Source organism: Pararge aegeria, chromosome 20, assembly GCF_905163445.1.
Source record: "Pararge aegeria chromosome 20, ilParAegt1.1, whole genome shotgun sequence".
NCBI classification, from domain to species: Eukaryota; Metazoa; Arthropoda; class Insecta; order Lepidoptera; family Nymphalidae; genus Pararge; species Pararge aegeria.
In genome coordinates this window covers 8,654,903-8,799,081 of record NC_053199.1, presented here as the reverse complement: position 1 = coordinate 8,799,081, position 144,179 = coordinate 8,654,903, and the positions used below count along the sequence as shown (strand labels likewise).

General features: G+C 34.0%; 1 protein-coding gene across 1 annotated transcript; it reads left to right on the top strand.

Moving 5' to 3' along the window:
• Window positions 1-40,897: 40,897 nt before the first annotated feature.
• On the top strand, window positions 40,898-142,420 carry LOC120632877 (small conductance calcium-activated potassium channel protein-like). The gene is made up of 3 exons (XM_039902916.1): window positions 40,898-40,932; window positions 140,661-141,405; window positions 142,301-142,420. The coding sequence occupies exons 2-3, from the start codon at window positions 140,671-140,673 to the stop codon at window positions 142,418-142,420; spliced, it is 855 nt and encodes a 284-aa protein (XP_039758850.1). The 5' UTR covers window positions 40,898-40,932; window positions 140,661-140,670.
• Window positions 142,421-144,179: the final 1,759 nt, after the last annotated feature.

The following is a 144,179-nucleotide window of genomic DNA, read 5'->3' as shown; positions in this document are numbered from 1 at the left end:
CTCTCGCCTTCTTAATTCTGTTTACAATGACCCCGAAATTGACTTATTTTATGGTAATATGAATAGTGTACGTCGCAACTTAGTAGATAAACTGTTGCATGCTAGGTAAACTTAACACTTTGTTTTAGTTTGCTGCGTTTTTGCTGGGTTCTATCAGGTACCCTTGTTTATATAAGACTTATCTGTGGAAACCTGTTATTAGTTTTAAGTCAATCAATCTGTTAACTAGTTAGTATCTACCACTGTTGGTTTTCCAATTAAAGAAAAAATAAAATAAAAATAAAAATAAATATAAGTGCACCAGTAACTACGTCTTTGATTTGATTATCTCATATATCGTGAGTTTCTAAATTGCAGTGCCTAGGTATCTCCAGAAAGCAATGCTACAGGCAAAGCTAAAAGCTATTGAAAGTCAAAATACCATATTTCATGAATATACTGGGAAAATTAAATACTTATCTGCATATTGTTATTTTGAAAAACTTTGGAAATACGTTCTTCTTTATTTTAAACCGAAATCCCTATGGATTACCCATGAAACTTTCTGAAAAACTGCGAAACGCGTGTTTGTCATTTTCCTTTTATAGATGTTGATGATGATTGAGTTTTTCACAGTACCAACCCAAAATTAGGAAACTGGCGCAATATACCCTCCGTGCCTTGGAGAGCATGTAACATTGCATGTGTATTTTAAGTACCATTAACATGATTGTGATAATAATAATCGGTAAATTCTGAGAAACCGCGATGTAGAAGTGTAGGAACAAATCTTCCATGAGATAGGAGACCTGTGTTCGGCATCGAGCATATGCTGTTGTATTATATTTCGGTCTTTGTCTTTGTGTAAAATTCCAAAAAAAAGTTGTTTAGTTTAGTGTATTTTAGTTAGTTTTTTTTGTTTAGTTCGTTTTCTAACTAATTAAAAATCTTAGTTAGACAGATCTTTTAATGAAATCCTACGGTTCGCGGTTGAAAGCAATTACATCTCAGTCTTTCAGCCGTCAAAGCCCAAGTCGGTACCGCGGAATTAGCAGACTTAGCAAGACTCCATCACGTCATTGCGCGTCGCTTATTAATGCGAACAAACCTAGTGCAGTAATTGCTCGAATGATATTTATATTAGACACCAGACGTTAAGATTGCTTTCTGTTGTTACACTTACACGTAGTTTGATAGAGTAGTAGAGTGATATTTATCTCACATCGATGCAGAAAGAAAGTGTTTTTTATTATAATTCCAATACAAGTTAGTTCTTGACTATTTATTATTATCTGGTGGTAAATAAAATGAATTCAAACATAGTAACAGGCTAACTTGTAAAGGATACAGCAGTAACAGCAGTACTTTGAGTTCTCCCATGATACGTAACAATACCTTAATTTCCTATAGTTGCAAAAACCAAAATATTCAGTACGAAATATAAATAACTAGTTTTTACCCGGGTTTTTTGCCTGCGTTTATTTTTGAAAAATCCCGTGGGAATCGTTTGTTTGCCTAAGTTAAAAAGTAGCTCTACGTCCTATCAACTAACCCAAAGATACGTACGTAAAGACAAACAAATATACTTTCACATTTATAACATTAGTATGGATTTATATGACCTTACACCATACAAACGGATTCTCAAAATCTTCCAAAATGTACTCTAAAAGCATGTTTAGTTCCGCCAGCAGTGCATACTCAGGAAATATTGAATTTACATCGATTTTATTAGTAGTGGAAGCTTTTTGAGACTGTGTTCTTGTGCAGAAATAATATCGCCATGCTTAATTTTGCCGCCAAAAGTGTTGCTTTGTGTATCAGACTGAAGTGTTGCAATTACAGACACCTAAGGCTTAACACCTACGCGTCAGGTCGATGCACTTGTAGGTCGTGTTTGTAGCATGCCCTGCGAAATGTTGCCCGGTTTATAGACGATGGTTTGGTCAATCAATTATCACTATAAAAATAAATAGAAACTGCTTAGAAATTGTATATTCAATAAATATAAACATTCTCGTAATTTGTTATATTAGTACGGATAAGGATATCAGCACGGTAAGGCTTCTTTTATAAATTTGCATACATTTTCGCCTAGCTTATTGTTCTTGGACTGTAATGGAATTGTCCGGGTCAGAGGTGAAGGAACTCTCGCGTGATCGGTTTGTTTTAGCGTCGGCTGCACCGCCGTCCGCCACTGATGTGTGTAAAGATATGTGGTGAAGGAAATATTTGCAGAAATAGCATCAAGTTTGTCGCTAATAATAGTACTTACTACAGCCTTAATAGTGTTTGAAATGTTTCCACATTGTACACTTTTAATCTGCATAGTTCACAGTTTTTTAAGAAGTACTCTTTCGGAGGCTCAAAACGTATAAATTTAATTTCAATTGTTGTTTGAGGAAATAGGTACATAGATTTGTGAACATCCCCAAGTTACAAACCGGTAATTAATTGTAATATTGTATACAATTTCCTTTTAAGGAATTGCGTATTTTGTGTAGTAAAATTATTTTTGCTTCTAAATCCTACGAATCCTCCTTAGATCCTCCTAGATCCTCTTAGATCTTTATAATATTTTATAATATTAATATAATTCTTAAAAATCTATCTTAATTTAACTAAGAGGTTACTATTAATCTTATGGTTGATCAAAAATAAAACCCACTTAAAATAAAATTCAAAACAAGCCGGACTCGATTGTTATAGGGAAGAATTCAGACAGCGTTTGTTTACTTAGGTTGCATATAGATCATTTCCCTTAGAATTCCATTGTTTTAAAATATGGAAGTACTTTGTATGGTTAGATTTGGTTCGGTTAGATTAATAAATTGCATTATTTTTAATATTAAACTACGGGTCCCATTTAATTTAGCATTGTATTCTATTTTTTTATTTATTTCCTATATTTAAACAACAATTCTATTTTAAAATAATAGGCACAATAAAAAAGGCCGCCTTTATTGGCGATATTTGCCAATCTTAGGAAACATAGACGCAAAAACACGAAAACGATACGTTATATAGAGCACTGTAAAGCGTATAACCTTTGTCATTTTGGACTCCTGATCCGTTGTATATTTTTAATTATTATCGATCTATGAATAATTTTACATTTAATAAGTTATTCCTTTTAAGTCGAACAGTGTCTGCTGGTACCCTCACTCTTTACAGACGGATGGCATTTTAACTATAACTTAACCACAAATCACAATTGTACTGAAGTTTCTATGCAGTTATATTGCATTTGACATAACTGCAATGAAGTACCTGCCGACTGCTTAATCTGATACGGCGTCGAGTGGTAGATCCATACAGTACGCTTGATATAAGATTTGCAAGATTTGAGGATGGTTACGCTAATTTAGCTAAATGGACCCAATGTTTCCCAGTCACAAATTCTGTTATTCTGTTTTTTATTTTAACAAGACCACTTGTTTGAGAAGTGTTGAAGAATTTGTGCGTCAAATCCATTTTATGTGTCATTCCATACATGAATTTCATGTTACACTGAAATAATGCAGTTTACTTGCAGTTTAAATGCTGTTTGCCTGTATATGTATCCTTACTTTTTTAAAGGCTTATTCCATATATATATTTCATAGAAAATCTTATGAAACAAAAGAGACAAAGAGCGTGAAGATGTTATAAAAATAATAACAAAACAGACTAATCAATACATACTACTTTCACAGACATAATAATAAATTCTAAACGAGGAGGAGCCAGGTCCCATCTGGCCAAGGAATATTTTCAGTAAACGAATAAATAATGGTTAAGTAACTAGGGTAATAAAATTAATATATTTAGTCTAAGTAAAAGGTAATGTTATTTATTTCTAAGTCTAATATTTCCATTTATTCCTTACTAAATAACCTGATAAGGTCATGCAAGTAAGAGATAAGGTTAGGTACTGCCTTAAACACGAGATTCCGAATAATATTTTATCCAAGGTAGAGTGCCTTTCGATATCACGTAGCTTTTTGTTCTCAAATAATGGTTCAAATTTATTGTATTTTTATCTAAACTTATTCCCGTGGAGAGTCCCTGTTGGGTTAACAAAACTTATGTATTGTAACTTATCTTTGCCAGTTTCGAAAAGCTTTTGGCCACTAGTATTGAACGATTTAAGTAATACAATTTAATAGTTTATTTTATTTTGGTTTGCTATCTTCAATGTGAGAACTACATTTTTACCAAATAAAAACGCATAATTTTAAAAATATTTACCGCAGAAATGGTTAACAGCAACTCTAAGCAATCCAACGTGGATAGCTTGGATCAGGCAGCGTGTGGAGTTGTAGATCGGGTATTGTTTGTAATTTATTTCATCCTACAATGTGGTATGGGGTGAGTTTAGGATGTTACCATTGTATTTTTAGAAAAAACATTCTTTCCAATTTCGTCTGAAATTTATTTCAGAGAAATGCAAATAGCAAGTTCTAATATTATTCATGACGCAGTCGTATTGAGTCAATAACGCGAAATAGGTACAAACGTTCGGAAACAACGATTCCATTCAACTGCTTAAATCAATCTAATTTATTTTGGATTTTCGTACAAGCAGCAGCTAAAGTTTATATTACTTTCACATAAATTGTATTCCAACTTTATTTGGATTTAAGTATCGAATAAGAGTTGTAAATTCGAAACAAACTTTGAGTGGAATTTCGCGAGTTTTGTAAAGGTTATATACAGACGACTTCACTGAGCTGCTGTAGCGAATATCTTCCACTTTTTATTATGACCTACGTATTCCAGAGAATTATTTACTAAAAACTCTTCATTGCGTAGTACGTACATTTTAGCTGCTTGTTTATTGTTTGTTATTAGTTTGTATTTTACACCCTCTTACATTGATTTAATATGTAAATATCGTAACTTACATAAAAGTAAGGATACTTCCACAAAAGTGGAGATGAACTTTGCCCAGAGAAGTGATGTTAAGTGAAGTTTCAATGATATGAATAGTGATGGCGTGACCATTTTATTATCACTTTACAGTAATTTTATTTGGTCAAATCCTACAACCTGGATATTTTTGCTTAAATAGCTGACCGATGGACGCTTACAGTTAAACGTAGGTCTTGTGTAAGGATTCCCAAACTTCAACGCTTTGTGGCGCCAGTTTCCAGTGGCATTCTGCGACTTCTTTAAAAACCTGAACCTTTTTCAAGCAAAGTAACAACTAGCATTACGTTAGTGAAGATCTTTCATAGACTGTATAATTTTGTAAATTACCGTATCCTTTTCAGGAATAAACGTTTGGAGTTGCAGCGTTGCATGATGAAATTTTTAAAGGCCTATTGTACCAGGACAGAAAATGAATTTTCCGGGTCAGGGGTGAATGAACTCTTGCGTGATCAACGCGTTGCAACGCCGACTGCACCGCTACTGATGTTTAGAACGATTTGCTTTTAGGAAGTATTTGTGGCATTAGTTGGTTTTAAGTCAGGTATTTTTGTTACACGATAGCACTTTAAATAATTATTTAGTTGGACTTAAAAAAAGTTGTATAAATAATAGCCCAGAGTTGTAGGATGCTTAGCAATAAATCGATGTTCCAGGTTCGGACTATTATCATAATATTTTCGATAGGTATTCGTGCCGTACGGCGGATCGGAATACAGTTGTCACTACCCCTCCCCTTTCCGCGGCTGTCATACAAGACTGGGCATCAGCGTCCTCTGTGCTACTACTACTCAACTCAATATAATTTAAACCTTTCGTGGAGTCACCCTTATTAACATAATATATAACAGTTTAATCTTCAACATTAAGCTGTTATATATTCAATTGATTATTTATTAATTAGGGGCACTAGACAAAACCTGGTCCCAACACATATTATTTGTATCATTGCTTAAATTGAAAATGAATGAATGCATACATTTTAGTGTTGTTGTAAAATGACCGATGTGAGGTTTGAGGACTTGCGAGTATTTCGCTACATAGCGTTAAAAGCATTGGATTTCATCTGAAGTTTCAGAAGACTTGAGATATGTATTTGTAATTTGTATAATTCATATTTTTATACGAAGTCAGATAAAAGTGAATTTAAAATAATGGAATCCTGAAAACCCTAACCTCAGAGTCGATCCGTTTGAATATAATTATGAGAGTAAATCTTAGACTCATAAATGTGAGTTGATTATAACAGAACTAGTTTCAATATTAAAGATAAAGTTGCGCCAAATGAATTTAATTGAGTTATATGTTAATCATTATTATGATCGTTATATTAATTAATTGATCATATTATAAATGAGATTACAAATTCATGTAAAATGCAATATCATACTGCGTACATCGGAAACACATTTTCATTCCGGAAATTGCTACATGGATCTCTGCTATTTTTGCTCGTATCTGGCCTGGAACTAATTTTGCGGTGAATGTGACTTTGCTGAATTATTAACAGTCTTTATCGATTCAATGCCTATTTTGAAATTGGACGTTGATTTATTTGCATTATATCTACTAGTAGGTATACAAAATGAATCGAGAAGAATATGTACCAACTATACGATGTTATGATAATGCATCATAACATCGTATAGTTGGTACATATTCTTCTGCAACTTTGTTGTAGGTACCTATTGTAATTTACTGGCTGTTTGGTATCCATTATTACTTCAAAATATTTAAGATTGACACGGTAAACATATAATATATAGATGCTAACATCTTGTCATAATTCAAGTAGAAAGTAGCATGGTTAATAATAAATTAGTTTTTGGGATTATTTTACAGACCGAATACAGTAAGTTTCGCAGGTTTTTCATTTCCAATGTAAATTCATGTTTTCTGTTTATAAATCAATTGCTATGCAGGAACGATTTCAGATAAAAAGTCTCAGTCATAAATCATTAACGACGAAGTAGAAATGAGTTGTAATAAGTATGATCTAGTCCCTAAACTACCACATTCACACAAACATCATGTATTAAATATCATATACATATATAAGGTATTATAATTTTTTTTAAACCCGGAATACCTTATTGTAGGCACTCATATTGTAGGCACTATCACTATATATTTTTTTTTAGCCGACCCAGCTATCCCAGGACCTTATGATTTGTAACTGTACAAAATTGTTCATCCAGAGACAACCGATGAAAAATTCTTAAAATAACCGCAAGCATATAATAATTAATTATTTGCAGACACAGGAAATTTCAAAAATTTCCGCATATAAAATCACTGTGTTTTTCAATCTGCGGCCATAAAAAACGCGCATGGAGCGGTGATTTTTTTAAATAAACGTCCAGGAAATTACGCGCTGATTTCTCAACGAGCAAATTATGTTTACACAGATTCCGAGCTTTCCAGATATGCAAATGTCAGAGAGGTTTGTGTCATTGTTTGGAACGTTGGAATTAATGAGTGATCGCTATTTACTCGGTACCGCGGCACGGCTGTGACATAAATATACACAGACAATTTGGAGACATGTTCTGTTTGATGTCGATAATCAATAAAAGGGGTTTTGTTTAATCGCGGTCGGGCAATGTTGCTAATTTAGTGAAAGAAGTATTTACTTTTTATTTAGTTGTGAATTTGTTGAATTAATGATTAATCGTTAGTGATTGAACATATTTATTACTTCCTAAATGAGAAAAATACAAGGTTACTGTAATGTTAATGTTTATTGAAAAAGTGGTGATAGCCAAGTCGGTAGGACTTTGGCTTACTTCGGGGATACCTAGTCCGATCCCTGACAAACGCCTATAACTTTTCAGTGTTTTAAACAAAAACTCTAACTATAAAAATATACGAGTATATTTAAAAAACTCCCTTCCAGCTTCCATTTTTCCCAAGTGCCTACAATATGAGTACCTCCAAATCAAAGGCAGCATTCTAGGCAAGCGCGCTCCACCTGATGATGATGATGATGATGAAATAAATGAATTTTGAATTTCAATTTATAAACATAAAAAAATACATATTACTGGGCGTTATGGAGTCGTTACCTGCTGTCTACTCCGGAGTTCTGTTCTTTATATCCAATCAGATTCATCTATCTACACAAAATTCGAGCAAAACTTGTAATACGACATTTCCAGTTCAAAAATAGTTATTAAAATTTGTCAAATTTGGCAGCGATTTGGTGAAAAATCATCAAAAGTTTTCATCTCCTATCCCGGGGTAATAGTGCCGAATATCACTGTTAAATGAATATCAATATCACCTATGTTTAATGAAATGAATCAAGCAATTTAATTTGAATTCACGATTCATGTATTAGAAATATTCAGTTAAGACTTGTTCGAAAACAAGCTTCTTTTTCTTAATGACTTTTCGTAGTTACAATCGGGGAAAATGCACTTCGTAAGTTTCGAGTAGCCATGAAAAAGCTAGCAAGTACCTATTTACTACAAAAAAAAAATAACTACCACATAGTTGTGGTACGTATTTTTTTTTAAATCTTTTTTATGGGCTTTTACAGAACAGCTGCATGTAAGCCCTATTGTAACCTAATAAACATTAACCTCTATATTTTATCAGCAAATAATCTTAACAAGTGGTACGGCTCGATGGAGTCTGGTCTTCCTAATAGGTTATGAAACACGCCAACTCGCAACTCATTTAGATTTAAAGATGCAATTAACTGGTTTCTAACTACGTCATAACGAGCATATTCCATCAGCAAATGATGCACATCATGTGTTACACCACATGTGTCACAGTTGGGAGAAGGTGTCTTTCCCATTAGGAATCCAAATTTGTTGGACGGAATGTGTCCCGATCTTAGCCTATGTGCGAAAACAACATATTTTTAGTTACAAAAATTGAATATACTTATATCATATTATGTTCAGGGAATAAGTTTGACTATCATTGTCAGGTCCTAAAGAGCGGGTCTTACAATCTGGCTATGATGGCGTTCTCTACCGATGCGCCTATAATGTTGCGGAATTATTTAATGCCCACAGGCCGCAGACTATAAAGTTGTTAAAGCTAATAAAAAAATTCTTTGTAATTTTTACATAACTTTGGCCCATCGCCAAACGATTTGCGAATATTTTGTTCGCTCAATATATTTTTTACGCTTCCTAAATAAACGTAAAAGTTAGAAAACATAATATTTACCCTTACTATTTCGAGATTTATTGAATAATAATTTAATATTTATCCATGCATAGTGGTTCAAATTATACGAGTATTAAGCAAACAACCCTTGTCGGAGTGTTGGTGTATTTTAGCTGCATGGATAGTATTTTTATTACTTTATTCTGGAGAAAAGTTATTTGTATTGTGACGTTGATTAAATCATAGATTGTTACCACCGATTGTCCCTTTAAATAGTAGACGTACAAAACGTGGTCCCTGCACTTGCTCCGTCCATCGGGTACCCTTCCAAAGTTATTTTCTAGGTAGAGGCTCTCCTGACTTACCTAACGAAATACATTTGCTCAACACATAAACCTTCTAAAGAGTCAAATTTAGAACTTTCAGTCACGTACATCAAACAGGATGGCATTTACATTCACAAATATTTGTCAGAGGCCTGAATCGAATGTGTCACGTATCGAAATAAACGCGGGCATTGACCGGAAAACTAAAATCGAAATAACTCTTTCACATAATTCTAGTTGCAAATAATTTATTTTCTTAATACTTTTCACGTAGTAACGCGAGCCAGACATTAAATCCGCTAAGAAAATATTCAAATAGTATAAATGAACTCTTTGGCTTAACCGCTCTTGTAACTGCTAACTTACCTACAGCGTGTTATTATTTATGTTGTTTATCTTTACTTTCTAGCTGAAATGGCAATCAGCGGGGTATATAACTCGGAGAGTCGATGGACGTTTGGCCCCGCACAGGTAACAACAGCGTTGGTCGACCCCCAACGAGGTGGACAGACGACGTCAAACGAGTCACTGGGAGCCGCTGGGAACAAGCGGCCCAGGACGGTGGATTGTGGAACTCCCTACAAAAGATCTATGTACAGCAGTGGACGTCAATCGGTTAAAGTGATGATGATTATAAAGTTCTAGCCATAAGTAAATTTGAAGTAAACTGGATCGGAAATTAGTTGAGTCAAAACCAATAATTATCGTTGGTCTGTGTCACGTCATCTATACTTATAATAAAAATGTGACTGGAAGATCTCTGTACATTTAATATATTTTGAAAATTTTTACCGGGTGTTACTTTGTAATCAATACTGAGTCCAAAACAGATTTTTGTTTAATTTTTGTTTGTCTGTCAAAATGCCCGGAAAGGGCATCACGCGAAAACTACTGAACAGATTTAAACGGATTTTATCAACTAAAATAATGACAACTTACTATCTCAGCATACCACGTAAAATTATAGTAGGTACATACCACGATGTTTATGATGTTAGCATCACATCTATTCTAGATTGACACCTACGCGGACGAAGTCGCGAGTATCCACTAGTCTTTAAATTAAGCTATTGGTCTATACCAGCTCAGCAAAAACGCAGCTATTCAGAGTGGGGACCTGCGCGCGGCAATTATTAAAAACTGAATTTGAAATTACAATTCGCCAAAGAAATTCGGATATTGGCATCAGCATCAAAGAAATTTGGATGTTGTTCTATAACTGGATCGCGCTTTCAGTAATAGAAAATATGTTAATTGCGGGTGATCTCGTATTATGCGTACTTCCGGAAAGTGGTTAGCAGCAAAAAGTTTCGAAGTTAAAAAAGTTGGCGGCAATCAAAAGAGGCTCATATCCAACGATGGTTGCTTATCAGCCGAGCCGTTTCAAAAGACTCGTGCTGTAACTAAATAAATAATCTCAGAATTTGAATGGAAGACAAAGAGTAAGTGTATATTAAATTATATTTTGTACCACGTGTTCAATAGCTTGGGTATTACTAAATCTTTTTCTGTATAAAACTGTGGTACTACAAATAGCGAAAGCAAAAGGGTTTTCTTTTTTATAATTTAATGGTTGAACCAGAAGGAAAATTTCACGTCATTTAATTCTAAAAATGAATGCTCTGGTTCCCGCTTCAATCATAATAATTAATTATCCAGCTCTTAGTTCAAATATATTACATATACTACATCAGCTAAGTATGTAAACAGCATGCTCTTTTATACTTCTGCGTATTAGCGTATTCAAACTATTTATTTGAATGATTGTGGTATTATTTTTAATTAACTATTTATTTTTAATTCTGATTTTACTGCGAATGGGGGGATACAAAACTATACGGTTATATTTTATCAAACTATAGGGAATGAGATCGTGCTATTTTAGGTCCAGTTTTTGCATAACTTGAAATTTGAATCCGAAATAATAAGGATACTTTTTAACAATATATGATTAAGTTTGATGTTTGTTAGAGTTTGAAAGTTAGGCTTCGGCTTTCAGGGTGACCGATTTGGATCCTCGGCACGCACCTCTATATTTTTGGAGTAATTATTAATTTTATCAATTAAATATCACTTATAGTGACGGTGATCCTACATCATTCTCATTCTAAGAGAAAATCTGTGATCTGCTGGTGATGGGTTGATGATGATGAGAGAACATTTTATTTCATGGCTTAGTTATACCAGATCTCTACCTAGTGGAAAAGTTTAAGCTAAGCTATAAAAATAAAGTTTTTTATTTGGTCGTGCATACATTCGCCACCCCAAAACACAAAAAGGCAGGGTTCAAAGGTGCTTTCGATTCGCTGCGGTCAAGATCTGGAATGATCTTCCTCCTCCGTTCCGTACATGTGATAATACTCTTTGCGAAATAGTATGAAAACACAAACTAAAGAAATTCTACCTTAGCCTACAGATTGAAGCAGATTTATCTATGCCAAATGAGTTTTGTTTTTAAATAAATAGAAAAATAGTAAGTCGTTCAATCAGTTACCAATTTATTTGTTGTTTTTTTTATTTTTTCACCTTTTTTTTTTTTTTTTTTACTTAATACACCTTATCAATTTAATAAAATATCTGGCCAATATGAATTAATAGTTATCAATAGTTTGATTATTTACCCACTTTATAAGAATTACGCAAGCTACGCTTACTTTGGGACTACAACTGGAAAATGTTTGTGTGATGAACATGATTGTTTTTCAGTGTCTGGGTATTTATCTGTATATTATAAGTATTTATATGTATTATATTCATAAAGATATTCAACAGCTATCTTAGTACCCATAACACAAGCTACGCTTACTTTGGGGCTAGATGGTGATGTGTGTATTGTCGTAGTATATTTATTTATTTATTTATTATTTGGGGCTTATTTATTTATTACTTTCCTTTCTTCATAACCACACATATTATGAACTGGTTCCCATAAATTAGACTAAAAAACTGAACTCGCTTTAGCTATAAAGATTTGTAGATCTCCCTTGCCAATTTGGGAATTTATAATTTTTTAATTATCTCTGGACTGGTCTAGGTCAGAGGTCAAAAGGTCATACAAGAGGCTAGTTACTCTAATGGTGGTTTAATTTAACTGTCTACTAACTAAATTAGACTGCAACGCCACTTTACTACAAGTGTTCTTTACTACAGGCAGTAATAAAATATTAATTCTCAGTTCTTCTTATCTGTACCTACGTATGTCTGAAACTGTTTTTTTTTTTTACCTTTTCAAGAAATAAACAGCTACAATATTTTGAATAAAATCGCGGAGAAAAGAGATTGCATCCTGAAGAAAATATATACGAGTATATATAGGTTAACTTTTGTGTCAAATAAAAGTATGTAAAAGCTAAACTGGAAGAAATACAATGCTGTTATAGCAGCCTTAGCATCTATAATGATTTAAGCAAAATATATTTTAACGATTGGCTCCCTATGAAATGAAGACATTGTAATTACAAATTTATAGCCCTAAAATACTTTTACCACATTTAGAGATGAAGAAAACTTACAGTCCTAAATAAATTAAGGTCTGACTGCTCATAGGACTGGATTTTTTTACGTCACAGATGTATTGTGTGCTTTTTTGCAGTGCTCTACAGATAAAAATCCATAGCCTTGATGAGAAAACAAATAATAATTAACAAGTTATATTATGTGTATATGTATTTAGGTCAAGATTGTCTCAATATGTTTCGTAATACACTAGTAGGATATATATTTCGCAGAAAGGGATTTTCGGTTAAACCTGTGAGCTCAACACGCGCAACGGAGCTCAGATTTACTACGTACGTGATAAGACGACTTGGGTATACCTGTCTATTTTATTAGATTACATTGTTACAAAGATTATATACCTTTAAAGGTCGATACTTACTTTTAACCGTATTATGGACAAAGGGATGATAAGATAATATGTAAGGGTATCCTTTTAGGACAAAAAGATAGTAGGTCTTTTAGGAAAAATAATAGATAGCACTAAATTTTAAAACACAAAAAACAAAATATAAAATTTAAGTAAACAAAAAAATTCAAACAATATTATTATATTATTTTATTTATTAATAAAAAAATTACGTTACATTCATGAAAAGTAAACTCAACTACTGACAATAATTATTGATCAGTAAAGATAAATTTCATGAGCTGCTAGAAGTAAAATTGATTGAGGAAGCAATGAAAAGGGGTTACGGCAGTAACACCATACGCTGACCTACTAAAATTATTGGATCAATATTTTAGTTACCAGCAAACCGTAGTCAGTCCTATGCCTTTCAGACTTGGCATAGCCCCGACAACGCAACCAGGAACGAGATAGAATTCGCAACGACGAAATCCGTAGAAGAACCAAGGTCACTGACATAGCTCAAAGGATAAACAAGTTGAAGTGGCTGTGGGCAGGTCATGTCTGTCGTAGGCCGATGGCCGTTGGGGCAGACGTGTTCTGGAGTGGAGACCGCGAATCTGTAAGCGCAGTGTGGGACGACCACCAGCTCCCTGGACAGATGACCTTAAAAAGGTAGCTGCAAGCGGCTGGGTGAGAAAGACGGAGGACCGTGTATGGTGGCGCGCTCATGGAAACCTAAACCCTTATCAAGATAGAATTAATATAAATATATAATGTGTGAATTGACCGATCCAATCACTATAATATAAAGGGTCGCATCACATTGTGGGCACCTTTTAAATCGGGAAAATGATACATATCTAGATCCGGCTTAACAGGAAATAGCAGTCTCGCGTTGCGGTTTCCTGCCTTGCGTCTCACGTCGAGTTCGTGCAAGATGCTCATTGGATAATGCGCAGTCACTACTTGTAACTTCTTAGTAAGAATAGTACCAAATATAACCCCTCGACTATAAGAATTCTATTGGTTGGTATAACTTTCTAAACATATGTAGATTCCTGTGAAACCAAATCTTTAATTTTATAATCACCCTTTACGACCTTATTTCCCATAGCACAAATTTGAAAAAAACGCTATCATCTTAAACTAAAAAATTTAGTTTTGATCATATGAAATATTTGCCTTAATTTTTCCAAAATTATTATTAGTCGCTACGCTAACTATAAACTAAACGAGTGGCGCCCGAGAAGCCTTACTTGAGGTTGTATCTAAAACTCTTATTTAAAAATAATCCATGCAAACGACACTGTTCTTAAAAACAATGTATATCCAAAAAGTACGACACGACATCGTACTAACATACAAACTTGACCTAGAAACAGAGCGAAAGAAAGGCTTCCAATTAAAAAATCACGGTCGTTAAGCTTGCACCGTAGGTGAAAATGTACCATGTACTTTAAATAACGTAAATTTGTTTTAAATATTTTGCTAGTGGCACTATAACTGGGTACCTGCGTGTGTTTTATTTTTCGTCAGTAAAGAGTCCTAAAATGTATTTTTGCTAAAACTGCATTTAAAACATCACATCTATTCATAACTATATATATATGCACTAGAGCATAATTGGTTTATTTGTTAATTATAAATAAAGTAGTTTGTTTGTTTATTTGTTATTAAAATATCATTACCAGTAGTAATCTACATAAAACTACAAGAAAAGTAGTTTGTCATTCATCGGGTCTTTGATTCATTTCAGCGTTGCTATACAGTGGATTATCAACGAATACTAAAACTAGGTTACAGTAGGTACCCTGGATACTGAAATTGTATACATTGTAACTTGCCTTTGACTTCATAATCTGTAGTATGTCTTGTGACGTTATACACTGAAAATAGAACAATTTTGCATCATCGGAACTGTGTTTGCAAATCGGAAATAATTTCTCTCATAATATTTGATCGGTTAGGTTAGGGATTCGGGCCAAATATCCCGAAGGTATTCTCGAAGTTCGCTAGAAGTGCATTAATAAACCGACAACTATTTCACAACATAATTAGCTACGTAAAAAGGAGTTTGAAGGAGGCTCTTTTGTGTGGACCAAACTTTATCTGACTGTCTCAAAGACCTAATTTTGTAACTACATACATTCAGTAACTAAATCATATTTGAAACTATACATAACACGCTGAGGGCTGTCTCACAGATGCAGTAGTAAACAGGTCTGTGTTTTTGATTGTCGGATCGGGTAAAACATTTTGAGTTGTTGCCTTTGACTTCATAATCTGTAGTATGTCGTGACGTTATACACTGAGAATAGAACAATTTTGCATCATCGGAACTGTGTTTGCAAAGCGGAAATAATTCCTCTCATATTTGATCGCTTAGGTTAGGGATTTGGGCCAAAAATTATTATGTTATCTCGAAGTTCGCAAGAAGTGTATTAATAAACCGACAACTATTTCACAACAAAAATAGCATACCTACGTAAATAGGGGTTTGAAGGAGGCACTTTTGTGTAGACGAAACTTTATCTGATTGTCTCAGAGATACAGTAGTAACAGACACACAGACCTGCTGTGTATTTGTTCGTTGGATCTGGTTAAAAATTTTAAGGTGTTGGGATTACGTTAGAAATTAGCACTCTTCATCCGTGTGCTGCGGAGATCACTTTTAAACGTTGAGTCTTGTTTATTATTGCTTAAATGGCTAATACAATTTGAAGCCCGCAAACCAGCATTGAAACAGCGTAGATAGTTGGGGCTTTCAATCCCTTTTGCTACGAGAGAAGAGGCCTGTGATATAAATAGTTAATAAAGAGCTGAGGAAAATGTTGAAAATAACGTTCGTATAATTACTACCTACATGATATTTATTACTTAACTTATACTGCACTTATGTTTGAGGTAAACGGGATATTGTAAGGAAAAGCTTTGAAGATGTATGGCTTCACGTTTTTCATTCATAGCACCTAACACGGTCTCGCTTGAAAGCTCTCTTACTTCCGAACTGTATAGGTACTTGACCTTTCCCTTTTTCTGCGTCAAATTTAAGAAAACCTTTTTTCGAATGTATTCTGATTACAATTTTGACTACAAATTTTTCCCTGAACACAAGATTTTATGCATGTATGTTTGTATGTTTATATGTGTGTACATTGTATGTTATAGGTTTCTTGTCTAAATAACTAACAGTAGTACAAGATTGAAAATAGACTAAAGGTAATGAATTATTATCTATCGCCTAAGATTAAATACCTACCACAGACAAATGTTTTTACAAGAATTGCTAAGAAAATGAAAAACGGTCAAAAAATTCTATGACAATTAGTAGCACTTTATTCCTGCGTACATTAAATTGTCAAGTTTTATAAAACAATTGACTAACAAGTAATATCTTACTTACACGTTGTTGACTTGTCAAGTTTTATGATATAGGGTCCAAGTCAGATGTTTGCGTTTACTGTGTCAAATTAACAAAGTCGGTATTTGAATTGAATGCCCGTCCATTAATAAAATTATATTCAATATTTTATTGTTTATTGTTATTAGGTACACAAAACAGGTAATAACTAAAAGTAGATCTAAATATAAGTAATAACAAGTTTTGTTCTAAGCTACAACCCAAAGTATGTGTACACAACTTGGAATTAAATTAAACAGAAAGTAAAGATAAAATTAAAGTTGAAACAAAAAAGAAACACTTAAATAATAATATATATATTATTTCCCTAAAGATTATGTGGAATAGTGCTTAATAATTTGATTTTTACATTTTTATTTATTATACAGCTAATATCGAAATAGCATTCTTTAGTGTAAATTATATTTGCCGAAACGTTAATTATAGATGATTAATCCGAACATTACATGCTAATGGAGCATCTTTTTTTTTTATTTGCATTTATCTTCATATTGGACGAGGAATTTACTACTTTAATCCAGTGAGGTGCTGCTTTCTACAACTTCCTCAAATTATCTTTCTAATTTCTTAATCCTTGAAGCGATTTAACTTTTAAACTCTCTTACTAATAACATAAAAGTGCTGAGGATTGTTTCTAGTTCAAAAATGAGTTCAAGTATACGATCAGAAAACATTTATTTCTCATATATATTTAAGAATTGTATTTTACACATTAATATAATATTAATACATTAGATACATTTAGATTTATAATGTGATTAATGTTTCATATTTATATGTCTTTATTTGATGTATTTTTAACGGCTACCATGAATTTTGTAATGATTTGTTTTAGATCGCCGATATTCTATCCATTTTTAAAATTTCATTTTTTTTGTAAGATTAACTTGTAGACATTCTGCATCAGCTAAAGACATATAATTGATCATACCAAAACATAATTCTCATGAGATAAAGTTACAGAAAAAACTGCTTAAAGCAACAAAATGAATGGGCACTACGAAACAGTATAAACTATTCTCACGTACAGTGACGTGCAATCGTTTCCCGATGTAATTTGCATTTCCCTAGATTTCAAGTTTTGCGTGTATGCAAATGCAGCTACATTTGTGACGAACGACCAGCAGTCAGAAACAGTGAATGTTTACTATTTACACGGTGTCACGCTAAGATTGTAATGTAAATGTACACTGACAATTTAGAGACAATGTTCACGGCATACGTAAACGATAAACAATGGTGAGTTATTGTTCAGTAGCAAACAAGGATTCAACATTGCTTGTGTTGAATGCTAAAGTATGTGTGTCTATTCTAAGACCAGGCTAAACCACCGCGTCAAACCTGCTTCCTAAGCAGCGTTAAAAATTGCGTCCTACGTTCGACTAATCACATGAGGCTTCCGTTCGAGTGCAGAGTTGATTAATAAGTTGAAGGAAGAAATTGTAGAAAGAAACGTCTTTGGGCAGAAAAATGGCTAAGGCAAGGGCCCTTAACTGGAGTGTCTGCTATGATCTGTTTATATTACATATTGGATATAAGCAGGCTTTTGCTACATTAAGCTTAGTTTGCTATAGGTACTCCGCGAGAAGCAGGAGAATCTGTATGTATAATTTGTTCAATCGTAATCTTCAATTGATTGATTTATTGATTTGTTTATTTAATCATCTATTTAAATATATAAATCAATCAATCCTCAGGAGATTAAGACATTACAATGAACAATTACTAAGTGGAATATCGCCAAAAGTTTTGCCTTCTATATCTATTTGACGTCATATGCTCATATGACGTCAATACCATGCCAGCATGGCACTGGTGGTTTATTACATACTACGCGTCATTAAAAGTTGTGATTGTTCAAACGCGGCATGCAAATTAGAACGCTGCTAAGGACGCAAGTATGACGCCCCAATGTTGCCTTCACCTTATTGTTACCAATGCTTGGCTCAGTCAATAGGTCGATAGCAACTAGGGCTAAATTCAGCACAGTTATAGCTTGCATCCAGAAGATTTAGGATAGATTTTATTAAAAAGAAGGAAACGTGAATTTAAGATCATCTGTACTATTCATATAAATGTAAAAGCGTGTGGCGATGTTGGATATGTGTGGTTTAACTACTGCACCGATTATGAAATGTAGTAAGGAGATAGCTTACATCTCGTAGACGACTGTATAATACTTATTGTGGAAGGCGTATAATACTTAAGTTGAAGAGGCGAAACTACCAGCCGGGTTCGAAAAATCTTTTTGTATAGCGCAATTCTTGTGAGAGGCTATAGGCTGTTCGAGTTAAATATGAAATAAGGAAGTTTGTATGAAAGCCCTAATTTTTTAAGTTATATATTTATATATATAACTTAAAAAATGGTTAGAAGGAATAGTTTATTATTGGTATCTATGTAAGTGCTGAATGACAATTGAAAGAGTAAAATGCATAGTTCAGAATTTATAAATATTTTATTTCCAAATGGTTTAAATGGAGGGTGAAAGTTTATTTGTTATCGCACGAAATTATTGTATTTTTGATCAAAAAAACTGGGTTAGCTTACTTGTGAGCAGATGCAGTTCGCAATTCTATAAAAAGCTTAGATTTTCACTAATTATAATAATAATAAGAAGAAAAAGAAACACTTTATTGCACGTATAACATACATATAGGAAAAGAAACATTAATGAAACAGTAAACAATGTAGACATGCAAAGGCGGCCTTATTGCTGCAAGCAATTTCTTACAGGCAAGCTTTGTAGAAAAGACTTAGAGCAAGAGAACGGGATAGTGCCAAGAGTGTTGTTATATATACATAAGTACCAAAATAAATAATATATCAAAATTTCTTTAACTATAACTGAAAAAAGAACGTAGAATCTCGTCAAGGTATACATTAATATTTTCTTTCTGTACCATCTGTAGCCATTGTTTCCGAATAAAGTAATTTATTTTTTCAATTAAAAGAAGGATCATTAGGATTGTTTGATCCGGATTTTTATTTGCACTTTCCGTTAACGAGGTGAATAAATCGTAGAGTTCTGTTCTTATTTAATACACTTTAATTCCGAGGAAGATGTTAAAATGTTTAATAAAATGTTCTTAATTATCATCCCTATTGCTACACCGATTGAATTAGAACCACTCACAGTTTCTAATACTGGACGTTAATGGATGGAGCAATACAGCTGCGATAGAATTGAGTGAGAGTGTGGGTTCAAATCACAATTATATAATTATTCATTTGACCAATAAAGAAATAGCCCCAAACAATGAAGGAGTTTGTCAGACCCTATTCCATGCTTGTGTTACAAAAAATAAGTTAGTAACGAATTCAAATAAAAGACAGTGTAAGTATGCGCAAGTAGGAAATTTACATAGTAACTTTTATTCAAACATTTCTCATTCCCAACTGTAGAGTTTAGTTTCATTCGACAGACAAAACATCAAATAATAAGGACAAGGGTTGTTCTACAAACTCTTCACAGCAACTTTTCACTTTGGAGCTATGCGCACTCTATTTATATTGAAATCAAACAAGCTTTGCAAAGCGTATAATTTTCAAAGGAGCCTGTTAACATTCTAAATTTCTTCTTGTTATTTTAATTTTCTCTCGTGGAAGGCTTTAGCCGCAGTAATCGATCTACTATGCTATCGACAAACACGTGCCGCTAAGCCTAGCGTTTCGGTGCAAAGCCATGTAGAAACTGTAGGGATATGGGTTTAACATAACTGGCATACCTATAACAGGTAAGCCCACTACCATCGTAGACTGCATCACTTAGCATTAGGTTTGATTGTTAAGGGCTAAATTGCAGTATCTAATGAGTAATCTAATAAGTAAATAATCGGTGGTGGCACATCTTTGTCGGTGGGTTGGTAGCTAGGCCAAGGCCTGAGAGCGTTCCACGAGAGAAATTTTAGAAATTCTTAACTCCTAAATTGCCCCTGTCGCGATTGATTTAACCCGAGATCTTCCACTATGGCCACAGAACTCACCACAGTGTCAGATAGATTTGAGAATTATAAGATAACTTCAAAATTATTAGATTACAAACAAACAGACAAACAATTATTTCCTCTATACAATATTAGTATAGATATATCACCTAGTTGACGCATGTGGAACTAAGAAGCAGCTGTGGTTCTATAATTTTAATAAGTAATCCTAAATCAAACTCATGTGAGTTTTAGTATACGAAGAATCATAAATTTTAGTCCTATGTAGAGTCAAATATTAAAATGAAATTGTGTTACAGTAATTTTGGGTTTAGGATTTTTACAAATACACTTATTTTTATTATTTAATTAATAAATAGTTTCAAAGATACAATTAAAATTATATTTGATTTACAATGGGTTCATGATTTTGAGTTGGTGGGTATATCGATATAAATACGGTTGTATTTTCGATACACAGATGCCTCCCAGTGTCTGAGTCGTTTATCAATAGTCAATACTTTTTTTTTTTTTTTAAGATTGTTATCTTGAAGAAATTAAATGAACTAACCATAATTTAATTTTGCTTTGGTAAATGTCGTGGTTGTGCTTGATTTGCCGAAATACAAACAAAACTTTGACGCAGTACGAGCCAGTATTGGAAATTAATTAATAACTATGTAGTTAAACCGCGAACATTTAAGTTTCAAAGCATAATATTGAATTTTCGTGTTGCGTTTATAGTATACACGTATCTATTAATAATCACTTAACATTTTACACACGACAATTTGGTGAGGATTTGATATTTTCAACACTAAAAATTCAGTTTTCATTTGCTTGTTTCTGCAGTAGGTACTCAAAAAATAATCATTGAAATTTTTACTCTATTTTTTATTTTCTAATAAAATGTTTATTTAGTTTTAATTCCCCAATTACCATGAGAAGGGGTATTTCTATTAACTGAGTCACAGCGAAGCGTGCCCGGGTTTATAAAGTGAAGGATGTTCAGTTTTGTTAGGAAGTTGTGCATTTTGTATACTGTCATATTACGCAGGAACTTTCACAAAATTACGCCTCACCGTTTCTTAATTTCGACCATTTTCGCTTTATAATTGTTCCCATTATAAACTCTTTGTAACAAGGAAAAATCAACTAAATTTAAACAAATAAAAAGCTTTTTTGAGAACTATGGTTTACACACCGTTTAAAGAAGATTATATGTGCATGCCTTTATACTATACGTATATAAACACAAAACAATAATTAATATCGAAGGCAAATCAATTAATGTAAGGAAGGCCAACGATAAGTAATACTAGAATCAAATTTATTAAAAGATCAATGCCGTTATTTTATAAGGCTACGTTTACATCTACAAACACAATCGCGGAAGTCTCTCTTTTAGCCAATAAATATTTTGCTATAGTTTGACAGTTTTGTATATTCAGGGCTATATTTATTAAGAAAGTTAGAAAATGCGAAAATATCAACTCTAAATGGAAATACAGAAAAATATTTAATAGCGTGATTGCAATACTAATTTAAAAATACCTCCTAATATATAAATAGCTAGCGGATCTTACCATCAAAACTTATGCGGTTGCTTTATTAGACTTGAAAGTTGTCATGACAATTTAGTTCGAACGTTTGAATCAATTCTAAACCAATCACAAGTTTGAAGCTTTGCACCATGAAGCTGTCGACTTGATAATAGTGTTGGGGCTTATTCTAAGCTGCAGAGAACTACGATATGTTGTTATAGCGAGTGAGTATCTTTGTGTTTTATATATTTTTTACACCCACATATTTTAGTTCGCCCTAAGGTAAAAATGGTTTTCATACAACCTTTTTAATTTGATTATACTCGTAGCTTCTGGTGACCATTCACGTAACTTTAAAATAAATCAACCACGTGTACGAGATATATGAAACTAATGCAGTGAGATCTTTCGGGCGACAATATAAACGTATTTAGATTAGCATTATGTTACACTAGAAACTAATAACAGGAAAAGGTGGCAAGTGCACTTCCTAATGCCTGCAAGCTTAAGTCGGACTATTCTGGCTAAAGCTTTTTTGCAGGTGTAAATGCGGCGTTATGGTTAACTTCGAGATCAGGCCAGGCACTGGATATTGTGGAGTTATACAGATAAGATTAAGTTTAATTACCTTGCTCAAAAATAGCACATTTACTATCTATCCTAATATTATATATGATTGTATGTTTCTTAGTTACCTATGTTTAAATCTAAAACTGCTCTTATTCTGATAAAACATAGCACACATATTCACATAAATTATTAGAACGAAAGACACCTTGATCCCGGCATGGTAACCTCTGTTCCTGCTTCCTTTTAACAATTACCGTGGCTTCATTGCTAAGCCGATTGTGGTAAAGCTTGGAATAGCGATAGCTTCCTGGAAAGGACAAATATTATTCTTAAACCGGGAATAAAAACCGTTAGCGCGGGATCTTTAAAAGATAAGAAACAATGCGGTCGACATCGCGGCAATAGCCAGTTGAAATTATTGTACTTTACAATTGTTACTTTCGAAATGGCCTGTAAGGACCCAGTATCCAAAACTAATGGCCTGATTTTAAAGAAAACGCGTGCGTGCGCGCGTGCTTAACTCGTATTTTTTTATGGTTCCAACTGAACTTATGTTTTTCAAAATTGGGTATATTGGAAAACATATTTTTTTATAATTCTAATTATTGTACAGGATCAGAATTTTTGTCTTGAATCTTTTTTAGGATCGGCTTTTAGAATCAAGTTGAAATTAATAACAAATGACAAAGTCCATAATCTTTTACAGCTGTGAAAATTTCAAGTAGCTAGTTAAACGTAATAAAAAGATACAGCAGCTATTCAAGTCGTACTTTCATACTAAAACTCCCACTCGGCGACTGCCATCAAAACCTATAGGGTAATTCCCTGTGATATAATTATAATCTTGGGAATAAAGATTGCTTTTTAAGCATAATTGAAGAGGAAATTCCAAAATTTTATAATTTCAATTACCATGGTGGATTGTTATGAGAAATAAGACCCGTAAGGTTTCATTTGGATATCATCAAAGGGTCACCATCTTTACTAATATTTTGAAGTTATTTTATTTATTTGTTATGATAAACTCTGAAATTTTTAAAACGTTTTAATATTTTTTTCCACTATTAGAATACTTTTATCCAGAAGTAACTTAGGCTATACTTGTAAGTATTTGTAATGCGGTTTGCTTTACCAACATTAGTTCCAGGTACAAGCTCGTAACAGAAGCCTAGCAGGCCGGGGCGGATAAACTATCACTCTGCCAAATAAAACGTTACTGTTTACGTTACAAATAAACAAAATCACATTTTGGATGTCCTACAAAGTATCTTTGCCCAGCCTCGGATGATAAACAGTGGCGTGCATAGAGGGTATGCACAGGGTAGAATCTCCTTAAAGAGTTATAAAAGCTTAAGTATTTATATTGCACGCCACTGACGATAATGATCAACAATATTACTTTAGAATTACAAATAATATTCTTAGGAATTCTTTATCTCAGTGAATTTGCAGTTCATAAAGCTTTCTGCTACAATGATTAGCGTAGTTTCATCTCTCGTTAGCTATCTCCATTCCTGTTTCCATGATAATTGGCACGACGACGTTGCCCTCTGAATATTTGAGTTTGCTTTAATTGACAGATGTTTCGACCCGTTTCGTTTACTCGTTGTATTTGCTTCACTTAATCATGGTTTATCTGGGTCAGATGGGATAATTGCTACGTTACTGATGATTTGTTGTATAATGACCGGTATTTACTAGTTTGAAAACACCAGTCATTATCTGACTGCTTGGGTCTGTTTTTCTTTATAAATAACCTCCATAAAATTCATTACACAGGGTTATTTTAAGTCCGATAATACTAATTTTTGTTGAATTCATTTAATAATAATGTAAACTCTGAACCGAAATAATAATGTAAACATTACAATACAAACAATTTTACTTTGAAACATTTTTCAATAAAAGTAAATTCACCTGCTAAAATTTAAGAACGTTTTAAATAACGTTTTGGTGACTTGACAGTTTCGTTAATGGTGCACATGACGGACAATTTATGAAATCATTATCGAACACTTCTGTAACCAGGAGCATATTAAAAGCCTTATTAAATAAGAATATTTGTTTGTTACAAACACACTTTTTATGAAAATTAATAACTTAGCCTAGGCGTGCGAACGCGGTCGTATCGCTAAAAGGATATTTTCAAGACAACCTAATGGTACGGGGTTGTGCGGCAATTTGGTGGTTTCCAACTATTTATATCTATAAAAAAGTAGTTCTAATTCTACAAACATATTATATATAAAATATATAAGTATTTTTAAGAGTTTCTTATTTTACTATGGAAACCTATTTTATAAATTCAAGGCATTTGGATCACAATTTATAATTAATAAAATTTTGGATTCTTGGCTAGCGTTTGTTACAATTTAAATTATAGACTTCATTCAGTTTAAATTCTGCATCAATCACCACATTTTATAAAAGTTTCATTTCTTCTACCGATTTGGTGCAGAATGCCTAAAGAACTGCAGATACCCGTAAAAATTTTATGTGAAAAACTTTAACGCTATTGCAGTATCGGTTTTGTCGGCTTCTCGTGAATTTGTAAAGGCGATAACGTATTCTGTAGAATTTGGACTTCAAGAATTTGAATGCAATAAAATGTCGGAAATGTTACAGTAGGTAAATAAATTTCGCGAAAGGTATGTCTACGAGTATATATAAAGAAGCATTATGTTTTTTCTGTTAATAAATTCTGTACTGTAGTCAAGAATTCCTGAAAATTCATCACAAAAGGGGTAAACGTACAATTATATTTTTGTTATTCCACAGTTATTGATTTCGATAATTTTAAAATTTTCATAGGCTGTTACAATATTTAGGATAATTTAAATTCATAATATTATATTTATATCTTAGTAAACCTCATATTATCAAGGCCGAAATTTTTTTTTTATTTATTTATTTAATGGACAATCAACAGGTTACAATAAGTCTTATAAAACTAAACAAAAAATGAAAAACATATAAAATGTAATATTTTAGACCCTAAAAATCTTCTACACTCATAGGAAGTTACATGTATCACATATTAATGATTAAATGGATGGCCTGGCGCGGGAATGCTTATATTCTCATCGCAAATAGGGTATTATGAACCGAGCTCCTATTTTACAGAACCATTGTTTCACTGTCATTGTGCTTTGGTTGATATGGACGGAGATTTATGGCTCAGTTATTAATTAAGTTGGTAGCAGATTTCCACACGACCTGCAATAGGTGCAGCAGGTGCATGCAACGCCTTCTTTATAAAACCGCATATAACATCGTTGTGTATATTTTCTGGACTTCAGTTATTTATAGTCCCTCTTTATTTGTATACCACATCAAATTCAGGATAAAAATAAGAATTATACATGAAGAAAGATTTTGAATGATTGTGTAGATAGAGTAGGTGACCTTTTTTTTATAGTGATCTCTGACAGGCGAATGTTGTATTAAGAAATGAAAAACAGATTGCAGTTCTTAAAAAAACAACAGTGCTGTTTTTTTTAAATTTCATAGTAATGCACCATCCGTTACTATGAAATTTAAAAAAAAAACAAATGAAAAACTACATGCTTAAACATAAATAAGTTAACCCGAACAATATAATAATACGATAAATATAGCTAATATATTATACTTTTACACAACACACTCAAATAAAAGAAAAGATATACCTACTTGTTTTACAAACCTTCTTGATTGTGAAATACTCATATAATGAGACTTTTCAAATGTGGCTTGTTTCTTTGACTGCCATATGTTCATTAAAAGCACATTACAAAATTACATTTTTCCACTCCACTGTTGTAGAATTTGTTTGGGTGGAGAGATTTAAATATCGAATTACGGTAGGAAGGAAGGCTGTTCATTTATTTCAAATTACAAATGAAAATGTACTGGGCTGTTACTGGGTCGTGGTTGGCATGTAGCGGACAGCGATCAGTACCGAGGAATTGAGAATTATCTTCCGTTTTGCTGTTGGCATTGTAAGTATATTCATTGAAATCCGCTTACTGCCGTGCGATGACGGCAGATAAAAAAACAGTTGTCACCACCCCACATATCACATCCTCTCCGCGCAGGTGACAAAAGGAATTTAACGGAGACCGGGCAACAGCGCTCTGTGCTACTACTACCATTTACTGCGATCACCAACTCGTCTGCTGCATAGTGATAATGTGCAAACCCTCCTATTGGAAGAGGCCTTTAGTACAGCAGTGGACTGTTATAGGCGATTGATAAATCCACTAACATATCTAATCACGCCCTTATTTTAAGTAAAAGATTGTTATTTATTCTGTTCAGATTTGACATTCAACTTGTACGTCATATTATCCGCCCAAATATTAAACGCTAGCACACAATAAATCATTCGACTTCTAAAGTAGGTAGGCTCGATAAGCGGCAATCGGAGGTGGATATGAATAATTTATTTAACAGTACCCTTAACATGAGCTTAGACACCTTGGAAGCGATGTTGTTTTTCGAATATCGAAACATTATCACTATCTGAAAAAGATGTACTTGTTTTTATTTTGCTCATATCTTGCCTCCAATTTTATTTTCAAAAGTTTGCGCTTTTGATAATGTACATAATATTATTTGTTGCACTACTTGTCAACTCGTATAAACCCTCCCTTCAAAACTCGTATAAACTCTGCCCTTAAAAACTCGTCTAAAAAAAGTATAAACTCTTACATGGCTACATCATCAGACAAGCTCCATGGCACCAGGTAACAACATGGGTGCGATCAATCAAATGGGAAATAATAAGTGTTTTTAAACACCTCCTACATTGGATTACAAAATATAAAACCAAATTTATTCACAAAATAAACTAAATTAAGTTTAATTAAAGCTTGACATTAGTAAGTAGCATTAAATCTATTTTACTCTATCATTATAGCTTTATGGATACTCGTCTAAAATAGACGTTTGCGAGGTTTGCAATGTCGTACTAAAGGAAGATCCTGTGAGTATTCGAACTTGGAAAATAATCTGATAACATGTTGGAAATAAAAGCTCACATTGTAGTTTAACGATTTGCTTTTTGATATTATTCGACGAAACACTGACAGGGCAACCTGTCAGTGTTTCGTCTCAAACATAGAAGAAAATGATTGCATACAATTTGTTAGTGTTCCTATTTTATCCTACTATGGGTACCTACGCGTATGTTTGCAGTATTCTTAGGGACTCCCGAACTACACATACAAAGTTCTCATAACTCTAATACTTAATCCCTATCCCTACTAATATTACAAATGTGAATTTAAGTTTGTTTGTTACGCTTTCATGCAGTAACTACTAAACCAATTATCACGAAACTTTGTACACATATTCCTAAAGGTATTAGAAGTAATATAGGATACTTTTTATCCCGAAATTAAGCTAAGTTCTCTTGGGAGAAGGGACGATAATGTTTGACGATTTTAAACCAGAATTAGCTATCCTAAATACATAAAGTGCTGCCACATTTATGAGGCACATGTCTTTCGAAAAACAAAAGCGGACGAAGTCGCGGGCAACAGCTAGTTTCTTAATATGCACGCTGATAGACAACGGATTGTTGAGTTCCGGTAGCCTAGTACAAGACCTTCATATCATTTATATCGAAATATAATTAATCCATTTAAGCAGGGATAGCCCAGTGAGTAAGGCTTCGGCTTTCCTTTCGTGGAGACCGTATTCGAGCCCCAGCATGCACCACTGACTTTTCGGAGTTATGTGCATTTTTTAATTTAAGCAATTGAAATATAAATTGCTTTAAACGGTGAAGGAAAACATCGTGAGGAAACCTACATACCTTCTCTCCATAACGTTCTTAGGCGTGTGAAGTCTACCAATCCGCACCTAGTCAGCATGGTACGAGTAGATTACGTTCTTAACACTTCTCATTCTAAAAGGAGACATGTGCCCTGTAGTGGGCCGATAATAAGTTGATGATGAGGATAAATAATCACTATTTATTAATAAACAAAAGTGCCTGATGTGATAAGCTCGGTAGGGACTTTTTTCCAGTTAGATTTAGGTTCACGCTTGACCACAATTTAAGCTGATAAGATGTCAAGATTCGGACATACGGTGATGTGCTAACCTAAGGAATGCTACAATCTGGTTAAAAGGTACTTTACCTTAAAAACCTATAAGCAAATAGTTTCACGTAAGTTGGTGGGATATTATCGGCTTAGGAATAAAAACCAAGGACTGTGTGAGATGAAATAGTTCTTAAGTATCCTCCCTGAAGTATCCTATATATACTATATTTATAGATTTACTAAATTCGGAGGTCAGTAGCAATAAAATATGTGTGTAAAATATTTGTGTGTGTATAGTATTATGAATACTTTTTCGATATTTTAAAAATAATGGTTCGATTGTTTCATTTGGAACATTGTCAAATTAGCCATCTTAGAACGATAATCTATAAGTTAGAGTTTCTTGAGTACGTAATTTTTGACCGCATATTCTTTTAGTCAATTCATCTGGACTACCACCGTACCTCATGGGTTATATTATAGCGATGGATACATTGCTAAAACTCAAACAATGAGCAAAGATAAATTTAACTGCCAGACATTTGTAAAACGAGTTAAATATTCAAATCGAACCGCACTTGGCTTCACTCGACCCGAGTAGAGAATTTAAACTATTGTTTTAGCCGATTCAGATTCCTGTATGATATTCTCACATTCCTTCCCCCTGCCGTGTGCAACGACCGCAGCCTTTTTGGCTAAGTGCAGGTAATAACACGCTCTGTACATGCTTGATATCTAAACGAGTGTTCTCACGAAAACGTTTTCGAGGAGAACAGTGTAATTATATCACCTCATTTAGCCTTTTAAAGTTCTATTGTTAAGGCACACGCCTTGTGTCTAAAAGATGATTTGGGTTCTAGAGCATAGACTCACTACGCTGCTTTAGAGCGGGTTGGTTTTTACGATGATATAATAACAATTGTATTATTCATAATAACTGAGACCTATGGCACCACCACCAATTTTCTAAGTCCGGCTGATATTGTGATTTTTTTTTATATTACTCATTCTCTGGACTCGGGAATTAAAGCAGGATAAATATGATCTCGTGGACCATAGTTGAACATGCTATTTAAATCAACGACGCAGTAACCTACCTCTAATGTAGGATTAGTTTATTGATCCAAACGTTATAAACGGTGACTTCTTATGCAGCCTGAAATGATTAATAATATCTACTCCTCATGGGTCAAAAATTTATAGGTAAAAAATTAAAAGTTTTAGGTAATATTTCAGGAAAACAGGTTTACTTCATTGAGAAAATTGAATTTACAAGATGAAATCTTCAGTGATAGTTAAGAAGAGCTACAATTATCACACCATGTGATTTTTATGAATTATATGTCTATAGTTTAATGTTTTATTGTTATTAAAAAAAATATCCCTTTTCAAGAGAAACCGAAAAATCTGAATCTGAAAAAAGTTTCTGTTTATACCTTTCCCATTTTGTGGAACCATCTAATTTTTAAGTGTCAACGTTACACAAACCCCCCACGAATGATTTTAAAAGTGACGACCTAATAAAATCCTCCGACAACTTTTTTTAGCATACTTAGTTACTATGATATTTAATATGTAATGTTTTGACGAAATTGGTTCTATCAAAGACAAACAATGGTCTGCTTGAAAAAGGCGTAGCTCTTTACACCGTGCTACGAAATTCCGTAGACATTTAAGGCTCGCGTACTTTTCGCATACAAAGCTTTATAACTTTGGCTTTAGAGCTTTTTAACGTGTTTTATTTGTTAAATTATGATTTATAAGCTTTGGTGTCAGCTTATTACAGGATTAAGTACATTCACAGTTTTTTCAAAAGTATTTTAGTGGTATCTCGTGCTTTAAAATATAATTTATGAGCAGCAGTAATTACTTAGGATTATGTGACCAGGTTGTTTACTTGATGCTTTGTACTAAAAAATTCTATTGTGTAATTTTTGTAGAAAAGCTACCTGATTGCTTCCTGTAAAGTGTATCTAAGAACCCACTATAAGATGATATTTCAAAAACTTGCATCTTTAATTTTTTTTTATAGTTTCAAAAAACTATTGTTTGTTACAAAAAACAAACAAAGAAACAACACACACACAAGCCGGTCAATACCCACAACGTTCTTGGCGCAGAGGTGAGCCGTGAGTCACATAAGGCGGAAGACCCAGTTTCGATCCACATCAGGGGCTATTTGAATTTTCTCTGGTCTGTTCTAGTGGGAGGCTTCGGCCGCGGCTAATTACCTACCTTAGACTTTCTACCAAGTGATTTAGCGTTCACTGCTGTAACGCTGTCGCGTGAGAAACCGATTACAGGTATCCTTTAGCCCAATGCCAATCTAAGGACTGTATTGTCACTTACCATTAGGCAAGATTTCAGCCGAGGGATAACTTATAGTCAAATAACAAAAAAACCTCTTCATATGAATATAATACTGTCATCAAAATCATCATCATCGTCAGCTTGCTATTCCACTGCACTCTAAAAGAAATGAAAGTTTAAGACTCAAATCCACTGCTCAAATAGGCAGTAGGTGGGATTTTAACGATTATTACCACTGAATTATTATTACCCACATTTAGTGATATACTCGTTTTAGTGATATACAGTTTTAGTAATATACAAAACCTTGGGATTAACGTAAACTTCAAGCTGGTGCCGAGTTTCCGTAGCACAAAAACCCTAACAATTTATGGAAGAAGAAAGAAAATTAATCATGGTAACCACTAAGCCAATGAGACAGCATTCATTCCGTGGAGAGTTTGAAAAAAGAAGTGATAACTTTGGACCACATTGACATATTCCAGACCTCGTATTTACGGGTAATTTCCCACAGGAACCTAGCTTGTAGCCACCTAACGTAATTATTTAAGATAATGGCACCCCATCCGCGCTCTCCACACGCTTCATGTGTAGGGATGCAGTGTTCTAGATTCTTCCACAATTTAATAGAGCTCGTTGTTAATAATAAAAGTACTTTTATTAGAAAATAATAAAAGATACGTATAAATAATACTAGCTGTTGTTTAAGATTTAAAGCCCTAAGCAATAAAATTTGGCTAAAAAAAAACAGCTTTTGACAGCCGATTGGTGCAGTGGGCAGCGACCCTGCTTTCTGAGTACAAGGCCGTGGGTTCGATTCCCACAACTGGAAAATGCTTTGGTGATGAACATGAATGTTTTTCAGTGTCTGGGTGTTTATCTGTATATTATATGTATTATATTCATAGAAATATTCATCAGCTATCTTAGTACCCATAACAGCTACGCTTACTTTGGGGCTAGATGACGATGTGTGTATTGTCGTAGTATATTTATTTATATCTCTAGTCGCTTTTTGTGATTTATGTTGATATTAAACAGCCGTGATATGATGAGGCTGGCTGTAATCCAGCCACGCGTTTAATTTTTTTAGACTAATAATTGACGAACAAAGATGGCCCGCCTAAAGTAGGTAAGTGGAAAAATAATGCCCATAAACATACCAACTCTTCACTATGCAGGAAACACGCCCTGAAAGTGCCGCTTTGTGTCCATCAACCTGAGGCATAGGTGTTAAGCTTCTTATGTCCATAATTACACTGGAAGCCACGCCCTTTAAACCAGATTACAGCAATACTGCCCCTGACGAGCGCTGTCAAAAAAAGGTCTACTACTACTAGAAAACTGATAAGTATACGTAACTATAACTTGATAAGTATTAGTGTGTAATTGTTCGTAAGTATGTATATAATAATAATACACCCCACTAATCGGTTTCCCTTGGTTTTCCTAATCCTAAGGTTGCCTGGAAGAGATCGCTACTAAGCGATAAGGCCGCCCTTTGTATTCTACTTTTTAAGTTTAGTTTTGTTGTGTCCATTGTTTTTTTTTTTTCCTATTTGTGGTGTACAAATAAAGTGTATAAATAAATAAATAAATAAAAATAAAAACTTAATATTTTAAGTATCCAATCATTTCATATACATATGCTCATTTTACATTTAAAGGATGATGCCCGTTTTTATCCGATCTTATTTATTTAGGCCTTGCACCAGCAAAATCAAAAACATTCATTCAAATTTGATTTTTGATACAAGTCTCGAATTTTCAGTTCATGGTTGCATTAAAAAAAAATTACGCAGTTCTGGTTGTACTTCTGTATGAGGTACTTTTCTTATTATTCCAATAAGATCATTGATCAGTGTTGCGAGATCGGATTGTACCTTATTTTTCAGGAAGAATTTTAGATAAGCCCCTAAAATTACGTTAGTTTAATGGTACTGTACTTTTGAATTGTTAAAGCTTGTCAGTACCACAAATGCAATTTGGTTTCGGCGGTTTCCGATTAGGGTAGGCCTCTATATTGTACCTACTGATCATAGTTATACCTATTTGTTATGATTTTTATTTCAATAATAATTCTTGTAAATAAGGCACTTTTCAATATTTCGTAACTATAACCCAAGTAGGATTTCCACGCTATTATAGAACTGAATAATTAAAATACAATAATAATCAAAAAAAAGAAAATACATGACATATTAATTAGTTACAAAGTAGAATTTTTACCTCCAAGCAGCCCTACATGTAGTTTTATATTAAGCTTGTAATTTGGAGAGTCGTCTCTATCTATTAATGCCTACAGAATGCCGTTACTGCTTACCCACGTTCTTTTTATCAAGGATGCTATTTGTTTCCTTATGACGGCAAAAAAGTACGAGCCTTCGCAAACATTTCAGATGCACTAAAATAACGCGGTAAGCCCAACAGCTGAAACCATCATTGTACTAAACTCGTAGGGCATTTAGCGATGATTGTGTTCTGGTCCACAGGGATCCCGTGTAAAAGTTTAGACAAAAGGCTTTGATCAAACTGACTTTGGCTTCCTAGCTACAACAGGCAAACCTGTGGACCAACATATTAAAGCGCCAAAGCCCTACACTCCGATTCTACATCTACATCAATTAATTAATATTTTTTTGTAGTATTTTGTTATAAAATAACAAATAACTTTGAGTTAAATAAATAATTGTTTCCTTAATACTTTGAGTTAAAACACAAACTGAAATTGAACTACGGATGAAACAAACATTGATAGCGCTTGTGCGGTAAATGATGTAAAACCATTTTCTCCTAATTTTTACCGTGCGCTGAAATAACCGACTTAATTGCGATGTTCGTGGGTAAAAAATAATTGCTTTTGAAGTTGGTTTTTAAATTTTTCACGAATATTTTTAGTCATAGGACAGCTTGTGATATGTAGATGGGATTTACAAATATACCCCAAAAAATATAATATTATTGTATTTATTAAAAAAGATAGTTAAAAATGCGTCCAATCAAATAAATAGCGGCTCTTCTTCTTCTTCGTGGAAGATTATTAAAATTTGTTTAAAATGGTTATTTACGACACAAACACTGTTTTCCATGACGATATTTTAAGCTGTGACATCTATGGATATAATGGTAAGCTTAAATATAACCCACAATTTATACTTTTAATTAAGGAAGTAAAGTAAAAACTTAAACCAGAAAAAATCCGTGACGTATTAAAAATTATGTTTTCATAAATTTTTCAAAACGCATAAAAGGTAGATAAAAATCATATTAGGTATATTCAAATCAAATAACAGAGCAACGATGTGCAGGTATTTGTACTAAAAAGAAAAACTACAAAGATAAAATAAAAATGTAAAAAACCAGTTAGAAAGTGAAAAAAATGCGAAAGGCACTAATTGGATTGCCATCATGGATTTTTCGTAAAACGGTATGAAATCTTTTATTTTCCTATTTTATTTCGTTGCTTACGGACCTCTATTTACCTGACCTTGCAGTTTTTAAATTCCTTTAATTGCTATTGAAGAGTGCTTTCCTCTGCATAACGTTTTCTATAAATCTATTTACTGTTCAAATGATCTGAAAACCATTTTTATTTTATTAGTTTTCAAATTAATCCCCCTTTCCCCTCGACATAGTTGTATTGTCACACATAGATCCAAGTAGTACCCTGGTTTAATACCATACAAATGAAGGTTACGCTAATCCGCAACGATTACGCGCATGCACATAAACTAACTGGATAATGTCACTGGCAAAACAAATACAACACGGTATCTATCAACCTATCTATCTATCAACTATCTCCTGTAGACTCAGTCATTGTTAATGCATTATTAGGATAGTGGATATAGATATTAATAACAGACAGTATGAAACCAGGAAACTTCAATCGATCACTTTACTCGATATTTTACGGTATCTAGTAATTAGATATTTTCACGTCTTGAGAAATTTATTTTTATCTACGCGTAAATATAACTTAAACGTATTACTACGTTGCAGACTTTCCGTACCCTCATTTATTATGCACGTTTTGTCCCTAGCCTAAGAAATAAGGGTTTTATAAAACTCTGATAAAAACGTTCGGTCAAAAAGGTAAGCATAAAGAGCTTTACAGCCATTAGGTAACATGCTACTCGTTGTGCTAGCAAATTGAAGCGTATTTTATAGCTTGAAATACATGGGCTGTCGCGCTCATGCTATAAATTTTATGATCTAGTCAGCTTTCAAATTTGAAATTGACGTGGGTTCCAGAGTTTTGTGTTGAAGTGATCAAACCTGGTTAATATAACTCTGAGAACCGATGGACGTTGGGGTCTAAGATGCAAGCTTGGTGACCCTGATCCAAAAAAACATAACGTGATTACCTCTACCATTTTTACACGGAAAGACAACATAATATGTACACAATCTTTTGACTGTGGAGTGTAAAATTCTCTTTAAAAGATAAATGGGTCTTTTAATATATAGGCAGATAGTGATTATATTATTGCCATTATCGCAATCAGCAGCATTTAGTATCTCGCTCGGCTTTATCGCTTTGGTTTTAGTCGGGCTAGCCCTTCTAAACTGCTTAATTTGGTTTACCACTTCAGTGAACAAGCATTGCTCTTAAAAAACTTTTAGCGAAACTTGTTAACATATGCTTGGGATGCATAGAAATCGATTAGGGACTAAAATAAAATTAAAATGAGCAACGAGCTAGTGAAGTAATTTATGATTTAACAAAATGTTAAGTGTACTGAACCTGTTAATATTTGTTTCTGTGGGGCGCACGCCGCCATTTTCGTTGTAGAACTACATGATATAGAACAAGATTTTTGAAGCTTTTGTACATTTCAACCGTATTTAATTTGTTAGCTTAAAAATCTTGACCAACAATGTCGTACTGCATAATGTTTATTAGTCTGATACCTAGGCTATTTGACGTAGCATTATTGCTTGAAAGGGTGAGTTTAAACAGTTTTATGTGTGCAATAACAAATTACCTCCTGCTTTAGCACTAAAGTTGGTTGTAAAAGTATAAATTACTTGTACCGTCGCGTGGAAGCTATAAATTTTATGCGCCGCTCTCGAGAAATATTTGTATGAACTAATGCATGAATATGATATTTTAATGGTCAATAATTAAGTTGCAGTCAACGAACTTGGAATCTGAGTTCGGTCGTTGAAGTAATGGATTACCGACTTTAATATGATAAAAGTTACAAATTGATATATATAACACGTACATCAAAAATGTTTTTACCTACAATCTGGGGAAATATTAATTTAAAATGCGTATTAAAATTAAATCAATCCGGTAGAGAGAGATTTGCACCCGCATTTCTCCCGCATCTCTCCCGCATTTCTCCGGCAAGTCTTTTGCCAACCAAGCCATCTTTCTTGTATCACCGATATCCTTACTAGAAGTCCTATAGCGACTGTTGCGATAATTAGTCGAAAACATTGCAGTATCGATCAACTTGCCAAAGTGCCACATTACAATGAGACAATATAAACAATAGTTTTTCACAGTTGTGGCAATCGAAGCAACAGCCTCGGACAAAGAAAGCAGGGACACTGCTCACTGCGCCACTCAGCCTCATTGTATTGTTCAAACAGAACGAAAATCCTCGCGTTTGATTGTGATCCTACCGCAATTGACATGTAGAGCAAAGATGCGCGAGGAAACAAAATCAAAATATACACTCATCTTAACTCAGCACAACTTTGAGGGGGCAAGTACCCGAGTAAGTCAAAATCAGCTTGCGGACCTCGAAAACTCCTGAGTGGGCTGAAGAAAGCGTATAACTGAATAGTCAACATGCGCGAACAACTGTCTAAACAATTTTCTACGTAAGATACTCTTTAAAGAGAGTAAAATTGCTCGAGCATTTTTCTTGTCTGTCTGAACTGACTCTCAGAAGAACAGTCTATAAAACATATTTCAGGTGGAGGCAGATTTGCAGTTTGTTTAAATTCCTACATTTTCATGTAAATCAATGACCTAATTTGATTTATTATTGTAATGTTTACATTAACCCCAATCTAGTGATGAAATTTAATGAATGCAGAAATTATATGCAGCAATATATTAGTACAGAGAAATGATTATTGACTCGTGAATTTATGTTTTGTTTTAAGTTTTAAGCTATGTTGTATTTTTTTTGCATTTGTTTTCAACTTCACTATATATTCATGATAAAGTTTTTCTTTCGTTACAACAATAATATTCTAAATTCAAAAAAATCAAAATTTCATATATTTCAAGTAGGCCCAGTTTATAAGCACTTTTGAAACGTCAGGGTGGGTGTTTGTTTTTTTTATGAATTTTTAATAGTGTTTTTTTAACTAAGCATTGTTAAGAATTAAGAAAAAATGAAAATATACAAATGATAGAGATGAAAAATAAATAAATTAATTAATACATGTTTAAACTTTTGTTACTATCTCTAAAACTAGTTGTCAGTGGCTTTAGAATATACGAGAAACTCCGAAATATTAATAGCGCGTTTACATACTAATATACGTTTCGTAGAGAAGTTTATGTATATTAGCTGCATCGTTAAACTTTAGCTGGTGTGTCAAATGCATACCTTGGAGAAACATTCACGACGTTCCCTGGCGCAGTAGTAAGCGCTGTGCTCTTATTCGTGGCATGTCCCGGATAAAGTTCCCAGCGGGGCAATTTGATTTTTTATAATTTCTGAATATTTGCTGCTCTGGTCTTGTGGCTCTAAGCGATTAAGTGTTCAGGTGCGATGTTTCGTAGAAACTGATTAGGGGTATGACTATCATAATCTTCAACAGGTTAACCCGCTACCACCTTAGACTGAATCATTCCTTAACACCAGGTGAGATAGCAGTCAAGGGCTAACTTATAGTAAAATAAAAAAAGAAATGGTATTTGCAGTTTTTACTGTCGGCTTTAGTATCATAGTATGACGTATCACATTTACGTAAACACGGTGATTTTTTTGTTACTGAGATATAGTTTAGTAAGAAGCACTCTATATCGAGTGAGAACAGCGCGGTGTAGCAGCGCGGTGTTGTAAATTGTAAATTGTACGTGAACACGTGCGTAGTTTTTTTTAATCATAATTAAAACTGAATAGTAGTTAGATGTAGGATTTACTTTGGTGTGACAAAGATCAAAGGTGAGATAAAATTTCATAGGTACATAAATATTCCTTAGAAGAAGTTTTATATATACTCGAGGGTTTCCACTTTATCACGTACATCTTTTGCTGAAAATGCTCTGATCCTCAATGTTATAATTCGAGGACTCAGTTGATATCTTAAGTATTTACCTAACTTTATCGTCTACCAACGGATGCTCCGCGAATACATCCGTGTAGAATTTCCGATAATTTTAACTTTCCCATACAATCTTTCATATCCTATTGTATATCTTGAAAGCTTGTTCACTGAAAGTAATTTGGTTACAACTATCCTATTGTTATGTTACTGCAGATTTCTTGATTCATGTTTTTTTTGAAGGAAAGGACGGAACGTACTTGTTCTACATGAGATGTTACAGTAGTTATTATAATAAACTGCAAATTTTAATTTAACATTAACCTGTTAAAAAAATTAGTAGGTAAATTAAAAGGGTCTCGGGGATAAATGTGAAGTTACGGCAGTCAATTTCGAACATTTTTATTTGCTTCAGTTACTTGAAATTGTCTTGATTATTTCAACCAATTGACGTCCATTTCTGGACATAGGTCTTTTGTAGGGAGTTCTAAACTCGTATGATGTCATCTGCCCACCTCGTTGGGGGCCGACCTACGCTGCGTTTAGCGGTGCGGGGTCGCCATTCCAGCACTTTAAGACCCCAACGTCAATCGGTTCTTCGGGCTATGTGAAATGTCTATGAACTTATAATTATATTCAAATCTCACATAAGTGATGTCCTAGAATCGATATTCAAAAAGATCTCTCGTAGAGCCCCAGACTTATTATTTTTCTGCGTATGAAACAAAAAAATAGAAACGACGTATTGACAATAAGATTCAAATTGAGAGTACGACAAGTACTCCCAATTTGAATCTCACAATGTAACCTTTAGTATCATAGGTATTTTCAAACAGCTGCTCTAATAAGGAAAAATATAAATATAAATATACTGCGACAAAACACACATCGCCATCTAGCCCCAAAGTAAGCGTAGCTTGTATTTTGGGTACTAAGATGACTAATGAGTATTTCTATGAATAATATACATAAATACTTATTATATACAGATAAATACCCAGACACTGAAAAACATTCATGTTCATCACATAAATATTTTCCAGTTGTGGGAATAGAACCAACGCCTTGGACTCAGAAAACAAGGTCGCTGCCCACTGCGCCAGTCGGCTGTCAGGATATTATGCTATAGAACTTATGTCAAAAATAGGACTTTGTTTATTCAAGTTTAGATATATTAAAAGATGCCGTTACCTATTTGTTGATCGAATTATAATATGTTTGTTCGCTCGGATATCGATGTGTGGAGTTTAAAATATGGTTTCTTAACACTAACTACGATTTAAGACTCCCAAAAGACCTATAAAGCTAGTTGACTTGTTGCAGAGAGTATAAACCGACCAATATTCGTTTTACATTCATAAGCGTATAGACTTTAACTTCGTTTAATTAACTTGCTCTTGAATGTGAATGTATATGTAAGTTGACATTGTCCGTCTTTAACGTGCCCTAGACTTCGAACGACAGCTCGATTCTTATAAATGAAATTGATTGTGCTTTTCTACGTAAATTTAAGTAAAACGTTATCAAACTCGAGTATATCTACATTCGTACGGTTAATTACCACCATAAGATATGCTATCGATAATTAAATAATAAATCTACCGTGTAAATGTGGTGTTTAATGCTGGTTTGCGGGCTTTAACGATTAGGTACTATTATATTTTGCTAGCAATAATAATTTGGACTGATGGCTTAATTTACTTTCGAAGATACTATACTGGCCAACGATATTTTTCTAACTCTGGGAGTTTGTACTAATATAATTTTCTTGGGTGTTACTTATATACTAAAAGAGTCTAGCGACGAATATCTTAAGTGAAAACAAATGGATTTAGATCAGCCTAATATGAACGTAAATTTTAAAATTTGATGTTTAAAATCAGCCAGTGTGCATGTTTATTTTGATACTCACTTCCAATTTACTTTTGATAGTCAGCAAAGCAAGCATGGGTTGGAAGACTTAACTCACGAATTATAGTTGTCTCTTTTACTCCTACCAATATAAGCGTTTGTAATGTTTTCAGCTTTTTCCCGCAAGGAGCAACCATTTCAGAAGTGCAGGAAAAGCTTTCAGTGTTCAGACTTCAGTCCGCGCTCGGGCGGCACGGCGGGCGGATGTGTGTACTCGATTAGTGAGTTTTCGCGGAATATTTAAAAACATCGTTCGCATATACGTAAATTTATTTCTCTTGCAAAAATGGACGCCGTTGCCACGGGTGTTTAATTCGATTGCAAATAAAAGTTAACACCGTACTTAATGATTATATGCATTACCAGCCTAATTCGATGTGATATAGCTTATGCGCGATTATAAGTGTTTGTGTAACCTGATGGACATATTATAAACTTTTGTACTTTAGTTCAAAGAACCCACATTGCATTTCTACCAATAGCTCTCTATGAAACTTTTACGTACCCTTTACATTAAATCTATTGGTCCAATCAAGTGACTTAAAACTTTTAAAACTGATATCAAACAAATACTTCATATCAATATACTTATCCCTTTTAAAGCTAGTGTATACAAGACGTGGTTGGTGTGTGGACCAAGATTGAATGAATTGTACATATTATTAGTTAATTATAAAGTGTTTCATAATCCTGTAGCTAATATAAGTGTATAGTGTAAATAATAAACATATCCTTGAGACTTGAAAGTAACGACGACAACGAAAAGTATTGATATCGATTAATAATATCAGGTAAGATTCCTTTGGTAATAAATTATTTATTTTGATAGACCTAGCGGCCTATATTTCGTACTATTATTGCATATCTAATCGTGACTTTCTTGTTTATTGATTTGAACTTTTGGAAAGTTCAAGGGCTACTTTAAAATGTTTGGTTAACAATGTTTCATGAAATCTGTTGCCGCATTGCCTGTAGATCATCAAAGTACTAAGGTTCGATTATAAAAAGATAATGAGTGGTTTTTAGAAACCCACAGCCTAAAAAAGTTTATTAAGATTACTGTGAAAAACATCGTACTACTAGAATTCTCATAGTACCAATTATTAGAACGTAAATAATAACAATATAACATGCTTATCAATTGCACTTTCTGGATGGCTAATTAGAATTAACTGTGGGTGATGTAGTCAACATCCCATCACCACCACTGCATCGTACATCGTCGCATCCTCTTTCATTGGTGCAAAAAATTATATACTCGATTTAAAAATTCATGAGTGCCCGTGATAAGTCTGTTTGAATAAAGAATTTTTTGATTTTTTATGCTTCATTTAACTTCCTTAAATTATGTTAGCCAAAGTCAAAGTGAAATAGTTATTTATTCAAATGGGCACTTAGAAGGCACTTTTAATGCTTACTTTACATAAAAAAATATCTACGTAGTAGTGAGATGATGGCGATAACTTAAAAACTAAAGCTACGAGGGTTCCAAACGCGCCCATTTCTAATAAGAAGCCCACAACAAACTTAGTTGGGCCAAGAGTGGCCAGATAAATAAAAATTTAGGCGAACGTTCAAACGCTTTAAATTCAGAAAGCTTTGGCTTCAATACCGTTCAGTTATCGTTAAGAATAGTTGTTTACCGAACGGAACATAGCAATTTCCCATAATCGGATCCGATCAGCGCCGGTCGTAGTTTCCTAGGCTGTTTTCAGGATGGAGTGAGTTTTTATATTGGCATCTAGTTGCTCTTCACCAGCGAAAATGTTAACACTTACTTTATGAAACAATTACATCTATAACGTAATAAATCTATAAGGCTCTGTCTAAGAGTTCCATTCTTGTGTGGTCAATTGCCAATATTTCAATATAGATGGAACAGATCGACCATTGAAATTAATAAATTAAGATCTTGACTTGAGTATAGAGTTTGCAATTCCTATATTTTTTATTAAATGGGAGCACAGGTGATCCTCTGAGAACGTTAGGTATAGGTTTTTACCCTAAAGGAAAATTATTGTCTGTGGCAACTATACGTACGTAGGTTACAATAAATATTTTGGAAATTATAAGATTTGTCAGCATGCTCGAACTTTCAAACAAATATGGCGTGGATATAAGACATTAATAACTTTGATATTTTCATCTTCTCTTAAACCGAAAAGAAAACTACAAAAAAATGTCTTCCTAAAAATATTTTGGCAATCTACCTGACGCAGTGGTGAACGTGGTCTTAAAAGTGGAGGTCCCGAGTTCGAATTTCGGCAGGAGCAATTGGTCACCCACCAGAGAAAATTATAAACAAATTTCAGAGTTTTCTCGGGTTTGGTCTTGCGGAAGGCAATAGCTCTGGCTAGCTACCACCATACCGACAAAGACGAACCGCCAATAGATTTAACGTTTCGGTAAGATGCTGCCTAGAAACCTAATAGGCTTAATATAACTATCTTAGCGGGCAAACCTCCAACAGGTGAGCCTGCTATCATCTAAGGCAGCATCATCACTTACCACCAGGTCAGATTGCAGACAAGGGCTAACTTTTAGGGAAATAAAAAAAGAGTAATGACAGTAATTGGTTGTCTTCGTGTAGTAAGTATTTTGAAAATCGAGATTTTAAAGTATTTATCCGAAAATTTATGTGTTCAAGATTATTTAAAAAAAGTAAAGATCATAATTAGAGATCTGGTTTTGGGAGATGGCGAACTGAATTCCTCTACGGTCATCAGCAAATCACTTGTATTATTTACGAAAATTAATGTAATTTTTAAACATTAGCAGGTATTACATCATAACATAGCGTTCAAGTCTGTTACGTCAGAACTATTTCAATTATTCAGTTTATTGAGGAACTCAAATACGAATGATTAAAAAAGTTCATTGCGCAATCGAAGAATCAGTGCGAGTGGAAGTAAGCTATAAATAAATTGTAACTCACATGTTTGCACGCACATATGCCGTGCCCTTTACTAAGAAAATAAAATGCACTTGAAAAGTACCTATTGCTGAAAATCATAAACTGTTTTTTATTTATACAAGTGAAGGATTAGATTTTATGTACCTCTTTATAAATACCTACTTCTCCAGAACTCAATCCGTGTAGTGACTATAGGGACTATTACACGCCTTTTATGCATATAATATTACTTAAGATAACGAAAGTTATGTTTAACCTGTAAATACAAGTATCAGCTAGTGTTACCCGACTATTACCTACGCCATATTACAATTACAGGATTCATTGATTTAGATTCGCTTAGATAGTAATTATATCCTTTATATAATTCTAATCTAAATAGATTAATAAATATTTGTATTATTGATTCGTTTGTTGTCAACAGTGTATCTGAACCGTATAAAAGACGAAGCGTTGCATTGTTAAACATTGATTTATTACAAGTATTTGTAAGGGAAAGTGCTCGATTATAGATCAAATGTAATAAGTTTTTTAAAGGATATCAAACATATTTCACGGCTAAGTAACACGCATATTATATCAGCAGCCCTTACACTGAAAAGTGTATCCTCCTACTTCTTGGCTATGCCCTAAAATATAAGAAAGAGGTAACTAAGTACTAAATTTACTTAGACCCATCACATTGTCCTACGTCTATTCATAGGTGGAGTAGTTTTAATTCTTAACCCCTCATGCAAAAACGACGGGTTGTTTGGCATATCTGGGTGTGTATTTGAGTGTTCTTAGTTATTTTAGATGAAAATAGGTCCAAGATGGCCACCGCTACGGAATAGCGAATTACATATTTTTTCAAAAATCCCTCGTAATTGTTAAGAAGAGAAGGCTATTGACTATTAGAAAACACTAATGATAAATTTCAAATACAATATGGCTGCCACTATAGCCAATAATTTTTTATATCTTTTCACAATTCCGTCAATATAGGTATCAAATGAAAAGACTTGGCTTTTATTTAATTTAATTATACCTATTTAAGGAAGAAAGTCGATCCTTGATTAGGGTTTTTTATTCATGAAAGATGTGTAAACATGTAAAATATCCCTCGGTTTATGAACATTTTATATTATGTTTCTCTTAGAAAAAGGGTGCTTGTTTATACGTTGTAAGGTTCGCTGACTTTCTTACACTTCGTTTACTTTACAAAGGGGTGAAACGTAATAAAATGCTACACGAATAAAATTACTCAAAAATATTTTACGCGTTTACGTAAAAAGATTGTCGGAATTTAAGTAATCACCAAAACCAGAATTGCTCAAGTTTAAGAAGATAAGTTGATATTGGAATATATATTGCAGACTCTTTTGGGTCTAGTCTGTTTGTTCGTTAGGCCTCTACCACCATATTGGAATACAGGAATCATTGAAATCAATCTATCATCAATCCGCATTGTTGAAGCGAGATCTTTTCTCCTATGAGAGAGGAGGCCTAGTAGTAGAATATTGATAGGTTGTAGAAGATGAATTTAAATTTAGGCGTCAACATTGATAAAACGGAATATTAGATCCTTACATATGAAATTGGCGAGGTGAGGTTATGGTGAGGGAGGAACGTAAAGTCGTTTTTTTTTAAATACAATATATTTAATGAATCATAGAATTATTGTATTAGAGATTAGAGAGTTATCTATGCATCTCATAGGTAGTTCATTGAACCCATTACTAAAAAAAACCATTCGAACGGGAATCAATAAAATCTTCGAAGGCGCTTTGGACTGCTCCATCTCTCTGCTCCCTTAATAGGGTAATCTGTTTGAACAAGGTCGGGAAGTACGGTGGATTTCTTAGACTTGTAGTGCAATAAAAAAAATCTTTATTTAGATTATATGCTACCAGAGCTCACTAGGGAAGTCTTTTTATAATTTTGTTGCAATAAAGCTATTTTATATTAACTATCTGTCACAGATCTACAAATAAATATTATATGGTTATCACGCGCAATTAATGCTCAACATTTCATTAATGAAGATAGATTTTACACCCATTAGCCTCATTGAGTGTAACGAAGACAAATTCGACGTGAAATGTCGGAACCACGAAACTGATAGAAAGTGGTTGTCCCTTGCCGTAGTAGGCATGTAAGTAACGTGATGAATAGCCTTTTGCCATAACTATTAGCTTTTGCCGCCGACCATTTGGCACTGTTTTTGGTTAATTTCAAAGTTTTTAGTAGTAGAAAAGTGTTTTGTGGCAGAGCTCATCCGAGGAAACACTACCGCCGTGCTTAGAAGTATGCATTACCGTGAGTAGCCTATGTAAACTATTACAATGCATTCATTTCCTGTGTAGAAAACAAAATGTTTTCATATGACATTTTATCTTGGTATAAAAGTCACTCAGCTAATCAGTCTAATGTCTACTAATCATCCACTGGAACCAAATAATAAACAAAAATTTATAAAAAAAATTAAATTAATAGTTTGGTGTATACGAAGTATTCTATATCAGATATCAGTGCGTGACTGTGCGGCGGTGGTATCCAAATAAATCAATTGCGCTCGCTTTATGCAGTGGGAAAAAAATATTTGAACAGGTATTTAATTTAATCAGCTGCTTACAAATTTCTAAATAAACTTGGTAGGTGCGGCTGCTTCCAGTGCCGAGCAGGCCAAGAGGCGTAAATATGAAAACCTGGATAGCAGCTTCATTTTTGTGCCTTTTGGAGTAGAGACTTTGGGACCGTTGGGTCCGGAGGCAAGAGCCCTTTTCAAAGAATTATCGAAAAGGGTTATCGAGTCTACCGGTGATCCTAGAGCGGGCAGTTACCTTGGCCAACGAATTAGTTTGGCCATCCAAAGGGGCAATGCTGCCAGCATCTTAGGAACTGTGCCTCGCTGCGGTGGTTTCGAGGACGTTTTAGATTTTATTTAGTTTTTAAATAGTTTATTTTAGGTTATAGTTATGTATTCATAAAAATTATATTTTTGAGTTAAAAATAATTGTTTTATATTTATAAAACAATTATTTTGATGCCTTTGGAGTTGGAATTTCTAAATGAAATTTATGATTTAATTTTCTATCACTCGTGTAATTAACATCAATTAATTGAATATTGTCTATAATGTAAATCGCATAGATTGAGGGATTGTCGATGTTCGACGGTAAAAAAATCACTGAGTATACAGCATTGGTGTGTATATTAATCCAAGCGAATAATGACACCTTATTCTGATACAGGAACCTTCTTATTGCTCTCGTGTACTGATGTTTATTTTTGAAGTTATACTTCTTTCGGCGCGTTAGGGAAATATTATGAAAGAAAATTTTTACGATGCGCGCGCACACCGTCACAAAAAACCGACAACCTGAAGTTGGCTATAAGGTTTGACAGTGTACACTTTCAATTTTCAAAGTCTGCGGGCGCATTCCGTTGATTCAAATAATACAATTGTACATAAATCTTGAATTTTTGAGTTGGTTGTCCGATAATGAGTCTTTTAGTATTCCAAATTTATTTATGTTTATTATGTCTATTTCTTTAATTATATAGAAATATATTTTTTGTGATATTTAAATAAACTTTATTAAACTAACTAGGTACATGACTATCTGCTAATGCGTTATAACAAAACTTTCAATTTATTAAATACCTTTTTCTACAAACGTAGAATAAGACGAAAGTTGAAATTTTTGAAAAGATTTTTAATTTTAATCTTGTTACGCCAATAGACTGTAACTTCTAAAACGTGTACATAAGTATACACACTTTTTTTTTATTCTGGTTAACTCACTTTTGTTAATAACTAACAAGTAGGTAAGTAGTATGAAGAGAAAATAAATCTAGCGTTAGTACTTTAAAAACTTAACACTATTCGTGTTGTTTTTAAAATGTTTGAAATTTATAAAAATATGTTATGTGCTAACAAAAGTAGGTTGTGGTAGAAGTAGTCGTTGTTGTTCTTGTTTTTGTCCATTTTATAAAACGTGCTATTAAAATGTTATCTATCGATTATAGATGAAATTACGTTTATCCACATCGATTCACAGTTAAGCTAGGTGGTTTTTGTCAGAGTTATACGCATCGTCAGTCAAAGGCTGCCATAGTTTGCTGTCGCATGCTTTTAACTCTGCAACATTGAGTTTATTATCTGCACTCGCAGCTGAATAGTTGTGCAACTCAGTAGTTGAAAAGTTTATTCATGCGTAAAGCGTGCATATTATTTCTCATTGACATTTTTAGCGTTATTTTAATTTATAAAGTTCTACACACATTCAAAAAAACAAGATGCGAAAGCTTCATTCATGTGGAAATACAAACAAAAACAGCGTTACAAATAATTAGTTTTCCGATGTTTCAATTTAACCGAAAAAACCTTTTTTCCACCGTCCCCAAAATGATCTTTAAATCTAATGTTGATTTTTATAATATCATGTAAATCATTTGCATTTCGTTAAAAATTAAAAATAGCTGTACCGATTTAAATTTTTCGTTATTTTTTCTCGCTGGGATTGGGAAATATTGTAAAAATCCATGAAAGTAAAATAATTCCGGACCCTTTCAGATAAGTTCACATAAGTTTAATTGTAACTTATGTGAAACCTATTTCTTTTGATTGTTAGTGTAACTGAAGAACTAAGGTTTTGTAATGAATTAATATTTACAGTGAATAAGAATGAATTCACTCTAAATATTAAAATATTTTCTTATCGCATGTTAATTTACTTGTGTGCTGTGCAACATATATTTTCAATATGTTCTGCATAATGAATCATGTGTTTCGACATTGATTGATTCATAATGGTGGCCGGGATAAAGCTATTATGAAAATGGCGTCATGTCGTTACCTACATATATGTGTTTTTATAATTACTTTCTGATAAGTATGTACTGAAAATAATCTTCATTTTTTTATGACTATAAAACTTTATGTGTTTTGGAGCAACGATTTAAGCAGCTTAATGGTTTAAGCAAAACATTTTTAAATTCTTTGAATAACTCTGTTTTTGAATTATTAAAACACACTTTTTTTACACCTAACTTTATAACTATATTTAAATTAACTTTTTAAAATTCTAAAATCCATTTTTTTTAGCAAAGCACGCTAAATATGAACTGCAAAATGCACTATTCAATCAAATTTGTAATGCTCAGCTCTGTGGTCTGCTGTGGAAGCAATGTGCCATACAACAACAGTTGGTTTCAGATTCGTATCTCTATTATCTATAATTAGAAACTACTATAAAGAGTCATAGTGCATTTTAATGCTTCCACAGAAGATTTGCCAATCAGATTACATGGGTGTTTATTTTGCGCCAATAGGAGACAAGGCATAGGTATAATTTATCTTAGCAGTGAGACATTAATAGACGTTTATTTTACGGTGCGTCGGCACACGGATCCTATCCAATTCGTCTATCCATATAAAAGTTCGATTGAGTGGATAAATATAGTCAGATCAGAAAAAGATAGCTGTCAGTTGGGTTCTAATTGACAGCTCAACGGAAATGTCTTAACGAAACGATAGAACGCGATTGATTCCTGGAGTAAAAAGAAATTTCATTGTTTGAAAGGTGAGCTGTTTTTTTATGTGAATATTGCAACTTGCTATTTTTGGGTATGCACTATTTTAGTTTCTAATGTAATTTGAGACGATATCACAAATTAAGGGGAACTTTAATAATTGTATAAACCAAACCTGTTAACTAAACGAATTTACAAGCCAAATAAAAGTTATTTCTCTCGAAATGCTTCCTATGGAAAAGGTTTTTATGCCTATAAATTTTCCTCTTTTCAAGTTTTCAGCTTCAGGTTTTTGTTTACACAGAATTGGCACTCTATAGACGTATATAAAATAACTGCCTTGCGTTTCTCCTAGTAAAATTTGAAAAGAAGTCATCATATTTGAAACTATGACATAACATTTCATTTATGTCAAATGTCATACATGTCAAAGTCAAATATTTCTTTATTCAAGTAGGCACAAAGATGGCAATTTTAATATTATATAACTAAATTTGTCAATTCAAAGCTAAAGCTACGAGGGTTTTAAACGCGCCCTGGCCATTTAAAACTTAGGCGGTTGTTTTTTGTTTTGTTATCACCATCTCACAATGTCAATTCAAAAGAAGCTACCTGATTAGAGCAATAATTTACACCCAAGCATTTTTATCGTTGACGTAGTCCTACACTTTTAAGCTTACGTTTAATACAAGCTTTGAACTTTTTAAGAGACATCTCCAAGATATCAACTGGTAGTTTATTGTACAAGTGTTTGTATATTAAAGTTTTATACTTATTTGGGAACAAGTAAAAATATCACAAAACTAGCCATGTACGTGGGAATACTTTGTACAATAAATAGAATACTCAGACTGAGTAAAGATAGATATAATCATTGCAATAGGACAATGCTGGAGCTTCAACCGCGTTGCAGCACCCCTTCATTATGTCTAACAACCAATTACCGAGACGAGTCTCCAATCAGAATGAGAAGGACTTAGGCGTCGTTCACAACGCTAGCCAAGTGTGGATTGGTAGACTTTACACCCCTTTGAGAAGATTGTAAAGAACTTTCAGGAATGCAGGTTTCCTCGCGATGTTTTCCTTCACCAATAAAGGGATATTGCTTAAAACGCACATAACTCAGAAACGTTATATGTGCGCAGCAACAAACCAACGGATTAATTATGTTTTTTTGCATAATGGTATTATGTTATGACCGTACAGTAAGTAGTAATTTATCCTAGAATAGTTCATTTTTTTTCTATAGGATACATGTCAAATTACAGTCAAAGTCAAATATTTCTTTATTCAAATAGGCACCAAGATGGCAATTTTAATATTATATAACTAAATTTATCATCTTAAAACTAAAACTACGAGCGCGCCCTGGCCATTAAAAGCTTAGCCGGTTGTTTTTTGTTTTGTTATCACCATCTCACATTGTCAATTAAGAAGAAGCTACCTGGTTAGAGCAATAGTTTACACCCAAGAATTTTTATCGTTGACGTTGTCCTACGCTTTTAAGCTTATACGTTTAATCCAAGCTTTGAACTTTTTAATAGACATGTCCAAGATATTAACTGGTAGTTTATTGTAAATTGTATACAATTTCCTTTTAATGAATAACTTCTTTTATGTAGTCTGGTATATTGCACTGCCAGTTTATTTTTGCTTCTAATGTATCAAATTATTGCAGTCACATTATCTCTTATCTTTAGAACTGTGAACATGTACAGAAGTGTTAACTCATAAAAACACATTAAAATGGCTGAACTAACTCTCAGAATTCTTATTTCGTTGGGCATTTTCATGAAAACAGTGTTCGTTCGTAGAAATGCGTTGGACAAAACAACACGAGACAAGCAAGAACGAGAAACAAAGTTATTTTTATATTTTTGAATTAGTTAAAATACTTTTTCTAAATTCCTTATCAGTTCTTTCCTATATAGACATTACTGTGTGTGTATGAGACATCATAGGAGCTTTATAATATTTTGTGTGAATATGGGTTACAGATTATGTAAAACGCATTTGTTGTGTTTCATCTTTACAAATAGAGTAAACGTTCACATATTTTATATGAATACGAATATAACATTTACCGTTTGTAGAAATTTTGTGCTGTATTCATATGTGATAGAAAGCTTGTAAGGTTGTAAAATATTTTATGTTGAAAGGTTTTCTGGCTTCTCTCTATTTCGTTTTCCATGCAAAAGAGAGAAATGTACGTAGAAATCCCATTGTTACCAATAGTTAACTATGTTAAGCTGGATTCTCGCTAGACTGTTCTGGGTTATTAGTTATGTGTCTGAACTAGGAGTAACTCTGTTTGTTTAAGTTTCGGTTTTGTAACTAGATCCGGTTAGCACACCCTTTTTAATAGTGTAAAATAAAAAAAAACATTGTCAAACTGAAAACCAATAAAAACAATGCTAAGTACCAGGATTTAAGTAACGATATTTAAGAAGGATTTATAGAGGAATAACATGACATTAGGTTGCTAGACGTTAAGAAAAGAAGGTTACATTAATTCAACTATTACGGTTTTTTTATCCGGTAAATTTCTCTTACCAACTATCTGGATGTCTGGCATTCTTGTCTTTCCGTTATAACTCTTCATTTCTAAATTGGAAAATATTTTATTTAGTAAACCTACTGTGTCCCCAAAAATTACAATTTGAAGTTGTGTAAGGAACGGATAAATAAATGCCTAAAAAGCTGGGAACGCTTCACTGTCTTCTCTGGTGTTACAGATGTTCATGAGCGGCGGTAATTACTTAACATCAGGTGACCCGCTTGCTCGTTGGCTTGCTAATACGAGTATTACTTAAAAAAAAAAACTTTATCCAAATTTAGATTTACGTTCCCTACTTAACTGTGTTTTAAACCCCGACACAAAAACGAAAGGGGTTTTATAAGTTTGCCGTATATGTGTGTGTGTGCGTGAGTGTACATGTTTCTGTATGCGGCATTGTATTTCCCGAATTTCGATTTACCTCGGAGTGTTGGTATCAAATGAAGGCTTGATAAGTAAAATATTGTGCACTATATTGAAAATCGGTGCTAAGTAAACTACCTATAAAATAAAAGGGTTTTTAATTCATATATTTTAACAAAATAATTTTTTAACATGTGACTAATTATTGATTTAAGGGTCACGAGTATTTATTTTCTATTTATGTAAACATCTTATCTATAGAATATAGGGAAACACTTAGTTAAATATTTTACGTGAAAAAAGGCAACCTAAAAGTGATCTCTTCCAGGCTACCTAAATTAAAGCATGTAATATTTTAATATTTTAAATACTGTATAATAAAACTTATCTACCGTAGTTATATAAAACCACTTATTTAATTGCCTTACACTTATTTTATAATTTCTACGTCGACATCCACTGTTTAATTATTACGTAAAACCCCGCCCGGTTTTCCGGAGTGCTTCAATTAATTCTCCGAAATTCACATTCTAAATACTGAAAATTGTATGTGTATGATACTTACCTTAATTAATGTCCCAGTGCTAAGCAAAGCCCTCCGCTTACATATGAGAAGGAGAAGTAGATATTATACTCACCATGCTTCGTCAATGCAGTAACGTAAATGAGTAGTTAATTCATGAGGCTCTATCATTATGAACCATACATTTGTGCTTTATGAATAGAAGCGTAAAAGGTTTTGCTTAGTGACGACACTCCCCTCGTCCTTGGCATATACTTACGAGTACGGTAAATGCAGGCTGTATTGAAAGACCGTCTGGCGATAGTATGAACTTTAATAAATTGAGGTAAGATTTCATATAAATTTGTTATTTTTTTCCATATTATATCGCATAAAATTTGCAGTTTGTCCAACGATACACGATATATCATCCGACGATCTCTTGCTACCCCTCACGTACCGTGTATTAGAACCTATTGGTTTGGCGCGGAGCGATGGCAAGAGACCTGATGGTATGACGCTCATACCTTGGAGGCTTGGAAGGTCACTTCTGTGGGATGCAAGTTGTGTTGATACCCTAGCTGCATCACACATCCAGGCCACCTTGTCAATGGCTGCTACCAGTGCCGAGCAGGCCAAGAGGCGTAAATATGAAAACCTGGATAGCAGCTTCATTTTTGTGCCTTTTGGAGTAGAGACTTTGGGACCGTGGGGTCCGGAGGCAAGAGCCCTTTTCAAAGAATTATCGAAAAGGGTTATCGAGTCTTCCGGTGATCCTAGAGCGGGCAGTTACCTTGGCCAACGAATTAGTTTGGCCATCCAAAGGGGCAATGCTGCCAGCATCTTAGGAACTGTGCCTCGCTGCGGTGGTTTCGAGGACGTTTTAGATTTTATTTAGTTTTAAACAGTTTATTTTAGGTTATATTTATAAAACAATTAGTTTGTCCAAATTATATTGTTCTGTCATGGTAAATCAATAAATTAAAATTCTAACGCAAGTATTTAATAACTTTACATAACTGTTTAATCATCAAGTAAATTGTGGAAATCTGCCATTTTGACGACCTCCGTGGCGCAGCGGGGGTTTCGTGTTCGATCCCCAGTAGGGGCAAATTTGCGGAGAATTTATTATTTCGGATGCACTGTTCCATTCCAAACGATCTTTAGTACTTAGATGTTGCATCCTGGACGGTCTACAAAGAAGATTTTGTAATCAGAGAACGTTCAAAGAAAAATATTAACGATACTGCTATAAACTAAGATAAGCGCACTGCTAGGTTTTGATATACTAATTAATATACACTTTTAAAACAAATAGTTCAAACGCATGTTTAAAATTTAGTTGGAAAAAGCTATAATAATAAGATAATCCAAGATCATTATCCTAGATTAGTATTGTTTTTAATATTGTTACTTTTTCCACTTCTTACTAGTACATGTGTATTAAAAGAAACAAATGATGGAAGTAAAAAACTGTCTGGATACTTTATACATTATGAAATGGTATTTACAATCTTTGTTACAATAAACATACCCTATTTAGATAATAAGCGACTAGCAGGGCTCTTGACAAGTAAAGTATTCTAATTGTGCTACCCTAGCCGTTCATTCAGCTTCAGGTACTTGACCTCATATGCTTGCTTCATTCAGGAGCTCTTTCACAAACCTGTGGTTTCGCAGTGAACAAAAACATTACATGGAATCTGGTCGGTTGGATTTCGTGTTTAGCATGCTTGTTTATAGTAGACTTACTTGTTGAGTAGGTAAATTAGTAATCTATAACACTTTTTTTAATTACGAGAACGCTTATAAGCCATAATAATTTTTTTTTAAAGTATATTAGCTATATGAATTATGACTTATTATAAATATTACTACAGCTATTGAACCATTAAGTACCTAACTTTATGGTTCAATAGCTGGTATTTGAAATTATGACAACGAAGTTTGCCTCCTAACTTACTAACGTACTAATTATTATTAATATATTATCTAAATTTATCAAAAAAGTCTAAGTTAGACTTCGATTAACACAAGTAGTAATTGCACGTAAATACAACGTAGAATATTCATCATCATCATCATATCAACCGATAGACGTCCACTGCAGGTCATAGGTCTATTGTATGGAGTTCCAAATTCCACGGTTTTGTGTCGCTTGGATCCAGCTGTCCACCTCGTTGGGGGTCGACCAACGCTGCGCTTATCAGTGCGGGGCTGCCATTCCAGAACCTTGGGACCCCAACGTCCATCCTTTCTCCGAACTATGTGCCCCGCCTATTGCCACTTCAGCTTCTCGACTCGTTGATGTTCATCATCATAGTTCTGGTTCTTCTACACGTTTTTGATTCGGTCACGTAGAGATACTCCGAGCGCGATAGCTCTCTCCATCGCCCGCTGAGTGACTCTGAGCCTTCTTTGGACGCCTATAGTTAGCGACCATAAGAATATTCATATGATATAGTAATGCAGGTAAACCTATATTTTTTTTGATATACATAGACTAACGAATTCGATTCACATTACATATAATCTAATTTTATTTCGTATGATGATGAAGACAAATTGAGCGTGAAATAGCGAAACCATAAATGTGATGGTAAGTGTTTGAACTCTAAGGTGTGAGTATACTGTACGCAGTGATAAATAGTCCGCCTTACCCGAAGCATTTACATAACCCTAATGTACACATATCGTCAACAATAGGCTGGCAAGATAGGTGAACGGAAAAATAAAAAAGGTAACTAAAATACAGCTAGTCTATAAGCTTATGTAGTCGTAAGCTTATAGACTAGCGGTATGGTTTAGTATCTAATGCATCATTATAAAGATGTATTTATCCCAACAATAATGTCGTTATTTTAAGTATTAGGGTATGATTTCCGTATACAAGTTTTAATATAAATATTGAATTTTTCTGCCTTTGGTAAATTTTTTGGGACCGTGGAGACCAGGGGCTGTCAAAAAGAGTTAACGAGCCTACCGGTGTCCTGGAGCTATCCTAGAGCTGTCAGTTAACTTGACAAAAGAATTTGTTTGGCCATTCAGTTTCATTTTCATTTCAGTTTTATTTTAGTACATACATTTTTATTGTTTACAAATATTTTAAGTTTATGATACCTAACAAATAAATAAATAATAAATTTTATGCTTGCTTTTAAAGTTTAGAAAAATATATAATTTTTAAATTTTGACTTACATAGGCTAGACTTTGCTGAATGTATATTACTAATGGAGTTGGTATACAGCATAGTATGTTACGATGCTTCTAATTTTCTAACATCACGTACTCAATACTGACTGCTTTTTTTTTTTAATATTTAATTCTGTTGACAAATACTAATTATTTATATGTTACAAATTAGAAATTTTTATATTATAGAATATAGAGGGTATTTTCCAATTACTTTTATTCAGCATAAAAAATAAACCCTTTTCCCTTTATTATTCAGAAAAGGTAAGATTTTATGCGAAGGTAAACAAAAATTTGGATCAATTTCCTTAAATTAGACCCATCGTTCGAGCCTCAAACTTTCTTTATGAAAAATCTTTTCATAAGAGTCTCCTTTGATGCGAAAAAGTAACCTGGAGTCCTTAGGTTGGCGGTTCGTGGAAAAACGACTTTTTTCTTTGTATCAACAAAATTATTATATATTGTAATATAATACGATATTTACTAACATTGCAGTAAAACTTAATTATTCATAGCTATATCAGACTAGGTACTGATGGACGTTGAAACGGCAAAGTGTTGGCATTGGAATCATAGGACAGGAGTATTAACCTCTATTATTTCCAGTAGGTATACATGCTGCTGTCACTTAGTTGTTAACTCCAATTGATTTTCGCCATGTTGTCTGTGTCTGGTTTTGAGTGTCTAAAGACCTCTCCCAACAGCAGAATTGGTCCATAATCAATACGCTGGGCATATAAGTTGGTGATAACAGTACATGGTAGTAGTAGCACTTGGAACTCTGCTGCCCATTTGCTATTATATTCACAAAGGAGAGGGTGGTTACTACTGTATCTGCTGCCAAAACACGGCACGATACCAGTGTCCAAGAACAGGAACTATATAAATATATATTACTCAATAATTGAGTATTTAAGTGCCGTGTGGTGATGGTATATTAGAATTGAGGTGTCACCACATCGCTTCTTCACGCGAATGTCATACGAGGCGACTAAGGGGAACAACTACCATCTACTGCGATCACCAGCGTGCCTGCCCAGCGTTGTGGTTATGGGCAAATTCTCCAGTTGGGGGAGGCCTTTAGTCCAGCAGAGGACTGCAATAGGCTGTTGATGATGATGATGATGATGATGATGTCCATATAATTAGATCCAGAGATATTTATATATCACATGTGGTGCTGTCATTTGTATAGGGCCAGCCATAGCGTTCGTAGACTTCATTACGAGGACGGCAAACCGGCGGAGAACCGCTGGATACATTCGTCAAAAGAAAGAACGACCTAGTGTAAAAGATAATAAATTAAAATATATATACATATAGTTTATTAAAAGTGAACAACGAAAGCTTGTGCCTACAAGTGAAAAATGTAAATTATTTTCATAACAGAATTAGAAAACCTAAATATGTAGGCGGTTTATTTATGCAACATGGCCGATTTCGTTCAGGATCATTCAAACTGTTGCTCGATAAATCTTAGTCCATCTTCGAATTCACAAATAAATGTCTATGTTTTATGGTTCGAATGTTACTGGACGTGAGTTGTGCTTGTTTTAGTTTATTTACTGTTAGTTTACATTGAGTGCCATCAACGCGAATGTGGCCGGTGGTATAAATTTATTGCTGTTTTCTTGTCGTAGTTATTGATGAAAATAGTAAATAAATATAGTCTTTAGTTGATGGTCAATTAAATAACCAATTATCAGTTAACGAACTAATTTAGATTTTTTTATATGTCATGAAATAATTTGTGTACAGGGCAGTTCACTAAAAAAAATTATTAGTTGTGCGTAATAAAATCGCTTTGATTGGATGCCAATGGGAAAATCGTGTTAAAATAGAATGGATCTACGCTTTAATAAGATAACATAATAACAAAGATATGCATTATTTTTTTAATAGTAAACTATTTTTTTCAATTAAACTTAACCTTCCGGGTTGAGTTATCATCACTTTAAGTTTTTCCATAAACAACTCAAAGTATATTTCAAGCACTATTTTCCGAGAAATCTTTCTCTTGAGTTGGTGCAAATGGCCACTTACAGTCTTAAGGAGTAAAGCAAACAGCTGAACATTGAAAAGATTTCTGCTGATTGAAGTACTTAAGGCCTCGAGAGGCAATCGTGATTCTTATGTTCATTTCCTATTTCTTTTAGAATTATCCGAGCTCTATAGTAAATTATTTTGAGCGAGTAGCACAGAACCTGTTTATTTTAACCAATGAGTTTAATCCCACATGATTATGGCACGTGGTTGGTGTATGGACTAGAAAATATTTGAAGAATAAAGTGTCGCATTTGCGTTTTATATAAAATGTATTTTTTGCATTTATATAGCGGAAAGACGTCCTTTTTTGCATATTTGTAGTGAGTTAGAGTGATTTAGGGGGTATAATCAATCAATAAAAAATGAAAATCGAATAGTTTAAGGAGAGATTCTTAACAAAATTTATAGGGTTAATGTTTTCCATTATAAATTATCTTTCTGAAACTTAAATACAATATCTGTGTTGTGTGTAGATGGATAAATTAAAATTAAAAACTAATAACTATTATTTAAATTTATGCTGAATTTCGAATTCCTTGTTGCATAATCGAGAATTTGAATTTGTAATCTTCTTTTAAAGTCTGCAGTTCAATTATTCTCAATAATGCATAAATTTGAATACACCCCCCTTGGGCCGGGTCATCAGCATTCTCAATTTGATAAAAAGTCAGTCACGTCTAGACAAAAGATAAGAAAGGATTTCGTTAAATTTGATTGGACTGGGTGATTGGGGGAGGTCGGATGCACTTTATGTTTATTGCCCTATTTTATTTCAATCCATATCAGCCTTTATGCTTTATTTCGTCCCGGTTTTGCATCGAAAGCAATCTTTTTTAATTTGGTTTCCATTTTTATTCGTATTTTATGAAAGCCACGTTCTACTTTAACGCAAACAAAAGGCTTTAAACTATAGTATATGTGATTCGTTTTACGGATCTTCTATACGAAAGTTTGTCTGTTTATTGGTTTGTTTCGTTGTTACCTATGTTAAGCAACCACTGCAACGATCTTGATGATATTGATTGAAGGAATATCATAATATGATACTTTTTTGCATCAGCGTATGTATATGCATATGTAATATGGATTTCTCCGGATTTTAATATAAATAAAACTCAATAAAATCTGAAAAGTTAAAAGGCTAAATAATAAAACAGAATGTGAAATTCAAAAAATTGATAATAAATAATGTTAACTCATAAGTCTTTACCTGTGTATGTGCTGTGCGTGTGTGCTGTGTGTGTGTGTGTGTGTGTGTGTGTGTGTGTGTGTGTGTGTGTGTGTGTGTGTGTGTATTTACTTTGGAAATAAAATAGGGTCTCAAAAATAGTAACATAGTAACTCCTTGTGATTGAGGCTAGACGAATATTCGGACATCTCTTAAAAGTTATGTTTTATGAAATTGTAATAATAATTATAAGCAAATATTGTGCTACAAATAAACAGTAATTATTACATGTCATGTGGTATTATTTCAAAAATAACTTTTTATCTTATTGACTCGAGAATCGAATTTGTATTTACGAGGATGAGGCGGGCGTTAGTCGCTTGAACAAACAATTTTCCCTCCGCTTGTGTGCTTACAAATTATTGACCAAACTTATTTTACTAAAGTAGGTTAAATTAAGTATTAGCACGCACGATCCAGTAAACAATTTTATTATTATTTCCATAATATTTTCGGCATTTAATGCCGTGAAAATATGATAAACTTTTCCTAAACCTTAGCTTAGAGTGTTAAATAATGGAATGTAAAATAAAATAAATAAAATTGTCCATAATTTTATTGCCATACATATTATTTGAAATGGGAATTGGGTCACCTTTAGCTTTATTGTACTCACTTTTATAGAGGTTTTTATGTAGGAACATTTAATTTCCCATAAGGAAGTCGTAACTTTAGTAACTAACTGGCTCGTTTACCTAGTGGTTGACATACTAACCATAGTTATATTGCGTGGTCCTGGGTTTGATTCACGGGTCAGATAAATTACTAGTATTGAGTTTTTTTTTCATATCTCAGTACCAGGCCCTGGATGATAATATATAATCATTAAGCCTGACAATTTGAGCAGCGCGGTATTCTTATGGTCTAAAAGCATGTCTAATATCAGAGAGGAGTCGTGTTGGGATTTTAATTTTAACCCGCTTGGGATTTTAACTATAGGCTTATGATGAAGAAAGTGGGTATATGAATGGATCAAGAGAAATATACAACGGCGGTGTATACGACGGTATTATACAACGTGTAAATGAATAGCGAAATAATACACTCTCAGTACATTATGTTTATTATCTGACACTTATCTGTGAAACCGAAAACGTAATAGTATTTGAGTAAACCACTGCCATAGTTTTTACTGAAAGAAATCAAATACGTCACATGCCAAATTAAAGCATGTCTCCTGTCACTTTATTAGGTACACTTTGTGCATTGTAGGTACTATGCGCCTGTTGGTCTTTTATCTTAAATAGGGTTGTCAAAATTAAACACTTGTTTGAATGTTTTGAATTCGTTTGCATGTAAAAATAAATATGTAAAAATAAATATGCTTCTTTTGATTTAAATTTATGCAGGCTGATGGTGAAATATACATATGCATCCTTAAATATTATTTCGTAATTCTGTTACAAGCTGTATTATACAGGTTCGAGTGAAATAAATGTTTGAAAATATTCAGTGGACCATCTGGCTTAGGATCGTAGCCTATATCAATCAGTCTTCAACTTAAAATCAATGTTCAAATGCTGGGTCTGTGCTCTTTTCTCATACGAGAGCGGGAATAAGAGCTTGTATATTAACCATGCTTCTCCATTGCGGGATTAACGATTATTATAGAAAGAAAGAAACAAAACTTTTCATTTTGGTATACGCAAAAAAAATCACATAGTGATCAAATGTTTCGATAACGTTGTAATATTGTTACGTGGCTCTGACGGCTTTACGTGCTCCAAATGTCACATGGTTGTACAAACACCAAATACATAACTCCAATTTTCTATTAAAAACTTCCTTAAACTGACCGGACTCGTCCCGGAAATTGAATCTGAGACCTGATGAAAACATTAACCAATAAGTAAACCAGTTGATGCAGCTTTTCATTTAAAAAACTGGTGCTCAGCAACTTTATCATTTGTGTTTTATTTTTTAATAAAACACATATAATAATTCTGCAAACTATGTAAAAATACCTGACCGCGGGCTGATCTTACCCTGTGTTATCTGTGTTATTAATGCTTCAAAAATATCACGCACGGAACTTATTCACAGATGCATAATATGTGATGCCTACGTTAGGGAAGAGTCGCTGTTTTAAATCGAAACGATGTTATTCATATTAAATACAACCTTCACTGTATTTATAATTTTGATAGTATATAAATTAATTTCAAAAATCTATATAAACCCTATGTAGATTTCACATGATATTGTTGTGGTTTAAACAGTATACGTAAGTTCAAACTTGACTTTTTGCGATTATGTAACTTCCTAGAATGCTAAACTGTCTTTTAATGCTTTATGATGGTGTGGCCAACTCACGATTGCATTGTGTAACGTTGACCCAAGTCAGTACAAAGACTATATGAGTGATCGAACATGAAGGTAAGAATTAGACCTTGAAAGAGAAATAGCTTCAGGCCAATGGTGGGCCAATGATGGCAATAAAAAGCAAGTTTAAAAAATATGCGCGTCAATTTAAACATATTACTAACACAACTTGTACGATTAAAATATAAAAGTATGATATTCCAGTTTATTTCTTTCGAGATAAAATTTCATAGCAGTCCGTAGTGGGGTCAACCGCAGTACCAATCTACAACGCAAGTAAAAAGATATTTCAACGTCTTAGAAACTTAACAGCGGATACTTGACCTCTTTCTATAGATAGCTGCGTCTTTACTTGCCGTAATAAGGGAAAATAATATCTATACTAATACTAGTATTTAATATATTATAAGTACTAATTATCTTGTTAGTTTGTTTTTATTATCCATACTCGGCTCTGCCATAGTAATCTGGACGAAGCCTGCAATAAAGCTTACATCCTATACAGATAATATATATATTTATTTCGCGAGAAATTTAACCAATCATTATTGTAGGCATAACTGTTCAGATACCCGTCAAAATTTAAATGTATTTTCATCTTAAACTAGCTATTGCCGGCGTGATGCGCGAACAGACAGGCAAAAAATGAAATAAAAGATTTTATTGAATTATATTGACTGATTTTTTTCAAGAAATATTAAATGCACATAAATTGATTTATTTTTGTTTACACAGCAAGAGATAGAACTTTTGTTTTAGGAATATTGGGGATCAGAAAATAACATGGGTGTTTTCTTTATTTCGTTACTATTACTACTACTACAGAAACCACAAAGCAAATAAAGACCAACCTGTGTAGCGATAATGAAAAAAAATCTACGTTAATAATTTGAACGATTGTTCTGTCATCACGCTACGGTAATGAATGATTCTTTTCAATGAAGACCGACATGAGACTACAATCCATTCTACTCTTAATTTTTAAACAAGCGTGGTTTGCGTTCGAATAAAAATAGTCACGTAAACATTTTTAATGGTGCATGCGTGGATTTCGTGCCATAAGAAAGCTGTTAGTAAGTTATTTCTGGACATCGAAAATGTTTAACGTCGTTGAAGTTTTGCAAAATCAAAAACATGTTAGTTCGTCTAGCCAATGCGCAAAAACAATTTGAACAGATTTTACGAACTTTTTTTTGAAAAGCTACATTCATCTACATTCCATTTCGCTATGTTGTCCGTCCGTCCGTCCGTGGCTTAGCTCAGTTAGTAAAAAGCTATTATTTGACATGGGTATACAAGAACAAATAACAATCAACGCAATTTGAATACAAACTGCTTTACTAGCTTTATAAGTTAACGGGTATTAGACGAACCACTTATAAATTGTACTTGTAGTCGATGTGTCTTAAATTATATTTATTATACTGACACGCAGAGCCCTAGATTTTACGTGGACAGACATGCACTCGGTTTTTTAAACTTAGGTCTAATTTTATATCATATTTATAGGTATGAATGAATGAACTTTATTTTAAAAGGTTTCTAAAGTAAATTGGGGCCTGTTTCACTACTAAACGGCTATCGTACTAATTCACAAATAAATGTAGTTAAGAATAGATTATTATTTGATACCATTATAAAGTACGGAAAAAAGAAAAACAATCATAAATCAAAATATTTAATCGAGCGGTTTTATCGTTTAACGAAATACGTGACGTCAATTTTGACACAATAGACATAAAAACATTACGACACAAATTTTGATGACAGTAAATCTATTGCAATTTAAATGTCATCTTGCACTGCAGCCTAAGTATTATGATTACGAATGATGAAAAAAAAGTTTTAGACGATTGGTGCCGCGGTCAAATCGTGGTATATTTATAGCGCCTCTAAATACCAGTCCTGCATTATAAATAGTTCTAATACGCGGAATCTAAATGAGCTCTTATCGTTCCTTCTATATTTGTACGGAACATATGTTGCTTATTTTGCAATGACTTTTAGTACGCTGTTGATACTAAAGTGTCTGAGTGAAACCGTTCTGGATATTTCTTACTTCATGATTAAAGTGTCCAGGTTACGATTCCCGGTAGCGAATTTATAATAACCTATTTGTATTGATAGCATATTTATTTTTTACTCTTTTGACACGTAGCATAATTTGTTTGATTTAGTCTACACCTAATAACGTGCATAGTTTGATATACAAGAAGCATCCTATGTCGAGTATAAACGGTGCGGTTTGGAGGTGGTATCAATTCAATTTAAAAATTAATTGCTATCGTTTTATGCAGCAGAAAAAATAAATAAATGAAGGCCCTTAATTTGAGCACCTGCTTCCAAAATTCAAAATGCAGAAATTAATGTTTTAATCACTGGTGTAGTAAACTTCAGTTGTTTTAAATATTTTAAAGTGTTAAGGTCTAAGACTCTGTTCAAACTGAGACAAATTCCGCGCGGGAGATTTTAAAACTATATGCTCGCTCGCTTAACCTAATTGTCGGAACTTCTCGCTTTACTTTAGTTTCATTTGAGCGACCATTTGAACACACCCCCAGGAGTTACTAGACACAATCAGTGCGAGTGACTCAGTTTGAACAAAACTCTGTTCTGTAATAAGTAATCTGTATCTGTGGAGTAAGTTTGACATTTTTTGACAGTGCTTGTACAAATAATCCATAACTATTTGATCGATTAGCCTGTAGTTGTCTACAGCTATAGCATCGTGCCACCACTCTACGTGTAATGTCAGAGCGTCGAACAACGACGTAGTGTGACATATTACGTATACGTAGTACAAGATATTTAATTAAAAATAACCGTGCACGCTATGTGGGTCAGCTCCCATCTTGCATTAAACATTATGTTGTAGTAAATATATATTTTTATAGGAAACTCGGTTACGGAAAATAGTAATGCAGCACGCAGCAAGCATATAATTAACTACTCGTACTCGCTCAGCGGTGAGATTTTTAACGATTATTTATAAATTTGGGCTTGCCGCACTTATCCATATACGTTTATGTTATTATGTTAGTGATTAGGACTTTGGCTTCGTTTTCAGGGGAGCGAATTTGAAAGCATCTTTTCTTTTATCTGGTGGGAGGATGATGGCTAAGCGAAGCGCGTGGATACCGAGTAGGGGTATGACTACCATACTCCATAACAGGTTAGCCCGCTACCGTCTTGGACTGCATCATCACTTACCACCAGGTGAGATTGCAGTCAAGGGCTTACTTGTAGTGGATAAAAAAAAAACTTTTACAAGCTTTAATATCGCAAGCGTTAACGGTGAAAAACCTGCAAGTCTGAGAGTCCTTCATAATGTTCTCAATTCATTCTGTGAGGAAACCTGCATGCCTGAGAGTCCTCCATAATGTTCTCAAATCATTCTGTGAGGAAACCTGCATGCCTGAGAGTCCTCCATAATATTCTCAATTCATTCTCATTATCATTATCCTATTAACTTCCAACTTATGGACACAGGCCACCTGTCATGGGAAAGAGGATTTTAGAGCATGGACCCATCATGCTCCGATACGGGTTGGTGGACTTTAACGATTAAGCGTTGTAAATATTAATTAGAGACCCGACCACTTTACGTACTCCCGAGGCATCACCGCCAATTTCCCAACTCCGAAATTGAACCCAGGTCCTCGAGATCCGTAGTTGAACATACCGACCACCTCATCAACGAGTCAAGTACTTAACTTTACCTCCGGAATAATACATAATAATAAAGTAAATTATATTAGCGAAAGCAACAACAGCAATTTAAACTACACGGCTAAATTCAGTTACCTCAATTAGACAAATAAGCAAAGTCGACCTAAGCCCGTAATTGGATAAGTGACCTGCCTATAATTGTATTAAATTTGGTGGTAATTCCATTAAATGAAGGAATGTTTATGCGATTAAGTGCGGAATCCCAAAACTATTTTCTCAATAAAAATCTGTAATATAACAGAAATGTCAAGGATACTTTTTGATTCTCGAACAAAAGGGCTTTTTACTGATGAATATTCGATAAAACATTCCCGTTGTTCACACTTCATGGCGTTTCTATAGAAAAATATTATTTACCAAGTCTTTAACATTCCCTAAGCTGCGATTTTATTTTGTGCCAACTGTTTTCATGACATAAATACTGAAATTAGAAAAACTATGTCACTATCACATTATTAACGATCTAGAATAGACTAAGTCGGTAAAGAAAATGAAACTAATAATACGTCATGGTCCGATCTTGGAAAAGTAAAATATTTGTTATGTCATTTATCTGATATGCTAATCTAAAAACAATTAATAATGCAATTCATTGTTCTAAGATGCTAATTTATTTCATATGTTATCAGACAACGTTAAGTTATCTCTATATATTTTCTTTGAGTTTATAATTATTTGTCAAGAAAATTTTTCTCTTATAAAATAAATTGAAACGTAATTTAACTTTTCATATGAAGCCAACGAAGTAGCAGTCGCAGATAATTCCCTCTGCTAAACAAACATTATCGGATGCGAAATTAGATCTACAGCACCTTTATGTAAGGTAATAAGAAAATAATCATTTAAGAAAATTTTCGTTGTTGAAGTCATCTGCTTTATTTAGTTTTACGAGAAAATTTTCTAAGCCATTATAAAGTTCATGCAACATCTGTAAGCACCAATTTATTATAATTTATTAATCTGTTTTCTCTCTTCTTGTAAAATGTTGTTCAACATCGAATTAATAACTCTTATTTATAGCAAAGTATTAATAATTTTCTGCGCTTTTATGAAATAACTAGCTGTGCCCTGCGGTTTCACAAGCTTAAACTACGAGACGCTACACAAATACCTACTGCTACATAGATTGCAACTTTCATAAATAAATCTGCTACATGACGTAAATATTTTTTCAACCGTAATGGTAGTTCTGAACAATGACAGGTGTACGAAAATTTATCTATTTTTACTCTTGGAGCTACAATAACCCACGATTTGAAATCTTCAATCACGTTGCCAATCGCAAATGACCATCCCGGGGACCTACTCCAGTTTTACCTTACATAATAAACTAAACATTTGAAGTTTTAAATTCAATTTTGTTTCCATCAGTCGCAGGTCCTATTACTGCCAAAGCATTAAGGTAGTAATCGTTAAAAGAAAATTGGAAATTTCACTGTTTGTTGACACGTATGCAGATGTTTGAGCAAGAAAATTTCTTACGTTTCTTATTCAGAGCGAAGATGCGCTCATATATGTAATAACTCCTCATGTATTCAGTACCGTTAGTCCTTAAGCCTAAAAGGTTTGCTGATTCTGCTATAGTTCCGTTCTCTATCATGTAATTCATCAGATCTGCACAATCGTGATCTGATATTTCGGTAAAGTGATATAGAAATATTCCATTTAAAAAGTAATTATTATAAAAGTAAAATATTTCACGACTGATGTGTACTGTTATTTTAAAGTTATTCTTAAATACTAAATATATATTTAATATAAATTTTATTAATAGACATCTTGAAGAATATGATAGCATTTGCCAATAATACAATCGCCCACAACTGACGTATTATACTTTATTAGATTATAACCCAGTTTCTGAAACACTGATCATAGATTAAATTATAGGACCGACGCATTCATTTTTGAATATTTGCTAATTGGGTAATCAGCTTAGCACCTCTATAGGCTACTGAATTCAAATAAAAGTGATTGTATGACTTCAAAAATTTTAATTATCGTGCCAGTCAATACGATACGATACGAACAACCATAGACTGGCGCTACTAACAACTGGTTGGATTAACCGCTTGTTAACTTTGTTTTAGTAGATCGTTGATTTGTTGAAACATTCTGAAGCCTTGTACTTGTATCTTTTTTTAATTTTAATAATACCAACAAAAACCTTCTTTTTTTCTTTATTTTCAATTCATTCTAATCTGATAATATGATTTGTGACAGCCTGGTTACATTTTATAACCGATCAAAAGCTCTGTCATTTTAATATATGAGCTTTGAATTTTAAAAAAGACATTAAATGCGTTATTGGGACACCACTAACGCATTTGTTTCATGTATCTTTATTAGATCTAATGACCATATCAAGTCAGCGCAGGCTGAGCGGCTTCTGGACCTATTTTTGCTGGTTAGCTAAATAATTAATACATTTTTTCAAGGTGAAATATTATATTACGGTAATACAGTTAATTTTGAACAAATTTGCAAAGAATGATTAAAATCAGTTAGTTCAATAGTTTCAGTATTTATCGATTACATGTGAACTAACAAACAAATATTTCTCCTCTATTATATTGCCATACGTAAAGATAAGTACTACTTATTTATCGAGATATCTGAACTATAAAATTAATAGTTTGTATGTTCTTTTATTGCCTGCTGTTTGTATGTTCTGCTGATAATCATTTTCAACTGAGGATTACAAAGGAGTGGCGATATCCACTATCCATATTTCGGACTGGTACTGAAAATTTCGTGACAGAGAACTGAAACAAAATTTGGCCTAACACGCAAATTTAATCACGGATTTCGTGATCCGTAGTCAAACATTTTAACCACTAGCTCTTAAAAATATGGATAACAAATACACCCACACACGATGTCGTAGAACCTTCGTCACTTGGAATAAACCGAGTAACGCTATAAAAGGCTTCTAATTGAACACAATGCGTGACACGTATTGATCTAGCTGTACTACATCGATCGGTCTGGCCTTTGCACACTTAACATGCTTGTTAAGTTCAATTACATTAGGTGACCGTCCATTCCACACATTATGACTAATGGAAACATAAAGGTTGCCGTAAAAACCGTCTTTAATGTTATTACTTCGAGCGTTAAAATGCGTTGGCAAGCTCCTTTGGGAAGTAAATTTAATCGTGCACTTTTTGCCGTATGGTGATGGCCGATCTGAATATAGTTATCATCACCCCTCCTCTTCCGAGTGTCGTACGAGGCGATTTAGGTTATAATAGAGAACTGGCAGCAGCTTCATCTGTGCTTCTACTACCATCTACTTTGATCACCAACCCGTCTGCCCAGCGCTGTGATTACGGGCAAACCCTCCCCTTGGGAGAGGCCTTTTGTCCAGCAGTGGATTGTGATAGGCTTCTGAAATATGCATTATTTTTTACTACTTCTCTGGCGCAATGAGTGGCTTCTGAGCGCTGTAGTCTCGGAGGTCCGGGGTTCAATCGCCAGCTGGGCAAATTATAAATTTAGGTTTTTTGAATTTTTTCGGCAGGCTTGATACCACCGGGCCGACAAAGACATGCCATGACACGGGTTTAGTTAAATTTAGTTTTACACTTAACAGGTTGTCCCGCTTTAATTCGAAGACTGTATCATCACTTAACACTAGTAGAAATTGCAGTTTTAGGTTAACTAGTAGTGGAATATAAAAAAAAGGTAAAAGTATTGACAAAAGTTATCTGTTTACGCAACACCTAATTTATTAAAAAAAAGTGTAAATGCCTTTTTTGTCTCTGGTCGATGAACACAGGACAGTACATTGCAGGACGAGTTCTTTGCTTGCCAACTGTTGCCCATTTTTATAGGCGATGGTTTTCCAGTTACCACCAGGTGGGCCATCTGATTGGTCCGTCAAATATTACGAGTACTTAAAAAAAAACAAGACTTGATTTTATATGAAAGCTGTAAATAATCACTAATTAGGAAATATTATAATATGTGGAAGTTATAAAGTAAATACTGGTCGTCATATTCCACACCTGCGAAGAATTTGGGTCAAGTTATTATTAGCTTTTGAAGCTGAATTACATATAGCTAACGTATGTTTCGTGCTTCCCCAGTTTATTTTAAGGGATTTGGGTTAAATTCATAAAGGATATTGATTTGTGGATAGCATGTGGTCTAGTTGCAACACTTAGTATATAAGTTAACGGGAGCTATAGCTTGTTTATCGGTGATAGTCTAGTGGACAAGGCTTTGGCTTCCCTTTTGTGGGACCGAGTTCGTGCCCTGGCACGCACTCTTACTTTTCGGAGTTATGTGCGTTCTTAATTTAAGCAATTAAATATCACTTGCTGTAACGGTGGAGGAAAACATCGTGAGGAAACCTGCTTGCCAGAGAGTTCTCTATAATATTCTAAAGGCGTGTGAATTCCACCAATCCGCACTTGGCAAGCGTGATGGACAACGGAATATATTCTTCTCGTTCTGGAAGGCTAAGTAGGCTTTTCTGTCAGGGGTATACTAGTCGTTATTTAAAACCCATACCGCTTAATCGCTCGATCGTTATGCTTATTCGTTATGGTGTAGTTACCACTGGTGTGACCAGGCCAGGGCAAATTCATAAAATATAAATTTCCCCAACCGGGAATTGTACCTAAGACCTCTCATATACAAAACAATAGTGCTCACCACTACACCGGGCGCTGGAACAATAGTTTGCTGAGGATCTTGAATGAAATTCAGTAGTGTTCGCCAATAACTGGCAAGGTTATTTCATAAATCATTGTACATAATATAATTGGCTCGTTACATTAGTAGCATATTGCTAGATAATAAATTAATGATTTTCATGAACTTATAGTTAATAGATGCTGATACCAACCGGCCGTTAGTCTGCGTTATTTCGGGTTTTTGATAAATCCCCCGGGAACCGGTTTATTTCCCAGGATAATAATAATAATTTAAAAAAAAATTGTTCTCGTCTCCATGATGCTGTATGGTTAAGTTCAACTAGATCGGTTTAGCTATGAAGCCATGCATACTTAAAAGGCTATATTTTTAGAACCCCAAGAAACGTGACCCTGGTTTTTTCAGTATGTAAAGTATACATCCTGAATGCAATATATAAGCTTAATTTCATTAAGATCTGTGCATGCTGGAGGCGTAGTTTTGTAATATATAAATATACAAACAGACATATTTTTACTTTCATAGTAGTAGTATGAATGGACTGGCATTTTATCTCAAATGCTCGCAGGAGGCAGACGTGACTGATAACGTAGTAGCGGAAAGCTCCGGTGTTTCTAAACAATGGCTTGGCGCTGGAGAACGTGGTAGCTTCATTAGAATGCGGAAAGCATTAGTATATAGAATTCTGATTGTTGAGCAGCCAGCTATGAATCACTGAAAGGATTAATTTCGTGCCTCGATTGCTAGAACACGTTCTGTTTACACATAATATATTACCATAGTATACACAGGTTATGTAATTAGACCAGGGTAGGCATAAATCTTGGTACGAAAGCTAATTTTAGCCAGTATCGTAGCAAAATGATAAATTATTCAGAATGAGCTGACGATAGATCTAAACGTATACCTATGAAACAGCCAGCCATTAAGAATTTTTACAAATTGTCCTGTAGAAAATTAAGATTATTTCATTATTCTGTTCCACCACCAGTTCCGGAGGTATAATGAAGCAAACATAAATGCATACATACATGATATATTATACATGAACCCTGAAAAAAATTTCATTCCTTTTATTGGAAATCTGAAGACCTAAGTCATGGAACAGTGCCTTTTGCCAGGTATGACTTACGGCTCTAAAACGAGGGTCACTTACTACGGGGCCGCATAAGATGGCTCAGAGTCACTCAACAGGTGCTGTAAAGAGCTAACTCTACATGAACAAATAAGGTGATCCGTAGAAGAACCAGAGCTAATGACATTGATCAACCAGTCGCGAAGTGGAAGTGGCATTGGGCGGGGCACATAGCTCGGAGAAACGATGGACGTTGGGGAACCAAGGTGCTTGAATGGCAACCCTGCACTGTTATACTCAGCAGTTGTCGACCACAAATAAGGTGGATAGAAGACATCAAACGAGTTGCTGAGAGACGCAGAAAACAAGCAGCGCAGCACCGTGAATTTTGTAACTCCTTACTATATCCAGCAGTGGAATGCCAATTGGTTAACTCATTTTGCCAGTAAGAAAAACAAATGAAATCCCATTTTAATAATTGGTTTCTTGTTTTTAAAAGTTACCTTTGTAATGTCACCAAAATCAGTTGAGGTGATAATGATGATGATGATACGTACAATCGTGTAATACACGTGGCGAATATACATGAAAGTAAAAATTAGATTATATGCAATGTGCTTATGCTATTGTTGTCTTATAACATGAAGGAGGGCACGACGTAGCCCCGAGGTAATACGGGGTCCCACACTTATAGAAGAAAATAGACTTTTGTTATTAACAACATGCACGCTAACTAAACTAACGGATCATACACCATATTCATTTATAGATAGATTTGGTCAGTTTAGTTATTATATAAATATTAACATGTTGCTGATAAATCATGAATAGCAAATGTTGAGATAGTCTCCAATATTATTCGAGTATGTATCGAATAAAGGCTCCTATAAGTATAATAGCGTAGATGATACTTGACCGTTTCGGTTATAAGATTCGTTGTATCCCCTCGGGTATACTTCCAGTTAAGAGGTTTTGGAAACCACACGATATTGCGTGCGAGAAAAAATTTGCTGAAATTCTATGCGGCAGCAAAAGATTTATAAAATTTTATTCATGTGATCATTCTTGTATATCGAGTATCAAGGGAAGGGTATGAATTTTAAAACTGATTCCGAGGGAAATTAATAAAATTTTACTCAAATGTCCGATTCGAGTCCGATTTTTTTTTTTTTATTAATCTCTTATGGAAAACTAAACATAACATCTCATACAAGCGTGCTTCGTACCTACCCGTTAGTTAAACTTAGTTGTTAATAGACGTAGGCTTACTCTTTAATCACTTTTGAAATATAAAGTTTGTCTGTTTGTAGAGAGTATACCAGTAAGTGACGTATGCGGTTCGGAAGGCAGATTCTACAGAAAAGAGACCGGCAAGAAACTCAGCAGTTGCTTTTTAAAAAACATCAACAATTTACATTTTAACATTACTTTATCCATCTTAAAAGCGGAGCCGGATGTTTCCAAGAAACTTTGTCATTCAAAAATTCATCAATTGTAAAGTGAGCAATGTAATTTATGTGTTTTAATTTATTGAACAACTTATGCATCGGTAGGTAAGGAATTATCTTGAATCATACTATAAAAGCGGTTATTCAATCCCACAAATGACTTCTTTACCATTCGCAGACGATATTTGTCAAATCTAATGCAAGCATGAAAGAATTATGACCGGGAATTGCTTGCAAGGAAGTTATTTATATATATTAGCAAGCTAGGATTACTTTCCTATTTATTAATTCTGTCAAAAAATCAAGAAGTTACGAAAATGTAAAACATTAATTTATTTTAATTAACTTTTAAAATTTGCTTCGGATTTTATTGTTTAGTTTACAGATGTCAACCATTGAATAAAGAGCTATAGTCAGTTTCTTGGGTTTCCTTCTTTGATCATCGTCATCATTGCAGTACGCCAAATTGTATACCTTGTTCTATTGTACTCTTTTTTTATTTACTTCATTTATCATTGTTCATCAGCTCTTGGGGTAATTTCTACTCGTATTACTGGCTGTAATTTCAACTACCTTCTACACACTAAAATGGAACTACCATTTTAGTGTGTATCGTCAATAAAGTGGACTAATAATTATATGGTCCAGCGATTTGGGACGTTCTACGAGATGCGCCGGACAAAATGAGATGAGAGAGCGACCAAAATATTATCAACAGCGATCAGTGACAGCGATCTAACTTTAGCTGGCTTTGATGTTCCGTAAAACTATTTGCTACACCCCAGAGGACGGAAGTGTGTCACCGAACGTAGATAAACTTATTACTGAGTAGATTAGTTTTCGACAAATTTGTAATCTGTGACATATTTTGCATTCTTTGGGTTTGATATTATTTGTACCGTTTGGAGTGTTAAAATCGTTCATTTTGTAGTTTATACTGAGGCACGCCTTAATGAGGCTAGTCACGCCGATTAGAAAATAATATTTGTTACATTTCCTTTAATAAGTATTTTGAACAAATAAATAAATAAATATGGCTATTTTAACTTTTTTAATTTCTTTTAAATATTTCACGCCTGATGTTATAGACTGTATGAACCATTTTATCTGTTATGAACTTTAATGTGCACATTTTACGCAATATAAGTATTTGAAAGAACGGCTTTGAAAGAACAAACTGAAAACTTTTTTATTAATATTTTGTCACCAAAACACTTTTCTGCGCGTCCGGGAACATTTTAATTATGAGATCGCTACTCAAGATTACTATCATAATATACGTTTATCGCAGATAACTTGTCTTATTTAGTCATTTTCACATAAGTTTTCTTATAAGAAAAAACAAAACAGCTTACTCATAAGAGTACTTTATGATATATTCCATAATATTAAGTTATGTTCCCGTATTTCGTTTTATATTGAATGACAGTTAAGAAATTTATAATGGGAATTTTACTGTCAGTGCTCTTTAACGTTTTGCAAGAATTTGAAAAATGAACTGAATTTTAAAATTCAAATATCTGCTGAAAGTGACGTTGATAAATGGGAATTTTACACGTACTTGAGTAGCAGAAAGAAATAAGTATGGTTTTCTTTTTGGACATTGAGCGACAAGAAGATCGTATTCCGATAATATAATATAATATTACAAATGAAAGTGAAAATCTCGAGGAATAAAGAAATGTTAGATCGATTTGTCGTAATTCGAATTGACGAAGAGATTATTTTTACCTGTATATTAAAAGCGAAAAATAAATATAAATCTGATTATTAGCTTTGAAGTTTGAAGCGATATATATTAATTATATGGGAGATAAGAACTAAAAGGGCATGGGTCTCCTCTCTGAATAAGAAGAGTTTGTTTCACCAGAATTCACACCCATTCGACCTCTCAAAGGGTGGGTTATAGAGAACTCTCATATAAGAAATTCGGGACCCCAATGTCCATCGGTTGTCCAAGCTATGTGCCCCGCCATTGCCACTCTAGCTGTATGACTCATTGAGCTATTTCCGTTACTCTGGTTCTTCTGTGAGGAGATCGGTACGTCAATCCTGATTTTCCATAGAGATACTCCTGCTACAATGCTTCTCATGAGACCCACGATAGCCACCACGATTCCAAGTCATAAGTCATCACTACACAGGCACGCACTATTCGAAGACTTTGGTCTTCAGTTATAATTTATTTAGTTTAATTTATAAAGTTTTAATTATCTTTTCGAAAATTTACCTTATGACTAACTATATCTATTGCAGTATGTTGATATTTAAAAGTATCTATATACCTACTATCTAGTATCTATATGTGTACTAGAGAAGCATGATAAAATGGGATTTAATATATTTTATGAGTATATCCGTATTTTATGGATACGAATTTTTATTGAACCATAATAATATTGTTTATAGAGATATATTCCATTCACCGTGTTTCTACTTGAATTACGTGAACCTGTTAAATTTCCGCTTAAACGAGATTAAGGCGAAATGGATATATTATACCTACTCAAGATTGATTTTGTATCTTCTTCAGTAAAACAAACTCTTCTTCAGTACAAAACTCTTTTCGTTAAAACTGAAAAAGTGATGGCACAATGGCCAGCGCTGTCTTCGCTGTCAGCAGGAGGTTCCGGGCTCGATCCCCGGTAGGTGCTATTTGGTAATTTATTATTTTGAAATTTTATCTAGTCTGTTCTGGTAGTAGACTCTTTTTCGACACCGTCTCGGTTACCCTACCGACAAAGATGAGCCACCATGCGATCTAGCGTTCCAGTACGATATCGCACAGAAACCGATTAGGAATATGGCTTATTACTGCCAAACCGGTTAGCCCGCACACAGTTCTTTGTGAATTTGCAAATATATACTTTTTTAAATTGGCTTTCATCCTGCCGTGCATACATTGAAGATGAAAAACAATAGCTTTTGTTACCTATGTACGTCGAAAAAAATTATGCATTCTGAATAAAGATCAAGGCATTCTCAACGAATTTGTTTTCCTGGGCAGAACAAACGGTTCTGCGGGTATTTTTGAAAAACCACCGACGCTGACTTACGTGTTATAGGAATTTTATTATTTAGTTATATCGTTGCTTTAAGTAGTAGTTTGACGGTCGACTGGCGCAGTGGGCAGCGACCCTGCTTTCTGAGTCCAAGGCTGTGGGTTCGATTCCCACAACTGGAAAATGTTTGTGTGATGAGCATTAAGTGTTTTTCAGTGTCTGGGTGTTTATATGTATTTTCTAAGTATTTATGTATATATAATTCATAAAAATATTCATCAGTCGTCTTAGTACCCATAACACAAGCTACGCTTACTTTGGGGCTCGGTGGCGATGTGTGTATTGTCGTAGTATATTTATTTATTTATTATTTATTAAATAGCAGAGTTTTTTATGACAGAACTTGTCCAGCCTTTTTTTTGTTGACGTGGGGGATATCTTCTTAATAGATACCCGAGTATCTGCGGGAGAATTCGGGTTACGTGGGATTTCTAGTCCAGTGGCATGCATAGAGGGTATGCAAAGGGTATACAGATGATATAAAATGATGAATACTTAGGGGTAAGCTTTTTACAATGCCTATCCTTTTAAGTTTTTTATAACTCTTACTGGAGGTTTTCTTCATTTAATATCATCTGAATACCCTATGCACGCCACTAAATATTCTACTCATTAAAACCAGCTCGGCAGCCAGCCTCTCAGTACATATTGGAGGCTCCGGGATCTCCTAGGAACGCACCGGTGACTTATCTATTTTCCATGATGAATTCGGTAGTTGTCGTCTTTTCAATATTAAACATATGTAAAAGTCTCAACCAAAACCACCAATCGTGCCATAAATAGAAGCACTAGCAGTTCAGATAAAGTTGACTGCACATTGACGCAAATAACGCTAAACTCGCATTGGCAGTATAAATAGGCACCAACATTATTTACCGAAAGAAAATCAAATAAATCAACACTGATGCATCGAATGGGCCAAGGAATTGTGAATGTCCTTTGCTAGATATCTATTAACCTTCCACTGCTGGCCATAGGCATTCTCTTTTATAGGGTTTTAGAGCAAAGACCCATGTAGTATCCAATGTATGTAGGTGGGCTAAAGATTTGGAACCCTAAGGCTAATATTTTTTAGATGCAATTTAGATAGACTTCCGCCAACTGAACTAAATTTCTCTCGTACTTTAAGTATAATTGACTGAATTATGGCTAAAGACTGGATTAGACGGTGAGCGAAACTTCACAAACTGCATACAGTACACGTTATGGAGGGTTCATCCTCCATCTAAAATATGCGAGTGGATATCTAATATATGTAATGGATCTGCAAACTTGATGGTAACTATCTCACGTTATTGATAATAACCACGATAATAACCGTTCAAATTATGCAAATAATGTAGATCACTCATGTTCAAGTACAAGTTAATAATAATAATAATAATTTATTTGATACAAAAATGTTACACAGAATATCAATACAACAGTAGAAAGAAAAAGAAATACAACACAAAAAGTAAAACAATTTCACATAAATTGGTAAACATATTTGTAAAGCTAAATGCACATTATATTGATATTTGCCTCTTATTATTGATAACCTGTAGACCCCACACTAGGCGACCTGTATCGTGGGGCCCAGCAGTTGACGTGCAACTTGCAAGTTGAATCAAGGATCACGCAAGTTGAACTTTAAAGCAAGTATATCTTAATGATAGTCCAGAGTTTACGTTACGTCAATTGTATTTTCAGTACTAACAACAGTTGTGCGTGGCCTCTTCAGTTTTAAAGGTTCCAATTGCGTTTTATGCAATCCTGCGAGTCTTGCGGATATCTGCTATTAACTTAAAATACGTAGAACACAGTTGCGAGTATATTGTGACCTTGTTATAATATTTCATAAATGTTATATTATTGATTAAATATTGTTAGTTTCATGTGTGGCATTTATGCTTATATGCAATTATGCTAAACCTTCGTGAAATGCACAGATTACAAATTCTATCTAACACCTTATAGAGTAGAAATTTCGAGAAGAATCCGGACTCACTTTTCTTATGTTTGAATTTTAATTTAAATTTAAACAAGCTTAAAGGGGGATAAGGGTAATAGGGGTAGAATAAGGTTGATAAAAGGGAGGAATTAATGATGAATTGAATGATATAGTACATGAATACTACTGATATAGTATGTGTATTACCTACTTTATTTTTGCAACATCGTTCGGAAGTTGTATTGAGCTTTAAGAATAAAATTCCCAGAGATTTTATTGGACACTTCACTTACGTACTCTCTTGGGCATATCTATTGCAGAGGCAATAAAATATCGTCTATAATGCAACTATTTTTAAATCCTGACGAAAAGAGAAGTACTCTCGGTACGTTAACATCAGCGTTGTCCAATCCCTTGCTTCGTAAAGCAAGCTTAGGAATCGGCCCTGGTTATTAATAATAACATATGCTAATAATATCGTTAAAGTCCGCAAACCGACATTGAAATAGAAAGCTACGCGAGGCACCGTAAGGATCTGCATCCCTACGTGGTTGATATACGATGGACGCGTACGAAGCGCTTTGCATTTTCGTTTCTGATTCGCACCGCAAGGATCTGGAATGCCCTTCCAGCTTCCACTTTCCCCAGTACCTACAATATGAGTACCTTCAAATCAAGAGTGAATAGGCCAGCGAGCTTCACCTTAGGCTGCATCATCACATACCATTAGGAGTGATTACAGTCAAGCGCTCGTCTGAAAAAAAAAAGTCATTTATATTTTTTTTTCAAAATAATTAGAGATCCTTAAGTAAATCTGAAGAAAGAAAGAATCCTGAAAATTGAGAATATATAATTAATTAATTGGTGTGCCCTGAGAAAACTATTGATGAAACATAAAAGTACTTTGTAAGTTACTTAAATCATGTACTAGGCACAAAATTGAAGTACCTTATTATTAGGTGTCTAAAAAACCCCCGGCAATGCGGACGGTTCCCGCGGGATTTGTAAAAACCCGTAAAAAACGCGGGCAACAGCTTTTTCATAATTTGCGTTTTGTGAAAAATTGTTATATGACCAAAAACACATATGAGAGTACTTTAATGTAATTTATTGGCATAAATGTTTATACCGTGTGGCTCCTCTTCCCGCGGATGTAACGAGGCGAATAAGGGGATATAACGGAGAACGGGTAGCAGCGTCCTTTGTGCTACTACTACCATATACTGCGATCATCAACCCGTCTGTCCAGCGTGATGATTATGGAAAGGCCTTTAGTCGAGCAGTGGACTGCTAATGATGTTGATGACCATAAATGTTTCATTAACGTAGAACGCTTCAATTATTTTAATACCAGTAATAAAACTTGCAACAGTGCAACAAAAGGCCGGAAGCTTTTAATTAACTATTGGCAACAGCACTATTATTAGGCATTGTGAACACTCGATAATAATGAGTTTCGGATATAATTCGCACCGCAGAACATAATACACTATCCTAAGTAATAATTTATGGTGTGAGTGCAGTTTGTATAGCTTAACTACCTATGTTAGTGAAAAACGCGGTGATACAACGCAATGCGATACGAATAATAAAAGGATCAAAAAGTTGCTGTACAAGTAGCAAGTTGTCACTGAGACCATTGTACGATGTGATATACTACGTTATTAATTTTTAATTTTTTGGAAGAATGGTATATGATAGACAGCTGTAGTTGGGGTACCTTAAGTGTTGCTACAGCGTCAACGAAGGATTAGGCCAAGTTTGAAAGCTCGCCATTAATAGAGCCTTTAGGATTCGACGACCTCGTGTCGGAAGGAAGGCGGCGTCAACCTATGGGTGCCTCCTGCAAGAACTCGGATCTCGGTTTAGGTGAACGATTTGGACTGAGTGGGACCCACAGTCACAGTCACGTTGACGTCAAAGATCGAGGCCCTTATCGTCGGTGAACACGCTATTGACGTTGTGTCTTATTGAGACACATTGTTGGTTGTTACTACACCGTACGAGGATGAACCTACACTGTAAGAAGATTTATAAGCTCACAAACATAATATACATCAAACGCGTAGGGCTCTTTTAAGCATCAAAACAATGTAATGACAGAGTAAAATGGGACTCTTTTACCTTGTGTTCAAGCCCAAAATCATTCACAATTCTGCAGGCTCTCTGGGCAGAGATGCCAGGATTAGCAAGTCTGAAGCGAGTTTAATAAAGTACATTATACTTTGTCGTCGTAGCGATTCCATACTCAAAAACTTATACTAAGTGTACTCGAAAGATTTCGATGTGAGTGAGTTTGACGATAGAGTTGAGATTGGTCATTTTTTTCGTGATGAGCAATAGGGAGGTGTGCTGAGGAGCTAGGATCTATTGTGTGACCAGTAGTTCTTACGCCGCTACTAAATTGCATAGCTTAGTTTTCTCTTCTTTCGACACGAGTAAATAAACTTGACTTGGTTTCACAGTTTCCCTTTAGCATTAATGGAATGCTGGTTCAAGTCGTTTCGGAGGAGCATGGTTACTAACATACATATATGGCTACAACACAAGATTTTTTTTTGAGAGATAGTTATTGGTACTAGTTTTACGATAATGAAACGTTAATATCAAGAGATGGCTATTACCTTACTAATACAGTTTGTAATTTAAGAAGCTCTTTTTTTGATATGGTGTTATGGGTTGTGTCGAAACACGAACACATCGTCAGCTTTGCTGTTTTTCCACCAGGAATGTGCTAAGTTGTGTAATTAAGGATATTCACAGATCAGGCATTTAAAATTTTACAGCTTGATTTCATAGATTTTTAGCTAGGAGGATAATGAAAGCTTAATATGTGAGCAGGAGATGCACTATGGAGCGCTACACAACTTAGCATTAATGGAAACGGTCACGGTTTTGCAGCCTTGATTTGACACTGCTACATTGCACAGCTTTGGTGGAAAGGTAATGGTTAATCTCCTGAGACCTATCTATACTTCTATACTTTGTATTCCCCACAATTGTTAAACTATTTATGTTTATGCTCTAACACCCAATCGTTAAAGCACACGTGGTTTTTGCGGTCCCGCTGAGCCACCATTTTAAGAGGTCCATGACCAAGCTGATTTTCATCTTGCCTTGATGGCAAGATGAAAATCAGCTTGGTCATGGACGAGGCAAAAAATTGTACAAACATACGTCGTAAAGTCAAATAAAATATATCAATACAGTTTGCATTGCCGGAATTTACGATCACAGGTTTTTTAACGTGTTCAAAAATGGTGGCATGAACGCAATTTGCCAAAAACAACAATAATTTATCTACCGACCCCAATTCCACATTCGCGTCAACTAAGGTACTGAAAATTTACGGTGTACAATATTGAAACGGAAAATTTATGGTCTCATGTCGATTCCGTCATTATTATTTCTATTTGTTTATCGTCTGTCAATTCGTCTATTTGTCTACATCTATCGCTGAGCACAGGGGTGGGCTAAGAGCGCGCGTGTTTTATCCATCCAATTCCCGAAACATTATTTCGGTCCGAGGTAACATGCCTTTCTTAAAGGAGTGAAACACAATAATATATACAATACAACTTAGACAATTCACACAGCTCCAGTGGTGATAGGCTTAGGTTATTATCTGGGACTCTTTTTTATGGTCTTAACTGTACGTTCTCTGCTGGTCTTTTGCTGGGATCTCTATAGCCCCACGGTTCACGGTCCAGAAGCGTCTATTAGGGTCTCGTTTGATTTAAACTGTCTACATTATGGATAGAACATCGGCCCTGTGAGCTTCTATACTACTATACTTTTCTACGGCGAAATATCTTTTTAAGAAGGTGAGAGTGACAGTGCTCAACCGGAAGTACTCCAGCAATGCTTAATTCTGCCACCAAGCAGTATTGTCGTGTTCCGGTCTGAAGGTTGGTGTAATTTAGGCGTAACACCAGTTCGGGTTGATGGACACAGGGCGGTACTTTTTAGGACGAGTTCCTTGCATGCCCTGCAAAATTTTGCTCTGTTTATAGACAATGGTTTTCCACTTACCATCAGGCCAGCCATCTGATTCGTCCGTCAATTATTACTATAAAAAAAAATATTTATCACTTCCATAGTTTTTAAATAATTAATTAATCTTCCAAAATTAATCTTGAAGAATCAAATCAATTACTTTCAGGGGTTGAAAGGCTTAAAAAGATTTTATTCTTAAAATCTGACAACGTTTAATTATTTTAGAAGGTAAAAGTCATATTATTAAAAATTTGAATTAAGTTTTTCGCGATCATTCTATCGAATAAAGGGGATATTGGTATATGCGTACCTGAATCGATCCTGACTAGGTTACTGATACTATTTTATTATTTAATAACATAGTTAGATATTGAGTTCTTTGTATGAGTTTTAATAGCAGAAGACTAGTCATCCTATTTGTAATTATATTGGTGGTAAAAATATTTGTATTCTTATATTGTCATGTAGTCATCATAATAATTTCAACCGATTAACGTTCACCGCTGGACAAAGCGGCTCGTTTTATGTTGTCTGTCCGCCTCTTTAGAGGCCGACTAACGCTGCGTTTACCTATGCGAGGTTGCGATTTTAGCACCTTGGACAACAACATCCATCAGTTCTCCGAGCTATGTGCCCAGCTCATTACCATTTCAGCTTTGCGATTCGCGGTAACTCTAGTTCTTCTCACATTTCTGACTGAGTTTATCACGTAGGCATATACACGTACGTCACGTACATATATAGCATCTGTCCATCGCCCGCTGAGTGACTCTGAGCCTTCTTACAAGGCTCATAATGATAGAAAATAAAAGATAAATAAAATGGCCTTACTTAATTTTTTTTGCACATTTTTTTTCCAGCAATTTATATACCTACACTACTGAATATAAATTATAGGTAGTAAAGTAAATAAGTAAAAAAAAAACCAAACATTAAAATTGAGATGAACCACCTCTGTTTTTTTAAGCCCGAGAACATTCTCGTTAACATTCGTACTGACGTAAGTTGTCGTAATTACCTTTACTTTTCAACCAATCAATGATTCCATAAACTCCTTTTCCTTTTACCTGTAAATTTTATTTTTGTCTCTGATCGACTTGTTACTTGTCAAAACATTTAAAAATTTATTTAAGAAAAGTAATATAATGGAAATTTATTTTTTATCTTTATATGCAGACATATTTTATTAGCCTGCACAGCGGTGTCACTCGCTTTGAAAGTAATTTCATTATTGTTTTATCATTAACATCGCAAACACGCCGTCGAGACGACGACCTAGATTTACTTAAAATGCGATAAAGAAAATGCTTGCAGCGAATCTTTAAATGCATGCGAAGACAGTTGAGCTACTCTTTGCATACGTTTATCTAATTTATATAAGATCTGTACTACTAATAGTTATATTAGTTAGGGTTGCCTATTTTGGATCCAGTGTGAAGCAAAGGATTCTATAGTTCTTCGCTGTATAATAAAAAAAATGGGAAGTTAAATCCTAAGCGTACTGAGGAATTCAACATACGCTACTCAGAACCAATTATTTTGGCGCTATGTGACACACTATTTTTTATTCCAATCTATTAAAATATAGTAAGTAAGTAGTGGGTACTTTTTCGTACCTACTCGTATTTGTATGGTAGGTATTATATTGAAAGATTAAATTAAACACTAATTATTAATTCTCAAAACTTAAAAAGTCTATTTTCGCTATTACTTCTTTTGCTCGGCTGCTATGGGTGGAAGACTAATGTTAAATACCCTATATATTATTTTGTTTATCGAATTTTAAAAGTATTTTAAACCTGACTGGTAGTTTCTGAGATGAGCGCGCGCTCAAATAATTAAAAAAAATAACTTTTCTTCAGGCTCGGATTGTTACAATGTGGTTTTAAGTTTAGAACACTTAGACTGCTTTGGTTGTAACAATATTGGATTAAAACAATACCCTTTATTGTTTTATGTAAGACGGAGCTTATTAGAACAATAGTCTTTAACAAAACTTCATCTGATTATATTTTGCTACGCTGAGTTAATTATTCATATTTAATTCTTTACTTTCACTACTTTCTATCTAGAAAAGCAATTTTCTTTGTAAAGGAATTTGTTTTGATATTCTACTATAGGTTTGGATAACCTATATACTATACTACTATATACCTTGGTAAATTATCATGCTGAGGTTTACCACCGGTTGTGCTACCGTGACCCAACGATATTGTGCGTATTATCTATCATCTTAGTAAACAAATGTGTAGAATTATGTATATAAATATAAATATATATTCGATTTACACACAAATTCTTAAAAACATGTACGTTACAGTCGCCTCTACGGCGTAGGCCTCTTCTAAGTCTCACCAAAACTTTCAGTTGCCTGTCGCATTATCATCAAATGCTCGTGTTAATAATCTTTTTTCATTCGAAACCACGTATTTTGCTTGCACTACAGAGCACGGGTCTTCTCTCAGAATAAGAAGGGTATAGGGTTTTATTACCTTAGCCAAGTGCGGATTGGTAGACGTAACACGCCCTTGGGAACATTTTAAACTCTAAGTCAAGCAGATTTCCTCAGGCTGTTTTCTTTTACCCATAAAGCATATTTGCATATAGCTACAAAAGTTTAGCTATGAGTGCCTATATTAGAATTCTGGGCCCCGGAAAGGAGACTGAAGCCTGAAACTTGGCTATTACCTCTTTTTTGAAATAAATAATAACAGCTCACGTGCTCTCCAAGGCACGGGTACAGAAGATTTCTCTTTTTTTTACTCCGGAATGGTACTAAAAATTTCTCGATACAAAAATTCCGATACTAAATTATTACTTATCCACGAGATATCGATACACATTAATGAAGATATTTATCAGTTTAGAATGGTATTTCCGTTATTTCATACGAAATCTGTATTTCACTTGAATTCGTGAAATTCTACTATTTATTTTACACAAAATGAATGTCCTTCCACAGTGAATCTTCATTTATCAATGTCCAAACCGCTTGACCTAGAAGGGTAATTTCTTTTGTGATAAATCTTACCAATAAAGACAGTTCTTTGAGCATGTTATTAAGTGTTGAGGATGGTAAGACGAATCCTTACAGGATTACACCGAGTCTCCGAGAGATGACGAAGTCACGGTTGCCTCTTGTTATCCGACTACTAAATAAACTAAAACTAATAGTCCTATTTTTATTGATGTTGCGTAATTAATTGTATTTATTTGAAAACATTTGACGCTTTAACTGTTAAACAGTACCTACATGTTATCAGGGGTAAAAAACAGAATCCAGAAAAATATTATTAATATAAATAATATTATTGGCTGGAAAATAACTTTTAAAGCACAATCCGATTTTTTTTATATAGTCTGCACTAACGCGAGTTAAGCCACAAGCAAAAGCTAGTTATTAATAAACCTGAAAATTCGACTATACACAAAAGTTTCAGATAGTACAAGTTAGGTACTCTATAAGTGGTAACATCAAAGTGATATACTCGCAATATCTCACTCTCGCAACTAGCCAGTTAGAAATAATTTAAACCGAGTAATGGCGGATAAGTTAACAAGAGCAAGCATTTGTAGCTGACAGCGTAACAAATTCAATTTTATTAGGTTCGTGTACTTCGTACCTATTCTATGAAATTGCTGATACTACGTGAGATATTAAAGATAAGCGCAATACGATACTTACTATTTTAAAACTTAGGCATGTTAATAAAATAATCGTATGTCATATGTCATAACTCTTAAAAAAGGAAAACGAGCCAGCGAGTAAACGGCTGCTTTATTGCTTAGCTAATGTATAATAAACTGAGTAAATCGATGTTTCATTTGATTTTACGTGCTTTGCATAAAAATATTACATACCAAACATGCCCAGGTATAGTATAGAGACAAAAGCTGACGTTTAAACACAAATGAAATTTGTACTGTATTTGTGTGTCTGTATTAACAATTATGATGAATACAGAAAACCATTACAACAGACGCCATGGTCATAAATTCAAATTAATACCGATATCGATTCTTGGAAACAAAATTTAGCAAATTTAACTGTGACAAAAATTTTAATTAGAGACATATTTATTGGTTGTACAGTTTATGTTTTCGCAATCAATGTAATACGCTGAGTGCATGAAATAACGTGGCTATCAACAGTGTCATCCTAGACCTGAATATGAATGTGTTGGACGGGACAAATTGCTTGGTTTATGCACATGTTATACAATCTTTAATGGAATCCCAAATGCCTTAAACATACTCGTACTTACAAAAGAGGAGCTTTGTTAAAATCTTCATCAAATAGAACCCAATTAATCTTATACAAGCTGGTTACAAAGTTACTCAAGGACTACCAATGAACCGCCTTAATTTATTCACGTTTCATTGTGTCTACTTAAGTGACATAAAGTTAGGCGAAACTTTTGTTGAAATTAGGGAATTACATCAAAGAGGTTTATGTAATTGTAGTATGATTTCTATAGGTATGAATATATAATAAGTCTTTGTTGTAAGTTTATAGTAAACATTTAGCTAATATTACAATCCGTGAAAGCCAGACCATTTCGAACGATGTAATTTCTTTTGGTTCCGATACCGAAGCATCTTCAGCACATGTTGACTTCAAAATGCTGTATAGATTTATGCTGGCATTCGCGAGTAATACAAATTTAATGCCTATATTCCAATTCATCTCAATCGGTTCGCTCTTAAAAAGCGGTCGTGGTCGTCATTTAAGTGTCGTGGCATGCTTGACTATCCGTCACTATTCTTCTCTGGCAGATGCTTTTCTTGTACACTCATGTAGGGGGACAGCTAATGCAGCCTTTATTTGAACATGCTAAGTACTAGACGAACGATGAAGTTTAGTAAATTGTAGTCTAAAAGCTAAAGGTCAATTCAATTCAGTCAAGTAGGATATTGATGGGTTTCTATTAACGATTATCCTATCTTTGAATCATCGAGCCATTCTAAAGAGCATTCTAAAGAGCACAAGTCTCCCCTCGGGATGAGATGTTTAGACAGACTTTTGATAACTTTATGGAGAGCATACAACTGTGATGTTTTCCTTTATCGTTAGAGCAAGTGATATTTATAAAAATCCGCACTTAAAATATCAATAATTTAGGCAATTAAAAAATTCGTGGGGAAATCGTTATGGATACTACCGCGCAACGCATGACAAGGCACGGTGGTAATGTCGGACTCGTTCCGACTAAAACCATTGAGTTTCAACCAGTCATCTGGTAGCAGGGCCAATGAAACGCTTTCGGAAGACGCGACAATCCGGAATAAAAGTGTTGCTTACGACGCCTATCTTGTAGTTCATTTTTTGTTTCGACAGAAACCTCATTAAGACGTGACTTGGACAATTGATCGATTTGTCTGGGTATAAAATAGTTCCAATAATACACGCTATCTTCTTAAATTAATAACGACGAGTTTATTGCTTAGTAAAATACCCATAAAACGGCCATCGGAAAGACATAAATCAGACGATAATTTGAACGGGCATGTACAATGTGAAGATAATAGTTTTATGCTATTATAACGTAGGCAATAGCAAGTCTTCCAATTTTAAGATGATAATGTATACGACGTATCCCTATAATATTTTACACTACAGTAATCGAGATAATAAGCAGCAAACGTGTGCTAATTGCTAGGCTATCTCATTTTTGAACCAAGGAATAGATACCAGGCATTTGTTGCTTTTGCTATAATGTGTAGTCTTTCGGACAACCTTTTTTCAGGCAACCGTCATCTCGTATGCGTCAGGCATACACACGCACATTATGATGCATATTCATTGGGGAAACGGAGTAGTTATGTGGGACTACACCTACTGAAAACAATGTGTGTCCCTCGATAGGCCTATAAGTTAGAGCATGGTGTTCACTTGCGTATTCACAGCACTCTCGCCAAGGTTTTACCCCCTAATGCATGGCGGGTCCCAAAGTCAACGGCCTGACCGCTGTCGTGTCCTCCAGAGAGGCGTGCGCTACGCGGCATACCGCCTTCTTAGGTCTGTCAATAGTTGGGTGAAATTTGTTTATTTTTATATCTTTAATGTACAGAATTTGACCTGTTACAGTTTTAGTATAAATATAGATGGCTATTGCTAACCCTGCTAATATGGGTGTTGCAACATGTACAAGAAAATCTTCTTTAGACAATCAACACGCAACACTGCATTCCAGTTCCAAGCCTACGTATTTTTTACTCCTACTGGTTAATTATATTTTATGAGTCTTCCCTTAACTCACCAGACATATAAATGTTGCACGCATTTTTCCTACGCGCTTATTATGGTCTTTCACATAAAAACTAGACTTTGTAACTCTAAGTTTGAAAAACTTTAAAACGTCATATGCGTCTCATGATTGTAGAGAGACACTCAAATAAATCATGTTGGTGTAAAAGTACTTTATAGTCACTCGTATTTGGTTTATCACGTCATACCAATTAAGATCCCGTTGAAACGAGATTAATGGGTAGCTCTAGGAAACGAGATTGGTAATTGGTTTCGTAACTACTTCTTGATATAGATACAGATTGTAGAACACGGAACATGGCAACGCATGGCAATGATCTCTTATTCTGCAAGTAAAAGAGGTAGGTAAAAGAGTAAAAAAAATTAGTTTGGTATTACTCCATTATTGGTATTATTACATTATTGGGATTACCAATCTTATTTTTTGATATAAAAGCGCGTAATGTCGTAATTCTTTATCTCATAAAGAATTAAGACTTTACGTGGCTGCAGTGGTCAGGCAACGATATCGACTACCTTACCTACCTACCTACAGTAGTACCTTTACTCAAGTATAGATAATAATCAGTTCGTACTGATGTCTGGGACCGATGTCTTACCGTACCCTCCGAGGAATTAGGTAAGATAAAGGCCAAATACCTATTTCTTAGGTCAATCACTTATCTAGTTATACCTTGGGTCAGCGTTGTAATGCAGACAATAGAGTATTTTGCACTTTGAACTTGGGAACTCTATCTAGTAGAACACTTTTGCTTATTTATAAATACAAAATATATAGCTTATAGATAAAAACATGACTTGTGCCAATGAGCGACCGTATGTCATACTTATTGTAAGTTTTGTGTTAGATTTGTTAGCTAAAGTGTCTGAAGGTCCAGCATATCATGCTACAACCATTTACTGTAATTATTATTATGGTGACTTCTTGTCCTCTTTTTGGTCAAAATCTTTAATGTTGAATAGGTTGTCTATTTACCATTTAGTCCGTTTTAAATTCGACATTTTGTTTTTTTAGAAAATAGATATTAGTACACGGTATATATATATATAACTATAATTAAATCTAAAACTTTTCGAGAGAATCACAAATAGTTTGGGTTTTTCGTTCCAAATTAGTAAAAGGTTCACTTATAAAAATACATATTTCACTCAAATTGTTATTTCAGACATTTGCCAATAGTAAGCAATAGTAAGTCTAGACAGGTTGTAAGCAATAAAATATTATTTCAATAATAAGCGTGAATTCAAAGATAAATATGTTACTCGTGTACAAATAACATAGAAAGTTGCTGGAAGCTTAGAAATGTAACAGAAACGTACGTTTCGTGCATCAGATTTCAGAAGATTACAGTGATTTACATAAACGTGACGCCACTAATTGGATCGGGTTTATGTATGGGACACACGAGAGTTGTTAATAACATGAAATACTTTCATCATCAACAGCCTATAACAGTACACTGGTGGATTAAATCCCTCTCAGGTGGTACTTATGGGAGGACTTGCCCAAGATCACCACGTTGGGCAGACGGGTTTTTGATCGATAATAACTATAATATATGGATAATAACTACTACGGAAAACGAACGACTAATTATCTCGTACCAAGACTAATTAATTGCCTGCCTTTACCACTTAGGGGTTTAATCACCGAAAAAAATATAAAAAATGTTGTCAAAAAGTATTTCCAGAAATTGGGAGAATATTGAAATCGTGTTCTGGGAGCAACCTGTATATGCCTATGTGTCAGCTGGCGGTGGGATTGCATTATACAATGCAGTATCTCGACCTGCCGGCGGCGTATTTGTTCACCTACCTACTTAAATTTTGAAACATTAGAGTATAGTGCAATGTCCATACAAACTCAATGGAGTTTCTGGACATCAAGTCACCTATGTATACCTATCTACATATGGTTGTAAGGAAATAAATAAATAAAATAAATCGCAGTAGATGGTAGTAATAGCACAAAGGACGCTGCTGCCCGTTATATTCCCTTAGTCGCCTCGTATATCACTCGCGGGAAGAGGTGAGGTGGTGACAACTGTTTTCTGATCTGCCGTCACCACACGGCACTAATTCGTTACATGTACTACCTTACACGCACAAGTAGTCGCAAACACGTCTGTGAGCACACAGGGTCCCCCTGAAAACCAGCACCGCAGCTCGCTGAGGTTTCGTGCTGAGGCGGAACCCTATTTGTCCACATGCTTTCTGTTTATTATTTGATTTATATATATTTGTATTGGAAATTCTGGGCGGACGTACTCTTGCAGGGCAATGGCCCACTATGGTTGAGGAAGGTAAAGGAAAGGAAGACATGGGGAGAGCTGGGGGAGGCCTACACCAAAGAGGCGACTTCTACCGTTACCGTACCTAACGGATAAACTTAAATCACAGATACCTAACTACAACTATATCAATATTATTTCTAAGTAATTTGAATTTGTTAGTGTAAATGCTATAAGTTAGTGCATTCTTTTAGGTATTGTATTTGGATATAATTTTATAAATTAGCTGTGAATTAAAATGAAGGAATAAATAAATTAATAAATAATGTTGTATAATAACAATATGAAATACTAACAATAATATTAAACTTTACAGAAAATTATAATTATGGTAGTAGAATAAATGGATTTTTTATTTTATTTATTTTTATTTATATATTTGTATACAATTGTAAGCAATTATGAGGGAAAATATAATATAAATATAAAAATATATATATATATGCAAATATAAAATTTCTTTCTTTCTTTCTAAAATCTAGTGAAAGCATTGTATATTTTACATTTAATGTAAACAAACCGGTGATAGCCTAATGCGTAAAACTTCGGCTTTCTTTTCGTAGAGAACGAGTTTAATCCCCGGAGCGCACCACGTAATTTTCGGAGTTAAGTTAAAAGCTGTGTTAAGTCTACCAATCATTACTTGACCAGTGAGACTACAGTCTAAACCATTCTTATTCTGAGAGGAGACCCGTGCCCTTTAATTGGCCGGGTTGATGATCATGTAAACAAACCAACAAAACCGGCCGAGACGGACTCGCGCACCGAGTACAAACTCGTAGATACAAGAAAATCAAATCTCGCATCTCGCAGATAAGTTGGCTAAGAATTGACATGGGTTGTCAGTGTACAACAAATAAGCCTTGCTTATAATCAAAATTGTTTTCTGTGATGTTACTACTTTTTTTGCAGGTTTCGTATTTTCACTTGAGAGAGACATTGCCAAACTTGATTGATTTGATCCTAGAACAGCGGTTACAGCTACCTCAGAAGGTTTTGATTCACGTGCGAGTGATAAAATATATGTGTGATTTTTCACTGTTCTGTTCTAAGGGATTGTAGATTTTAGTATATTGACATCTGAGTGACATCTGAGTTGTATTATAGTCGCAAGCTGAGTTTTTTTAAATTTAAGGCCACTTTCATAGAAATTAAATTTTGGTACATAATGATAATAACAGGCAATTTTTTTGTTTCAGGTATCTACATAAAACTGTTACGGGGTAAAAATATATTAAAATAAATATAAAGGTATAAAATTTTTAACAAGCTGGATGAAGACCTTTTACTTGTGTATTTTATTTGTTTTAATCAGCCACTGATTAAATCTAGTCAATTACGAAATTTTGCGATTAGAATCTGCTACTAACAATTCTTATACCTTTAAACGAGCAATTCTTGTATATATATAATTGGAATCTCGGAATCGGCTCCAACGATTTTCATGAAATATTGTATCCAGGGGGTTTCGAGGGTGATAAACCGATCTAGCTAGCATTCATTTTTAGAAAATGTCATTTTATTCGTGTTTTCCGGTAATAACCGAATTGGTACAGACGAAGTTGCACGGGTCAGCTGGTTTGATAATAATGTTGACGTTAAAACGAAAATAACTGTTTCCACTGTAATTACGGCTAGGCGGGGCAATTTGGGGATCTATATTTTCAGATTTTTTTCTGGTTTACTCCACCGCGTTTGACTAGTTGACACCCAACTAAGAAAGACGCGCCGCCAAGCGATGTAGCGTTTCGCTAACATTCCGCTAGAAGCCGTAATGGATTTAATATACCTGCAATGCATCTAAGGCTAGTACCATCTTGGGATCCCTTACCACTTAGTTGTAGTTGTTTAATAATAAATCTAAAGAAGTAACCTTTATGGGTGTGTAAAGTTTGTTGGTGAAAGGTTGTTTGGTGTTGTTATAGGTCAATATTTTTTTTCTATGTGTTTTTGAGATAACGTCAAGCCTTCGTTTTATGTTCACTAGCATTGGATAAAATAACTGGTACCTATATGAGCTCGCAGAGTGCGTTGTTTCAGCCCACTAGCCCACAGTGGAGCAGAGTGATGAATTTAAGCTGTATGTAACAATGATGATGATGTTGATGATGAATCCTATCTCGTAACAACTTTAATACAATATTGTTAAGTAGCAACATCCAATTAAGTACTACATTTGACTTGGATATTGTTCGACGAAATTGGGCAACTGTGTACTAAGCCCGACCCCAATAAGGGTTTACTTTAACTCTTTGTTACAACAAAGAAACGTCGAAAAACATTATTACTTGTCACGTAGCATTTTAACCCATACATATTTGCTCAGGGTTCTAGGAAGAGTATGAAAATATTATCCCGAGAAAAAAATAATTCCGGTATACGTTTACAGTTCATCCACTGAAGAAGTTTGCCACTGTAGTACAACTTCAAGCTATTTCAGGAACTGTGTGATAAAAAATAGAACATTATTTGTTCATTTATTTATTTATTATTCGATAATTTGCTATATCTTAATATATATAAATCTCCTGTCACGATGTTTGTCCGCGATGGACTCCTAAACTACTTAACCGATTTTAAATTAAATTGGCACACCGTGAGCAGTCTGGTCCAACTTAAGAGATTGGATGGCTTAGATCTTTAATTATAGTCGCAATTTTATTTTATTGCAAATTATTTGTCTTTAATTAATTGACAGTCACATGTTATATATATATATAACTGACTGTCAATTAATTTTATATATAAATATACTACTATACTCATTTAAGGCTTAGCGATACTGAATACTTTAAAAACAAAATCAAACGCAGACGAAGTCGCGGGCAACAGCTAGTTCATTTATATATTTAATGAAAAATTTAAAATTTAAAATTTTAAGTAGTTGAACTGAATACTCTAACTGATTACTTTGTGTGATTTTTACACAATAAGGCAATTGTTTACTAATCCCACCTAAGTAGGGATTTAATTTAATTCTTGGTTCCGACAAAAAATATCAGATTTTTTTAATCTCACGTAGCAACCAATAAATCTTTGCTCAGGATTCTGAAATGAGTTTGACAATTAAAAAATAAAAGTTTCGCTGTCAGTTTAGCGCAACTCACCAATATACAATGCGGGTGTACAGCATGTGTTGAGTCTTTGAAGTAGCCGACGCTGTCTTTCGGCATTTTGAGTCGATTTAAAAAGAGTGTAGATTATTTGAGCGAACGAACTATACCAGCCTTTTTTTATCAGGCTAGTTTTGTAGGTAAGATAAATCACTTTATGCAATTTGTAAAAAATATGGGTAAGCCTGACTGCCTTTATATTTCCTCCAGATCAGGGTAATTTATCATGAGGTTTATTTTTTGAAAGCCTTTCTACAATCTCAAGTTATAGAAATATCTAACGTTGCAGTCTGATTTTTAAGCACAGAAACCAGGGATATAGTAGTAAATTATAACTATACACCTAATGGGGTCAGAGAAGCGACCCCTCCTAGCGACACGAGTGGAAAACAGCGTTAGTAGTCGCAGTAACTCACTTGAAAACATTTTCCCCTAATAGTTGATATCTATTAGTTGATTTCATGTTGATGGCGATTTCCTTTAATTGAATTGAAACCCCGGACACATAGTAAGTACCTCTGGCGTCTAAGCTCCTAAATGAATGAACCGGTTTTTTGCGATGTTTTCTATCACAGACCTGACTAATTTGAAACTTAGTGGGAACTCTTTCGCAGTTTGCAGTAGATTAAGTGTGCTTGGGATTGCTTGTGTTTGGTCTAAATCTGTAAGATGGATGATGATCGAGGCCAAAATGTTAAAAAAAAAAGATCATGTTCTTAGAACGCCCTCCAGCACCACGCGACCCCAACGCCCTCCAATCTGTGCTCCAAGCTAAGTGCCCCGCTCATTACTTTTTCAAATACGCGACTCGTAAGCTACGCCGGTAGCTTTAGTTTTTCTAAAGATATCTTAATGCTGATTGGATAGTAATCCTCCCAGCATAGCTCTCATATAATGTATAATAACGTCATAATACCGAAAATCGCTTCAAACTACTTCTCTGGGTAGTAGCGGTAGAGTGCTAACTAACTGCAGCTTCCCATCAAACAAATAAATACATTATACTGTTTTTGTTGTAATTGTTAAATAAATTATTCATAATATTTGACCTTTCATGCAACACAACCTTTGATGTGTGAAAGTACAGTTTGCTTCATGTAACTATAAAAAGCTGACCTTTGCAAAGTTCATTCACGAATGGTGAGGACTTATCATCCATCATATGTAGAGTCTCGCCATACTAAAAAATTAGGGGCAAATTTTTTATCGATTTGCATTCAGGGTTAGTTTTTTTTAGATAAGTTTCAAAGGCTTACAAAGTTATTGTGAATATAACTACATTAATAGTAGAACTTTATTTCACGTCTCAATCAACAGAGCACTTAACTCACCGGAAGTTGAAGCCTAAGCGCTTCGGGGGCAAACATTTTAATAATTGGACTTATCACAGAGAACAATGCTACCGGCTTTGTCTGGTTTAGGATTTTGCAGCGGTTCTTAGTATTAAATTAACCGAAGAAAGAAACCGGTGGAATTGTCTAAAGGTATGTCATGTTCATGTAGGAAATAATAGATGATTTTAATTATTATATAACCCGAGGTAACGAGGTAAAGGTACCTGAATGGCTAACGACTTAAACGTTATTATTTCACTTGAGATGGACAAGGTAGGATACAGCACACTATGATTTGGGTTTTTGGGTTTCTTGTCAAACAATAACATAAAATTCTGCTACTAGACTAGAAACTAGATCTAAATAGCAGAGTTATATAGAACAAAATTCGTGCTAGCAAGCAGTAGAGGTTTTATCATTTGATAAATTTTATGGTTATCAAAGAAAATCTGAAACTGCTAAAAGTTAGTATCGTGAAAATTTGATTGTTTAGATTACGTAATTAAAGTTACCATATTAAAGTCGTGTCTAAAAAATTAGACCATCTCATGTGTCCTAAACTGCATTAATTTAAAAGTTGTTTAATTTGTACTAAAACAAGCTAATCATTTTTTTTATAACCCGAATACCATGGAATTATTGCAGCATTACTAAAAGAGTGAAAGTAATACTGCATAAAGCACAGCAATTCGGTACTGGCCTCCAGAATTTCATTCATTTCTATATTTTCAAAAGGCCATTTTCAAATAAAATTATCAATACATCTTCATGCGACGGCCTTATCAAATTTAATGAAATTCTTACACGTGGAAATATGTTATATCGTGCAATACTACTTCACTCCCGTCGTGAATTATGTATACTATTAGTACTTTATCACGACCGTGAGTACAATTTGCGCTCAAAATATCTTAGAATACACGTTTTGTGACCTAATGTGAACAGACAGATATTTATTATTTATTGTATTTGACTACTCATTTCATTTAACGGATTCTTATTAAGTAAAACATTAGTATTCTGATTTCTTACACTGAAAATAAAATTCAACTTTTATTAGTTTCATAGACAAGTTTAACCCCCAATTTTTTAGATGTTGACCTGTTTGAGCTGGTTGACCAAATTTTTCCAACCAAACAATCCCCGAGATCTTTCCTAAAAATAACTTTGTGAATAGACAGGGTTTAAGTGACACTAATACTGAATTTAATGTATGTTTGTAACGATTTATAGGGAGAAAGGCAATAAAGGTTGGTTGAACATTCAATCCCTATAAATGTTGAATGTTCAATTTTGGGAGACTGCTCATCTTTCATCCATGAATTGCAGTGTTCATTAGCAACATCATACAAAGTGCAACTACTTAAATTAATATCAACCATGTTTTTCTTGGCAAACGGAATTTTCTCGGAATGCCAATGTTCAATGTTCTGTTTAAAAAAAACCCATGAATAGGAGTTTTTAAATGATATACATTAAAAACACTTGTATTCTGTACTATCACTAAAAATTAATAAATTTAAACGTTAGCAGCCCTAATAGGTTATTTATTTTTTTAACTATCATTTATTACATTGCCTTAAACGCATAGAGTGTAATTTGTACGACAAAATAAACCTTACTTTATTGAAACTTCACTTATCAGACGGAATGTTTCTTATGTACTGTAAGAGTGTATTTCTGCTGGTGTATAGCCTTCTAATTTATTAGCAATAAACACTGTTGTGTTCATAATTGGGCATCCACTGGTGGACATAGGTCTTTTGTAGGGATTTCCAAATTACATAGTCTTGAGTCGCTCGTGTTCAGCAACTCCATCGTCCACCTCTTTTTATGTCATCTGTCTACTAACACTACGTTTAGTACGGGGTTGTCACATTAAGTATGCTAATCGTACTAAAAATACAAACCCCGCCGATAATTCACTGCCGCGGCGTGGTGTGTGACACTTTGTTTGAAATAGCGCTATAGATTATCAGCTATTTTAATTATTTAAGATAGGTTCAAGAGAAACTAATGAGAAAATCCAAATGAAAATTCTCTTTAAGTACTTCAAATTTGTTAACACCTAGTTAACTATTCACTCTAAGGCGCCTCATCCACTACGGTAGTAAAGGTGGCGAGGAAGGTTTTATTAACACCCAAAGTAAATAATCAATCGATTCCGAAATTTATGATTTACTCTGTTACGTTATTTAAAATAAGTGCTTTTCTTATCTGCAGAGAAGAATTAGAAAAGCAAAAACTTAATTATGATTCAATTCTTCAGTAAAACTTTAAGGCCATTTAGTTACCGCTCTCTAGCATTCACTTTAGGATTTTATGAACTGTACCGTTACCTAATCGTGATGATATTTTCCACTATAAATAGATCAGTATATGTCGCCTTCATGTTCGATGCGTTGCGTACGATACTCGTGCGTGTGAAGTATAGTGCTACGTCACTTGGCAGTAACATTGTGAGCATTTTGTTGAAATGGCGGCGAGACCATAATTTTATACCAATTATAGCTACTAACCATAGATATTGAGATTTAGGTTTTTGCGTGAATCTCCATCTCCAGTGAATTCACCCGATATCTCTCGGGTCTCTTAAGAATGCGATTAATAGAGTCCCAAGGTGCTGGATTGGCCAAAACTCAGCGCTGGTAGCCCACACGAGGTGATAAGACTTAAGAGCAATTTGTAGAGGGCTGCTGACTGAGAAGCGCAAGCGGTTAATATGATGATCAAACTCAATTCAATGGCACGACCAGGCTATCACCGCAACACACTTTCACTTGGAAATGAAGCCTTATTTGAACTATACTGTTTATTTTAACTTAAGAATGGTTTATATTGTATTGTGGTTACTGAAACTCACAGCAATATTGCTTGTTGTATTCCTATATGAATATTCAACAAGACTTTGTAAACAAATTGCAGCCTTCATTAAACGACCCCGTTATTTCACACACGCTGAAATGTTTCAAGAGCGCTGTTATTCACGCTGTTATTGAAATTTAAAGTAGGCAATAATTTTCCCACAAGCACGCATGCTATAAAGACCTTTTAATTAATTCTGTTTACGGTTGAAGATGTTTATTCTTGTACATAGTTTTTGATTCTGAAATTTAATCTGTTGCGCTATTTAAGATATCTAAGCACCAGTAACCCGAGTTAGGGTCACCGAGTTTGGCTTGCTCATCTGTCGTAATCTATAGTTATATAATGCGCATAGTTTGATATGTGCTATAAACATATCGCGTACTTTAATTTCGGCATCAACGGAAGGAGAGCCCCAGCTTAATTGGTTAAAGCGCTCAGTCCGCGATTGCCAGAGAGTCGCAGGTTCAAATCCTGTCGGTAACGAAATTTTTTATATGCATTTTAAATTGATAATTCCTCCAAGAGTAAGCAAAAACACTTATCAAAATTATACAAATATCGCATACTATAAACAAAATTAAACAATAAAGAGCTGTTAAAAGTATTTTTCACAGCTTTCATAGATTTGCTATTCATATTGTTAAACAGCTTTCGTATTGTTGAAGACTGCTTTTAAATGAGAGAACCTTGACCTTGGCCCTAACCGGAAATATGTAAGTTCAGTTCCATTTCTACAGAATTTTAATACCTAGTAGAATTTCACCTTGAAGTAGACTATAATTTTATAGATCTATAAATAACCGCAACGTGGGTTGAATAATTGGAGTGTGTCCAAAACGATTCATAAATCATGATAAAATTCAATATCCGTCATACTAATTATTTACTAATGTCCGTTTTCTATACCCAATGTATCCGTTATCTATAGATTTATTACTTAGCAACGCTGTTATTGTCAAAAAACGCTATTAACAAATAATAACTTTGCTAAGAAACTTATCAACAAATTATATTATAGATTGAAATTTGAATATAGAAAACCGACGTTAGAATCTTTAGTGCTTATGAGTTTAAATAGCCGCGTCCGACGTTGCGTCGCGCAATATTCAAGTTGTTCACGACTGCGTGCGTATAAATTACATAACAAAGTTCTACATTTTTTACACCTACATATTAAAGCTATGTATTTTTGGGCTGCAAATAGCAAATATTTAATATAAAAATGCCTTAAATTTTTTATCCAACTAAAAGAATTGTTCGCTTTTAAATAATTATCATGGCGTTCATTCTAAATAGCCAGTCACTAAAATTTGTGATTATTAAAGTAAGGATATAATTGATGACGTTTTATTCGTTTGAGAATAAATCATCATCCGAATTATCGAGTAAGAGAATTATCGAAAATTTTCATCGTCACTAGGATCGCAGCTATATAGTTGCCACAATATAAATGGCAGTAATAAAAAGATCATTTTTCAAGTTGTACCTAATGGGTAGTTTTATTTCTTTCGATTCCATGCTGCGAAGCGTGTCTGTGGTTCTAATACGTATATTTTTCAAAATTTACTTACCTCACGCTTTAAAGATGCACACCATAAAAATTGTGCCATATTAATACGTGATATAAGTTATGGGTCCCATCAAAAACATAAATGTGAAAATTTGAGCCATGTTCAATATAATCATTATGCGTGGTTTTAGACTTCAAAAAGGAATTTAGGTGGCAAAAGTTCTATATCTAGATAATAGTGAAATAAACAGAACAGTTATATAACTACAGTACATACAGTCTATATGTATGTACTGTAGTTATAAACAACGATGTTTGCTAATTTTACATGGAATTTTGCATGAAAATAGTTTGCATTTTGGAGATGGCCATAGGATAGATATATTTAATTCCTGAGGCTGAGGATTCCTGTGGGTTTTTAATATAAACTAAAAGCTAGTTTATAATGTGAATAGGAAAGTAGGCACCGTACACTTGAATATCTATTGAAAATGTACGAAAATATAGATATAAATAGTTTTCCTAACCTCCCGGGATGAAAGTCTGCACACAACTGAATAATTCCAATGGTGTGCATATAAATAGTTACCTAATTTCTCTCAAAGGTAAAATTCCGGTGACAGTAGTATATTTAAGAGTACTTTATTTGTGCTTTGAAGCACTGTTTTAAAATGGAGCTCTATTTATAATCTAACTGTGAAGCAATGAATGCGATTAACTACGACAATAATTTCATTTATATAAACTCAGTTTGTAAATTGACTCCTGTGCTCTTTTTTATGTTTGTCTGTCTGCCTGTCTGTCCAGGGTTTAGGATTTTTTTCTGCAATCTTAAGCCGACTTTTACAAGTAAGTAGAGGACTTAGACATTTAAGTAGAGACTATTAGTAGAGATTTTTTTTCATTTGGTAGAAAAAAGACTGAAATAAGTATTCTAGGATACCTACAGAATACTGCGGGAATGGTGTAAAGAGAAATCCCGTGTGTATGAGGAAAACGCTTTTGCCTCCGTGTAAATAAGTTTAGCACTCTCAGTTCGTTCAGCAGTATTAAGACCGGACAAAATAACATTAAGTGTTACTAAAATTTGTACCAGTTTATAACTGGTACGAATTTTCGGAACCTCATAATAAATGGAATGCGTAAAGTCCCAATCGATCTCTAATGTGCAAAGCAAATTATCCAAGGTCCAGTTTGCAGATATCTCTTCTTTCGTGTTAATATTGCATTGTACCTACTATGTTGTATGGATGGAGACTGACAAAAATATAACAATGTTTAAATCATATTTGCGTACTTTAACATTGAATATTATTTTTGCATTAGTGAGATTGATGAATGCTTTTCACATATCATTTTGCATCAGCACTATGCTTATTTCGGTAACCTTTCCCAATTATTTTTATTATTTTAAGGGCTAACCCCTCCCCAGTGTGGGATGAGACATGTGCCCTGTAGTGACCGTTAATGGGTTGATATGATGAAGGGCTAACTTGACCAGGCTGATAATGTGCTGCATAAAAGTACCTTCTGCAATAGTCTCTAGACATTATTACTATAAGATTATCTGTGTAAGAGTCAGAGCTGCTAATGTAAGTTTGCAGACAGCTTTTAATGAATTGTTAGCCCTATGCCCACAAATAGGTTCTTTACTAACGTGCTGATGATGATATTGCGTACTTTTCAGCAGGAAGTACGGCAACGTTTTAGAAATCTTCGAAATACTCGTAGTCTACAGAACTATTTGTAATTTGCATTATTCGAATGAACATAACTCATTTCAAACATTTCATTTTGTGAGCAATTAGCTCGTGGTATTGTTTATGAAATAGTACACCTAATTGATGTTTTCAAGTGTATTTACGAACAATGCTAATTGCATATTAGAGCTCTCAGAATTTCATACAAGCTTTTATTTAATTTCACGTTATGTTTTGGCGAAATATTGCATGTACCCTTTGAACTAGATGCGTTCATCGAAATTGCTGTGGTACACGCAAATATCCGATAACTGCTCGTTGGTTTAGTGGTTAACATGTAAATGTTTATGATTGGGCCAAGAGTTTTAAGGCATTGGTTTTTCTAATATATCATCTCAGTATAAGGCCCAGTTTAAGAGAAGAGGCGGTGTAAGCCCCGTTCTTCGGAAAGCACCGTCGTTTCATCTTTTTATCATTAACGTATGATAATAACCATTGAATCCTTCCACTTCGATTTCACTTTCGGTTGGCCGATTGTGTACCCCAGCACGAACCTCTCACTTTTCTTAGTTATGTGTGTTTCATAAATTTAAATATCACTTGCTTCTACGCTAAGGGTCGTAGGGAAACCGGCATGCCTGAGAGTTTTCTATAATTTTCTCAAAGGTATGCGGAGTCCACCAATCCACACTGGGCAGCTTTGGTGGGCTGCGGACTTAACCCTTTTTCATTGTGGGAGGAGACCAGTGCCCTGTAGTGTGCCGGTGAAAGGTTGAAATGATGATTATATATCTGATAACATTACTGTATTATGATGTACAACACCTGATCTAAGTATGAGTTGAAATGTGATTAAAGGACCCCAAGAGTACAGTAGTAAAGTTAAGAAATGATCTCTTTTTTAGCCCTTATTCTCTATTCTCTTTAAATAAGGGTTAAAATCGTATGCGAACTTTTAGTACTTAGATTGAATAATATGTATCTAGGGATATAAACTTCAGCTTAGTAAAAGCTAGCATTTATAAAACAGGGCGGAGGGGTATTTTCTCACTTAATTATGTTCTGCAGGAAAAAGGAAATTCTACGCTGACAAAGTTGCGGGCATCAGGTAGTAAATGATAAAATAAAACTTAGGTTTTTGAATATTCTAATTAGATGCCTTGTTTATTTTGATTTCATAAATAGGACATAGTAGGGCGCAAATCGAATGTTGTATGTTGAGCTATGAGTATATATGTCCTGTATACGATGAAACCAAGTGTTTGATTCTTTGTTTGAATATGCCATGCCAAATAACAAAGCCATGTATAATGATCCATTTAGTTCAATGCCCTTTAGTTTTGCTTTTTAAAAACCTTTTCAACTTAATGAACATTGTGAAAAGCAATAAATTGACAATCACCCATTGTGGTGTTTACGTTAATGTGTTGTCATAATTATTATGTTCCAAAAACGGTTTGCGTTAACGGTATATCTAAGTTAACCATATGTGATGTTTCTATAAGTATAACATTTGACAGCGAAGTTAATTAGATTGAAAATAAATTGCCATAATTACTATGACTTCTATAATATCGCTTTATAGCATAGGAGTTTCTGCCCGCGACTTCGTCCGCCTTTGTTTTTGTTTTTAAAGCATCCTATAGGAACAGTTTAATTGAGAGAAGTGTGGCAATAGCAGCAGCAGAAAATGGACGATTGCGCTGGTTATGTTTTCAAATGGAGTCAGTAAATAGATAAGACCCACTTTGGAGGCTTGAAGGAGAATTTAAGTGATAGTAAGGCGGTTTAGCTTTTATCACTAACAACGAATAGTCACTTTTAAGTTACGAGAAAAAATACTAAAATACTATATAGGTATAGTGTAGTTGTAGTTTTTAAAAAGCACTTTTCAATTAAGTGTACTCGTAGCTCTAAAATAACTGTTTTGTTTAGGTGCAGTCCTTAATATTTTTAACACGCCATAACTTTTGAATATAATGTCTGATTAGAGTGAATTAAAAACTAGTTTTCTGCTAAATGAATACCTTTGTTGCTAAAACTAATTATTCTATTAATAATTAATACTACGATAAAAATGTAACCCACTTTTGTTTCTACCGGTTAACTAATACAATTTTAAAATACAAAAGCTACTATTACGAATTAACTATGATAGTTAGACATATTCCTTTGCAAGTTTTTTGCAGGTAATAATATGAGTACTTTAATCATGTAGTACTTTATTTTTATGTGTCACCAACAGTTTTCTCAGTTCTTGCCAAGTAATGAATATTATTGGCAAAATATTGCTAGTTTGTTTTACATTATTGCAATTTTATCAATGATCTTCATTTTTTTAAAGTTATACTTATGATACTTCGTGAAAACTAAGCTTTCATTTAATGAAGAAATTCGTAGAAATTTTCCTCTTTATAATATTAGTATGGAAATATAGATATATGAGTATATTACACACGCAAAAACTTGCTTTAGACCTCAATAAATATAATATTTACAGATTCGGTGAGTGTCATACCTAAATATATATCACCATAACATCTTGAACGGTTTCAAGTCAAAATCTTACAAATAATAAGTGTTGGTTTTGCCTTTTAATGTCGTAAGTAATTCATAAATATATTAATTTGATATTTTGATATTAAGGTACATGGTTTACCTAGAGATCTATATGCAATATAGTATCTGATAAACATACTTTATATACCCACTATATTAATTTACTTTTTATTACAATATCCTGAAAAACTAAACTATATTATTAATCGAAAAGCTGCCTTTCTAAAAAGTCCTCTTTTCACGCGGATACTTTGACAAATATAACATTAGTATTTAAGTATGGCGTAGCGGATTGGAACGGTAGGAGGGGTAGCGGAAAACCTTTTAATTACAAAGATTCTGATTTGAAGAACTTCTCTGAATGGTTCCGGAACGATATAACGCGGATGGTCGGTCGTTAAATATATGGCAAAACTAAACACATGCCAGTATTTACGTTTGAAGAAGGAATGATGTCCCTACCACGTCCCTACCTGCAGAGAAGGAGGAAAGTACGAAAACTACGAGTTTACCTAAACTGTGGACAATTTTATATTTTATTTAGTTTAGTTACCTGTGCTCTACTTCATGCTGCATCATAACTTTCCATTAAGCACTTTAGTTAGTCTATTACAGGCTTTAAAATAACGAAGTCGAGTGGTTTTCTTGTTGTTTAAATGTAGGCAACAACTAAACAAATATTATAAATGAGATTATGTCTACTGCCTGTATTGTTATAATCATAAGTACATAATGAATTTTTCAGCTTGTTCTTTCGTTTAAGTTCGGTATGAATAATTTATGGCATTCTGTGAAGGCTGTACGATCAATAATGGGCTCTATGTGATTTTGATTGTGTTAGTTCCACTTTATCGCCGAACCGTATATTAAATAGATAACTTGAGCTTTGTTTATGATAGTTATTTTTTGTATCACGTTACACGCAAACAAAGTTTTGATTAAAATCGCATCGTTTCAATGATTGTCTTAATGTTACTGATTTAACAATGTCTGTCTCTGGTTTTTTAGCTGGTCCATTCACCATCAGTCTATTGCCGTCCCACTCGCTGGGCAAAGCCTAACTTTGTTGGGGAAAACGGAGTGGTTGTGTGGGGCTCATAACCACTAAACACCTACCAGGTTTTAATACAGTCGCGTATGGTGGAATCCATCGTGGGCGGCCTTGGTGCTGCCGGATCCTTCAGAGAGACACATGCGAAATACGGAATTCCACCATCTAATGCCTACCATTTATTGGGTGACGACTCTAGTGGACACTGGCCTTCTCTCTCAATGGAGACAGGGTTTCAGAGTATAGACTCACTGACCTGCTCAACAGTGGGTTGATGGACTTAAACGATGAAATGACGTGATGACAGTACGTGTTAAATGAAATGAAATATATATGGGACTGTTCTCTTCACCTAGTAAGGGATTTGATAATGTATTCTAAGAAACATAAACACTCTTACATTTATACCACCCTATAAATATATCTAAGGCTGAAAATGGTTCTTTTTAATTCAAAACCCATGCAACATCTTGACATCTACGAGTACGAGTACGTCTTCGCTGTGTAGAGGGACTAGTTCATCATTTATCAATGCCGTGCCCGAACCTTTCGACCTGAAATAGTAATTTCTTCTTTCTTTTGTGAAAAAGCACTATTGGAATATTAAGGCGGTAGTGACCGATAACATTTAATGTTAATGTACGTACGTCGTTTATTATATATTGTATCATAAATACAGAGCAGGTTCACCTGCGCTGTAGAAAATTTATAGGATTACTTACTGAATGTCTGGAAATATATAAATTTATAAATATTTATAAACATTGTTATTTCGTGCTTATATCTTATCATATTTATTTACTTACCGTTTAAGGCAAGCAGTAGACATTCCAACTCTAAGACTAAGCTCTGACTGGAGACCAATTCCTCATGTTCATCACCAGCTTATAGTAGAGCACCAGTCTTGTGGCAGCTGTTTACGCCCGTCTGTCCTGCAGCGGATTTCATGAGAACCAGTGTTGTCAGACTCCGCCTCTTCCCAATCCCTGTTTCTGTTTGGCTTTAACCAACTGGTCGCTGGTTGCGTGTGATCTTGCGACTTAACCATAACCAAGAGTGCATCACGCAGTCCCGCCTAATTTAGGCATTCAGCCAGCGTGCAACATCTAACGTGCCACTGCACTAGTGGCACGTCTCACAGGTAAGAGGTTACCTAACATGAATTCCTTTTTAGGAAACCATTCCCTAGAAAGGCCTGTCCAAATTGATTTCCCCTTGCTACTTCTGTCGTCTAGAAGACAGGCCAGATCGCCTCAATACTATAAACCACTGACCTGCATTGAGTAACTTAAGCCTTCGCATTATTTCGCAGCATTCGCACCTCGGCATCGGTCCCAGGTTCCCAACAGTTAGTGGCTCAAATGATTTCAAAACCTCTCTCTCATCTCATGCAACCAATCTCTTCATAGTTGTGGTTATATAGACCCTTTTAATAACGCCTCTCTCATGTAAATTTATTTATGAGTAAATAAACGTAACGTAACCTCTGCATCGGTTATGGGCTGTGAACATTCTTCCTTGATTTACGGTACTTATAACTCATCTAAACCAAGCTAAACAGCAAGTCTTATGTGTTTTGGCTGACTCTCAAGGTAAGCGTTCTTTGAAATGAAATCTGTACGTATGGGTAATTAGTATTTAAGACTCAGCACCGGTTCATATATCAATGGCAAAATTCCTTATACGCGAAAAAACTACCGTTATTTTACCATAATTATTTCTTAGTTTATTTTTCTTTTAATTTTGGCCAGTAAACGTTTGTTTGTTAATTAATTTACTTTGATTGAGGTTATTATTGAAAGACTAATGAAAGTTTGTAATATTACTTTTATTTTTTCGTACCATTTATTTTATTATATTAAGTGTCAATATGGCAGTCTTGTATCACCGTATAGTAAGCATTGCAGCTTGTAAACTTTTAGCCTATGTTGAAAATAATGATGAAAATAGAAAATCACTCTCCGCTTGTCTCGAAAATTCACTCTTGCCTTGAAGGTACTCGAGTCGTTCGTGGTATGAAACAAAAATGTCAGAAGGGCTTTCCAAACCCGATTCGTATCAGACAAAAAACGTTTCGTGCGAGTTGATTGGATGTCAACCACATAAGGATGGCACAACTTAAGATCTCGCTATTCTATCGTTGAATGAAGGAATAAGATTAAACAGTTCCTGAGTTTTTGAAGTTATACTTCTTTTCGCGAGTTAGGGAAAAATGATGAGTGTAAATTTAAAAAAAAAATACTGTCAACATTTTAGTTTTTTCTATTGTTAGTGTCGTTTTCTCTACAAACGTAGAATATGGCGAAAGATTAATTTTTCTAAATGATTTTATAAGAATTATAACTTCTTACGCGTGTACATAAGTACACACACGTCTTTTTCAATAAGTTTGGAAAGTAAATAAAGCAGCACAACTTCGAAGTTTGGTGTCTCGGGTAAGCTAAAAATTGTTTGGTCTTGGGATTTCGGGTTATAAATTAGTACCAGACTTGAGTAAGAAAATTTGCTAGAGAGCATGTTAAGCCGACTCACTTTTAAGTAATGCCTAATATTCAATAAAGCCCGCAAAAGAGGAGGAGGAGCAGGTTTGGGGGTATGCTCTACAAACCTAAATTGATATATTGATTATCATGACCGGCGATGATGATGCTGGTGAAAATATTATTAATACCAAAATGGAGTACACAAAATATTAATAAAAAGTATTCTAGAAGTCCCCTTTAATGTAAGAAAACACCATTAACCCGTAATAGCCTATTAAATGTAAAACGGGGCGTAATCTGCGTATTGCGTCCATAATAATTCAATCAGGATACGTTTTAATCCCAATTCCACTTTAGCATGTAAATTATGTTAGGACGGTGTAAAGGTCACTGCTATAACCGTTACTTTTATTGTAAACAACCCTTATACATTACTTATGTCTATTTTTAAGGGGGCCTAAACTTATTACCTTATTTTATGTATGTATAGAAGAAGAAGTGTGAAGCGGTGATATCGCATTGGACAGGAGCTGGACTTCACTTTCGGGGGGCCGACTTCTAATCCCAGCACGCGCCTCTAATTTTAAGTAAAAAAAAAAAAAATCACTTGCTTCGACGGTGAAGGAAAACATAGTAAGGAAGCCTGCATGCCTGAAAATTTTACATAATGATCTCAAACGTATGTGGAGTCCACCAATCCACACTGGGCCAGCGTGGTGCAATACGACCTGCACCCCTTCTCATTGTGGAAGGAGACTCGTGATCTGTAGTTATTTATTGGTTGATATAATATGGTAAAATAAGAAGTTGCTTTTTCTCATTAATCTTGCAAAATTTATATTGAAAGTATTTGGTAGATTAATAACCATCGCCTAACATTAGTGGTAAAATGTTATGTGTACGAACGCTTTATAAGTGCCTGTGTTAAGGTCTACGTGAATAAAACGTTTTTAAATTCGAATTTAGAATTTGAATTTTATCGATTTTCAGAAACTATTGCGAGATTATTATGAATTCCGAAATATGAAGAAAAAGAGAATTATCGGAGTAAATTTTTAGGGGGATCTAAATATATAACCTAACATTTTATTGTATAGAAAAATCTACCTACATGTATTGTATTTTTATAAAAAAAAGACTTATATCAATTAGTTTTTTATTAAATTGATGGCCCTTTCGTTCATATTATTTGCACACATAGTGTTAAATCATAACGCCGCCTTTAAGGAAGATGAGTTTACGTCTTTTAGGAAGTTTTGACCCATTAGAAACAAGCTGCGGGGAGGGGAGTAGTTAATAAAACATAAAGCCCTTTTTTATTAAAAGCTTAAAATTGTTTATTCGTCTTCAGATGAAATTGCCGCCATCTAGTTGAGGTTCCGCTCTTGCAACATGGAAAAATATGTAATGTGAACCTTACTGATTTAAATTGTAAGGCAAACAATTCTAATTTATTCGTGTCGTTTCGTTTTCCGAGGCTAAATTTTCTGTATTACGAATTTATTTTTTGCGACGAAATAGAAACCACTGTACGATGTTTCGATATTTAACGTTCCGTACACAAAGGGCGGCATAACTGTTATTGTCACTGCTGTCTGTCCGTCTGAATGTCAATGCCACGAATCTTTATTTTGTAGACGGCATGAGTTAAGGACCAGTTTGGATATTAAACCTCAGATTAGAAGGTTTTATTCCAAACCGAATATACAATAATATTAATTGCAAATACTACTAAAAATTCCATTACTAATTTATTAATCTTTTAGTAAGCAAGTTTGACTATGGATATTAATTATTATAGTTTCATTGCTTACTTTTCTCTACCAGCCTGGAATAAGGATTTTCGATTTCTCGGAGCGCACTCCATTTGTCTTAGATACTATAACTAACATTTATGATCTGCATATCAACCCCATAAGGACGTAGTCCACCACGCTGGCCCAGTGCGGATATTTGGAGCGTACACACCGTTGAGAACATTATGTGGAACTCTCAGGGATGCAGGTTTCCTCACGATTTTTTTCTTCACCGTTGAAGCAAGTGATATTGGAATTCCTTAAAATGGAATTAACTTAGAAAAGTTAGAGATGCGTGCTGGGATTCGAATTTGGCCCCTGAAAGTGAAGCCTAAGTCCTACCCACTGTGTTATCACTGCTACACTTACACACACACATTTTTGATAACAATAGTTAATGCTGGAGCTGGCTGGAGCAAAGTGGTGGCTTTATGCTCTAATCCACTCTATCCTAAGAGAGTGACATTACTTTGTTGAAGATGATAATAATGATTTTTCGGTTGCCTTTGATCAAGGCTTGTGATAAAGGTATAGCTACAGGTATTTTAAACTGTGAGAATACGCGTTATTTCCTTTTTACATATTACGAGTGCTTGGTTATTGAAGTGTTGAAACGCCCACCGCTTGTCATGTGTACTTAGCTTAACATACAATACAATATTATGTTTGTATATTATTTGCATATATGAATAATGGAAGGAATAATTTATTATTCGATGTTAATATAAATGTTACGTTTATTGTCACATAATATTATTGAACTAATTGAGTGGAACCATTTTGTTATTCGTTATTTTCGTGCATCTTTAACTAGTGACACACGCTGTGAAAGCTCTCATAACTAACGAATTTTTCCGATTAAATTGACAAATATCAGCATGCATGTATGTCTATAGAGCTACTATACACAGCTTATGTCCAGCTCACATTAAGAAAACATGAAAATTTAGACGTAGAAAGGGCCCAAGAACTATGGTATTTAATTGTACATACACACACTGTACACAAACTTGCGCGCATGCTTGCATACACAAAAAAGACAACTACACAGCAAGACCCTTTTTTAGAAGGATACTTGCCGAGGACCACCTGAGCGGTTGCTACGGGGTCACCGGGGGAGAGTGGCGAGCGCAAAAGATCGCCATGAAGGTAGCCCCAAGGCTCGACGACATCGGGGGGAATCACAGCAAGACCCGCTCCTCAATCGCTCTATACACTTTTTGTTTGCCATGGAAGAGTAAGGCGTCCTAACACATTTTTTTTTATGGTTACTATCTATTTATTCATACACTTTATTTGTATACAACAAATAGGAAAAAAAAAACAATGGACACAACAAAAAAAAACTTAAAAAGTAGGATACAAAGGGCAGCCTTATCGCTTAGTAGCGATTTCTTCTAGGCCACCTTAGGATTAGGAAAACCAAGGAAATCCGATTGTTGGGGTGTATTATTATTATTATAACTTATTAATATACTTACGAACAATTACACTCTAATACATATCAAGATTACACACATAAAATACTAATAACAACAACACAATAATTACTAGTAGGTCTCCACAACATTAATCATTTATTGTGTGAGAAACGCATTAAACGTTTTATTTTTTACAAACACCCAGACTTTTTTATGGAATGCAGACTACTCTATAATATTGTAAATAGTCATCATTTATCAATGCCCAAATTTATTTACCAACATTAATTTAAAGAAAGTTCTAGGATTCTAATTAAAAAGTGTAATTATTCTTCTTTTGATGAATACAATATCTTTTTACATTTATTTTTGTACCAATCTGGTAATTAAGAGCGGTTTAAAAAGGGATTTAGTACAATGAATAAAAAGTTTTCTTGCCCGGGCTTTTTCCTAATTTCAAACGTTTTTTATTTCAATTCAAGGTGAAATATTCAGGTAATTCAACATTTGGCTTGTTAAGTATTCGTTAGGCAAATTGAAACTATAAAATTATATTTAATAATTAATTTCAAATAAGTTACTTTATTCAATTTTTAATAAATACATAACTATAACCTAAAATAAACTATTTAAAAACTAAATAAAATCTAAAACGTCCTCGAAACCACCGCAGCGAGGCACAGTTCCTAAGATGCTGGCAGCATTGCCCCTCTGGATGGCCAAACTAATTCGTTGGCCAAGGTAACTGCCCGCTCTAGGATCACCGGTAGACTCGATAACCCTTTTCGATAATTCTTTGAAAAGGGCTCTTGCCTCCGGACCCCACGGTCCCAAAGTCTCTGCTCCAAAAGGCACAAAAATGAAGCTGCTATCCAGGTTTTCATATTTACGCCTCTTGGCCTGCTCGGCACTGGAAGCAGCCGCACCTACCATTGACGAAGTAGCCTGGATGTGTGATGCAGCTAGGGTATCAACACAAGTTGCATCCCACAGAAGTGACCTTCCAAGCCTCCAAGGTATGAGCGTCATACCATCAGGTCTCTTGCCATCGCGCCAAACCAATAGGTTCTAATACAGCTGGTACGTGAGCGGTAGCTAGAGAACGTCGGATGATGTCGTTGATGGTGCTATGGCGAGAGAAGCGACCAGCGCTTCTTGAACAGGAGAGTCCATGGTGACCGTAGGTGTCAACGCTGTCACCGCAGTGGCATCGATGAGGCTGAATTATAGAGGCGCCAAGCCTAAGACCAATCACCACCGATAGAGTGGTGTGGTCTAACATAGTGCCCAGGTTAGCTGAAGGGAGAGCATGTAGCCAGTAGCCGGACTCCTGATGGTAAGCGTCGATGCAGCCTTAGGTGGAGTGCGCTTGCCTAGAAGATGCCTATTCACTCTTGATTTGAAGCTACTCATATTGTAGGCAAATATCTGGACCACGTTCCGAGACATGAGCCAACTGCTCCAGCTCATAATGATGGGCAAAGTAGAGGGCAAACGACGTGTTGGAAGGAGGAAGAAGTCATGGTTGCACAACTTCCGTGAATGGACCAATATTGTAAGCGTGGAAACATCGTTTCGCTTGGCGCAAGATCGCGAGAAGTTCGCTGAGCTGACGGCCAACCTCCAGTAGTGAGGCACAAAAAGAGAGAGATATTGTAGGCACTGGGAAAATGGAAGCTGGAAGGGCATTCCAGAACCTACCGGTGCGGACCAGGAACGAAGATGCGAAGCGCTTCGTACGCGTCCGCGGTATATCGACCACGTAGCGAAGCAGATCCTTACGGTGCCTCGAGGTTCGATGGTAAAAAGGCGAGGCGGAACTAGATCAAATAGAACTACAGCTTTTTAAAGTAGTGTAAAAAGTGTTAATAAGATATAAAGATAACAGTAGTGCAAAATAAGATTCTTAATTCAGTCTTCTTTTTTTTTTTGCTAGAAACGGAAAGCAAAACTAGTTTCAGCGTTTAAAAATTTAAAAAAGTAAATCCAATTTAAAAAAGCAATCTCGATGTTACAATAGAATTGGTTTTAGACGAATGATTCAAGATCGAATCAAGTGAGCTTTTTATTTCTACTAAAGATAACTAACTACCCTACCCTTTTACCCTCCCTACCCTACTAAGTAATTTTCCAGCTTTTTTCATGATTTGTTTTAAAATTTGTCGCTTGACTTCTGTTTTACATGTTAGTTGCATAACAGTATATGATCAGCCCTTTAAAATTCAAATTCACTCAAAAAGCATTAATTCAATAAGCACTTTTGGAACGTCAAGTCAGTCTGTTTGTAATGACTCTACCACCGGTTCGAAAGGCAGATTCCTCTGAGAAGAGCCGGCAAGAAACTTAGCAAATTGCTCTTTTCCAATATCATTTTATAGTTTATCAATCTTTAGAATTGTTATGTTTCATGAGAGATCAGAGCAGAGAAGCCTGCTTCCAAGCAGCCTTATCGTTAAGGAACACCAATCGTGTAGTAACCACGATTGGTTTAATGTGTTTTAATATATTGTTTAAAACTAAAAAAGTGTTTTTATTTAGTATTAAGGTATACTTGGAATAAAACTGTAACCGGGCGATTAATGAACATTTTTATTTTTTCAAGAAGAAATTAAGGGAAGTTGTCATTTATTTTTTTAATTTGTCTTTGTATGGCTGTCTGTCTGTCTGTCAGTCAATCTATCTGTCTATTTGGCTGCCTATCTGTCTATTTGCACATTACATAAACTGCTGGACTAATTAAAGTATCAGTTTATACACTTAGCTGATACCAGCAGGTACTTTGAAGGTACTCGTATTGTAGGTACTGGGGTAGATGGAAGCTGGAAGGGCATTCCAGATCCTTGCGGTGCGAATCAGAAACGAAGATGCAAAGCGGTCCATGGTATATCAACCACGTAGGGATGCAGATTCTTATGGTGCCTCCAAGTTCGACGGTAAAAGGTGAGGGGGAACTAGATCAAACAGCTCTGGAGCATGCTGTACTCTCTTAGAGGATAACGAGGATTTCAGCCAACCATGCGACGATGCTCCAAACTCTGAAGTTTTTTATTGCCTAGGTCACCGATGAGCCTTTTATCCAGGCAATCAACAGAATCCAAGGCATCAAGCTGATACTTGGAAAAACAATCCCATACATAATATAAACATATTCATTAACCATAAACAGATTCTTTAAAAACCTAAAAAAACTCTTACCAAGTCGCGGGCAACAGCTAGTGGTAGAATAAGAGCAGTTTCTATCGAACACTTTCTTAACTTTTACGTACGCCATAATGAGCTTCCTTCTGGAGTTAACGATGATCGTGAAATGTTAATGATTACCATCGGGGTCGTTAGTTTGAAGTGCTTTTCGAAATTGGAACAACAAAGTTGAATTATTCAACCCAACCAATAAATTAATATTGTGAAACTATGTTTGCAACAATTAAATTAATCTATTGTTCTTTAAAGTTAAGCCGAGTATTAAAAAAATATATTAGAAAGTTTCTACTGACCATCAAGAAGCTTGTATTATGTTTTCCCTTTTCGTGGTGTTGATTATCTACGAGTATAATTGCTTGCCTTGCAAGCTTAGTAATTTGTGTATTGTATACAAGCAGGCGTTATTTTGCGGAATTCCATGACATATTATGAAAGTTAAGCTTAGTTGCAATACTTCGCGAAAAGCTGGAGAATATGTATTATGTATGGTGTAACTTATAATTTCTTCAATCTTTATACTCCACACCAAAAAGATCTTCGGAAATGTACTCTCTACGCACATTTTGCGCCGATACCGGAGCAACCTTAGGAGATGTTGACTTTACAATCAACACTATCTTGCATTCCAGAAATCACAGGTAACAAGATACTTAAAAACATTTTTGCATCGTCCTTGCTTATTAATATTTTAATGGTTGACTGTTCTGATTTGATAAATGTATATTGCAAAATCAAGAGCCATATTTACGTACTCAAAATTACTTCACTTCTCTCGAACAAAGTAATAATTATACGATTGTATCGACGTTTGCCATGTTACAGAAATATAGACGTATTTTCGCAAAATACCATTCAAACATGCAATATCGCAATAATAACGTTTCACGGTACTGCAAGCTTCTTTGGATTGGTTAGTCTTTTCGAACTTTTAAAATCACCGGCTTGCCATAGACGACGTACCTTCAATATTTGTTCTCTCAATACTTCTTTTGCATCTTTATTACTAGGCAGGTTACCGTACTTTTTTTTTTTGAAAGTCATGATTTTTGCTATTTCAGCTTTTCAAATTTCCTCCAGAAATCTAGGAAATGTACTATTTGATGTTAGCCTACTGCTGTGGGTCTTAAGCATATAATAATTCTATAGTGATAATATAAAGCAAGTAAATAATTTTGTGATTATTTTTTTTTTATTCCACTACAAGTTAGCCCTAGACTGCAGTCTCACCTACAGGTGGTAAGTGACGATGCAGTCTAAAATGGTAGCGGGCTAACCTGTTAATTAGTATAGCAGTTGTATTTAACGCTACCCCTAATCGGTTTCTACGCGACTACTACGTTTAGCAAGGCTAAACAAACTTAAGAGACTGCATAATAAATCCAAATATATAATATATATACTCGTATATAAATATATATATATAATTATTAAAATATATTTTTATAGTATTATTTTAACACCAATTGTTTCATTTTATAACACTTCAATTCGCTCGATGAAGCATAAACGATGCTATTAATCGTTTCACAGGCTGCATTTGTTTATTTAGATGGATATAACTAAATTGCCCGTTAAAATGGGCCATTTCATTAGATTGCTACAAAATAAATAACGTGCCTTAAAATATAGCGTCTGATAAGAACATTTATATTTAGTCATAAGTATAATAATTCTTATCCAGTGTTAGTTTAAAGTAGTGCTTAAAACATGCAGAGTGGCTTGTCGATAAGCAAATAGGAAGGAACTTCTATGGTGATCTGATCTACGAGTATAATCTCTCTAATCTCACATGGAAACTAAGTATTTCTCTTCGTACCTAATAATATAAATAATACTTTAAAACTATACCAGTGTCCAAAAAGCTGAACATCAGGTTTAACGGTTTGTTAGGCATAAGGCAATTCAAAGAGCCTTCTCTTATCAGATAGTTTAAAGTGTTTATAGTATGCAATTGTATACAATTATATCAAAATTTTACGATTCTTAGATGTTTAAAGTTATGACTTGATTCGACATTTGGTTCAGAGGCTTTCTCTAGATTGATTTTCAAGAGGTTGCCTAGACCACAAACCATTTAGCCATTTACAATCTTTAGCTAGGAGAGTTTTGTTAACGTATAAGTAGCTTAAGACAAAGAAGAACAAAATAAGATATTTACATGAGGACTTAAGTAGAACATCATCAGTGTATAAATGAGTTTGTCACTATTAACTTCATTATGATGTTGTTGGTAATAATTTGTAATAATTGCAATTGCAATTGAAATTTACAATTTATCAAATTATTTTTTATTTATCGCACTTCTAAGCTTCCGCGTCGGGTTCGTTTTAAACGGGTTCCTTCATAGACCAATTAGAGCTCTTGGAATATAAATCATTCTATTTCAAACCTAATTCCTAATGCCGAATGCAGCCGAATGTGTGTACAAAAACGCCATGTGTGCAAAATAATGTAGCTTTCTAAAATAAATTTTGTTAGAGGAAAACATAAAACCTCTCCAGACATAAAAAACAAACAGTCCAGATAGGTAATCCAAGAAACTTATTTTTTCAGTTCTATTAATAGCGCGTAGTAGTGCGCGGTGTACTTTTTAGTTTGTTGTTGTGAGTCCAAACACTTTGTAATGGTAATTTTCCTCAACTCTATTGATAACACTTTCAGATGTACCTTTAAGCAATTTATAATCTGCACGTGCAAGGATTCATAATAATTATAGATAGATTAATATTTAAGTCAGTCCTGAAACCAAAGCCCGATCGATGTCTTTGTATTGCTGCAGGTGTCCTTAATAATTGCATAGAAATTACTGACTAACCAAACTGAAAGCACCAAGCACAAGTTATCCTTTTCCCTTTTCATTATTTTAATTTAACTCCGTGCGTTTAAGCTTAAAAAAATATTTGCCTTAACAAATTTAAAACAATTTTTTTTCTTTTTCCTGCAGTTTTGTCAGTCTTTTAATTGAAATGCAAGTAGGTAGCAAATAGGAAGTTTTTTTGCAAGCAACGAGAGATCGTACGGCATACTCTATCACCACATAATTAAAATTCGCAGAAGAGCTATTTTTAACTCTAACAATTGATTGTATCAACAGGTAATTACTTTACTTTTAAGGAAACGTTTCTATTACATGTATAGTACTGAATAGATTGGTATACAATTCCTTGGAATTACATTGGACTTTGCATTATTTTCAGTTTGACGATTCAATGTTCACAATTCGAAGCTGCTCGAAAGTTGGTAAGCGATTGTATGGTGCAGCGAATGTATTGTAATTGATAACAATAGAAGTTCACTATGGAGATTGCATTGGTTTCTACATTGTATTTCGAACTCTTTTATATTATTCATACATAAGATAAATTCAAATGAAATTCAAAGGCGGAATTACTAAATTACGGAATTACTAAATTAAGGCACAAAGCCTTAATCATGTTTAATTATTTATGCAAACTCTTTCTGAGAAAAATGTCTAATAAATGGAGACAGACAGATGAAGAAGTGCTACTATATCAGTTCCATTTTAATACTACTAATGAAACTAGTTTTTTGAGGGCATTACTAATATAAATTTATAAAATTTTACTTTTATTCGTTTAACAGTAATTATTACGAAACAAAGTAAAACTGCTGATAAGGTCTATTTTTGCATGCTTACATAAATACCCTTTCTATTTCCTGAGCAAGAATGCAATAAAGAAATATTTTAGTAAAACAGACATCTAAATGTATTTTTTTCTAGCAATGCTGTACCGGGTGGGGTTTTTATTATATCTAATCGTGTATATATTGCGAAGCTTGTTATTGCTTGCTACTACAAAGAGATTCATAAGACGTCATAAAGAAACAAAGGAAAGGATTTAATAGAAAATTAATATCAAAACGAACAAAATGAACATTTTTAAAGAGAGATTAAAACAGCCACTTGGAAAATCATACTAATAATGAATGTAGGTTGCTTCGGGGCATTCAGTGAAAAAGCAATCTAAAACTGCCTTGGGCTTTTATTACCTGCATTCGTTGAAGCGACATCATCGACTAGAGTCCGTTGTCAAAACAGATCACAGTTTAATTATGTGTTTGGTTGCTAAATGAGTTTTTCATAAAACTATAGATATACTACACATACTATTTGCGAATCTTTTTCATATTATATTCTTAGCCTGGTAAATCGGCTTAAAATTTTTTTCCTCTTTGAAATTAGTGACGTTAGATAGAAAACAAGTTCAAAATATAAAGATGATTTTGTCGATCTTTTTTTTGCTTTATTTTTGGAGGCGAAATAGAATGCTGGTGCTGTCCCGGGAACTATCCCGTATCAATAAATCGGGAAGTCTTCAATATTGATAGATTATTGCGTAAAGTTAGCTCTCAAATTAAACCCTGGAAAATAAACGGTTCCCGTAGGATTAAAAAAAGAACAAATATCGCGGGCTGGTTTCATATAAATTATTTTTTGTTTACATTCGTTTCAATACAATTAATTCGTTCACGCAACTATATATGAGAATAGTATACTTAGCTCCAAGAGTAGGGGACAACTTTTAATTAAATTACCAACTTTATGTGTTTAACTTAGTATATTAAAGGAGAGGATGATATACTCGTACGAGTACGTTACTTTGACTGCTACGGTACAAACGGACGTTTTCAATATACCTCCGTCCAAAAATTTTATTACAAGCACTTTAAAATCGTAACTTTTTTTTAATTCACCGTTAGTTTTCTAAATAATGTGCGTTGTAAGCAATGAAAATATCACTTGCTTTAACGGTGAAAGAAAACATCGTGAGGAAACCTGCATGCCTAAGAGTTCTCCATAATAGTCTCAAACGTGTGTGGAATCCACCAATCCACAATGAGCCAGCGTGATGGACTACGGCTCTAGGCCCTTTGAGAGGAGACCCGTGCCCTGTAGTGGGCCGGTAATGGGTTGATATGATGACGATGATGATGGATTTCTGCTCGCATATAATAGGGAGATATATAGCATAGATGTTTTTATTCTGTATGAGGAAATCCTCAAGGCTGTCAACAGGTCATCTGATGAACAACAACGAAATGTCACACATACACTGACTTTTCTTCCCCGAAACCGTAATTCGCATGACTTACAGAGAGGGCTCTCTGATAAGGTTTCCTCTACCTCGTTTTTGCATAATGTTTTACTATCATAGTACATATTATTATATATATAGGCCAAGCTGCTACAGTGCGGGTTGGCGGGCTACGGTAATAAAAACTCTTGAAGATTTATATTAATGATTTTTAACAGGTGTTAAAAGTTGTAATTTCGGTTGACTGATGGTTTAACATGCTCTTAAAGGTATGAAATTCCAGTTACAAATTTAGATTAGCCTTACTACAAACAAAACATCCGAAGCAATCGTTATGTTTGCGTTATTGCATCAAACCACTAGGTCACACAACCTTAGTACATCATAGCACTCTCTCAAATCAGTCCCTACATTATCCATATTAGTTTCGATATTTGCCTTGTTAATGGATTAATAGTGAATTATTGTTGGTAACATTTGTAACTATAGGTTGATTTGACATAAAAAAAGCAACCTCCAAACAATCTGCTATGAGCTGTTTAGTAGCGAAACCGGCACCGAAAGCTACATTTTTTTGTAATCTTTTGGGAATTCTACATCACATCTAAATTCTCATTCAATTTAGACTTTCCCAACTGGGGTCAAACTTGAAACTTTTACAATAACAGTAAAAACCATTACACTAAAGAGTTCTACAAAATATGTAGTTTACCAATTGTTTGTATAGGATTTCAATTGAAGCGAAAAAATATTCCTGACATTCGTTCTTCTGTCAGCTCAATCAAGAACTTCTAATTGCTTTCTGTTCATCTGTCTTAATGAGAATGTCCACAGCTGCGTAAAAATGTCGAGAGATTTTGGGTATTTCCCCGAACACTTTATCAAACTCATTCAAGTGCGTGTCAGAATGGAAAAATGTGGGTTTCACAGTAAATGAAATTTAATAAAATATTTTTACTTACAAGTGTCGACCGGGTACCTACTCGTTAAAAGTAAAAACATTCAGCAATAAAATATGATGGCTTTTATTGCTGAATCAGACCTACTTTTATGTGATATTGAACGTTTCAGTTTTCCTGATTTGTCTATTGCGCCAGGCATCTGGTACCTTGTTACTAGTTGTCTATTATATATTTTTCTCGTTATTACTCCTTTTTTTATTAGTTAACATGTTCAACGGTGATCAGGGGCTTAATAGTTGGGTCTGGAAACAATAAAGATATGTATATAGAGTTTGAAAGAAAACAATTGCTTAAGTTCGAAAGTTGGCTCTGTTAGGTATATAGAATTTTCATGACCAATAATCCCGGTACCTGCTAATGTTTAAAAAAGCTCAGAAATTAAACTCAAAACTTCGTAACCCGCAGTGGAATGTGCTAACCACTAGATCATTAAGGTAGTAAAGTTAGGCTAGCCTTTCAAGGATATTTGAACATTGATTACCAAGGAATCTTTATTACTCACCTACAATACAAGCTTTATAAGATTATTTTTCCTAACTTGGCGCAACAAAGAAATAATTATATCATGACATTTGGACAAGAACATACAAGAGGCAGTTTGCTTTGGTAATTAAACGCTCGACTGTATACCCTTTTTATTACATTCCGGGAATAAAAATGGGCGCCTCTTTAGGCTACACGACACAGTTGAGGGCTCTGTTTAATTATGATGAACATCACATATAAGAGTGGATGTTATGCGACGAAGTCGCCCACGACATTTTAATTAAAGGCTTTTATTTATTACAGTTTGTATTTATTGTACTTTGCGTAGGTTTTGTTCAACAAAATGAATGAAGATAATAATAATTGCCCACCTCATTTCACCATTACACTTATTCTTTTTCTTTAAAACCACTGACGTAATATGAGGTCAGTGTATAAAACGGATAGTTTTAGACGGACAGAAATAATATGCCGTAATACGTCAGTATTATGATGAAATTCGGTATTAGAGTATCTTGGAATTATTTACACAGAATATATTTCTTCACTGTCATACTAATAGTATAATTATTTTAAATCGTAAAGAGAGTTTGTCTATTTATTGGTCACTAAAAAAGACTTTACATACTGTTACCTCAAGTGTTTTTTACATGTGTTTTTTTGTTTGCTTTGATGCCAATGCATGGTCCACCAATAGTGTAGCTCATTGTTAACTTTATGCCCCATAACATAAAGCTCAGATTCAAATGCTTTAACTTCAGTAGAGTAAGTGGTAAGTCAATAAGTGTGAAATGGCGATTTTCTTTTTTTTCTTAGAGCAACTTTCTCCTTAATACCATGAGTAGATATTACAATCTACAAGACACGTGGGCAAATCTAGTATTTCATACTTTAAGTATTTTTAAATGTCGCAAAAATCTGAAACTTCTACATATACCAAATATATCATGTACACCAAGAATAACGCCCGATCTTATTTATACACCTTCCGCAATCTTCGCTTTCATATATTTTTAACGACATGACTCAACCTTTCTGTCTTTTCGCAAAGTGCATCGCACTTGCAGTTAAAATAGAACCGTATATAAAGTGTCACGGCTATGAATAAACTACTATAGAATTCGGTATAACTACGAGTAGCATAGTGAAACGGGTTAGTGCTTTGTCTACTTTAGAGATAATTTTCTGTGACGTAGATAAGTTTTCATTAACCCAATAACGGCCAACCTTTCAGAATAAGGGGTTAGGCTAAAGTCCACCACAGTGCTGAAGTACAGATTGGTAGTCTTACCGAACATTATAGGCACACAGGTTTCTGCACCATTTTTTTCTTCAATGCTTAAGTAAAAAACAGCGGATCGAACTCAGTCCCCCGAAAAACAAGCCAAGGTTCAAACCACTTGCATATCCTAGGCTATATACTTGAGGTAACAGTATGTAAATGTTTAAATTCATATAATATAACCTTCGATAGGGTACTATCGACATAAATTGAGGAATGTATGTATATCTGCTAAGAGGGTTTAAGATGCGGGCAGTTAATGTAGATCACCCAATAATCGTAATATGATCTTAGTGAAGCGTAAACTGCCAATCGATGAAACCAGGTTCAATTTTTTTTTTCTGAGAACTCTTAGCAAATTGGCACCTCTAAGGCGCAATGGGCAAATCTTTTGAGAGCAAATGTCCATTTCGATTTCCGTTTGGCAGATTTGAGAATAGGTTCGGTCTAATAAGGCGCTTCAGGTAAACCCACTTATCCTATCAGCCAAGCCATATCGTCAATTGTTAAGAATGCAATAACGCCTTTACTAGTCGTTGAGAAAAAATATATAATATAGATTTAATAAACTTAACTAAACTCGGCAATATGTGCGGCACATGTAGTATATACAACGTTCAGAAATTACTTCATTCCGTAAATCTCTACGACAACAATATGCAAATCGACACAATAATATGACACAATATTATCACCTGTCTAGTCAATATACGAGAAAGTTTCTATTCTAAGCTCATCTGATCGCATATTTCATTAACCATGAAATTAATAGGTTATAAATGTAAGGATGAAATATTCTAGTTATAATTTTATTGGGGCTATAAATCTGTTATATTAATATACTTGAGTGCTGAAATTATTAAGGAATCCGAAGTAAAATCTAGTATCATTAATAACTACCAGAATTTTGTCAGTTACGATTTCAACAACAAAGTATTTCTTGCGGAAGCGTCTGCTTGTTAAGTTGATACTTAAATGTCTACTTTGGAGAGATTTAATACGTACACCAATACTAATTTTTATTATTAACTACCTACGTAACATTTAAGACGACAATGTTTAAAAAATACCTTTTATCCATGTAATAGACGACGCAAATAAATGCTTCTATAAAATAAATAATATTGGATGTTTTATTATATTCTCAGACGTTAATCATAGTGTCTGAGTTACTGAGAGAGACCGTTGGTTTAGCCGTCTCCGAAGCATTGAGAAAATGTAAATATGTGGCTTCAGTTAGCAACTACCGCCCCAAGTTAATAATAAATTAAATTGAAAATCTTCAAATCATACAGTAAACTTATTACCCTTCTTATTGACCAATAAGATTAAGACAAGGATACTGAATGCGGAGTAGGATTAGTATTACCTACTACATTTAATCTGCGATCTGATTTAGGATTAAGATAATTGTTTGTTTCGAGCGTACGTAAATATACAACTACAATCGACAGATTTGCGAGGTCACAAGTAGGCTACATCTTCATGTGCCTATTAAAGAGAACATGATATCTGAATATTATTTGGATAAATTATTGTTAGCAATCCCTCAAAAAACTCCTGTTTGTAATAGGCTTGTAATGGGCTTTTGAATAATGATGTTGATGATCCCGATACCCTTCTAATTTTAAAAAAGCTTGTGTGTGAATTGCTCTAGCTTCATAGCTTAATATAAATTTACTGGAAGATGGTGATAACAAAAAAATTAATTTACCCGGCTAAATTTGTTATGGGCTCTTCTTAGACCAGGGCGCGTTTGGAACCCTCGTAGCTTTAGATTTAAGTTGGCGAACGAAGTTATCACCATCCCGTTACAATTATGTAAACAAATATGTATGAACGCTTCATAAGTGCCTGTGATAGGCCTACATGAATAAAGAAATTTTGAATTTGAATTTGAATTTATTATATATTATGTAAGTATTAACATGATTTTTGCATAGATGTAGTATATATGCAGTTAAGTGACATATGTTTTCCCCCCAAATTTTTTAAAAATGCACGGTAACTGACAAAATGGATGTCACTAACAATTGAAAATTAAAATTAGTACATATCTTTTTTTTATTATACTCATCAACACAAATTAAAATAATTATAGTACGCTCATTTTAGAATACTCAACATTATATGCTGAATATTCTTATATAAGTTTCTAACAACATTTTTAACTTATTTATTTAAACTATGTAGTTCTGCACAGCGAAAAACTAAACATATTCAGGCTAAACGGTTATCCGTTGCACATATTCGTGTGCAACGGATAACCGTTTAGCAAGTAACATTATCTCGACAGAATAAAATAATCTAAGTTACCTCTAACGCTTAATTGCAGTAAAGATTTCTAAGTGTTTTAAAAGCTATTTCTTATTTTTTATATAAAATCAAAAATACTTTAAACGTAGAGATTACTCATATAATGTAATCAAATTTTATTAATGTTTCATTTCATTCAAGCAACTAAAAGTAACAGAAAAAGTGGAATTCTAAAAACAAACAGGTAACCTTCTGTAACCGAATCCGGTCACGGAACGCTCTTAATATTAATTCCCGTTTAAACTCGAAGTTTTACAGGGTCGGTAGAGGCAGATCAAGGAACTTTCTAGAAGCCGCAGGACTCAAGGATCAAGTTTGGCTCCCTATGGGCCAGTGGTGGTAAGAGTAATGGATTAGTTATTACGAAGATATCGCTACTCTTTGGCTTGAAGGAGCAAAAGTAATTGTTCTGTGACAAAAATATGACTAAACTATAAAGTACTGGCTGTTGCCTGCCGGAAGAAGTCGTCCGCATTGTCGCAGTTATTTTTAAAATGCTGCGGGCAGCATTACTTATTGCGGGATAAAATGTGTTCTACGTCCGTCACCAGGATACAAGCTATCTCTATCTCTATGCAATATTTAGCTGTGGAGAGCTGCACAGGTTGCAAAGGATATAATTCAATCCTAAGGGAACGTTACCCCGGTAGGTTTTGTTACGCATAAATAATATTCTTTGTCCATTTGTCCATGCAATCTATAATTTACACGTATATAAATTTCATCAAGAACGTTGCATAGCTAAGCCTAACATAGGCAAAGAAACAAATAAACAAACAGACTATTTGTATAAAGAGAATATTTGTATGGATTCAGTGTGCGTATATAAATTAAGCTAAGCAAAAATTGACATTATGTAAATGTAAAATATATGTACTAAAAATATTTTAAATAAATGTAAACAAAAAAATACATCTAAGCGCTAAGTTTTCAGCGTGGCAGGCATAATGATGACAACATAAGCGTACTTAAAAGAACTTCTAAATAAAAGGCACAGTACACAGATTTTTACTTAGCAAAGCCTTTATAAAAGTATAAAGTCATTTATAAATGTCAAGACCTTTAAGGCACTCGTCTTTTTGCACTAGAGTTTATATCTCTGTGTTTTTTATTTAAATTTTTGTTTTTCTTTAACGTATTTGCTATTTATGATCTACTATTATTTTTCTAACGTAGGTTATATTATTCATCGAGATCTTGTAGTTAATAACTAATATTACTGAACATTTTTATCGTGAGCTATTTTCCAATTTTCGCCACGGAAGAAATTTCCGGTCAAGGTTACTATGGAAATTTATTCATATAACAGTACCTATTCTAGAATCTAGGAGATTCTCAAGACCACGTTGCATAATGTAAATTTGCTACGCTGTTGGTCATAGACGCTGGTGCTTGAAAACTTTAGTATAGCTAACGTATTTATTTGTGAACTTTGTTTTTGTATTCCTCTAAAAGTTTGCCCTTGAATACAAACTCATTTGGTGATACGTGGTGATGCAGTTAAAGGCGGTAGTGGGCCAACCTGTCAAAAGTATGGCAGTTATTTTAAACGCCGCGTATTAACGCGTCTTTCTCAGGTCTGGATCGCGATAGGTCTGGACGGAAAAAAAGGTATTGTAGGACTCAAAGAAGAAGAAGATACCGTAATTAATTTCTACGTGGCATATCGGAAAGGCAATAAACACGCGTAAATATGACACATAAACGCAAAAACTGATATCCAATGAAGATGTATCGCACGTCAATATGGTATTTACCTTCTTACTGGCTAAAATTATTTTTATTTTATTTAATTTTAACATCGATATTGCGTAGTAAAGGATAAATTAAAAATATACTCAAAAAAATTTAGAAGCAAAAGGCGACCTTATCACTAAAAGTGATCTCTGCCAGGTAACCTTAACGATAGGAATATACATGAGAGATGGGAAATCGTAATTACAATAAACAATACTTAAATTATTAAAAGAGAAAAATAAAATAAGATATATATATATATATATATATATATATATATAAAATTATAAATATTTATATATATTTATTTTTTTATTTTTATTACAAAGAAATTAGACTTTAAGGGTTTAACGTTCAAAATAATAAAATTAGTAGGATATACTGTATGCCGTAACTTATTTCGATATTATCAGTTAAATATTAGAACAAAACTTTAATAGAGCAAGCTTTAACTTACTAAAGGAGACATCATTTATGTTGAATTATATCACGAAATGTGAGATAGGAAAAGAGGTAGATAGGTACGTAACATTTTATACCTTGACATACGAGTACGAGTGAGTGCTTCGGTTTATAGATTTTTGCTAGCCACTCATAAAACGAGAGATTTTATGAGTGTACACTTACTTTTATCGCGCTCTATAATGTACGATATATTAAAGCGTAAGGTGTATGTCTTATCCTGTAATACCTAGTCATAACGGTATTTTAATGTCCCGCAGTTGAGCAAAAAAATAAAAAAAAATAATCGTCTTTCACTGATCCATTTGCAATTTTAACGTTTCTGGTTTAAACATATTATGTTATAAATGTATATAATATGCAAACAAATATACAACACACTTTGGCTCTAATGCTTCCTAAGCATGCTCCATTATCAGTGTTAAAAGTGCGCAGAGAGTGTATTTTGAAGATCTGTGTGGTGTGACTTATAACAAAATTATAAACTACACGGTGCCAATCAGATTTTTCCTGTTTCTATTCAACAATACATTTTACTTTTTAAAAGCATTCATCTAAATGAACATAAATAATTGTCTTATTGGAAGATTACGTAATTTATAAAAATACGATTTTTACGACGCTTACGACGAGTCCATGGAAAATTAAAATTGTGATCGGCAATCAACGTCAATAATAATAAAGTGGAGTGACGAGTACGCACAGTGACCTCCGTGTCTTGAAGTTTCGCATTTGTTTGCGATATTATTCCCTTCAAGGTTTTCGGTATTTAATATATATTTTTATTTAGTTCTAAAGGAACAATTTAGGGATATGGGTATAGCTGCCGTACCTCCAAAATTTTGACTTTTGAAGACTTGTAGCTTATAACCATCATCGGGGGTTTACGGCGAGCGCTATTGGTGACCAGGAGATGATGATCTCCATGGTTCCGACTAGACATCGGGGGAAACGGGGTACATTGACTCAAGGTTGCCTGCTGCAAGGACCGGACCTTGGCTTTAGTTGACGTTTTCGACTGAGTTGGGGTAACAGGTTAACCTACTAATAATATCTTAGTCTCTGTTACCACTTAGGTACTACAAAGTCAAATTGTAGTAAATGGCTTTGACGGGCCATTGATGAAGTGGGCAGCGACCCTGCTTCCTGAGTCCAAGGCTATGGGTTCGATTCCCACAAGTGGAAATATTTTGTGTGATGAACATGAATATTTTTCAGTATCTGTATATCAAAAGTATTTATATATATTTTTCATAAATATATTCATAAGTCATCTTAGTACCCATAACTAGCTAGGTACGCTTATTTTGGGGCTAGGTGGCGTTGTGTGTATTGTCGTAGTATATATTTATTTTATTTATTATTATTTAACTTGTAGAAGAATTCGAAAATAGAGACTAATACCAATACCTTACAATCCTTATTGTAAAACGAGATAAAACCTTTCATAAGAACTTTATTGCCGAAGTTTGTAGAATAAAGGCTTTAGACGTCCATTTGATAATGGATCTTTTAAAGACATTAATTTAACTTTAGACAAAGTTTCACATTAAGATTAACCTCCGAAAGTTCATTGAATCCTTGATTTGTATAATCGAAAAATCCTAAGTGTAAAGCTGTTCTAATTCCTTTTTTTTAATCAAAATTATATTTGGAACAGATAGCCTGATACCAGTATTAGCACCCTATTATCTGTTAAGAATATTTAAGAAAAAAATCTCGTTAAAATCAACGGTCCTGTACCACGTTGACTTAAATAAGTGCACTGCCGTTTCTATATTATTTTCCAAACTTAGCAAATTACATATTAGACCTCTTGATCAACTAACATTCGATTTTCATAATATACATAAATGTATAAATACCAATTTTTTATAAGTTCTAATCTCCTTTAAATGTACAAGATTCTTTTTAGTAGTACAAATAAACAGTAGTTTAATAATGATAAAAAGGTTTATTAAATGTTTAATGAATTGTAAAGTACATACATTATAATCATCATATCGCGTGACCGACCTCGACATAGTTTACTTTCAAGCATCGGCCATTTTTGACGATACGATGAGTGGACTATTGATTTATTGTCTTTATGGCGATGAATCCTTCGGGAAAGCATTATCTTCGGGACTAAAAACTTCCACCCTGTCTGTCTCCGGGCGTTAATCCATACTGTTAAAAATGTGAAAGTTTCTTTATTTCTTTGTTTGTTTTATTGTTACACATATTAGGAACAAATGCCACAGTGATCTTAATGAATTTTGGCACAATGATAGCTCAGCATCCCAATATATGATACTTCTTATTTAGGGAAAATAAGGAGTTCCCTACTGAATCCCATAATTCAAAATAACATTGGTTCAATAATTGGTTTTGTAGTATACAATACTATGTTCAACCGCTGAACCGATCTAAACGTTATATTTTGCATCCTGCAGATGGAGGGAGAATACGTAGAGAGAAATTAATGCGAGATAAAAAAAGTAATTATATAAACACATAGTAAACAATCAAGGTTTGTTCTACTGATCAAATACTCAAAATTATAGATATCATTTAATTTTATGAAACCAGTACAATTTAAGTGAAATTCCGTAATTTTGAAACCGGAAACATTAAAAACACCCAATGTGTTGTATTTATCACTTTCTTATGTTCAGTAATTACTGAGATAAATTGAAATCCTGCTGCCAAAATTTCGAATGCCTCGCCTTAATATGAATAATGTAAATATGAATTTCTTTTATTCTTACTATTTTTGCTTCTAATTTAATTTAATTGTTTTTAACCGGACTAACTTCAATGTTGTGTATACCTCTTCTTCCTGCGCGTGGCATTTATAGAAAAGGAATAGGAAATTTTATAGAAAAGGATATTTAGATATTTTATACAACATCCTCTTTGTGTGTGTGTACTATTACCATCTACTGAGATCAAGAAGCCGACAGCCCAGCGTGTCGATTATGGGCAAACCCTCCCGTTGATGATAGCCTTTAGTCCAGCAGTGGACTGACATAGATTATGGAGATGGATCCATCATGCGGTCTATGTAATGGATTGCATCATAGGGCAAATTGATAGTAGGTTTTTAAATTCTTCAGTATAACCCCATTTAACATCTGACGTTTGCAAAGTTCGCTAACTTTAGTTTTAAATTGTAAAAACAGTCTACTACTGGTCTTGCATTCTTAACATCCTTATGACTCCTTATGGCTATTAACTTTAAAAGATAAAGCCCGAAAATTTGTAACGATTTGCAATAAACAGTTCACGAACATGTGTGAAATCGATAAATTTAACTACGCCCGTTATGAGAAAGCAAATGGAAAAAGTTTTAAAAGGGCCATAATTGAAATACAATTCACACCAATTCTATAAATGCGATCTAGCTTTATACTTTTTCATATAGCCACGGTACAATTAGCAAGGTTGGTACATTAAGCAGGATACAAGATTGCGGAATTGGCAAATACCTACAAGAGTTAAAGGCCCAGCAGTGGGCGTCCATCGATTTAGATGATGGTGATGACGATATTTATTGGTATGATGTATTAAAATAAGAATTCAGATTATACTTTAGTTTACTATCGCTGCGCAAGTTAAACCTTGTCTTCTTTGTTTTTCAAACTTTAAAAGAGTTTATCCTCTCGCCTTTCATTATTCCACACTTAAAAATAATCAGTGTGTAATTGAAAGTTGAAGATATATTGTTTAAAAACAAAAATAACCTAAAATAATATATGTACCGTCTTCGACAACACCGCAGCGAGGCATAGTCCCTAAGATGCCGGCAGCATTGCCGTCTGAATGGCCAAACGAATTCTTTGGGCAAGGTTACTGCCCAAAGAATTAGTTTCGGTAGACTCGCTAAGCCTTTTTGACAATTCTTAAAAAAAACTCAAGCCCCTGGTTCCCACGGTCCCAAAGTCTAAACTCTAAAAGGCTCAAAAAATGAAACTGCTATCAAGGTTTTCATATTTGCGCTTCTTGGCCTTCTCGGCAGTGGTAGCAGCCGCACCCACCATTGACGAGGTCACCTTAATGTGTGAGGGTGTCAATATACGGTATCCCACACAAGCGACCTTCCCGGTCTCCACGCGACAAGGAAATTTGTTCAATTGAAAGTTTTCAATAATTTTCAAATCCTAACAATGCTGAAAAAATAATTCAATTTTTTAGTAAGTAAAATGCAAATTATTTAACGCGCATAACTATGTATTCCATCAGGTTCTAAAAAATAGCAATTTTTCTTCTGCTCAGTCTTCTGCTCAGTTCTGCTTCCGTGACCAATTAACGCGATGAAAGCCAGATATCGCGCAGCCAGATATCGCGCAGCCATTTTTGCTGTTTGTAAATTAAGTTTATACATACTTTCTCGTTGTATTTTATTTGATGCAGCAATTACGCCACTTATTAACTTGCTGATGAACACGATGACGAATTCACAAAGAGTGTTAAGCGTTATTTGGAATAATGCGCGAAAAAGGAAAATCTGTACAGAATAATTTCTTCAACCTGCATTTTCAACACCAAACATATCCTCCAAAATATAGTCTACGCACGTGTCGCTACGACACCGCTGCATCCTCAGAATATGTTGACTTTACAATACATAATTGCCAAGTCATCGTGTATTATGGAATACCGCAAAGTAGTGTGTGCTCCTATTCGACTTTTATTTAAATAACTGGCTGTTTATGCGTTTTTTACATCAGTATAGTAAATTAAGTTATAATTTTAAAATATCGATTAAACCGCCTTTGCGCATTTACTGTTTCCAATATTTATTATCTTTATCCTATAATTGTGTGCAATAAAGAATTTATCTATCTATCTATCTAGTTAGTCGCATACATTAGAAAATAAATTAATTTTACCCTCGTGAATTTTCAATACTAATTGCACGGGAATTTTAATTTCGGGCGAAGCATACGACCCCATTTCCACATTTATAAATGCAATCATTGTTGTCTAAAAGCAGGACGAAAAATACACATTTGGATTATAATAAAAAAATTCTCAGCGATTTTATTCGGATATTTTCTGTTGATGAGTAGAAAATACCAGTGCGTTTTGCGTTCCCTCAACTAAACTTCGGCGTCACGACAAAATCCCATTAGTCGTGTTCATTCACCGCGAATAGATGTAACAATAACAATTTACTTTATTGCCGTTTTCATAATTATAGAATAGAATCGAGTATCCTCATTTGTTAAAATATGTTTCATTTCAATTAACTTAAAATGAATTATAAACCAACTATACGGATTGAAATTAAAATAAAGCTATTTATAATATAGATAATCTAAAATTAATACTAAACAACCATAGATTCATACATATTTATTTTCATTATCTGAGGTAATGTTGATAGCCACATTATTTTGCAACAGTGGTTCCACAAGCGTTCTTTTATCCGAAACCACCAGTAAATTTACGAGGGTTTTATTTTTTGTTACCGTCGTGTAAAATACTTTTATTAAAACGTGATTACTATACAATTTATTAGTTTCTTAATACCAAATTAAGTTCGAAACACACGGACAAAAACGGAGTGTCCGTTTTTATCTCTCGTGATACAGAATCATTATTGTGAAAATGATGATGTTGAAAAAGAGCAGGTGAGTTTCTTAGAATCTATTTTCCGAATTAAAGTTCAAATAGACAGACATGATACGATGAGCACAAAAACCACTCTACTTTAGATTGGTTTCTCGAACAAACGGTTAGTGACTTCATACCATTTACCAGTTGATAGTAATTATTTTACCTCTAATATTCTAAGCGTTCGCCATAAAATGGGAAAATGGGAAAAAAATTGAGACCTAGCAACATTCCGCGGGGTTACGTGCGCGGGGCATTTTCACCGTTACAAGAATGGCTAAATAAGGATTATGTATGTTTTTACTTCAATTACCTTGAGATAACAATTAATAAACCTTGATGTAATAAAAGCGTATGCATTTGACATTTATTAAACGTACCAATGGCAAAGCGGTATAGCCGGAGGGGCAAAGGCATGGATGTAGGTTGAAATCTCTTTACACAATTAAAAGACTTTCATATATTTATTGCGAAAGGTTTAATCAGAAATATTTCGGTGACCACTCTAGTTTAGATGTTTGCCCTGGAGACTTGCAGTGCGACTTCTGGTTCGATTTTCTGGTATAATTTTATTAACATATTATTTGAGTTTGAGAGGTGTTTTCGGTCACATTTAATTATCATCAAAGGTGTACGATGCTAATGTATGAGTATAAAAAGGAATAAATAAGTCGACAGTTGAAATTTTTGGTAGTCAAAGGCTTAATATAAAAAAAATCTATATCTTCCACTCCAGACAACTGTGAAGAAAAAATTGATTAAAACAAAACAGATTTGTGGACAAAAATTATTTTCGTGGAAGTTTATATTTTCTCTTAAAATCTTTAGATACAGCGGTCGGAAAATTTCAACAGCCCTGGTATATGATAGGCTTTAGAGATTACTTCAGCAGCGGCTCTTCAGATAAATGCTATCTACCCATCTTGAGTGAGTAAGTCGATTATCTAGGGATTATTATGTTACAATTAGGATTTCGTTTATCTGGAAAGAAACGTCAAGGCAATGTTGAAATATATCATCCAAAAAAAACGATTATTTTTAAGCAACTTTACTTTTTGTAAATAATGGCAAAATATACACGCCTATATTTTTTTTGTGACTTTCTAACGTAAGAAATAAAAGGAGATTAAAGTAATGATAACTATAATTGTATTGGTTTTAATCAAAAGGCAGTTTTCTGATATTATTGTTTAAGAACAAAGGAAGTAATGAATACTAGACATTGTTCTTAGTTAAAAACGATTTTAGACATGGCTGATATTTATCCCCCTATAAATATCAGCCATGTCTACATAAGGAATTTTATATTTCCGATTGTTTTTTTCTACGTTTTAAACTTTAAATGAATTAAATAATAATGACCTTGTTGGATTGCGCTTCATATGCCAAAAATCTTAAGGTCTAATGGCATAAACATTTAGATTCGCTATTTACATTATTTTATATATTTTAAACATAAAAATAATGAATAAAATATAATCCTATACAAGATACAACGCACTATTTGTTTTATTACAGACTCGCTCACAGAGTCCAATAAACCCGGGTACAAAAGAATCAATCTCACGGCACCAATATTCTCTTTAGGTATACTCCACGTATTTTTAAATAGAAATATTTCTTTTGCTGTCTTGCTAAAAAGGGAATGATTTTTTATGTAGAGCGCTTTGGGACAGGATGAAAACTTTTATACGCCTATAATTTTTTTTTTAAATTTAAATATGTCAAGTTAATAGTGCTTTTGCTTTGAAGTTATTAAATTTATAAATGTAAGTTATGTTACTTTCTTACTTTATGTCGAGTTGCAAAGACACTCGACATATAGTGTGAAAACATTGTAAATACCGACACTTATTAGAAGGTGGTGAAACAGGCTTATAATAAACTTAACTCAAACTCTAAATCATTATTTCAGTTCAAAAGGGACAATATTCGATAGGATAATTTTATTTCACGCCTTTTAATGTAATCAATCTTTTGTAAAGGTACTCTTTTGTTAAATTAAAGTGTTCTCGATCTTAGTAATTATTTCTAAAATGATGGTGACGCAAAATAAATTAGAATAAGTAAATTGCATCGTGATGACTTTGAATTCGATATTTGTTAAAATAAAATAATAATTAGTCCTTTATTACGAGTATGACGTTTTTTTAATGTTTATTTTTCAAAATATCTTTTCGAAATGTTTTACTGAAACACAATACTAAATTTAATCGAGAAAGATCATGGGGGAGCTATGCAATGGTACACCACTATAATATTTCTGATGTTAGCACGGATTCATATGGGTGCATTTATTTATTTATTTTAATCTCTATTTTTAACTTTCCATGGCTTTACGAGAAATCTGTATCTCATGGTTTATTTAATGTACTAAGTAATCGGCCACTACTAGCTCGTTACTGGAATATCATTTTAGAGTTTCCAAACCTTAATATCCACTTGTGACTTAAATATTTGTTTTAAGAATGATATGGGGCCCAAGTTTTTTGATCCTTCTTTTGACTTAATCGGCAGTGACCTTTAAAAGATTAGTGACCTAAGTACACATGTTCTTCTAGGTACTCAAAGGATGAACGTGCCCTAAGTATACATAATCATTTAACAATTAAAGGGTTCGTATAATTACATGTAATATTTAATTATTCGTGAGGCAAAAGTTTAAGCATGTTCTCGCAATTTATTATTCATTCGCCATACAAATCGGGTTAGTTTTGAAACGTAATTAGGGTGATAGAAAAATTACTTTTTAGCACCTCATGCTTCCTATTAAGGATAAAAAAATCTATATTATGTAGAAATTTATTTAGCTCAACCTTTTTAGTTTTGCTTTAGGTGACAAGGTATGTTTAAAGACGGAATTATTAACGAACGTTTGCGTTAACGCGTTATAACTTTATATTTATCAAACACCTCAATTAAATACATTAATTTCTAGAAGGCCCATTTAAAAAAAAGGATTTAAATGTTAAGTCTGTCTATTTGTAGTGACTCTAGTTGCATACCGGGTTTTATACAACTCCAAGGTAATATAAACTAACTTCGTTAACAGCTTATGCAAATCTTTTGCTACAGTAAGTAACATCTTAATCACATCTTAGAGTAAATCTTGTTTGAGAATAAATTTTGTATAACTTCTAGTAATCATTAGTAACTTTTAATGACATTAAACTGTAGGTTTATAGTCATTAAAAGTTAACACCTACATAAATAATTGAAAGTCACTTTGCTATGGAAATGGTTTTAAGATATTATGTCGCAATATGACGAGGGTGAAAACTGCTTTTGAATAAGCTCACAATTCATTTAAGTATCTATTCCGAAACATACAAACTGTATGTTCGTGTAAATTTATACTATAAGACACTTCAAATTATCGTTGTAAGAATGCGTTCCAGAGTGGTCCTTATCAAATGGACGATGTAACTTTGAAGAATTTACAACAAAACTATTTAGCGAAATATTCGCGAGAGAAACAACAATTAATAGATAATTACTTCACTGCAAATTTGCGTTAGAGAGTTGTCATTATTTTATCGAATAAGTTTTGGCAAATTTGAAAATCTGTTATAAAAAAATATTTAGCAATATTTTGTTTTTAAATGGCGTAGCATACAATTTTTTTGTGGGACTCTCGTAGCCCGCTATGGAAATACTATTTCTATTCATATACTAATAAATTCCGAGCGGCTTTATGAGTCGGAATCTATAATAGTATCTTTGAATTTTATGCATAACCTTACTTTTTTATTTTTCTTAAATATAAAATTGTATTTAATTTAAATTTTGATCTTGGTTTGACCATGATGAAATTTGACAGAGTAAAGTTTACGGGTGTTTCTTCTTATCCCAGAAAATGATCTGGAAAACGATCCCGGGGTTTTCAAAAGAAATGATTTTATAACTCATTCAGGGCTTTATAGCCAAACCGATCGGGCCCTTTTGAATATAATATCGATTCAACTATTAAAATGCCATGAACATAAAATATTTATACAATATTTCTGGTGCTGTCGTGTAAAGAAACATGCTTGGGCCACGTGAACTATTCTTGAAACACATCCGTCCATTTAAGATTCGTAACTCTTGAAACGGATGCGGTAAGGATATTATTAGAAAGTAATTGTTGACTTAGGTTAAATTTTGGTAGATTGGACTTATCGCGTTATGTTACGTACTTTGACCTTTAAACTTGTAGACACGAGCAGAAAGTCCAACTATTTGATTTACAGGATAATGACCAAATTCTTAAAAGTTATATAACGGAAGTCACAGGTCACAACGGAATTGATCATGGTAGAAAACTAATGTAGCACTGTAAAATTATTAAATTACTACTAAGAATTAAGATGTCCATTTATTCTGAGCTTGGATTTATTTCTCGTAATTCTGCGGTAATCGCTTATTATTCCAGCATAAAAAATATCCTATGTCCGTTATAACATAACAGAACGTATCTACAATTATCTACGATCTACAATTATAATAAAAGAATGATAAAACTCACTTTAATATAAGAGCTATTAAACTATTTTATTTACTAATATATATGGTATATTGCTGATGAATTTTCTTACTCTATCTTTGAATATTTTCATCTAGTCTTAATACAAAAAGATTTATAATTCGTTATTGTTGACATACTTTATTCCATTATTATAAATAGTAGCCTAATAATGTTACACTGCTGAGCTCGGGATTTCGCGACTAAAGGAGAGTCTTATATACGCACAGCAGCCATTAATACTGTTTCAATAAAAATAAAAAACAATTAACTTTGCAACCTGAATAATCATTGAGTTTTCTCATTTTTATCTAAATCCTCTTTTAATATTAATAATTGTGAAAATACCTCTCCCTCAGGCTGTGAAAAACAATAGTAAAAGTTTCGTATAATAGAAAATAAATAAATTTCTACTTAATAAAATACACTGTATTTATTATAACTAGTGGCCGCCGGCTGGTTATAATTCAACAATGAACTAATCATTGTTGAATTATAACCAGCCGGCGGCCACTAGTTATAATAAATACAGTGTATTTTATTAAGTAGAAATTTATTTATTTTCTAGTTTGAACATTATTAAGGTTCTATTTATAAAGACATACTTCTTTAATTACGGATGTTTTTAATTTATTATATTACTTTCTCTGATTAATAGCAAAATCTCATATTTAACGAGAAGGTAAAATTAACATTCTCCAGTCTAAAAGAAGACTCTTAGCTTAAATCCAATAACGATTATTATCAGGTAATAAACTGAACAGAAAGCTTGACCTATACTTCGAGGCAGTCACTTAGTATACTTATTAAAATTGTAGCATTAGCATTAAATGATCAGATAATCTTCATAATGTTACAAAATAAACAGTAAAATTTTAAGTTTATTTTATTTTCTGAGAAAGTAAAAACACTATTTCTTAAATTAATTTCACCCTCAGAGTCATTTATCTACGCTGCTAATCTGAAATTGTACAATGAATCTAAGTCTTTCATCCGATAGGCGAGACCTTCTTCAAGAGAGATTTGGCAAAATTATAGGGGTATTAGGGTAGAAATGCTTGTCTATTTATTGTGGTATACTATGATTTTGTAGATTTATTTTTATTTGGAAAATAAACCTTTATCTTTGAGTGATAAATGACGGACAGACTTACGATGTGAATAGAAATCGAGATTAAATTTTATTCTAAAACCATATTTACCTCTTTCACACTTCTACACTACTTACAATATAGGAATGATACTTAAACGTAAAACAAATTATTTATTTGATTTATTTTTACTACTAAGGTTTACAAACAAATAAATCCATCAGGATACATAGTTTGCTGTTTGTTAGGTACAGTGTCTAAGTATGGTCATACAGAATATTCCAACTATCTATAGTAGTTTTAAAACTTAATAATTATATTCTTGCAAGAACAAAGTTTCGAGTTTCCTCTTAAGAATTTGTTTCCTGTTTACCACGACCGATACCGAACAAACAACCAAATACAAACCAAAACACCTTTGGCGTTAATATTTGAATCTAAATCACTTTTTTCACTTTTCTCTATTTTAAGTGCTTCAAGGATATAAAATCGTTGTATATGAGATATTTATACAACGATTTTATATCTTTTATATTTTGGACTCGTTGCTAATATACCAAGATTTAACAACAATGTAGCTCGTAGAAATATGAGAAAACATAGAAACCAACATCAAAACGACCACGAGCAGCTAATTTTTTTTTTCCTCAGTAATCAAGCGTGAAATCACATTTGTCAGCATAGATTGGCCTTTTATATATTGAATGATATAAAATAATGGCTTTTTTCGTATGAAGATTTTTGTTTCCGCGTGGATTTCTTTCACTTTAGAATCTTCCACCTTAGTTAAACTGTCCAAGGATGCTTACATTTCAAAGTATATCGACGCAATGTCAAATCAAATCAAAATTCACTTTATTGTAAACCATAAATAAAGCAATAAAAACACAGTTTAATAGAAAATAAAGATACAATAGGCGACCTTATCGCTTAAAAGCGATCTTCACCGGGCAATACTACCAAAGAACATGAAGTTAATTACCAAATGACATTAAGTTGATGTCGTCTTAACTCTGCTGAATTAGTTTTTACGCTTATAAATTTTAATACATTGCGGTAGGGCATTTCAAATGTACTTTTGGTGACTTTTTGAGTAGGTTATTTACAAAAGGTAGCAAAACTATATATATATCCATCTCTATATATACCCAAAGTCTATGACAGCTATAGCATTCAATAGCTGTCATAGACTTATCATGATGCGTATAAGTACTATCTAAACCATCCTGTTTAATGGCTTTACATAATATAGTAACATTCCTGTATGATTGTTGTATTATTTATGGATGTTTGTTGTAATATTATGAATATGAAAGGCGTTTCCGATGATAGAAAAAAGGAGAAAAGACGATAGTTCGGACGACGGTAGTTAGAAAAATCTAGTAGGTACTCTTAACTATGTTGTGGTTGTGTTACATAGTTATTAATATAGTTCATACTATCATGTATACACTACATTGAGATTAACTTGAAGTTTTAACAAATACAACACGAACATCACTTAATATATTAAACTTCACTTAATTATACTCGTACTTTGAACATGACAAATGGACATTTTTAAGTGCAGTCCGGCTGTCCTCAATATAATTATATCTAAGGGTATAATAAAAGTGTATATATTTACAACTTATGTATTTGAATACTTACTAATTTAGTTATTTGTTGATCAAGATGCAAGTTTAGAGCAGTACCATAATACAAACTCTTTGACAGCTCATTGCAAAGACAGAATTCCATTTTTAAAATCTAAGCTTAGTAGCCTTGAAATTAAGGCGTGGCTGTATTTAGATGACGTGAATAATTATTATAAATATTTGCAGTGTACTATTTATTTACTGAGTGTATTCTTCAAATTGTCTTAGAGTACGCCCCAAGTCTTTTTATTATATATACGGGAGCTTGATGTGATTAATTTGCATTGCAAACCTCTTCACGAAAATAAAGCTGTGTCTTTACTAGGAAACAAATTATTAAACGACGCATCTTTTATGCTTTAACTTTGTTTACATTTTAAGTTCAGATAACAATGATTACATTCTCAGCCAATTAATGTTCTACAGGTGGGGTGGGCATAGTCCTTTTATATTTTACTACGTGAAAGGGATAAAGGGAGCCGAGATCCACAAGCACTTATAGTTAAATAACGATAGGTATGAGCTATACGATGGCGTCGTTGTCGTTGAAAAACTTAATGGCTACATATGTCCTTTTGGGCACGACACAGGTTATATGGGACTCGTTTACCCAAACTCTAAACCACCACGGCTTATCCCTCTCGTTGGCTTTAGAAGAAGCTCTGGGAACCCGTTGTACACTTCCCAGACATCTAAACAACACGATGGCATCCCTAAAACTCACCATGTTTATCTCATATTATATAATACACAGAATCTTCAGGGAAAGCAATTCGAATAAATGCTTGAAAGAAGAAAATAAAAATAATCTCTGGAACGAATACAATACCGACGTCACCTAAGTAACATTTTCGTTCCGTACCTTTTCCAAGTGTAATTTAGAAAGCGTAAGGTGTAGTGCTGTAAGCGCCTCGAGAGAGTTGACTCGCAATTGTTCCATTGAGTTCTAGAAGTGTGTCACCTGAACGCGACGATTCTTGCACGCTCTACTTGTTTGTACGTAGTATAGACGGATTGTAAAGAAGATACCTTTTATTTTCTTTCTCTTACATGTGAATGTTGCCACCGTATGCTCATAGTAATGAATGAATCCACAATTTTATATATAATATATATATATGATATATATAAATCTAAATAAATAGTAAATACATGAAATAAATAAATCTGCAGATGATTTTCATGTATTTACTGTTGAATTTTGTGTTCAAATATTATTCAAAAAAAATATATATAGACGAATGGTTATTATACCAAGTTTTAACTATTACTATTAGTAATAAAAACTATAATTCGAGCAGATATGTGAAATATATGACAAATTAATTTTTTTTAATCTTATTGTTACTTAAATATTACGGACGAAGCCGCAGATCAAATCTACTTCCTTTATAAGAGTGTAAAATAAAGATAAAAATAAGAAAAAAAACCATCATGATGGCGTCTCTGATTTTTACGAGAAGTTATAAATTATTGTTATCCTTCCAAGTTTATCCATACCTTTTGAAAACCCTCGTAGATTACCGCAACGCTACAGTAATCCACACCTTTATCCCCTTGAGCAGGAATATCTATATTTGTGGCACTCAAGTGATCACACCGTATTGTTAGGAGTTTATATGTTTCTTGAGATGTGAAGCAGATTTATATAAATAACGGTGATAACTTTCCAAAAGCAACTATAATATTTCACTGCTGGTTTGTATACGTATTGGTTTAGATAATATGCTAAGGGCACCTATAGTTTTATTTGACAAGGTTGTGTGAAGGTGAGCTACAGAATAGGTATACTGTGGATCAAGATGCGCGGCTTGGTGGCAAAAAAAATCACTAAAACGTATTTTTGAGCTAGAATAAAAATCACCAAAGTTATCGTTATTTATTTAAATAAACCTAGGTTATCAGAAATGAAATATGGGAAAGTAAACTAGATCTCACTTCTAAGCAATTTTTGATTGTTTTATACACAAAATTATAATGCTACAATTATTTTTTATTGATAAATAGTGATGTCAACAATCATAACATTTCCAAGTTTTATTAATTTGGTTGATGTCAACAATCATAACATTTCCAAGTTTTATTAACTTGGTTTGTTAATATTAACGACGACGAATGTTTATCGGCTGACTGGCGCAGTGGGCAACGACCCTGCTTTCTGTGTCCAAGGCTCGATTCCCACAACTGGAAAATGTTTGTGTGACGAAAATAAATGTTTGTCTGTATATTATTCATAATAATATTTTTTAGTCATCTTAGTACCAATAACACAAACTACGCTTACTTTGGGGCCAGGTGACGATGTGTGTATTGTCGTAGTATATTTATTTATTTATAACACACGCACACACGCACACACACACACACAGTCACACATAGACGCACACGCACGCACACATGCAAGCAATGTGCTTTTTCAATTTCTGCGACGAATACATTTTTATTAGTTTATTATTAGATTAGTCTTAATAGCTTTCTTTGTTTCTTTACGTCTTGTGTTCACACTTTTATGTTATTAACTTTTTTAAATATTTATAATTAATAACTTCATTATTTTTATGTTAAATCCGAGACTATTTCTAAATGCTATGTTTATGTAATCTTTGTGGCCTTAGATTTAAGTAAAAGTATTTATAAATATATTTTTATTGTAACGCTGTTGATTACGATTAAATAAATAAATAAATAACGACGAAAATCAATATGTAGGTAAGCTTACGATCTGGGATGATAATTGTTAGAAAAGCGAATTGTCGATTCAGTATGTATAGTGAAATGCGCCGTTGGCGCAACCTATTATTAGAACGGCTTACTACATCCCGAAGCTTAATAATTTAGCGATAGAAGGCTGAACTCAGTTTCGCAGTTACAACGTTTTCATGAAAAAGTATAAATCATAACTTTTTTATAGATGACAGATTTGCGCCTCCACACGGTCTGATCTGAAGATACCTTAGTCATGATGCAGGCTAAGGTGGAAAACGCTATCTTAGAGGTAGGGGTACGGAATTTGTTAAGACTAAACACATTTATTACCTGAAATATCTCTATACTAACCTAATATGCACGTAAACAGATATGTGCGGACATGAATTTGATACCTTAAGCATTTATAATGCCATGCGATGCTTTTATGGAAAAATGCAACCTATTACATTCCTTATGTTTCTATTAATATTATATACCCTAACATTGCTATTACTCTCACCTTTTTATTAAAAGTATATTTTTAATTGTTTCAGATTTTAAAAAATGTCCGTGCCAACAACAGACAGCACCGAGGCTATCACCAACTCTGGCTATGGAAGCAGCGATGAAACAGCCAGTCTCTTAGTCTCCGGGCCATCAGTTACTGTTATAGTGCCAACAGAAAACAGATCCGTCAAGCCAGTTCTTCAAAGGCAAGATTGCACTACACACCTGAGACCTCAGTTATCTGGTGGTCCCGGTAGTGAAGAAAGTGCAGCCTCAATTAGAATAGAAGACGGTACGACGAGAAGCGTACCGGACATAGAACTGCAATGTCGGGAACCCGCAGACCGCCCTCAGACACTGGTATCGCCTGTCACAACATGTTCTCACAGAGGTTCAATGACTGCTTGCACGCTAGTACCGCACGCGTACGCGAGGTGTCGCGTTTGTGAAAGGAGACAGTCTACGGCGCCAATGTCGGCGGTACATCTAGCGCGCTCTGTGTCACGTGAAAGCGTACGCTCCGCGGTTCACTACCCCTGTGGTTGTAGTTCACTACACGCTGTCAGCACATGTCCTGCTATCCAACCGCCAGCATTACTGTTACCAGCAACGAGTACGAGAATCATCCGCCAGAGTTCGCAGCCGGAGTCGAGCGCATGCGCGGCGCACTGTGTTCACTCCCATCATCACCCTAGCGCCTCACTGCGACAGTTGAGGGAACCCGGGGATGGAATCGCAGGCATAGCAGCGGATTCTTTACGAATTAACGGGGGCATGCGTCCCTTCAAACAAGTAAGTTGCCCAAGACATAGATGGCGCCACTTTACCAGTTTGAAAATAGTACTTTATTGCTTAGCTTTTAGTTAGCTAAGACCAAATGTCAAACTATGCTCATATATGCTTGCGTTAATTTCTCACGGTTAGTAAAATATCGTCCTTTCCAATTTAAATCGAGTCGAGGGAAAGTTTGTACATTCCAAAAATGTAAGTAAGGTTTGTGATGAAATCTGTTTGAATAGGATATGGGTAACTAATAATTTTTCCGGATAAAATATGCTCGGGCATGCTCTTGCGGAATGAAAATTGGTTTACGCCGACCTAACCACATTTAGAGTGATTTTACGATTATTTTAAGTCACTCATCGACCCAAATTTGAGCTAGCAACCATACTTTATTAATGTTAAGTACGTAACTTTTTTAATAAAAGCACTAAACAAGTATTCTAAAAAACCTTATAATTCTTTGCGAATAGAAGTTCGGTAAATGCTAAACACGTACGCAAGAATTCCGCAAAAGGCTGTGTAATTAGATTTCTAAGTGAATTGCTGGATAAAAACAGACGTGTAATTGCTAAAGCGGCTTTTCCTAACTAATTTAGAGTGGAGTTAGGCTTAAGCAGGTCTGTGACTGGCCAGGCATTAAAAAACAATCTGGCTGTTTCTTTACATCGCAAATTGTGATTTCCGCGGAACAGTTCTCGATGCTAGGTTAGTACTGGGTAGTTTAGGATGCAGATTAAATTCTTACAAATTTTTTATCAAGAAAGTCATGCTATTATATATATTGCTAAGCTGTTGCAGATATGATAAGCCGGCGTGTACGTGCTGTGTAAGGGTCTTGAGAGGTCCCATTGAAATCAAATCAAAATATTGAAAGTTTGATTTGATTCCTGTTTTCAACCTGCAGGGGCTGCTCCTGTGCCCACAAACCCTGTCGCAGACTCGCCGGGCACGACTAAGGCGCGCTTTCACTGAAGCCACGGGAGACACGGTCAACTACGTTAGAACGGTGGGCTTGATATACTGAATTATGCACCACCACGGCCAAGATCGACTGTACAATCTCTCATGCTGACTAATTCTTCCTTTACCTTGAAATACACGTCATTCTGTTCTACCAATTGTCAATAACTGTTTCCATGATATCTGAAGAATATATGCGTAATAACCCAACTTATACTAACTCTAACACATACTTTAGTCATAGTGAAGCTTAGCACCTTTTTAGAAATAGAAGCATGCCCTTTAGTGTTCTTCTGCCAATCCTTTAGTTTTTATTCATAAAATAACTAGACATACTTTACTTCCGAACTCAATAACATGTCAGATTGTACTGTCGAGAATTGGCCGATTTTTGTGGATTGTTCACAGGATTGATTTTTTAGATGGCGAATGTGACGTCCCTTTAGCCTGGTTAAGGTTTCACGTCCCCTACATAACCAAGCACCCAATAGCTTTTCACGTAACAAATCGTTTTCTGTGTATCAATTTTACTTTTAAGCTAAAAATACTTGTACTGCATTATTGTTCTCCTTGCTTTTACATAGATCAATATACGGTGACTGTATATATTGGCCTAATCTACGCTAGTGATTTAAACTTTTAAAACAATTGATCGAATTGATTTTTTCCCACCAATTTCATACCATCACCGCACCGCGTTGCTCGCACTTTCTATAGGGAGGTTCTTATTGTTTCAACTTATTTTAATTTACATTCTTAACTACTTATTTATTATAAAGGACATTTCCACTTACAGGACAATATAAAGTCACCGTGTATGGGTTCTATATTCTTATTTCATAAACTTTATAATTGAGAGCGAAAACGTTTTGTTACATACATTGGGAACCCATCAACTCAAGCAACTTACACAGCACCTACACAATCATTTAGCTGCCCGTTTCACAATGGATAATAGTTATATACAGTGCACTTTAGATCTAAATAATAATGTTAGATTGCACAATGAAGTAAGATTATTATATTGGAATACAGCTTACGTCGAAATAAGTATTGATAATTTGTCGGAAACGTAAAAAAGAATTACAAATTACATAGATGCTTATAGACTTATTTTAAGTTGCATCTGTCATCGAACACGTTCTAGATATAACCTTTTGTCATATTTTATTTGCAGAATAAGTTCCTTTGTCATGGTAAATCTAGCGTTGAGTGCGTAATGGTGCAGATATACGGCGCTTTATTCGATAGTGGTAGAATATATTTTATTTTGCTTCTAGCAAAACACGGTTCTCGCTTTACTGGATATTATTGTAAGTAAGCTTTTTGTCGGATTTTCTTATTACAAATTAACTGTTTATACTGTTTTATGATTCTTTAAGGAGGATTTCGAAATTCAGAGAACATTCTAAATTAGTATTCTTAAAAATATTTTTGAACCTACTTTATTTTTACTTTCCTCTCCATTCCAAGTCAGCCTGTAAACTTTATTTTACACAGTTGTAACTCAACAACTTAACTTAACCGTCGAAAGTTTAACGTAAACAATATAAGTTTATAATTAAAAGTTTCTTTATATTCATTACGATTTCAAGCTATCGTTGTTGTAAAATTGAGTCATGCAGCTTATAAGGATGGCAACCAATCCATAAGAAAACAAAAACTTAACTAGGCCATCCTAGCCATCTTGTACGCACGTCTTAGTGCAATATTCCGTATTATAACAGAGTCTACAGGGATCAATATAGTACGTAAGTAACCGTGATATTGAAGATTATTCAGCACCGATGATTCCCATCGTCTATCATCTTTATAGGGACAAA

Coding starts and splice junctions, on each gene's coding strand:
- LOC120632877 (XM_039902916.1), top strand. CDS start 140,671: ATGTCCGTGCCAACAACAGACAGCACCGAGGCTATCACCAACTCTGGC. Junction 141,406..142,300: donor GCATGCGTCCCTTCAAACAA/GTAAGTTGCCCA, acceptor TTCAACCTGCAG/GGGCTGCTCCTGTGCCCACA.